Genomic DNA, 103,431 nt, shown 5'->3' with positions numbered 1-103,431 from the left:
AGTCTCCAAATGAGGGAGGGCGTAGGGGCGAGGTCCCCCAGCCTGCAGGGGCCGCCTCCACCGTGCTTGTCCCAGAGCCAACTGCCCTCAGAACACTGAGGGATGGCAGGGGCCCGGGCCACCATCCCAGCAGGTCCAGGGGCCCAGAGCCTGGACCACTCTGGAGTCACCTGGGCAAGGATTCTCCTGGCTGCTCTTGGCCACAAACCCTGTGGTACAGAGGGCCCGGGGTGGTTGTGGGGATTAGGTGAGGAAACGCAAAGTGCACGGCTGGTTCCGGGTTAAGGGGGATGGTCAGTGAGGGTCACGGTCCTGGGCTATGGGGGTGGTCAGCGGGGGCCATAAATACGGGCTGCTTCTTTGGGCACGTCCAGGGTGGAGTGGGCGTCGGCCCCTAGAAGCCCAAGTCTCTCCTGTTCCCCGGCTGGAAGGTTCCAGCGGAAGGAACCTTCCCAGGCCAGGCCGGAACAGGGCCGCTCTGCCTTGCCCGGCTCGCGGTCAGTTCTCCAAGAGGAGTGGGTTCCGCCTCTAAGGGCTCAAAGGGTCCCACTCCTTTGAAACACTCTGTGTTGAGCTTGCGTGGTCCTCGCACATCCCAAAGGGAGGAGGCGACAGCCCAGGGGTGCATTGCTATAGTGGGGACACCGCCAGCACCCCAGACCAGGCCGACCTTGCCCACTGCGCTCTCTGCGACGGAGGAATGGATTCTTTTCAGGTGATGTTTTAGATAACATTTCTAAAATAATAATACAAGCTCCTAATAGGACCCTCCCCCCCCAACCTATTGTTCCCAAGTGGCCCTAGGGGTCATGTGCACGATGAAGATCATTTCCACAGTTGATGCTGGTTCTCCGAGGGGAGCCCACCTCTGGCCCTGGCCGTTCTGTGCATCCCGGGTCCTCACCCTCCTACCTGCCTGGCTGCTCCCTTGTCTGTCCCGAAAATGCAGCTGTTGCCCAGCGTTCTGCCCCCAGCCCTGTGTGGTCACTACTGCCACTTGTCACCCCCCCTTCCGTGCACGTGGTGGCAGTGGCCAGTGTGAGCCCCTCCCCAGCTCTCCCGTATCTCTGGCAAGGTGCCTGGAGTGCTCCAGATGTCCTCTCCTTCGTCAGCATGGGCGGGTCCCTGAGGAGTGATGGTGATGGGAAGGCCACCCAACTGCCAGCCTGTAGCTGAATGAGAAACACGCCTTGTTGAAAACGTTGGTATTTCAGAGGTGTTTGTTGCTGGAGTATGACTTAGCTTGTGGCCTAGAAACCAGCCCCTAGAAGAGGGTGCCATTCTATCAGAACACAGGACACGTGTGCCATGGGCGTGGGGCCGGCGGGGCCGCTCTGGAAGTGGAAGCGTTGGCAGGTGGGGTTCCGTGGTGGCTGGCACAACACGGTCAGCACCCGGCCGGGGTGACTCGCAAGGCAGGTGGTGTGTGATGTGCTCGAGAGCCTGGTGGGAGAGCGGCAGCATGTGTTGGTCACAGGCAGTGTTGGGCAAGAGACTACAAGGGGGAGATGGGCCAAGAAAGTGTTGCCCGGGCTGCGAGCTGGGAGGGTCCCCGGGCTGCAAGCTGGGAGGGAAAGGAATGTTGAAACGCCAGGAACGCAGGGCCTCACGGGGCCGGGAGTGCTCCGGCTCGCCCCAGAGGGTCGCTCAGAGCCAGGACTGTGACAAGGACTGTGACAAGGACATTATCAAGGAGATGGGCGTCATCCTGCTAGCTGTGACAGCTGGGAGTTGCTTCTGAGCTTTGCAAAGTCAGGAGAGAGCGGGCAGGTGGAGCGGCAGGCAGGGAGCAAAGTGCACCCAGCAGCATCCGGGAAGGCACCGTGGCCGTGGAGCTGCGGGCAAGTCCGCGGCAAGACCGGCATCATGAGTGCGTCGAACTGCCAATGAGACCAAGAGCCCGGGACTGAAAAGGGTGTGACTAGAGACTTGAAATTAACCTCCCCTCTTGCAGGGAAGAGGCCGAGAGAGCGGCTCAGCCCCAACAGGGCTTCTCGTTGGCACCTGGTTTGGGAAGAGAACGGATCCTCCTGAGGGGCCACAGAGAGCCCAGGACGAGGCCTCTTGCAGGGCACCAGGATTGCTGTGGGGCGGGGGCTGCCGGACGCCTCCTGTGTTCTCCCTTCCGCAAGGACGTTGCTGCAGTGGCCCTGTCCGTCCCCTGCAGGGTGGGTGACCAGCCTTCCAGTTCCCAGGTTTCTGGGCTGAGTGGAACCCCACTCAGCCCCGATGCACAAACCCACGCTCATGGAGACCACCCGAGATGCTGGGTGTGTGGGGACCGGGCTGTCCCCTGGGACAGAGGGGTCTAGAGAGCAGAAAAGTCCACGGGATACTGGTGACCTGGCGGCTGGGCAAGACGCTGCAGTCCTGTCAAGTCCCAGCCCCCTGTGCAGAGTGCGGCTCTGTGCCCGGGGCTGGCCTGTGGCCCAGGTGACGTGTCCTTTCTGGGCCTGGCGTGAGGCTCTGCAGGAGACTGAGCCCGTGGGCGATCGTAAGCAGAACCCGGCTCAGCCCTTGGCCTCAGCGGGTGCATCACATCCCCCCCCCCTTCCACCGCTCAGCCAGTCGCCCTCCGTGGCGGACACCCAAGTGGAGTCCCCGACCTCCTTCTTCTCTGAGCCCCACTCGCACCTGGAGCGTGTGCTACGGTGGTGCCGGTGGCTGTTGGCCCTTGGCCATCCAAGATCAAACTTGCCCCCACCATGCACCCCTGCCTTTACTCCAGCTAGGGATGGGGGCCACCCCTGAGAAAGGCCCAGGGGGAGGGTGGGGACAAGTGGCCTCCTCCGCTTTGGTGTTCGAGGGCCTGGGCGGGGCTGGCGGGGGTGGCCTGCTGCTGGTCCTCAGAACCCCAGGCTGCAGGGCAGGATCTGGGGCCTCTGAGGGCAGAGCCAGGAGTGGCTGGAGTGCAAAGGAAGCCCCTTCCGCCCCATCAGCAGCCCCCTGCCCGAGCACAGGCCAGGGTGGCCAGGTGCACGTGGAAGACGAGCTGGGACGAACAGGCCGGGGGGGCTGTTTGCAGAGTGGAGGTTTAATGGGACGATCACGGTGACCCGGCTGCAGGGCCCCCAGGCCTCTCCCGCACGGTGGGAAAGAGCACCAGCACCAGTACCACCTGCCCTCTTCCCTGTGGGGTGTTACAGCCGCGAGACAGACTGTCCTGGGGCCCGGGACCCCGTGTTCCCTGAGGGGCTAAGGCTTTCTGGGGACCCCTTCCCAGGGAGGTCCACCCTCTCCTCAGTGTCCCCTGGCCTTGCACTAAGGGCATGTCTGTGTCCTTGTCCTCTGCCAGGGGCCGGCTGAGGCTGCCGACCCCAGCAGCGGGTTGCGGGACTCCGGGGGCAGGAGGCCCGCCGTGAGGACGGCGTGGCCCGGACTTCCCGGCGGACGTAAGGCACAGTGTGGCAGTCGCCGTGGGACTGCGGGGCTGTCACCCCGGGGGCAGTGCCCGGCGGTCAGTGTTGAGACAGGCATGGCGTGTGCTGGCCTCTCCGGGCCTGCAGTGCAAGAGAGCTGGGGGACCAGGTCCACGGGCCTCGCCGGCCGTGAGGAGGTCCCCGGCAGAGCCCGCAGGAGGGAGCTCACGGCCAGAGGCGAGGCACAGTCACGGCGGGCCCGGGGCTACAGAAGGCACAATCGTGGTGTCTGGGAGGTCAGGGCTAGGCAGACACGTTGACGTCCCTGAGAGAAATGGCGGCGCCGGGGGCCTCGTCCCCGAGCAGCAGGGCCGGTGCTTCTGGGTCCACCTCCGAGTCTGCTCCGGCACCGCCTTGTTCCGCGCTGGGCTCGGCGCCAGGGCCCAGGCCCTGGGACAGGATCTGCTGGATGGTCCTGCGCAGGTTGGGGTGAAGCCGGCCCTGGGTCTGGTAGAACACCTCCAGGGCGAAGGACTTGAGGGCGCCGGTGCAGAGGTCCTCGTACAGCGGGATGGTGTACATGCGGGACATCTGGGGAGGTCGGCACACTGTGGCCCCGGCGCTTCCCTGGCCCAGCCTGCCGGCCCAGCCACCCCGGCCTGCGGTCACACTGCCGGAGGCTTCTCAGCCCCCACCGCTGCGGGCCTTCCGCAGAGGCCTCGTCTCCAGGGAGCTTGGGTTCAGGGGCAGTGAAGGGGGACAGGTGTGCGGGGCGGGGAGGCTGGAGCCCGGGACCCTCGGATACCCCGGGGGCCACAGTCCGGGGGCTGGACTGCCCACAGGCGCAGGGCCCGGTATGCCTAGACCTCCAGACTCTACTCCCGGCTTTGACCTCTGGGGGACACGGCCTCCCCTCCCATCTGGTGTGTGTCCCCAGTGCCAACCCAGACGCCGCATGTCTCCCACCTCCTCCCGGACACCGTCCATCCTCCCGGATGCCCGGCCTGCTGGGTGCAGCCGTGGGGGCGGGGCCCGGTGCGGGAGGCCATACCTGGCTCTCGAGGAACCGCCGGACCCGGTGGAGGTCAGGGTAGTAGTCGTTGCGGACGACGATCTGCAGCCAGCGGATACGGATCTCGGCGTTCATGGAGTCCAGCAGGGACGAGTAGCACTTGGACAGGCGCGTCACCACCTCTGCCGGGCCACATGCAGGTCAGGGCCGGGCAGGCACACTCCGCCCCAGCCACCCTGGCGGCCGCAGGACCTACCCTGGGGCAGCGGGGACCCGTCCAGGAGCCGGTCCAGGAAGAGCGCTGTCTGGAAGGTCCTCCACTTGGAGATGTCGATGGCACTGGCAGAGGCGGCCGCCTGGTCCAGAGGCTCCGCGGTCCACAGCTGGAAGAGGGCCTCCACGGGCCGGGTGAGGCTGGAGCCCTGGGACAGGTCCGGCTCGGCCAGTGGGGGGCCCGTGGCGTTGAGCCAGCGCTCGAACTCCAGCCCTGCCGGAGAGATGCCGTCCTGGGGTCCCCGCCCGAAGCCAGCTTGCCCCGGCGACCCCGGACTCTCAGAGCGTCCCCGGGTGTGACTGTCCCAGGGCCTGGGAGCCCCAGGGCAGGGGCAGTTAGGGGAGGCCAGGGTCCGCTCTGGCGCCTGCCACCTGGAGCTGCAGGAAGGCCTTCTGGAAGCAGCGCAGGGAGGCCTGAAGACTGAAGCTGGTGGCTGAGGGCCCCTACCCCTCCATGCTTCTCATGGGTACAAAGCAGCGAGGCACTTTAAACCCAACCTCAGGGCCCGGGGTGGGGGTGGGGGGTGCACCGAAGGGCCTCAGGGAGGGGTGGGGGAGCAGAGGGTGGGGCGGCGACCTGCTTTAAAGCCTGGGGCAGCTGGGGGGGGGGGCACGTGCTGCTGTTCCCCACCCCCAAAGGCCCTTGGTGCTTTTATTAATCCTTCCGAAACCAAGCCACGCTGCCCACGCCTCCCAGCCACGCTTCATTGCTCTCTAGCAAATCTTGGCTCTCCCTAGACGTCCGACACCTCCAGTCTCTCCTTTGGCCCCAAGCCCTCGGAGCCCCAGAGACACCTCTGTGGGTAATGCACAGGTGGGCCAGCTGGCCTCAGGCAGCTCTGAGGCAAACCTCCCTCTGCCCAGCCAATCATGCCCCAGGCCTTTTGCACACAGTGCCTACTTTTCAGCCTGCTTGACCTAAGGGCTACCTCCTCAGGGAAGCCTCCTGGGCCCCACGAGGCTGGGAAACACACTGTCCTCTCTGCACCCACGGTGTCCCAACCTGAGGACCGTGCCATCCAGCCAGGGTTGGCTGACGGGGGGTGGACGAACCCAAGGGGGGGCCTTTCTCCAGGCAGGAGCGGCATCTTGTGCAGCAGAGCCTCCCCGCCCCCGCCCCGCTCACACCTGCTGTGCCCCTGGTGGGCTGAAGGCTAGCCGGACGCGGACATGTGGCCGGCGGTGGCCTCACCTGCCCGGCAGTCCACACTTTGCTCCTTCAGCTCTGGGAAGAAGCTCAGGAAGGAGTCCAGCAGGTCCTGGGCTACCACGCTGGTGAACTTGTACTTCTCCACGTAGGCCTGCGCAAGTGGGGCAGGGCTCAGGAAGGCTGCGGGCTGGGCGCACCAGCCTCCACCAACGCAGGGGTGGGCGCAGAGGCACCCGTGTGGCCACGTGGACCCTGCCGAGTGGCCGAGACCGGGAGGGGCCAGAGGGAGGAGGCGATGCCCCGCACCGCTGCCGTCAGGCCCCCCCCTTGACTCCACGCCGCCCTCCAGGACAGAAAGCAGCCCCGGGAGCTGGGGAGGGGCTCAGGGTGGGTGGAGGGCAGGGCCTGTCCCGGGGAGAGGGCTGCTCACTCGGAGAAAGTCGTCAAAGCGCTGGGGGTCTCCACACAGCTGGGACAGGTAGTACACGAAGCAGTAGCCCTTCTCGTACGTAAACAGGTTCATCAGGTGGCTGGGATTCACTCCTGCAAGGGGAACAGCCCTGGCTCTGGGCGGTGTCCCGGCCCTCCTACGTCTGGTGGGAAAGGGGGCCGGGGTGGTCGGGCGCTGCGGAGCAGGAAGGGCTCACAGCTCCTGTCCCTCACGTCCCCAGAGCCCTGGGCGCACACCGATGGGGCCTGCCCTGCCCGCGGGGCCTTGGAGGAAACCGAGGGCCCGCACATCATGGTGGCCAGCGCTCAGAGCCCGTGAGAGGCGGCGGCAGGCTGAGGGAGCCTAGGGGAGGCCTTCCTAGGGCTGGGGGCACCCAGCCTGGCCTTTGCAGGGATCCAGCCAGAGACGCCACAGCCAGAGGAAGCAAGGGGTGGTGAGGCCCTTCGGGGCGATGTCTGCAGGGCCCAGGGCAGAGCCTGGCGGGAGTACCTGGTGAGAGCGGGTACCTGGCGGGAGTGGGTACCCGGCAGGAGTGGGTACCTGGCGGGAGTGGGTACCTGGAGGGAGCGGGTACTTGGTGGGAGTGGGTACTTGGTGGGAGTACCTGGAAGGAGCGGGTACCTGCCCGAAGTGGGTACTTGGCGGGAGCAGGTACCTGGTGGGAGTACCTGGTGGGATAGGTACCTGGCGGGAGCGGGTACTTGGTGGGAGCGGGTCCCTGGCAGGAGCGGGGCCTGGCGGGAATGGGTACCTGGCGGGAGCGGGTACATGGCAGGAGCGGGTACCTGGCGGGAGCGGGTACATGGCAGGAGCGGGTACCTGGCGGGAGCGGGTACTTGGTGGGAGCGGGTCCCTGGCAGGAGCGGGGCCTGGCGGGAATGGGTACCTGGCGGGAGCGGGTACATGGCAGGAGCAGGTACCTGGCGGGAGCGGGTACCTGGCGGGAGCGGGTACATGGCGGGAGCGGGTACATGGCAGGAGCGGGTACCTGGCGGGAGCGGGTACCTGGCGGGAGCGGGTACCTGGCGGGAGCGGGTACCTGGCGGGAGCGGGTACCTGGCGGGAGCGGGTACCTGGCGGGAGTGGGTACCTGGCGGGAGCAGGGCCTGGCAGCAGTGGGTACCTGGCTCCAGCTTGACCTGCAGCTTGCTGACCGGGCTGTCCTCTCCGAGGAGCTTCATCTGCCTGTGCAGGGCATCCAGGCGGAAGGCCGTCTCCAGACAGGTGAAGGCAGCCCCTGGACGGGGACAGGAGGCAGTGGAGGTGGGAGGGGGCAGGGCCAGCCTGAGCACCCGGGCAGGTTCGAGGCCGCTCCCCGCCCTGAGCCTCGTGGGGCTAACCCAAGACCAGCCCGCCGGACACGCACGCGGCAGGGGACCGCGCACCCCAGGGGCCGGGCTGGGCTCTCAGCCCCTTGCACAGTACCCAGGACGGCCCTGACCCCGGCCTGCATGAGGCCGCCGTGTGGGGCTCCTACCGTCCCCCCACCCTTCCCGCAGCCAGCCGGCGGCAGTACCGTAGGTCTCAGTGGTGATGCGGCGCTGGGCGTAGGTGGCCAGGCCCTCACTCAACCACATCTCCTCCCACGTGGCGTTGGTGACGGCGTTGCCGAACCAGCTGTGGGCCACCTCGTGGATGACGTCGATGACCAGGAACTCGTCACTCTCCAGGATGGAGGAGATGATGAAGGTGAGGCAGGGGTTCTCCATGGCCACGATGGGGAAGGAGGGCGGCAGGAAGACAATGTCGTACCTGCCCCGGGCGGGAGGGTGGGCGAGCGACCGTGAGAGGGCCGGGGGGCCTTCCTCCCCCGGACATCAGACGGGGGACCCTCCCCGTAGGCCCTCATTTACCCCTCGGGAAGGCAGGACTTGCCCTCTGACCCGCCCGCCGTGTAGCCCACCGGGCTCCCGGGCGCCCCGGGACATACCTGCCCCACATGTACGGCCCATACAGCCGCTCGGCTGCGCTCAGCCACTGCTCCACTGCGCCCGACAGCTTGCTGGTAGCCGTGGGCAGGAGGCACGGCTCAGCCCACACGCGGCTCCTAATACAGGGCGGAGAGGGGGTGGGCAGAGGCCGAGCGGCCCCCACCCCACTCGCCCGCAGGCCTTCCCTCTCCTTCTGGGCTCAAATACCACCCACGCCTCCGAGAGCAGTCAGCCTGCTGCCCGCCACCCCACCTCACGGGAGGGCCGCCACGCAGGCCCTTCCCGCGGCAGCGGCCGAGCCACACGCCAAGGGGGTGGCTCGGTTCCCCTCGTTGCTGGGTCGAGATAACCCACCCAGGCTCGAGGGTGTGTCGGGCTCTGGTGTGGCCCCAGCAGGAGGACTCTAAGGAGGGGGAGAGCCCCGGCTTCTGGCCCGGGCCGGGGGAGGGTGGGGTAGGAGGAGCCTGGCAGTACGAAGCCGTGGGAACCACGGTGTGGGGGTCCTCGGCAGGGCAGCCACGGACACGGGCCTCGTGTCCAGCCCACGGTGGGATTTCCCCCCAGCCTGGGCCCCAGGCAGCAGCAGCTGCTGCAGGAAGCGGTGGCCCTACCTAGGCCCGATGTCTGCCGGCTGGAGGTCCCCGGCCACCAGGGCCACGAGGTAGGCGGGCACAGGGTGCTCCATGTGAAAGCGGTAGACGCCCTCCTCCTCCACGTACGTGCTCTGCGTGGCACTCATCAGCACCTGCACCCCCGACGGGGCCTGTGTGCGAGGGGGCCCCACCCGTCAGGGCACCCCATGTCCTTGATGGGGAACCCCGCATCCCCCCGCAGGGCGCCCCACATCCGTGATGGGAAATCCCACGCCCCCTGTCAGGGTAACCCATGTCTTCAATGGCGGGTCCACAAGGTGGGTCAGGGAATCCCGTGTCCGGGGTGGGGAGCCCCGCCCCCCCTGACGGGCACCTCTCCTCCCAGAGAGCCTCCACGCTACGCTGGGCACCCCGGTCAGGCTGCCCCCCCCCCCACCGCCGCCCTGCGCTGGGGCTCCCTCTCGGAGGGTGGCAAGGAGGTGGGCCAGGCTGGTGGACGCTGACCTTGACGACGGCCGAGTAGGTGCACTTGACGGCGGGCGTGTCGAAGCAGGGGAAGAAGGAGCGGTTGCACACCGAGTGGCCCTGGGTGAAGACGAAGGGCTTGGCGTTGCCATAGGTCAGCTCGGGGTCCAGCCACCAGATCTGCAGGCGGGCAGCGGGCAGGGCATCAGCGCCACCCTCCCCGTCACAGTGGGCCGCGGCCCCTCTCCCCGGCGAGGCGCGAGGGTCCCTGTCCCGTGGAAAGCATCACGTGGACAGGTGGCCGGGACACCTCTGCCAACCACGCCTTATTTCCGGGAAGCTGGGCAGGTTTCCTGGGGAGAGCAGGGCCTCGGGGAAGTGGCCCTTGACCGGTGGTCCCACTCAGGCTTCTCGGCCCTGGGCCTCTGGGGACGGCGGCCAGAGAGGAAGACAGTGAGGGCCTGGGGGGGTGGGGGGAGATGGTCCCATTGGGCTCCTCCAGAGCCAACAGCGACTCCTGGTCACTGTCGCTTGCCTGCACCTCCGGCAGGCAGGGCAGCTGACCCAGAGTGCGGCCTCTACTACGTCACCAGAGCCAGTAGGAGGCCGTGCGTCTAGGAGCCAGCCCAGGGAATTGAGCCTCCTGGCCCCTGCTCCTCCTCCCAGCTTCCAGAGGGAAACTGACGCCCAGTCTGAAGCACGCCCAGATTCTCACAAGCCAGCAGCGGGCAAAGGGAGCCAAGAAGGTGCAAATGGGGGGAAACCAGAGCTTCCCGACGAGCCACACACTGGGAGGGAACTCCTGAGCCCAGGGCCACCCCTGGGAATGCGGTTATCCTCGCCGGGAGGGACCCCATGGGGGGATGGGCTCCGGGCCAGGAGAGGACGGGCGGGACAGGAGTGGCCCCAGGAGGGCCGCTGGTGCACGTGCGCGGCCCCTGAATCTGTTCTTCACACGCTCCCCTCTGTCAGCACACGATCCCTGAAGCAAACTGGGTTGTTCCTCGTCCGCTTGAGCGCCCAAGCGCACAAGGGTCCTCCCAGGGCAGTTATGAAAGGACCCCAACCCCCCACAGCCTCTGCAAGTGATGGCTTGGTGGAATCCACAGCTGCGGGCCACCGCGGCTGCTGGCCGGCCACTGACGGTGTTTCACGCTGAAATCACAGAAGCGGTGGACACCAGATCCAGGGGGGCCTCCCTTCCCCGCAGACCACAGACCCCAGACCCAAGTGGATCCCTAGACCCGGCAGGGCTGCCTACCCGGCCCCGGCCAGACGCTGGCCAGTGTTCACAGGTGTCTTTAAAACTTCCCTCTGGCCGCTCTGTCTCTGTCCCCTCACTATGGGAAGCCTGTGGTGGCATCTTCTTTTTCTGCCGACCCTCGACGTGCACAAGGCCTGTTTGTGGAGCCTGTTCAATGCTGCAGACTCCCAGGCCCCACCCCAGAGCTTTCTGGGGCCAGGACCCAGGAATCTGCATTAAGGAGACTCTGCAGTGGATGGTGTGACCGGTGGTCCTTGGCCCACGCTGGGGACGGGCTCCCAAGGTCCCCCAGACCCCCTTCAACCTTACTTTCCCCTCTCACACCTACTCTACCACCACAGCCTCCCCTTCCACTGACTCCTGCCTCTCCTGTGGTCCTCCTCAGGCTCCGCCCAGCTCAGCCCCCCACCCCCGCCCCCATTTCCCCCTCCTCATGTCCACTTGTGGGCCCAGCCAGAGAGGGCGCACCCCGCAATGGTCTCCCCTTAGCCTAGCAGAGACCAATGGGGTCCACAGTCCTCCCTGGGAGTGGGGGGCTGCGGCAGACCCCCAGGCAGGCGGGACCCTGCCCCGGAGGTGAGCCACCAGGTCCAAGGGGCAGAGGGACAGTTGCAGATGGGCTGGTGATGCCTCTAGACATCACAGTGCAGGAAGAAAGCTGTCCTTGACAGGGTGGGTGGGATTCAGGAATGGGACACAAGAGACATCCCAGAGTCTGCAGCACCCTAAACTGACTCTGGAGGTGGGGGGACCCACGGGCAGGGCCTCCCAGGAAGCGACAGCCTCACCTGGCACAGGGATGGGTTTAGGGATTTAGGCCTGAGTCCTAGAACAAGCCAGGAAGAGAAGGGGACTCTGTGCACGGTCCCCGAGCCCTGTGGCCTTCACGCAGGACAGTGGGTGCCTGAGGTCAGACGCCAAACCCTGTGTGCTCTGCAAGTGATCCAGCTCACGTGCCAGGCCCCTGTCACCCCACCCACAGCTGCGCAGTCTGTGTGGGGACCGTGGCGCCCCTCCCTGCTCCAAGCACCCGTAGAAAGCCCAGGGAAACGGCCACTCTTGCTGGCAGCCTGCTGAGGGTCCGGGCCCCACCATTCTGCTACTCATGGCCTTGAGTGGACCAGACACGAGGGTTCCAAGCTCACAGAACAAGTTCAGGGAGAAGCACACCTTCGTTCTCACTGCATGCTGGGAGCGTGTCTGCCACCTGTCGGAGCCCCAGCCTAGCTGAGCAGGCAGCGGGGGGCCAGCACACTGGTGGGGGCTCAGGGGAGGAGGTGGGGGCGGGGCCTGCTCAGGGCTCCCAGGAATCGGGCAGGAAGCCCGCAGGTGTGCGTCTGGTCCGGGCTCTTCCCATCCTGACGTCACCTTGGTGGCTCCTGGCCTGATGTCGCTACGCCACCTGTCCCTTTGCAAGCTGCGGGCAGTGACAGACGGAACCTCTCAGGGCCTCCCAGAGCCGCGTGCGTGTGGTGTACATGGGGGAGCGGGGTGTCACGCGTGTGTTGTCCACACGGGGACCCAGGGAACCAACCGCGTGCCGCGGGAACGAAAGACCTGCTCCTTCCTGGAAGCCTCACCACGGGGCAGGGGTGCCGCAGACACAGCGCCCCACCTGCGCCACCCAGGCTTCTCGGCAGAGCCTTCAGGCCGGTGGGCGTCCCGGGCCCAGAGCCCGGCAGAGCCTCCCTAAGTGCCTGTGGGGCCACCCGGCTGCAGCATCCGCCAGTCCTCGCGCAGGGGGGCCCAGGGCACCAGAGCCAACCCGGCCCTCTCTGTCTCCGCTCTGGCAGGCCTGTCCCTCATGCCACCTCCAGAGAACACATCAGGTGCCCCCAAGTCCTCTGAAGACACAGGTCCCACGGAGGCCCTTCCACGTCCGACACCACCCACTGGCCTGCCCCGGTGCCAAGCTCCGGCAGATGTATGGCTTGGCTTGTACCCACCAGAGGCGGCCCTCGTCCCCAAGCAGGGACCATCTCTGCACAGCTGAAGGGAGAGGCCTCCCTTGGTGGCATGCAGTCCCCTGCCCCCGCCGGGCCGGCACCAGGACTCTCGCTCAGCCCAAGTCTCCTAAGACTCGGAATCACTGAGGGCACCTGAACGGGGCCCCAGGGCCAGGGGGAGCAGTGCTAGGCCAGAGGCCACGGACCCCTGCAGGTGCCCTCTCTGCAGGTGCCCCAGGCGCAGAGCCCGGGTTATCGCCCTCTAACCTGGCAGCGCGGGGAGAGGCCGCCCAGAGACGGCCCTGAGACCAGCCCACAGCCCCGGCGGACTCACGGCGGGGGCGTCGGTCGAGGTGTAGCGCAGGATGACCTGGAAGGGCTGGTGCGCCTGCAGCTCGGGCGGCAGCGTGACGGTGAGCGAGGAGCCGTAGTCGGTGAACGGGTCCACCCTGAAGGCCAGCGGGCAGCAGTCGGGCTCGGCGCCGGGCGCCTCGGGGAAGGCGGGCAGCGGGGGCGGCGGCGCGGGCCCGGGCCCGGCCGCGGCGAAGGCGAAGGCGCAGGGCGGCTCGGCGGCGGCGGCGGCGGCGGGGGCGCGGCGGAAGGCGGCCGAGTGCAGGCGCAGGGCCGGGTGCGCGTCGAGCACGAGCGCGCGGGGCGCGGGCCGCAGCGCGCACAGCTCGAGCACCAGGCAGCCGGCCAGCTCGCGCGCCTCGGGCCGCAGCTCCAGGCCCAGCTGCAGGTGGCGGAGGCGGAAGAGCTGCGCGCTGGAGGCCGAGGCCACGTCCAGGGCGGGCGGCGGCTCCGGCGGCGGGCGGGCGGGCGCGGCCTCGGCGCCGGGCGCCTTGCAGCAGCAGCACTGCGCCGCCATAGCCGCCCGCGCTAGGTGAAATCCATGGGCGGCGGCCGCGGCGGGCCGCCGGGAGCGGGCGAGGGGCGCCGGGCGGCGGCGGCGGCGGCGGTGGCGGCGGGGCGCGGGCACAACAGGAAGTCGCGCCGGGAGCCGCCCGGCCCGGCCCCGTGCCGTGCACCGCCCCGCTCGGGCTCCGCTCGGCCGCCGCCGGGGGCGCTGTGCGCGGGGCCGGGCCCGGGGAGCCGGGGACGCCGTGCGCACGGGACCGGGGCGGGGCGGCCGAGGGAGCTGGGCGCCGAGGGGGACCGGAGGTCCGGGGCGCTCCTCCGGGGGCCGGGCCGGGGAGCCGGAGGCTCTGGGAGCCGGGGACGCCGGGTGCAGGTCCGGGGCGCAACGTGTGAGGGGTTGGGACGCCGTGCGCGAGGCGGGGCTGGGAGCCGGGAGAGCTGTATGCGGGGGGCCCGGGGACACTGTGCGCGGGGATGGGTACTAGGTGCGGGGCGGGCCAGCAAGCCGGGGAGGGGGGTGTCGTGCACTGGGGGACCGGGGCGCACAGGGGCCTGGGTGCACCGGGTGGCCAAGCGGCATCCCAAGCCCTGTGCGCTTCTCTCCCGGCTTCTCGGGGCTGCTGTGAGACAGGTTCCTAGGGATAGTGGCTGCTTAGTGCGGTCTCTGCTTGTGCAAAGCCCGGAAGTGTATACACCCCTCCCCCCGCGCCCCCTCCATCGTGAGGCCAGTAGTCTGTGTTGCGGAGCCTGGGGGCCTTAGGACTGTGCTGTCATATAAGGTAGTAGTAGCCGCATGTGGCTGTTTAGATTTAGCCAAAATGTTAAGTTTATTCCTCCGTGGCACTAGCCATAGCTCAAGGTCTCCAACCAGTGTGTGCAGGGTAGTGTGTGGCTAATGGCGACCGTACTGGATGGAGTAGATGTTCGTTCTGTTGGACAGTGCTGCCTAGAGGGCCGGCAGGGCCCCGGAGACGAGATTGTTGTTTAGGAGGTGGCGTCGGGGCGGTAACAGGGATCTGGTCTGCCCCCGTGCCACCTTGCAGGGTCCTGTCCCGCGGCCTGGATCCAGAGGAGAGGGCTGCAGACCATTGAGGAGGTGCGGATACCCAGTGAGCAAACATCAGGTGGATCTCGAAGCCTTGGAATGTGAGGGGCCACCCTCTGAATGTAAGAATTCAGATCTTTGGGGAGAAGGGACTTTTTGGCCCGGGAGGGCATCCAGGAACTTCACACACCTCTTTTCTCTGCTCAGTTGTGGTGTGGGACAGAAGTTGCTCCTGACCAAGGCATCATCCCCGAGTAATATTTAACCCTTCTGGACTCCGTCCCGGTCTGTAACCCATGTGATGGTGCCCACCGTCCTCCCTGGGGGTGGGGGAGGGGTGGGGAAGGATGGTTGGCTGGGAAGGAGGCCCATGTTGGCTGATGTGGAGCATGTGCACTGAGACGTTGCTTTAATTTTCCCATGGGTGCTCGGGTCCCCATGTGTGTCCTCTTAGCAGGGGTAACACAACCTCCCTGTTGGGGCACCTGGCTCAAACTCACCAGGAGCCCCGGGGCTCACACAGCCACTTGAAGGAGGAGGTCAGTCCTATGTCTGAGACTCGAGAGAGGAGAGCGGGGGTCTGAATGGTCCTCACCAAGTTCAGGTGGCCCAGTTCCCGCCCAGGTGGCAGTGGCCCCGAAGTGCCAAGGGCGGAGGGTTTCAGATGGCACTCCCAGTTTTATGAGCTTCTCAGAGCCCCTTCCCCCAGGCCAGGTGGTCGGGGCTGGAAGGACATCATCAGGACTGCACATGGGTGCCCACACTAGCCTGCCCCAGCCCCCCCTCAGGCGGGTCGACCAACCATCTGTGCCCTCAGAAGCCATCAGGGGCTTCTTGCCCTCCTGGTCCCCTGGACTTGGGGGAGCAGGGGTTACATCTCATCCCTTCCCTGCTGGAGGGCCCTGGGCATCTCCCCAAGGTGAGTTCTGCACACAGGGTGGAGGGAGGAGAGGTTACCACCTCTCCTCCCAGAGGGGGGGTACCTGCTGCCCCCTATTTATGTCAGGAACCAACACAAGCCAGTTTTAGAGCAGACACATGTGTTATGCAGTAGTATTCCCCTCCTGACTGTGAGACCCACAGATGGGGATGCTGTCGCTGTCCCCACCCTTCACCCTGTCTCTGCCCTTCAGGGGACAGAGCCGTCAGCACGGCCCCACGGCCCTTCCCTGTAGCCCATCTGGCTGTCCTCTCTCTCTCCTTGCCCTGCCTCCAGGGAGAGGAAGGTAGAAGTTGGGGCCATCAGAAGCTGGGGCTTCTCCCACAGGAACTTTCGTACTTTAGTTTTCTGGTGATCAAGTCCTGGCTGGCCTGGGTGGGCTGAAGCAGTTGACGCTCTGCCTGTGCCCCAGCCTTCCAAGCCTAATGCTCACGGATGGGCACCACCGTTCAAGTGTGGCATGCTAGGGAGGGGAGCAGGTCCCCGGCCTCTCCTGCCAGGCGGATGTGCAGGCAGGCGGAGGTCCTCGGGAGAGCTGACCTCTGCCAAGAGCCGCAGTGAGATGGTTCTCAAACAGAGCTGGTGGGATAAAACACTGATGGGACCCACAGGTCTTTCAATCTGGCCCAGCTCTTGCACCTTTGGTACCTGGAGCCAGGGCAGCCCGCCAGGGGGGTGTCCCATGAGAGGTACATGGACGTGGTGGGGGGGGTCCCATCACAAGCGCCATGGACATGGTGGCTAAGAAGCTGGGCGCAGGTCCTGGCGAACTGCTCAGCTCGCCTGCCAAGTGGAGACGTGGCAACAGCTTCCTCACGGCAAGGGGTTGACGGAAAGGCGACACGAGGTGCGAGGCGCTTGGAGGGAGTCGCGGCAGCAGGCAAGCCCTTTGTAAAGGTGGTAGAAACCGGCTTGGCTGCAGGGAGCCACAGAGCCACGTGGAGAGGGGCTGGGCGCCAGCTACCAGCTGTGGTGCATGTGCTGAGCCGGGGCCAACGCAGGGGGGTCAGAGCTCAGGTGCAGGTGTAAGCGGGGTGGGGAGGGAGCCCCTTTCACAACCATCTCCATGCCTCCTGGTGTGAGCTTCCCATCGGACAGCTTTGGGCTCTGCTGAGTCAGGGGTTCCGTTCCCAGGTGGCATGTTTCCACCAGGGACACGCACGTTCCCCTGGATGGCGCGCTGGGACACCGGCTGGCTGTTCCAGGCTCCCCGGGCCACTGACACAGCGGGCAAATCAGGGGTTGCTCTGCTGGGTGGAGGGACTGATCCTGTCTTGCCGGGAGGAGGACACTGAGCTCAGGACATTCTCCTGATGCGTCCGGTAATCCCGCTCGTGTGGTAGGTGATGGCGGCCACAGCAGTAACACAAGCAGGGCCACTCAGGGCCCTTCAGAATGAAGGCGTGAGTCATCTCACCGGGAAAGACTAGGACCAGCGAGGTGCTGGCTGAGGAGAAAGGGAACATGAAATGACTAGCGGCAAGAGGAAATGTTAAAAACTGATTGTGATATTTTATCAATTACCTTATTATGTATACAGTAGCATATATTTAGCAGGGACTGTATTCTTTGTAACTCGCATTATAGCCCAGTTTCCCCTTTTTATTCTTTCCCTTTCCTATTTAAGGAGTGTTGATGGTGATTAATTTTTTTTAAGTTTATTTATCCTGAGCGAGGAGAAAGAGCGAGTGAGCAGGGGAGGGGCAGAAAGAGAGGGAGAGAGAGAATCCCAAGCAGACTCCACACTGTCAGCAGAGAGCCTGACACGGGGCTCAAATTCACAAGCTGTGAGATCATGACCTCAGCTGAAACCCCGAGTCAGACGCTTAACTAAGTCACGCAGGCGCCCTACGGTGATTGATTTTCTACAGTCTTTAGGCCATAGGAACCAGGTGAGGGGTGTCTGAACCAAAAGAGGAATCAACACACTCAGATGCACAGGTGGCCAGTGCGTCTTTGAGATGATGGTGGCTGCAGGATGTTAGGCTGTAAGATAGGAGGTGGGCACAGGCGCCCAGAGCCCCAAGGGTGACCGTGCTAGGCTGTCACGCAGCCTCACATCCTGGCCTGTGTATGGTAGAAACTACAAGTCTGGGTCCCGTGCCGGATTCCAAGATGGGACCAGCATGAGGTCTGGGAAAAGTCCCTGTGGCCTTAACAGGTGGCAGGCAGTCAGGGCGGGGGTGGGGGGTTGGGTCTCCAGGACTCCTGTACTTCCCATCTCCTGACCTTGGCTCCCTGGCCTTGCTCTCTGTATTAAATACAGATATTGTATTAAATACAAATTTTCCTGCCTAAAATTCCTCAAGTGGTATTGACTTTCCTGACCAAGCCCTGTTGATAAACCTAAGGAAGGGATGCTCTCAGTCCCTTCCTAAGTGGATACGCTCCTGCAGTACCGTCAAAGGGCACAAGAGCTGCATTTAAGGTGAAATGTAAACTCTGTACGACAACGAGGAAGAAGGGAAGGGAGGAGGAAGATCATTCTCCAGGCAGCGCTTGAACTACCTTCAACTCTATGCGCCCTGCTTTGGGCGCTGGGTCATCTCCAAGGGTTGTAGGACTAGGGCTCATTCTGGAGCTCTTCTCTCGTTCGGGAGCCCGGTCCCGAGGGCTCCCCGGGCGGGCGGGACAGGGACTGCAGGACCTCCTCGTACTTCTGAAGCTGAGCCCAGAAACCCGGGTTGGGCTCGGCCACCGGGCGGGCGCTCTTCACCGCCTGAGAACAAGAAGGTTAGGTTGAACGCGGCGCCAAAGGTGCTCCGCACCTCTAACGCCCAGAGGCCCGCCGCACCTGGAAGGCCCGCCCCACCCGGCAGGTCCGTCCCACCCGGGGCCCCTCCTGGGAGCCCCGCCCCACCTGGAAGGCCCGCCCCACCCGGCAAGTCCGTCCTCCCCGAGGCCCCACCTGGAAGGCCCGCCCCACCCGGCAGGTCCGTCCCACCCGGGGCCCCTCCTGGGAGCCCCGCCCCACCTGGAAGGCCCGCCCCACCCGGCAAGTCCGTCCTCCCCCAGGCCCCACCTGGAAGGCCCGCCCCACCCGGGGCTCCTCCTGGGAGCCCCGCCCCACCTGGAAGGCCCGCCCCACCCGGCAAGTCCGTCCTCCCCGAGGCCCCACCTGGAAGGCCCGTCCCACCCGGGGCTCCTCCTGGGAGCCCCGCCCCACCTGGAAGGCCCGCCCCACCCGGCAAGTCCGTCCTCCCCGAGGCCCCACCTGGAAGGCCCGCCCCACCTGGAAGGCCCGCCCCACCCGGCAGGTCCGTCCCACCCGGGGCTCCTCCTGGGAGCCCCGCCCCACCTGGAAGGCCCGCCCCACCCGGCAAGTCCGTCCTCCCCGAGGCCCCACCTGGAAGGCCCGCCCCACCCGGCAGGTCCGTCCCACCCGGGGCCCCTCCTGGGAGCCCCGCCCCACCTGGAAGGCCTGCGCCAGGCTGAGGCCGCGGTGCCGCATGAGGTAGGCGGTGCACACGGCGGCCGAGCGGCTGCGGCCGTTCTTGCAGTAGACTAGGCAGGCGCCGCCGGCGCGCACCGCGGCCTCTATGGCGGCGCAGGTGGGCTCCAGGTGCGTCAGCAGGTCCTCGGCCGGGTCGTCGAACACGGGCACGCGCAGCTCGGCCACGCCGGGCGCGCTCGGGCCGGGCTGCTGACGCGAGACGTTGACGCACAGGCTGACGCCCGCGCGCTCCAGCAGCTCTGGCGCGGCCGCGGTGCGCGCACTCCCGAGGAAAAGTGACGGGGCGATGCGCGCGAACGGTGGCGGCGCGGGCGAGGCGGCCCCGGGGGCCCCGCAGCGGCCGGGTCCTCCCGGGTCCATAACCGGCGCTCGGGCACCCGGCCCGCGGATCTAGTTTGGGCGGCCGGGCGGACCGCCGGGCACCCCCGGGTCCTAAAGGGCTCCCGGGGACCCGCCCGCAGGGCCTTGGCTGCCTCCCTATTGGCCGGCCGGAGCGGGGCTCCTTCCCCGATTGGCTGCGGGTGGGGATGGCGGCCATTGGCTGGCGTCGTGGTTGGGAGGACGAGTGGGATTGGCCGCAGTGGGGTGGGCGGGGCCGGGACTCTGGGATGAATGGGCGGTCCCTGGGGGACGCGGAGGTTCACGAGCTGCGGTCCTTCGCGCGAGGGCGGTGTTTTCGGTCAGCTGGCCTGCGACACTGCACGACGCTGCGACCGCTGCGGCGCCTGTCCCTGCGAGGGGTGGGGGTATGGTTCACAGACGCGGGCACCTCCCCAGAACGGGTCCGGTCGGGCAGGGGCCGCAGGGCCGGAGGGCCGCAGCAGGGCTCCGGGAGGTGGGCTTCTCCTCAAGCTGTGCTGTAGTGCACAGGACTGGGGTCCGGTCCAGTAGCCTCCCGGTCGTTTTGTTGGTAGGCTGCTTGGCTTCGAGTACGCTTAGTAACTACGCATGATTGCATTGCCGCTTGATGTGCCTTTTAGAAAGCTCTATGTTCCTTTTTACCTGCTTCCTAATTGCTCTTTGTAATTTCTGTATCTTAATTTCACTTTAATTGTAAAACATGCTTCGTATGAAATAAAGCTGTCTGCCCTTTTCATCATTTCTTCATACACCCATATTTATTTTTTATTTTTAGTAACTTCTGGTTCATCGCTGTAACTTTTAAAAACTAAGATCATTTATTGCCCAACATTTACTATGTAAGAAGACTTCTTCCGTAGGTTTTTTCCCCCTTTTTAAACAATTGTTTCAAACGTTTATTTTTGAGAGACAGAGTGCGAGCAAGGTAGGGGCAGAGAGAGAGGGAGACGCAGAATCCGAAGCAGCTCCAGGTGCTGAGCTGTCAGCACAGAGCCTGACGTGGGGCTCTATCCCACCAGCCTCGAGATCATGACCTGAGCCAAAGTCAGACACTTCACTGACTGAGCCACCCAGGCGCCCCCAGTAGGTTTTTCTGATGTCCAGTGTCATTCAGGGGTGTGTTTCAGGGATCCGTTTCAGTGAAAAGCTGTCCCGCAGTGAAGAGCTGTCCTGCAGCCCTGCATACATTGATATTGTGGTTTGTTTTATTAATCATGGCACAATTTTGGTTCATCTATAACAGAGTATCACAAACTAGATGGCTTAAAACAAGTTTATTTTTCCCTGGGTTTGCGGTTTCCAAGCCTCTGTCTCCTTATAAGGACACTAGTCATCTGGTTTAGCGAATACCCTAATCCAGTATGACCTCTTGATTATTTGCAAAGACCCTATTTCCATATAAGGTCATTCACCGGTACCAGGAGTTGGGATTTAAACTTAATCTTTTGGGGGGATGTCATTCAACTTACAACAGATGGTACGGTTTGATAAATTTGTAGGATATTTTGAAGTTGATCACTTCTTTCTCTTTTCATAACAGGAATTTAAAGACAGTTTGGTTTGTGCTCTAATGCCCAGGCTGCAGTTGGAGGGAGCAGGGCAGAGAGAGGGGGCCTGAAAGTGAAGGATAAGAAGTAAAGAGGGGGGGGATCCAGGAACCAAGGTGGATATGAAGGGAGAAGGGGAATTGGGAGATAGAGGGGTGGAGGAAGCACCCCAGAGCCTTAGCCTGAATCTAGCCACTGGGGGCGGCGGGGGGGGGGGTGCGGCTAGGCTTCTTTGCATGTCTCTTTCCCCTCTTTCTAAGGGGCAGTCTGGGTTGAGAACCCCAGGCCCTGCGCCTGCAGAGAGCCCCGCCCTCTCTCCAAGAGGCCCCAGTTGCTTCCTTTGCAGAAAGTCCTTGTGCTGTTTCCCACCACTGTGCCTCTCTGCACATTTAGCCCAGTTCCCTGGACTGCGCTTTCTTTGCTCTTTGGAGAACTCCTGCGCATCCCCTGAAACCCTATTCAGGTCTCCTCTCTCCATAGTCTTCCCTAGAGACTCCTCGGTCCCCACAGCTAATCCTTTTTCTCTCCGTGACGTCAGTCCCCTTTGTCGACTCGTCCCGAACCAGACCAGGAGCTCCGCTCCGTGCCTTCCACAAACTTGCACGGAACCGCCAAAAACCGGCTTTGGAGTCCGGCAGAGCTTGAGGAGATCTTGGCTGTACTGCGTCCTGGCGCGCGGCGGTGGACGATTAACCCCATTGTCCCTCGGTTTCCGCAGGTGTCTCCCGGGCACACCCCACCATGCTCTCTTCCCGGGGGGCGGGGGGCGGGGGGGGGAGCGTAGGGGGCTTAGTGCTCTCCCCACGCTCTCCCTGAGACCTTGGCCCAGAGCTGGCTCACCGGCCTCTGCTGGACGTGGAGGTCGGTGCCCGTAGCGGACACAGGCGGCCGGGTTCCCGCGTCTCGCGGGGCTCAGGCACAAGGCCCGCTAGCGCCGGGGCGTGGGGGGCTCGGCGGCCGCGGGCAGGCGGGGGCCCCGTGAGGTCACAGAGGGGCGCCCCCTGTTCCGCCAAGGACGCCCGGGGGCGGGGCGTGGTCTGGGGAGGGGCCGGGCGCGGGGATTGGTGGAGGCCGAGAGCGTCCGGCGCTGGGGCGGTGGGCAGGTCTCCAGGGAAACCCGACGCTCTGGGGCTCCGGGCGCTGCGCGGAGCGGGACGAGACTTGCGAGTGGGGCTGCGCTGCGCTGGCCGCCGCCCTGGGCGGACTGGGTGCAGGTGTGAGCTCTCCGACCCTCGGTGCGGCCCGCGGCAGGGGCGCGGTCGGGATCCCGGCAGGAGCGCGGTGAGACGGGAAGGGGCGTGTCCCGGGGCTCTGCGCGTGGTCCCGACGCCCCCTGGGCCCGGCCCTCTGTCCTCCCGCGTCTGGGACAGGCAGGAAATTGGGACCCGACGTGCTTGTGTGAGGTCGGATGAGGGCCGTCTCCCTGCACTTGGTCCGGCCGCCCTCGCGGGCTGGCATCAGAGACCTGGGGGGAGGGGACGCCTGCTGTTCGGGGAGGAATATTGACTCCAACGTAGGGCCCTAAGGAGGTCGTGGGAGGGTGGCCCAGATGGCTCTTAATGTGTGGTTCCTGCCCCCACAGGAGGGACGCTGGCGGAGTTTCCAACAGGATGGGGGTATCGACCGGGTTAGGGGAGGGGGGCTTTGTTTCTCTGAGGCGGGTGGGGCTGTGGGCATGTCCCCGGGGCCCGCCAGGAGCTCTGAGGGCGGATGTGGGTCCCTGGCTTTGCTTTCAGGTTCGAAGACGAGAGGCATGGAAAGTGGGTGTCCCTCAGCCTTGTATTATAAAGTCCCAGATGATGACATTTCTGAAAATCAGCTGGCAGGGAGAGACGGCCAGCCTGCTGCCACTGACTTCCTGGGGACTCTGGAGATGCTCTCTACCAAAAGGTGTGGGGGCCCTCCTACGGGGGGGGGGGGGGGGTGGTTCCCAGCCTCACCCTGGGGACCAGACTTAGCTGGGATCCAGCGTTGGGGTAGGTGCTAAAAACCCCTAAAAGTTATTTTACCCCTCAAAAAGTAGTCTCTGGAGAGAGAGGAAGACCTGAGCGTTGTATCAGCAACCACTGAGGAAAATTACAACACAGGGTAGCTGGAACACCCCCTCACCCCCCCCCCCCCTCCGGCCAGATGTCCGCACTCCCTTCTAACTCGGCCACTCTGCCTTGGCCTAGCCTCGCCACAAGGGTTCCCAAGCTGGGCGGCTTCACACTATGGTGTTAACAGTGAGAGCCCACACCTCCCAGGCCTACTCTGGGCCAGGGGCTGGCTGCCCTCCCGGCCTAACCGTGGCATCTTGTGAAACCCACCCTGTAGTCCTGTTGTACTTGTCCCTGTTGGTGGACTGCACTGTGCCTCCCTTCCCCCACTCGCACTCCCGAAATCCGTGTTGAAGCCCTAACCCCCAACGTCCTGCTGATTTGTGCTCCTCCACAGGCTCAGCGCAGGCACAGGCCCTAGCCGTCCTGGCCCCTGCCCCGGTCACCGTCACGTGAGGTCTGGAGGCTCAGGGGTGGGGGGCTCAGAAGCTCTGCCCTGCCTGCAGCTGCGCCTGCCCCCGCTGCCCCTGTCCCCCCTGCCCCTGCTGCTCCCCAGGCTCCAGCCCGAGACCCCGGTTGTCAGGCCGCCCTGCTCTCCTCTGGCAAGCACGCCATTCTCCGTGCACTGACACACCCAGCCCTGGAGGTGGGGCTTTTGGGGAGTGATTAGGCTTAGAGTTGTGGGGCCCCATGATGACATTAGTGCCCTTCTAAGAAGAGGAAGAAGCCGACACTTTCTTTCTCTGCCACATGAGGACACAGGTGCCATCTATGAACTAGGAGCCTGGCCTTGTCTGGGAACCGAGTCTGCAGGCACCCTTAGATGTCTAATGTCCCCCTCCAGAACCGTGAGAATGGATGTTTGTGGCTCAAGCTCCCTGCCTGTGGGACTTTGCAATAGCCTGAGCGGACTGATAGAGTCCCTGTTTTACAGAGGAGAAAGGTCTCTGAGCCCCAAGGGGGACAGGGAGCCTGTCTGGTGGCAGAACCACATGCCCACCCTGCTCACCCGGCCAGCCAGCTGGGCATTTCCAATGACTCAACAGTGGGCCTTACGGCTGATTGCTCGTGTTAGTAATTTTCTTGCTTTGTTTTAAAATCATTTCCTTTGGCTTTTTGAGGAAATTTTCCATTTGTTCATGTTTTTATAGTCCATTACCTTTTCCTCTTAATAATTCAAAAAAAAGGTGGTTTTTTTTTTTTTAATTTTTAAATTAAGCATGTAGTGTGTGTGCCCTGTGGCAAAGCAAGAAAAGTGGCATGTTAGTCTGCTGGGGCTGCGACAAAGTGCCACCCACAGGGTGCCTTAAACAATAGAGATGTATTGTCTTTCAGGCTGGAGGCTGGAGCCCAAGGTCAAGGTGTGGGCAGGGTGGTTTCTTCTGAGGGTGAGAGGGAGAATCTGTTCCAGATCTCCCTCCTTGCCTTGTAGACGGCTGTCTTCTCCCTGTGTCCACACATCATCTTCTCTCTGTGTGTTCCTGTGTGTCCAAACTTCTTTCCCTTGTCATAGTACAACAGTCACATTGGACTAGGCCCCCACTGATGACCTCACTTTAACTTGGTTACCTCTGTAAATGCAGTCCCAGGTAAAGTCCTGGGATGTATGTAGGCTCTAACGTAGGAGTGTGTGTGTGTGTATGTGTGTGTGTGTGTGTGTGTGTGTGTGTGTGCGCACGCGCGCGCGCGCGTGTGTGTTGGGGGCTGGGGGGAAACACAATTCAACCCATAAGCACAGGTAAGCCAAAGAAGAAGCAAACCAAAGCGCAGCCCTCAGATTTTTTCATTGTTGCATGTGTGTATCTGTTTTTCCTGGCTTCTTTCTTCAAATGCATAACAAAGTGGCAAATGGAGATTTTTGTGTTCACAGCAGCTGTATCCCTTCTTTGGGCAAAGCTGTGTGAAGCCTCTGTGACTCACGGCTGGCATTTGAGGGCTGGCTGGTGGAGGGGGCTCAAGGTCCGGGGGTTTCCATGCTTTCAGCAGCCCAGCTAGACCGTCAGCCCGACAGTGGCACAGGTCTGTAGACCAGAGACATCGAGATACGGCATCCCCAGAGAGCCCTTAAGTTGAGAGGGAGGCAGAGAGGGGGGCCGTGTGTGTGACGGGGGCTGGGGGTAGGTCACCCTTTAGGTCAGGATTTGTGCTCTTAGCAAGAGCAGAAAAGAAGCCAGCTCGCCCTCGTGAACATTTTCTGCCCCTTGCTGTGCACCCGCCCATCCCTGCGGTCCCTCTTGGACCGAAGCTCCCTCTCCTTGTTCAGACCACCCACTGGTCCATGCGTGCCTGCCAGGTGTCTGCCTCCTGCCCGGCTGTGGGCCAGGCTGCCGGCCCCCGGGGGGGAAGACACCGCCGCGGCGCTCTGGGCTGCTGGTGGACACAAGGCTGGCCCCGCAAACAGCTGGAGCTGGAACCCATCAGCTTCCAGGACACCGGCAGCCCTTTACCCATGTTAGAGACTCGGGGTTGCACACTTCCTGTGTGACCTTGGGCCGTCACTGCATGCCCATGCCTCAGTTTCCCGCTCTGCAAAATGGGAGTGGCAAGAGCGTCTGCCTCGGGGTTGTTGGAGGAAGAGACGAGATGGTGTGTGTTCTCTGCACGTGGTCTCTGAGTGGAACCCCTCAGGCCGGTTCCAGCATTGATCTTCCTCGCCCCCCCCCCCACTTCACCTTCCTAGGGACATCCTAGAGGCCCCGGAGGAGGAAGAGGAGTCCGAGGGTCCCCCCAGGGGGCAGGACCTGAAGGAGGCCTACATCCAGCTGGTCCGAGGCGTGCAGGAGTGGCAGGATGGCTGTGTGTACCAAGGGGACTTCGGGCTGGACATGAAGCTGGGATACGGTGAATTCTCTTGGCCCACGGGCGAGGTAGGTGGCTTCCGTGGCTGTCCCCGCCAGGGCCTGGCTGTCTCTTTTCTTCTAAGAGGGGTGTGAGGCAGACTTGCCGGTCTCCGGCAGGAAGGGTGCTGGGCTTGTGTCTTTTCTACCTTCCAGAGAGAAACCTTCCAGAAACTTCCAGAGAGAAACATTCTCACAGTTGTCCAGGGTCACACATGCAGTTGGCCTGGGCATTCCCGGGCTGCGGCTTGGGAAGGGTTACTTACGATAAATTCTTATTCTGGGCAACTGTTCAAAAACTTCAAATTACTGCATGGAGCTGTATGTACGTCGGTGAAATTGCGTCGTATTTAGGGTTAAAGAGAAGGGAAGGATCTTTTTAGCAGTCAGATGGGAGCAGGCTCCAGAGCCCACGCAGTAGGCCGCGTCCAGGACCCCAGTGGAGACTCCCGGGGACCTGTGGGAGCTCCGCAGGTGCCTGGGGGAGGGCACAGCGGCCTGGCCTGTGGCACGACCGCGGCCGACACCCGTAGCTGCGGCTGCCTGCTTGTCCAGTGGGGAGATTTCCAGAGCGTGGGTTCTACTGCGAGCTGGGGAGACGGCCCCGTAGGGTACTTTCGTTCAGATCCAGGCCCAGTGGGGTCCAGGCTCAGAAGAGCAGCCGGGGCTGGGTGTGTCAGTGCGTGATTGCCAGAGGAGAGCAGGGCGGCCTGATAACCGGGGTCTCGGGCCGGAGCCTGGGGGCGGCAGGGGCAGGGGGGGCAGGCGCAGCTGCAGGCAGGGGCGAACCTTCCCCCGCACCCCTGCCGATCCCTCTCCCAGAACGCACCTCAAGCTCAGACGAGCCTCCGGACCTCAGGTGACCGGGAGGCCGGGGCCGAAGCCTGTGTTGAGTGGAAGCCACCGTGACACTGGTGGTTCAAGCGCTGACTCCCGTGGCTCCGGGACTGGCACTGAAACCAGTCCTCGGCTAGTTTCTTTCTTTTACCCAACGCCGTGGTGTCCCGTGCCCTCGTTCGTGGCTGTGGGAGGTTGGGCGTGCCGGCCTGTCCCGCGGAGCCCGGGTTCCACCGTGAGGGAGACCACGGGGGGCGGGTGTGGTGGCGGGGCCTCGGCCTCATTACTGCCCGGCGGGACCTCCGGGTCCGCGGAGCAGCTGCTTGTGCAGCCGAGACAGCTCACAAGCCGGAGAGGCCAGGGGGACGAGAGAGTGTGCCACCCACCAGCGGTGACCCTACACGCGTTAATGGCCTGAGCACATCAGCCCTGGCCGGTCAGACGCAGCTCGTGGTGTGAGTGCAGGGGTGGGGACGGATGGGGTGGCTGTGGAAGGGCCTCCCTCCAATGCTGCTTTCTCCTGGGGAGGGGGGCAGAGAGCCTCTCTCCCGCGTATGGACCGACGCTCGTACACAGTTGTTTTCGAGTCGGGTGGACTCCGCTTTCCCCCACAAAGTGGTGCGGGTGTTGGCAGGAGCGGGCAGCCCCTGGCCTCGTGCCCCTCTGCTCCGCGTGTCCTCGTGCTCGACATTCTCTTCAGAAGCGCCGGCGGAGCCCACGTTCAACCCAGGCAGCGCTGAAAAGGGCCTTCGTTGGCTCTTACGATGGGAAAGCCCGTCAGCGGGGCTCTGCAGCCCGAGGCCTGGCTGGTCCGGGGACTCTGATGACCTTGTCGGGCCCCCTCTCTCCCCGTCTCTGTGTTGGCGCCCAGACTAGCCTTCCGCCACCTGGCGAGCCTGTGGGAGCTACGCCTGACACTTCTGGGGGAGAGGAAGGGCCCTGGGGACACTGGTCTGGCCCCGGGCATGGGTCCTGTGGCCAAACCCAAATTGAGGCCGGGGCCGGGGGTCGGGAGTCGTCTGGTCGGACAGACCTGGTCACTGCTGCCTGGTCCGTCAGCCACCAGCCCCACGGGGAGTCCTCTCCGTTACCCGAGGACAGAGGAGGGCACGAAAGCAGCCACACCTGGGGTCCCGTTCCTACAGAGCCGTCTCCGAGCGTTGCAGGACCGGCCTGCGGCTGGCATGGGAAGAGCTCGCAATGGGCGTCACATTGTTTGACCCTCCTGAGGCCCCAGCAGGGAGTCGGGCCGGCACAGACCCGCCACCGGCATTTGTGGGGCTTGGGCCACGAGCGGAGGCCGGCGTCCGTGGCTCAGTGTAGCCACACCAGCGTTCCCGCGCAGGCCCATAGCTTGCTCCTGGGGTCACACGTGGGGCCGCGCGGGTGAGCCCGAGGCTGGTGCCCCCCCCCCCCCCCCCCCGCCAGCCTGCTGCCTGTAAACCCAGGCAGACGTGGAGCTGAGCCCGGGTCGGGGCTCCGGCCCAAACCCAGGAGTCTCTCCGCAGTGGTGGCCATTCCAACGCCTCTCCAGATTCCCCTACCGGAGCTATGGCAGGCGACACGGGGGCCACCGGGGCCCGACCGCCTGGCACCTGCTCTGTGTGACATAGGTGACGTCTCTCATAGACTCGTTCGGCCCCCGAACTTGAAGGGGCCCCGTGGCCAGGTGCCCCTGTGGTCCGCCTCACTGCCAGCCTGGCGGGCTGCCTCCACCTGGGGGGCTTCCTGGAAGGCTGGGGTGGGGGGTGGCCAGGAGCAGCTTCTCGGACACAGCCTGTCACTGAGCGCTCTTCACAGTTGTACCACGGGCAGTTTTACCGGGACCACCGCCACGGGCTGGGCACCTACCAGTGGCCCGACGGCTCCAGCTTCACTGGCATGTTTTACCTCAGCTACCGAGAGGGCTACGGCACCATGTACCTGAAGACCAGGCTCTTCCAGGTGAGGGGGCGGGGCCACAGGGGAGAGGGGGCGGGGCCGCCCTGTGGGGGTGGGGGGGCAGGACTACCCCAGGTGCAGGTGAGGGGGCAGGGCCACGGGGGTGTGAGGGGCGGGGCCGCCAGGGGGTGAGGAGGTGGGGCAGCCCCTGGGGGGGGCGGTGTGAGGAAGGGTGAAGGAGCTGCCCCCCCAAGGGGTGTGTGAGTGTGAAGGAGGGTGAGGGGGCGGGGCGCCCCTGGTGGGGGGAGGTGTGGGGGTGTGAGGGGGCAAGGCTGCCCCAGATGTGGGTGACAGGTGAGGCCGCCCTGGAGTTGGGGGGGAGGGGGGAGGGTCACCCTGGGTGCAGGTGAGGGGGCGGGGCCACCCCTGATGCAGATGAAGGGCGGGGCTCTGTGTGCTCAGGCCACTGGACAGAAAGATACTTAGGTCCTGGGGAAGTTTATTTGTGTAACAAGTGGTAACTTCCTTATTTTTAAAGATCGTTAACAGTACCAATAATAAGGTTCATGAAAAGAAAAGGAACACGAATGAGAAGACAGGATGCTTCATGATCCCATATCCCGGAGCAGGGAATTGTGTATCCTTTAGATTAAACTGCAAATGCACCGTAATACTTACTTTTTTATACATAAGCTGGATCATTCCACATAGATTGTCTTGAAACTGGTCTTTTTAAAAAAAAAATTTTTTTTAATGTTTATTTATTTTTGAGACAGAGAGAGACAGGGCATGAACGAGGGAGGGTCAGAGAGAGAGGGAGACACAGAATCTGAAGCAGGCTCCAGGCTCTGAGCTGTCAGCACAGAGCCCGACGCAGGGCTCGAACTCAAGGACTATGAGATCATGACCTGAGCCGAAGTCGGCTGCTCAACCGACTGAGCCACCCAGGCGCCCCTTGAAGCTTGTCTTTATTTGTGGAGGAAATTCCTGGTTTTGCAGAAACAGTTACCTTTCCTCCTTTTATTTCCGGACGGCGTAACTTAGGGTACAGTCCACCCCCTTGAGTGTGCAGTTGTGAAGGTTTTCACGAGCGTGGAGTTGTGTGACTACTACTGCCGTCAACGTACAGGACGGCTCCTTCTCCGCTCCTGCCGGTGCCCCTTTGGGACCGGTCTCTCCTCCCACCCCAGCCCTGGCCAGTTGTTTTGCAGATGATTTGCCTTTGCAAGAATACCAGGCTAGTGAAATACAGTAGGTAGACTTTTGAGGCTGGTGCCTTTCACCTAGCGATCGTATTGAAGGTTCATCTGCCTTGTGGTGAGTCCGCAGCTCCTTCCTTAGTGCTGAGCAGTGTTCCAAGTGCATGGCGCCGTTCTCCATTCCCAGCTGACAGACGCTCGTTTCCAGCTTTTGTTGATTATGAATCAAGCTGCTGTAAACATTTATATATGGTGTTTTGCGTGCGTGTTCGTGTGCAAGCATTGTACCCCGTCCAAGCCCCTAATATATACTGGAGTCCATCTCCAGCCCCACCCCCTCAGCTCTCGATGACGCTGCTCTGCTTTTCATCACAACGTCCCCTTTTCCGTTGTTTCAGATCAGTGGAATGGGTGTTACTGCATGTTCGATTTCTCTGGCTTAGGGCGTGATTCTTTTGAGATTCGTACGTATTTGCATATGGCAGCAATTTGTTTCTTTTGCGGTGAGGTAGTATTCCGTTGTGGGGATTCGAGACACGTGTTTTCCTGATTCGCCAATAGCTACATGTTTGAGTTCTTTCAAGTTTTTGGTTATTATGAGTAAAACTGCTAAAAACGTTTGATTACAAGTCTTCATGTGCACACACGTCTGTCTTTTCATTTGGGTAAATACCGCCAGTGGGATCGCTGGCCGTAGGTGACGTGCATGGCAAGTTTTGTAAGAAACCTCCGAAGGGTTTTCCAAAGTGGTTGTGCCGTTTTCCATTTCAGCCACTCATGGGGCGCCTGGGCAGCTCAGTCAGGTAAGCATCTGACTTCAGCTCAGGTCATGATCTCTTGGTTTGTGGGTTTGAGCCCCATATCGGGGCTGTGCTCACAGCTCAGTCTGAAGCCTGATTTGGATTCTGTCTCCCTCTCTTTCTGCCCCTCTGCTCATGCTATATCTCTGTCTCTCAAGAATAAATAAACATTAAAAAAGTTAATTTTAGCCACTCGTAGGCTTATCGAGTTTTCTTTCCCTGGTTCTTGCTTTTTTATGTCCTAGTTACGCAATTTTAGCTTAATCCAAGTTTCCTAAGATTTTCGTCTGTGTTCTCTTCTGCATGTCATGGTTTTGGCTCTGACATTTAGGTCTGGGATCCGTTCTGGGTTAATGTTTGCACGTGAAGCAACGGTTGGTTGGGCCTCCTCCCCTCCCCCACCTCCACCTGTAGGCGGCCGGCTGATCCGGTGCCATCGGTCGAGAAGACTGTCATTTCTCTACTGCTGCTTTTGTACCTTTGTTAAAAACCACACTCGGAGACACGTGTCTGGCCGTCTTTCTTCATGTGATGTCGGGACTGATCCGTGGGTGCCGGTGTCTGCAGTCCTTTTCCGTCGGTTCCGACGGCCTCCTCACCTTACTTGTTGTGATTTTGGACAATATCGCTGGACCGTCATTTCATTAGAGGGCGCAAGTTGGTGACACTCTAAATCTACGATCCCTCCTTCATTTATTAACTAGAGTTCTTTTGTCTACAACAGCCTTCATCAACTGTTTGGTTACTTTGAGGTAGTTTTATGGGGAAGGCGAAATGACACTTGATCTTTTCCTTTTTCGCCCCTCGTCAGGGTAACAAGTGGATGATTACCTAACATTCTTCAATGGCGATCGGTGGAGCTTACTCGGGTTTTTTTTTGTTTGTTTGTTTTTCGGATCTGTATAAACTCACGGATTTTAGTATATTTGGTGTATCTCAGCACATTGTGGTGGTTATGCTTTTGGATGCCCAAATTGTCACTCTTGGGTCGGGGGAGTTTGGTTTTTGCTTTAGTTTGGTTCTTGCAGTAGACATAGCTCCACCAGGTGTCGGCACCAGGTGCCTTTTGTTGGGGCAAGGAGACCCCAGCTCATCCATACACCTCCTGCCCTGGTCCCAGGATTGACTGTTGATCTGGCAGGCCTGGTTCCTAGATGGGGCGTGGTGTGGAAAAACCACCGTTTGGGTGCTTATTGCTATCGTGTTAGCTGGTTTTCACTTGTAGGCTTTTTCAAAGCAGATCTAGATTTTTTTTTTTTCTCTCTAAATGAGAAAAGACACCATCAGTTCATACGGACGTCTCCAGCTCCAGTTTGGGAATACGGGGCTTTTACTCAACAGCCATGGTATCGTATTTGCACGTCTTTGCAATTAGTCTTAAAAATCTTTGTTTCTAACGTTAACAAATTTCCTATTTATTTCCCCCCGTGAAATATGTATGACAGTTTCAGGATGACGGCGTAGCATTAGCTCCAGTGCCGTGGCTCCTAAAACAACTCAGGGCTCCTTTCCTGCCTTTGTCCCTGGGACCCATCCCACTGGGAAGGTGGAATCCAATCACGTGAGCTACTGTCCGTCCGTGCTGCCTGGAGGTAGAGCTAGGTTCAGTGGTGTTGCTTTCATTGTTTAGGATTTGATTTTTACGATCTTGCTTTAATTTAGTTTGGTAATTCAGTAAAAAACAGATATTTTTCTGAAGGCAAATCTAGCAAACAGGGTCCCCCCACAGGAGTCCAGCTTCCACTGTTTCTATCTGGAGTCCTCTCTCGTCACCGGGGACTGTTTGTACAGCTTCCTCTTTGCATTTACACACCAGGAGCACACGTGCACACACGTTCCTCCCCGCGTAGGCGGTGGGACGTGCACCCTGCACGCTTCCCGGGGCCGCCTGTGGTTGCCCTTCCTCCCGACAGCCCAGACCCCCTCCTCACTGCTTGGGAAGGGTCAACCACAGGCGCACTTTCCTCCGGCCTTTGTGGTGCCGAGGGGCACCGTGGTGACGGTCTCGCCGGTTAATGGTTCCACGCTTTTGTCGGTGATCTTCGGGATACGTTCCTAGAGGGGGATTGTTGGTCACAAAGTAAATGCATATCAAAGGCAATTTTTTAAGCCTGTGGCGTGTAGCGTCCTGGAGACACATGCTCCTTTCTTTAACCGTCGACATTACTGCCATTGTATTTTACTAGTAACGTAACTGTTAGCGTTATTAAGAGCTTGCTGCTAGACGTACTGTTGTGTACATATGTGTGACTGTAGCTTTGATCTCTTTGGGATTGTTTCCTCACGATGTTAAGGAGATTATGTCCTTATGATAGAATCCTAGAAATGGAACTCTTGGGTCAGCTCTTGGGGCATGAACGCCTTTGGTCTCCGCACAGACCCCCAGCAGCTGCCTTTCCGACTGCCTGCCTCCCTGCACCCCCTTTTCTTGCCCCGTCCGTAGTCTTCCTTCTCGGCCCATCCATCCTGTGGCATCCGCCGCCTCGGTGATGCTCCGGCGCTGCCAGGATGAATGCGCACCGCCTCCCCCCGGCCCCCGACCCTTTCACAGACCGCGGCGGCACTTGGTGCCCTGCTGCCACTCGGCAGATTCTCCCGGAAGTGCCCCTGCCGTCCCCACCCAGCTGCCTTGCACGATGAAGTCCTCCTTGGCGTGTCTTACTGTTCCTTGCATGTTCTTTCCTCTGCTCTAGACTGTGAACTTCTTGTGGGGGACTGTGTAACTCAGAAACTTACGCCCCAAGTAAGTCTGCAAGCCCGGGGCTCTGAGATAGGGGCCCTGTCCCAGGGTCCCAGGCGAGGGTGTGGCACCAGGGAGTGACACGGAGGTCCCCGCTGTGGCTCCCAGTGACCTCCAGATGCCCTTCAGAGCCAGCTCTCCTGGGAAGCCGGGCCCCTCTCCAGCTTCCCGTCCCTTTTTGTGGGCCCAGCATTACCTTTCATCCAAGGCCCTCTTGGCCCTCCCCTCGCCACACATCCCCCACCCAGCACAGACCGCCCCACCCAGTGGAAGGGCCTCGAGAGGCCCAGAAATCACTGCACTCTGCTGGGTTCATGGGAAGCCGGGGGGTTAGCTCCCTTCCCCCCCCCCCCCCCCCGCCTGTCTCCTCAGGTCATACCTGCCAGAGTCTCTCTGACCCAGGGCCCCGCATCTCTGCTGCCCCGGGTGGCTGGGCTGGGCCCACAATGTCACTGCTACAAGGGGTTCCCTGAAATGAGCCCACACGTGGTATCCCTGACACGCTTCCACCTTGAGACCCCCGGTCATGTCCCCACCTTACCGCTAAGGCCACTGCTGACCACCCTGGGTCCGAAGCACCTTTCTCCCCCAATGCATTCCATATTTACACGTTTGCTCTGGGACACCATGCCGGGTGCATACTCGGCCTCCGTAAGTATTTGTTGACTGAATGAAGACGCTTCTCTTGGAATTTTGTTTTTCTTTGATTTTGAGAAAACGGTTGCAAAGCTCAGGGCCCTGCTGAACGATGTCTCTTGCCCTGGTGACTTTCGCTTCGCAGGGGCTGTACAAAGCGGACCAACGGTTTGGGCCGGGCGTGGAGACCTACCCGGACGGCAGGCAGGACGTCGGGCTGTGGGTCCGGGAGCACCTCATCAAACTGTGCACGGAGGTTCCCCGCAGCTTCTCCATCCACAACTACCCCGAGTACTCGGGCTTCCTCACTCACTCTCCTGCTAGACTCAGCCTCTCAGATGAGGAGAAGGTGGACTGGGACCAGCCGGGGGGACAGGACCCCTTTTTCTACGACTATAAGCGGTTTCTTCTGAACGATGACCTGACTCTGCCTCCAGAAATGCACATTTACTCGACCGACAACAGCCACCTGCCCATGACCTGCTCTTTCCGCAAAGAATTAGATGCCCAAATCTTCCTTAATGACATTCCTCCATTTGCTGAGGATGAAGAACCCTGGTTTATAAAAAATGAGACCCCTCTGATGGTCAAAATCCAGAAGCAAACCTACAAATACAGGTAACTTGCCCCATCTTTCTTTCCCTCCCACGACGGGCCCGTGCTCGGGGCTGGGCTCCTGGGGGGCCTCTGGCACCTGGCTGAGTAACCCGCAGGGTTATTTCTTGGGTTCACGTAAAGGTGCTTCTCCTGTTTGAGGCAGCGCAGCGACGAATAGGGAGGGAGAGCCGTGCGGGGCCGGTGAGCTGGGACACACGCCCCGGGTTGCGAGCATGCAGGTGCAGGAGGGTGCCGTGGCCTCGATGTCTGCATAGGGGCCCGGGATCCTGCTCACCTGCTCTCGGGAGAAGCAGTGGTCAGGAGGTTGCTGGGGAGCACGGAGTGAGGGCAGTCCCTAGAAGAGTGTAGAGCCTTGGGAGGAGCTGTGGAATAGGGTCAGCCGGGTTGATGGAGCCGAGTTCAAATCCTGGCTCTGAGACCTTGCGTGTGTTTGCTCTGTGCAGGTCGGAGCCCGTGCTCCAGCCTCTGTGGGTCATGTCTGCACACAAGGTGCACACGAAGAGGTGTATGAGAGCAGGTCTGAGCAGAGAGCCGAGGGTGGGAGGGCCGGGGAGGGGTGGGCTGGGGGCTGGCTGAGCCTCTGGCTTCTCGACGTCTGGGAAGGCGTGGAGCTGCTCCGTTGGTCTCCAAAGACCAACCCAGTCTCCAAACCCCCAACCCCGTCCAGCCCTGGAAAAGTAGGCAGCCACCTGATGAAAACTGATTTTTTAAAGTTAAAAGTTTTAAGAATATTTTCATTTACTAAACTTTGTCCTCAGTTATAACTAAAGTATTTTAGAATCCAGGTTTGGTAAGCACAAGTGGTTACTTATGCATTCATATACCCACCCACCCATGTACCACCCCTCCATCCACCCCCCCCCCACCCCTATATCCACCCACCCACCCGCCCACCCGCCCATCCACCCACAGACCCCTCCATCCGTCCATTACCCACCCACCCACCCATCTATCCATCTACCCCCACTCATCCATCGATCCATCCACCCACCCCTCCATCTGTCCATCCACCCACCCACCCATCTATCCATCTACCCCCACCCATCCATCCATCCATCCATCCATCCACCCCCCCCAACCACCCCCCCATCCACCCACCCACCCCTCCATCCGTCCATCCACCCACCCACCCATCTATCCATCTACCCCCACCCATCCATCCATCCATCCACCCACCCCCCCACCCACCCCCCCATCCACCCACCCACCCCTCCATCCATCCATCCACCCACCCACCCATCTATCCATCTACCCCCATCCATCCATCCATCTGTCCATCCACCCACCCACCCTTCTATCCACCCCTCCAACCACCCCTCCATCCACGGACCCCTCCATCCACCCACCCCTCCATCTGTCCATCCACCCACCCACCCATCTATCCATCTACCCCCACCCATCCACCCCTCCATCCACCCACCCCTCCATCCACCCACCCCTCCATCCACCCATCCATCCCTCCATCCCTCCACTCCTTCACCTCTCCACCCCTCCACCCATCCACCCACCCCTCCATCCACCCCTCCACCCCTCCACCCATCCACCCACCCCTCCATCCACCCATCCACCCACCCACCCAGCCATCCATCCACCTCTCCATCCACCCACCCACTCCTCCGTCCACTCACCCACCCATCCCCCCCGCCCATCCATCCACCCACCTCTCCATCCGTCCATCCACCCACGCACCCATCTGTCCATCTACCCCCATCCATCCATCCACCCCTCCATCCACCCCTCCATCCACCCACCCACCCGTCCATCCCTCCACCCCTTCACCCCTCCACCCCTTCACCCCTCCACCCATCTACCCACCCCTCCATCCACCCATCTACCCACCCCTCCACCCACCCATCCATCCATTCATCTCTCCCTCCACCCCTTCACCCCTCCACCCATCCACCCATCCCTGTATCCACCGATCCATCCACCTACCTGCCCATCCACCCATCCAGCCATCTACCCCTCTGTCCACCCACCCATCCATCCATCCATCCATCCATCCCTCCCTCCACTCCTCCATCCCTCCATCTATCCACCCATCCACCCATCCATCATTCAGACATCAACTGAGCCAGTAATTGTTGGTAAGTGTTGGGTACAGAAGCTGCCATAAATCTATAGGTTCTTGACCATGAAGGAGGTTATGTGTGCACAGGAGGCTGAAGTACGTGGTGGTGAATGGGCCATGGGACTTGCATACTCTCTACTCAAATAGCAGAGTGAGCGAGAAGTGGATGTGAGTGCTTGGTGCTGAGTGCCGGACCCATGTGTATCCCTGGCCTCCTTCCCGCCCAGGGTCCCTCCCTTGAGAACCCCTTCCCCAGCACAAATGGAGAGACTGATGAACCAGGGATGCCCAGGGTCCCCGCTGTGTCTCCAGGAACAAGAAGGCCCACACCAGCTGGAACATGGGTGCCATCTTGGAGGGGGACCGGAGCGGCTTTGCGCACCATGGGCCCAAGGAGCAGCTTTCCAAGGAGATGATCCTGCGGGCCGAGGAAGGGGACTATGACTGGATCTACAGGATCCTCAGGGATGACCTCGCCAGCGCCGATGTGGCCGATGCCAAGGGCTACACTGTGCTCGCTGCGGCCACCGTGAGTCCCAGTGCCGGGTCGCCTCCCCTCAGTGGGGCCACCGTCCTCCAGCAGGGGCTTTGCCGGGATGCCTGCCGTCCTCGTGAGGCTGGCCTTCTCCCTCCAGGTTCACTGTCACACTGACATCGTCAACCTTCTGCTGGACAGCGGGGCCGACGTGAACAGGTACACGGACGAGGGCCTCACGCCGCTCAGCATGTGCTTCCTCCTCTACTACCCGTCCACGTCCTTTAAGCCCAACATCGCTGAGAGGATGGTGCCCAAGTCCCAGGTCAGCCCCGTGGCCCTGCAGCTCCCAGCACTGTGCCCCGTCTACTATCCGCCTGTCCGTCTCTCCACCCTGCAGTGCACCTCCCCGCGCCTTGCACAGGTCAGGCTCAGATGGGGTGAGCAGACACCGAGGCCCGCAGGCGGGGAGTCGGAGGGGGGGACGGGGCCGGCACGACGTCTAGGGATGCGTGTCCCACGTGAGCCACACGCGCAGTGGTTGGGGCTCTGAGACCCCTCCTGCGGGCTTCAGGGAAGGAATCGCAGGGTCGGGGAGTGAACGAAGGAGTGAGGCCCGCCTTTGCCCATGGTGAATAATGTTGCCTGGAGCTCCCCCAGGCAGGCGTTGGTGCGAACTGCTCCCGGTGGTTTTGGGTGTAGGCCCAGCAATAGGATAGCTGATCACACGGCGGTCCCGTGTCTCATTCACCGAGGAACCACTCTGTCGCCACGGTGGCATCTCTTGACGCTAGGTTCCAGTGCGGACTGGGGGCCTCCCGGCCCAGGGCGGGCGATGCCCAGGGGCTGGCTCCCTACAGCACAGGGCACCCTGGCGTCTGTCTTCTGAGCGCCGGCCTGAGGGGCAGTGCCTGCAGGGGGCACGCTTCCGCCCCTCAGGAAACCCTGGACCCTAACCGTCAGCCCCACGAGGCTGCCCGGCCTTGACAGCTCCCGAGAAAGCCTTCGGAGGGGCTGGGGCTTTCTCTGAGCGTGGTCGGGGCCCCTCCCGGGTGGGTGAGGGGACGGCACTGGACAGTGTCCCCTTGGTGGGGTCCTTCCCTCACCTCATCGCGGGCTCCTGAATCTCTTCTTCGGGGAAAGGCTCTTACTGCACCCCGGCCTGTGCCCATGGTGCACAGCCTCCCTCAGCTGCCAGACACTCCCTGAACCTCTGCCTCTCCAGGGCCCCGGCTCTCCCTGGCCTGTGTGTGGTTCTTGACGTGTGGCCGCACCAGGTCATCAGAGTCCAGGGTGGGTGGGGGCACACCGGCCAGGGCCCCAGCGTGCGGTGAGCAGGTGCACGCAGGGAGCCCGCCAGAGGCCCTGCTGCCCTGGGTGGTCCTGTGTGCAGGAGGCGGGGTGGGGGGGGGTGGTCCCTGGGAGGAAGGAGGCGACACCCCTGCAGGAAGACTGTGGTGGAGGGTTTGTTTTCGTAGCAGCGTTAACGTGTGCCTTGTGAGTGCCCTCTCCTTCCTGGTCAGAGGTTGTTAACTGAGAGTCACGACCAACTTTCAGTTTCAATGTGATCATAGGAACGGGGACGGGGGGAGACTGTGTCGGTCCTTGTGTTGCCCCTCGGCCGGGAGCTTCTAGGGACAGGGGCTGACTTTGTCACCACAGCCTCTCCAAGCCCAGAGCATCTTCGGGGGGACCCTGGTCGCAGGGGAAGCCTCAGTGATTATTGGTGAAGGCAGCGAGAGCCCCAGAAAGGGTTTTATTTGTACACTTAAAACACTGGTAAAAATTGCTCCTCTCCTCTTCTTTGAAACTTCTTATTCTGGAAAACATGGCACGCACACAGAATAAGCGAAGACGGTGGCATGTGTGGGAGCTTGCGTGGACCCGTCACCGAGACTAAGCAGCTGCCAGCACGCGGCTCACGCACCACGTCCACACCCCCGTCTCCCCCGCCAACTGCGCTCATCTTAGCGTGGATTCCTCATCGGCTCGCTTCAGCCAGAGACGTCGGCTGAAGACACATTCTTCTGTCTCCCTCTCAACACACCGCAGACGCTAGCATCTCACCTGAAAACTTTGTTAAGTCCTGTGGGATCCCACCCAGGCAATTTTCCCGGGTTCCCACGTAACCTTCCTCTCAGACTGGAGATAAATGAATCCAGACCCAAGCAAGTTCACACGCCGCACATGGTTGAGAAGAATTACTCTCTTCCAGCCCAGGGCAGGCTCCCCGCCCTTTCCCGAGTCCAAGGAACCGGGTGGCTTTCCCGTGCCGGGCCTCACCGGCCGCCTCCAGGTGGGCAGCGCGCCCCTCTGCCACCTGCACCCTGTGCGCACCGTCCCGGCAGAGGGCCCTGGCCCACGGAGCCGCCTCTGTCTACCACCTGGCCCTTTACAGATGTGGGTCGCAGGGGGTTGGGCCCCACTGCCAGGGATCCTGCCCCCCGGCTCTGGGATGGGGCCCAGGATCCGCATCCCCGGCCACGAGGATGCTGCTGGTCCCGGGACCACACCGGGGACGCAGAGGCTGTGCGTCGGGCTTGCAGGGCGGCCTCCGCGGGCAGGACCGTAGTGTGAGCCGCACTGCTGGTCGTGAGTGTCGCGCAGATGCCTCTAGGAACCACAGTAAAAAGAGGTGGAACTAATTTTGACGTATTTCATTTCACTGGTGTCTCCACAATTTATCATTTCATTGGGTCATTAGTGTAAAGACAGGAGGGCAGTCTGTATTCTTTCTCTGGCCATGCACACACCGGTTTGGGATGGGCCTCACGTCGAAAGCTCGGTTGCCACGTGTGGCTGGTGGCTGCCATGTGGCTCAGGTTTCTGTGTGAGGCCCCTGAGATGTGTGCTTCCCTCTCTCGGTTTTTGCAGAGTGCTTTAGCACGGTCAGCTAGAAGCCTTGAAGGTCACTCCCAGCCTTTAGGGCTGGTTCCTGCTAGAGAAATCGGTTAGATAGGATTGTCACTCTGATTTCTTCTTTCTCCTGATTTTCTCTCTCTCTCTCTGTCCCTCTCTCTTTTGGTACTTTCCAAAGGAAGCTCCAAATATGCCAGTAAATCCCAACCTTACCTTCTCATTCCCTGAAATGGCCATGGAGTCCATCTGTTTCGAGGACCTGGTGCCCACCCCAGGCAGCCAGGAGCAGAAGTCCATCGTGTGGGACAGCGAGGAGGACCGTCTCTCCCCGGGTGCCCGGCTGTCTCAGGAGTCCCCCGACCTGGGGAGCAGCCCTCAGAAGCAGGACTTGTCACCATGGGACAGTTCCAGTGACCTGGAGAAGGGGCCGGACGGCACGGAGGGGAGTCTGGGCAGGTGCACGCTGGGCAGCCAGGAGACGAACTTCGAGTCTGCCGTCTGTGTGCGCAACTTCTCCTTCGGGCTGTCCCAGGACCTCCTGGAGAGGAGCGCCCAGGCCCACAGCATGCTGAAGGCCCCCTCCTTCAGTGCCACCGGCTTCGACAAGGGCACCATGAGGAAGATGGCTCTGGCCGTGGTGGAGTAGGTCGCTGGGGTGTGGGCGGCGGGGCCGAGGGTCACTTTTACGGGTGGATCTCCTGCTCGGTGGGCCGGCATCACCTCCCTGGCCACCAGGAGGAGGTGTTTCCAGAGGTTGTGTCCCACACCCCCTGAACCTACAGGGGTGCCGTGGGGCCCGTCCTACGCGCTGCCTCCAGGGTCTTAGCGTGGGCGTTCTGTGCATGGCTCAGGGTTGGGGCCTGGTTGTGACCTTAGGGGAACGGTGGCAGTGAGAGGCTAGGAGATGTGCCCTGTGGCTTCCAAAGTGCAGGTGCTCATATACATGTGCCCCCCCCACACACCTGAACACCCGCACACACTCACATGCACCTGCACACGCCCACGGACACGCACTCTCCCAACCCGCACCTGCACGGCCACGTACACTCATATATACCCACACACACCCGTGGACACACTCTCGCAACCCACACCTGCATACCTGCACACACTCGCTCGTCCCCCTTCCCCCGTGGACGCGCACCCCCCACGCTTGTCCTATACATTCACACAGGCACTCCCACGTGGGCTTGCACAATTCACGTGCACACACTTCACGTGCACAACTCACGTGCGCAACTCACGCGCACAATTCACGTGCCCCCTCACTTGCCCTGCACAGCTGTTCTGTACGCTCACGCGCACTTGTCCCCCCTGCCCTCTCAAAGCGTACCCCCCCCACACACACCCCGGCGTCCCAGACCCTGGCAGGGAGTCTGCGGGTGGACACGATTCTCCTAACAATCCTCAGACTCCGCGTGCGTTCCCTGCACGACGTCCCCATCTCCCCGGCACGCGTGCACAAGAGACAGCATCTCGCTGACACTGCACTTGACGGGGCAGGGCTTCCTCAGTCATCACACCCTGAGCCCGAGTCCGTGCCTTTCTATTCCACGTGACGAGATGGGAGGGACGCCCAAGGCGCACATGCTCCAAACCAGGGGGATGGTCTTCTCGAAAGCGCCTCTCCGACAGCGAGAGTGGAGAGTGACGCCGCTCTTACATGCGAGATGACCAACTGGCGTGCCACGGTCACTCGTCCCCACGCGCGTGCTCAGCCTCACACTTCAGGGAGGCAGCTCACAGCGTGTGTGGACAGCAGTGACGCTTCAGTGACATCCCGCCTGTCCAGCGGAAACGGGAATTTTGGAACCCGTGCACCGCCCCCCCCCCATGTTCTCTAATGACACGTGTCACACTGGGGAGGGCTCAGGTCTTCCCACGTGACCAGGTCCTGGTGTCGCACACCCGGGCGGGGTCGGGAGTCCTCGTGGTGCTGCATTCTGAGGCAGCCAAGCATCCGTTTTTCATAAAACTACGCTATTTTCGTTAAGATGTGATGGGTTTGTTGCTCTTTAAATGTATCAGCAAATCTTTTTCAAAATTCTCATTTTGACAGCAATACAGTAGACACGGGTGGATGGAACCTGCGTAAACAAAGCTTTTTGGGTCCTCAAAGGATTTGAGGAGTAGAGAGGGGTCCCGCGAGCAGGAAGTTTGAGAACCGCTGCTTTAGATCGGCCCTGCCCATCCGCTGCCCTCTTGCCCGTGCCTCCTGGTTATGCGCTGGGGTGGGGTCGGAGGGACCGCCAGACGCTCTGCCTTCCTGCTGTCTTAGCTGTTCCTAAAGCCTGCTTGGCTCATCACCTTGACCTTCTTCCTGCCCAGTGGGGCTGTCGTGGATGTATGTATGTACGTGCACGTGTATGTGCCCAGTGTGTGTGTATACGTGTGTGTATGTGGATGCGTGTGGTAGCCATGTATGGGTGTGTGTGTGTGAGTGTGCTGTGTGCGTATATGTGCGTGTGTGTGTTCTCTGTGCGTGTGGCACGTGCCCGTGTGTATGTATACACACGTGTGTGTGTACGTGTGCGTGCTGTGTGTGTGGTACCTGTGTCCCCGTGCAGTGTGCGTGTTGTGTGTGGGCGTGCGTGCCTGCGTGTCTGGGTACGGTGTTGTGCCCTACGTGTGCTGGCTGCTCTGTGTCATCCGCTTACAGCCACCCCGGGAGGGAGGGCTGGTCCCCACCTCACGCCCCGTGTGGCGGATGACCTGAGCAAGGCCGAGTGAGCACCGGACGCTGGGGTGGGACGGGGCTGCGTCTGGACCCCAGCCCGGCGGGGGCCGGCTCAGGTGTGGCGACGGCGGGAGCAGCCCTGGTCCAGGGCGGGGGCCGGTGGCCTCGGGGAGGCAGGGTCCTGGGCGGTTCCGGGAGAGGCCGTGAATGCTGGGGCTCAGGTGCCACATGTTCAGCGCCCTCCCGAGCCCCCTTTACCGGGGAGCGTCGGTCCCGACTGGGACCGGGGTGCTGTCCCGTGCCTGTCCCCAGCCTGTGACTGTGTCACCCTGGTCCTTTCAGACGCAGAACCAGGTGGCTGACCATCGAGCTGCTGCTGCACCGAGGCGCGGACCCCAACCTGTGCCGCGTGCCCATGCAGGCCCTTTTTTTTGCCGTGAAAGCTGGGGACGTGGCCGGGGTGAGGCTGCTGCTGGAGCACGGGGCCAGGACCAACATCCAGCTCCCGGCTGAGGTAGGACCCGCGGGCTGGGGGTGGGGACCAGGGGGCAGGGGCGGGCTGGCGGGGGGCCCGTGAGGTGAGCGGTCAGAGGGTGCGGCGCGGCCAAGGCTGGCGGGATCTTTTGGCTTCGGCCGCCGCCCGGTGTCCCTGTTCAGGGGCAGGTGGGTCTCGTGTGGCCAGCCCCTCGGCCGGACCGCGCACCCCTTCTTTCCTGAGCATCTGGGAATGTGAGTGCGGGACAGTGGCATGTCCGTGGGAGACCCAGGGAACCTCGTGATAATCTTTCAGGTTTACCGATTGGACTCTGCCTTGGGAACTAAGGTCGTAACCTTTCAACATGGCTCCGAATCGGTTCACTTATTCTTGCCTTCGTTCATTCCCAGTCAGGCGCCTGTTACTTACACAGTCCTCTTTCGGGGGCATTGGGCTTTAGTAAACTGTTGGGGTAGATGGTAGGGGGAGGAGGAGGAGGGTGCCTGTGTCCGGAGAGCGCCTGTGCGCCGTGGACTGATGTCCTCCCGACTCTTCTCCAAGGGCGCCTCCTGTTTCCCCGACACCCTGCTTTGCGGGTTCTGGTTGCGGGACACGGACGGCCCTGTGCCTCCGCCCCCTCGTGCCGCGTGCTCCTGGCCGGGCTCTCTTCCCCAGTCGGCTGTGCTCCCTCCAGGCTGGCCCGGGGTGTGCGCCTCTGTGTGGCCGGCCCTGACCAAGCACGGCCCAGCAGCCCGCGGCTCTCCCAGGAGTGGCTGGAGGGTTGCTGTGGGCGGAGAAGGACAGGCCTGGGCGGGGACCGGAGTCAGGAGCCGCATGACCATCCACCGGTGGCATCCATCCCGTGGAGGCCCGGCAGGAAGGGCGGGGCTTTCTCGCAGGAAGGGCGGGACAGCCGGGCTGTGGTGAGGCTGGCCCACCGGGGCCCCTCTGCGTCTGCGAGGCTGGCAGATGGAATTGGAGGGTGCGTGTCCGTGGTCCCGTGCGGGCGGGCCTCGACGTCCTGAACATCACGATGAGGCCCGGATGGTGCCGTGGGGTCTCTGAGAGGTGTGGCGCGGGCGGCCACGCTCCCGCCCTGGACGGGGCTCTCAGCCTGGGGGTTTTGCCCACCCGGGAGCCGGGCCTCACCCCTGCCCGTGTGGCCTCTGCAGCTGGGGGCCCTGACCCCCCTGCACATCGCAGCCGCCCTTCCCGGGGAGGAGGGCGTCAGGATAACGGAGCTGCTCCTGCACACTGTCACCGACGTGGACGCCAGGGTGGCCGACGAGGATGACGTGTACAAGCCGAGCAAGGTGCCCTGTCCTGCCGCGGGAGGGGGGGCGGGGGTGCCGCGGGCCCCAGGAGGTGCCCCTGCACACGGTGGTACCTTTATTGCCCTTGCTCTGAACGGGGTCGGCCTACTGCTCCCTGTGCCCCAAAGCCGGCGGGGCCCGCCCCAGTGTGTGCGCCCTGCCGACCCTCTCCGGGGCGCGTGGGGGATGCACTGTCGCGTTCAAGAGGGTTTCGCGGGACGGTGCTGGGCCCCGCGGTCTGGGGAGGGATGCTCTTGCTGGCCTGTGGGAACCCGTCTGCGTGTGAGTCTGCACCCGCCGGCTCTCCGGCCCAGCCTGGCCGGGCGGGAGCTGAGTGTCTGGGCCCTGGGGGGCGAGGCTCGGGGCCAGCGCTGGTCCCTCCCTGTCTGCACAGCTAGACCTGTTGCCTTCAAGCCTGAAGCTCAACAATGAAGCGGGCCCGGCCGGCATCTACCACAGCAGGCCTACGTGTGTGCCGGATGAGGGGGGCAGGACGGCCCTGCACGTGGCCTGTGAGCGTGAGGACAGCTACAAGGTGAGCCGGGCCTTTCCGGGCCGGGCGGCGTGCGTGTGTGGTGTGTGTGCGCACGCGCATCTGAACGTGCGCACGCGCGAGTGCGTGGCCGTGGGCGTGTGCACGTGCGTTCCGTGTGCGAGCTCGTCCTCGTAGGCCGGTCTGCTTGTGTCTCCGTGTGCACGCATGAGCAGGCTCTGCCTGTGGCGCTTGGGGGACGCAGGCCCGTGTGTCTGTATGTGGTGGGGGCGGGGCAGGGCAGCGAGCCCACGGCCCCCGTCAGTCACCGTCTCTGACTCGGGACCCCAAGGCTGGGCCTGTCCTGCGGAGCCCCGGGCTTTGACCCTCCGGCGCGGGAGCCTCTCAGAGGAGGCCGAGAGGTGGGTCTGGGGGGGAAGCCGGGAACCAAACCTCACTCTGTGCTGTAGTGGCCACCGCAGCCCGGGCCGCTAGGCCTCGGAGCACGTAGTAAACTGAGCCTCCGTTTACGCAGCCACAAGATGAAAATCGCAGCCGGCTTCTCGGGTCTGTGGCACGGGTGGGTTCCCCCCGCACAGCGTGGTGATCAGTCATGCTGCCTGTTGCAAGGGAGTGAGGGCCTGCGTGAGGGTGGGCGGGGGGCGAGGGAGCGGAGGTGGGAAGCACCCAGACCCCCCCTGCTTCGTGGCGTCCCTGGTCCGTGCTCCTCGGGCTCCGGCCACTGTGCCGAGCAGAGCCTTCAGGGGTGCCCGCGCCCCACGCTAGGAGCAGAGACGGCTCGGCCCCGGGAGGGCAGGCCGACCCGGGCCCGGGCGGCGCGTGCCGGGCCTGGGCTGTGAGTACAGAGCTTCCCCCCACACACACCTGCATCTTTGCACTGATTACAGATTTGGAAGCGTTACGGGGAAACAAAGCCGGGAGATAGTAGAGGCATGGTCACCATTAGGTCCAGGGTCATTAGGTCATCGGAAGGTCAAGGGCAGATGGCAGCTTCGCGCCCCTGTTGAGAGATGGGGGCTGCCACCGTCCAGCCGTGCAGTGTTCCGGGGGGAGGAGGGGAGGGAGAGCCCCTCAGCAGATCTGGGCTGGCACCTCCTTGGCCTGGCCAGGGCGGGAGGGGGAAGGGGCGTGCGCTTGGAGGGAGGCCCGGCCGGTGCACGGGGTCCACACACCTGCAGGGGGAGTCGGGCCCTCAAAGAGTGTTCTGGAATTGAAGCTGCAAAGGCCACTCCTCTCAAGCGCTGCCCTGCACCGTCCCTGAGCCCTGGAGCTGGGCCAGCCCTGCTGCCCCACGGTCGGTCCCCTTCCTCTGAAAACAAGCTTCAGGGCAATTTGCGCGCCGCGTGCCCTTCCCGTTTTGCATCAGAAACGATGTGTGTTTGGAAAGCCCCTTCCCAGTTCGAGGATCCACCCACCCGTCCGTTCATCTGTCCCAGGTCTGGAAGAGGCAAGGTGCTGGTGTGCAGGAGATAGCAACCAAGCGGCAGACTTGATTCCATGGCGTTTGAGTTCATGCTCGATGTCCGGTGCTCCTGGGAGTCCGGGCACCTCTGACCTGCCGTCCTGCCTTTCTCCCCACCCAGTGTGCCAGGGACATAGTCCGGCTCCTCCTCTCCCACAGAGCGAACCCCAACGTGCTGTGGAGCGGCCACTCCCCACTCTCCTTGTCCATCGCCAGTGGCAACGACCTGGTGAGCATGTTCCAAACCCGCTGGCGGTTCACCTGCAACGTTTGTGCCGCTCAGTGGCCCCTGCCCTGGTCAGTCTTTGGGATTTGCTGTTGTCGTGGTGGCTTGAAGACGGCACGGGGCAAGGGGCGTGGTGGATCCCCTCTCCCGTGGCTGGAGCTCCTCAGAGAAGGGTATAGGAAGGAAGGTGAGCAGTGGGGGTGGGGGTTCACCTGGTGGCCGCTCCCTCAGGCTGGGTGGACCCAGCGTCCCAGGCACTGACTCCTCAGTGCACCGGGAAGGGCACCTTGGCCAACACCCATCTCCTGCCGCTGCTGAGAATGCGTATGTTCGCCATGAATCCATCCGCCTGTCCGTCCGTCCATTCACCTACCCCCACCCATCTGCTACACATCTCTCCATCTACTCACCCTCACCCACTCATCCATCCACCAACCATCCATCATCCATCCATCCATCCATCATCCATCCATCCATCCATCATCCATCATCCACCCATCCATCCATCCATCCATCCATCATCCATCCATCCATCCATCCATCCATCATCCATCATCCATCCATCCATCCATCCATCCATCATCCATCATCCATCCATCCATCCATCCATCCATCATCCATCCATCCATCCATCCATCATCCATCCATCCATCCATCCATCCATCATCCATCCATCCATCCATCATCCATCCATCCATCCATCATCCATCATCCACCCATCCATCCATCCATCCATCCATCCATCATCCATCCATCCATCCATCATCCATCCATCCATCCATCCATCATCCATCCATCCATCCATCCATCATCCATCCATCCATCCATCATCCATCCATCCATCATCCATCCATCCATCCATCCATCCATCCATCATCTATCATCCATCCATCCATCATCCACCCATCCATCCATCCATCCATCCATCATCCATCCATCCATCCATCATCCATCCATCCATCCATCCATCATCCATCATCCATCCATCCATCCATCCATCCATCATCCATCCATCCATCCATCATCCATCCATCCATCCATCATCCATCATCCGTCCATCCATCCATCCATTCATCATCCATCCATCCATCCATCCATCCATCATCCATCCATCCATCATCCATCCATCCATCCATCCATCATCCATCTTGCCTCTCTCCCTCCCTTCCTTTCCTTCCTTCCCTTCCTTCCTTTGATCTATAATCCATCCATCCATTCATCCTTTCACTTCACTGTTATTTTTGAGCATCCACTGTGTGCCGGGCGGGCACCATTCTAGGCATTAGGTGTCAAATACGACAAGGTCTTTGCTCTCAAAGATCCTGTATTCTAGTCGCAGGAGACAGACCATAATCCGGTGTGTCACAGCATTTCAGTCAGTGATGAGTGCTACGAAGACAGTAACAGCTGGATAAGGGATAGAGAATGATGAAGGGTTTCCCTGGGGAGGTGACCTGTCGGCAGAGGCCTGGAGGAGACGAAGGCGTTGCTGATGAGGGCTGGTGCACCTGCTCTGTGCCTGGGTGGGTAGGTGGGGCACGGAAGCGTGGAGAGCTGCCTTCTGGGGCAAGGAAGCTCTTGAGAGAGCCCCACGGTGTGTGTCACGTCCAGCCAAGCCGCTCTCACTCCTGGCTTCCTGGTGGCACTCGGGCCAGTGGCTGGGGACCCGGCAGGGAGCGAGTGAGATGTGCCCCACTCTGCGTCTGGTCAGGTGAGTGCAGTGGCTCAGGTGCCCGGAGGGCAAAGGCACATGGGTTTCAGGGACGAGGGCTTCCGGGAGGTGCACCAGGCGCCACGCTGGCCCCCGGGCCGGAGAGCAGGACACGAGCCAGGAGCACTTTGGAGCAAGCGGACAGCGTGCAGAGAAAGTACCAGGCCTGGGCTGCCCCGGCGTGTGTTGCGGCCCTCCCTGGGGGCCCCCGCGTGCCCTCTCCATGCCCCAGCGTTGCGCTCTGAGCCGGGCAGCAGTGAGAGGCACAGCAAGTGCCCAGGTGGGGCCCCCGTGAGGCCCAGGTGTGGCCGTCTCTGTGCTCAGAACTGTGGGAGCCTTACTCCAGGGACGATCTCCACATGTGAGGGAGGGGACCTGGCGGGGGCTCACGAGCCTGTCTGTGTCCAGATCGTGAAGGAGCTTCTGTCCCACGGAGCTGACCCCAACCTGCTGCTGACCAGAGGCTTGGGCAACGCCTTGTGTGTCGCCTGTGACCTCACCTATGAGCACCAGAGGAGCATGGACAGCAAGCTGGCCCTGGTGAGGAGTGAGGGGCGAGGCGTGATGGTGTAGGGGTGGCCGTGGAGGGCGGCAGGCCCTAGGGTGTAGGGTCTGGGGGGGCTGTGTCAGAACCCTCGGTCTAGCCTTCATTCCTCTGTGATGTTCAGATCCTTAAGAAACAATACAGAGTTCTTGCGTTTTGTGTTCTCTCGGCCTAAGAAATGTGAAGTGCAAACCCGCTCAGCAGGCCAGACAGAAGTCCTCTGGCTTAACTCAAGAAAGTCGCAGGCCATCACTCTGGCTGGGCTGCGGGATCGTAGACCTTCTATGCAGAGCGGGCATCGGCCGGGAGTCCTGGTCAGGGACCTGCCGGAAAGGCATCTGGGGGGCCGTGTCCCGGGCGGGGACCCGGGGTGCCGTGTCCTGTCCATGGACGTGGCTCGTTGGTGTCGGCCCTGTTCTTCTAGGTGGGCTCAGTGTGACCAGGAGGCACTCTGTGCTTTGTAGGTCCTGGAAGCCCCGCTGTTCCCTCCGAGTCCCTTCCTGCCTTGCCAGCTGGTTCTGCCGGGCACCGAAGCACGTCCCCTGCTGCCTCCCGCCTCCCCTCCCTGGGCCTTCCACGGCCCTTCCCAGAGAAGTCCCTCCCCACAGCCTCGGCTCTCGGTGGGCTCCTCCCTGCCCTGGCTCCACCGAGGGTCACAGTGTGGTTCCCTGCGAGCTGTGAGCGCCAGAGGGGGAAGCCGGAGGCGGAATGAGACCCTGACTTTCTGGAGGCCGTCGCACTTGACAGAGGCATAACTTTATGTAAAAAGAACCAAGACTCCTTTCCTTTCTTTTCGAACATTTTCGTTTAAATTCTAGTTAACGTACAGCGTGAGATTGGCTTTGGGAGGGGAATTCGGTGATTCATCCCTTGCAAAGGACGCCCAGGGCTCATTCCAACAAGTGCCCTCCTCAACGCCCCTCCCCCATCTGGCCCCGCCTCCACCCCACGTTCTCTATCGTTAAGAGTCTCTGGTGGTTTCTCTCCCTCTCTCCCCCTTCCCATATGCTCCGCCGTTCTGCTTAAATTCCACAGATCAGTGAAATCATATGTTTATTTTTCTGACTTATTTCGTTTAGCGTAACACCCTCCAGTTCCGTCGACGTTGTTGCAAAAGACAAGATTTCCTTCTTCTTGATGGCCGAGTAATATTCCGTTGCATACGACACCGCACCCTCTTTATCCGTTCATTTAGCCGAAGGACACTTGGGCTCTTTCCCTGGCTTGGCTCTTGTTGATAGGGCTGCTGTACACACTGGGGTGCATGTACCCCTTTGAATCAGTATTTTTGTATCCTTTGGGTAAATACTTAGTAGTGCAATTGCCGGACAGTTTCTTGAGGACCCTCCTCACCGTTCTCCAGAGCGGCTGCACCAGTTTGCCTTCCCACCAATGGTACAAGAGCTTCCCCTCTCTCCGCATCCTTACCAACACCCGTTGTTTCTTGGGTTGTTACTTTTAGCCACTCTGACCGGTGTTTGGATTTGTATTTCCCCGACGATGAGTGATGCGGGGCATCTTGTGTCAGCCCTCTGTCTTCTTTGGAAAAGTAAGACTCCTTTTCTTGAGATCCTATTTCCAGATCCCGTTTTGAGGACCCTATTTTGTCCCGAGATTGTCCTCTGAGCACCTGGAAATGACTGCAGATGGGCTTCTGGGGCCTCTCCGTGCTGCGTCCCGGATTCGGGGCTGGGTATTTCCGCTTGGCCCCAACTGTGCTATCTGCTTCCGTGATTGTTTGGCAGGTGGAAGGACTCTCTTTCTTCACCCTTGAATTGTCTCCTCTTTGACCTCGGAGCCTTCCCCTGGTCCCCTCAGCCTCTGATGTCTGCCTTGCTCTCCGGTGCCTCAAGGGGACCCAACAGCCCTGTGGGTTCTTGCCCCTGGCCCCAAATCAGCCAACTCAGTCGGTTTTTCAATGACTTAATTACTTAAAATTTATTCACTTAATACTTTTTACGAAAACAAACATAAAAGAACAGCAGAGTGATGCCATATTGCCTCACCCAGAAGTACCAGTTATCAACACCTCCCCTGCCCACCTTCCGGCCTCCCTGGCACTTCCCTCTGCCAGCCAGCCAGCCCGCAGTGTGCCTGGCTCCAGGTGGGGCCGTCCAGCACGTCGCCAGGCCAAGAAAGTCCGCGTTTATCAGATGTTTGGTAGGGCCGTGCGGCACCTGGCCCTCCCCGGACCCCCGCCGTCCTGCCATCGGCACGCCTTCCTTCCCCTCTGGGTCAGCCCATGTTGCGACTGCATCCTTCACCTCCTCCTGCCCTGACCCGAGCCTGCAGCCAGCTTTAGAAGCCACTGCATTTCTTCCTCCTCGACCCCTGAGCAAGTCCTTTAAGCCAGCTTCTTGCCCTTGCGACCGCAAGGTGTATCTGTGAGGTGTGAAAAGCCCAGGTGCAGCAGAGACGACGCAGAGGGCTGGCCGCCTCTCTGTGCTTCCCCAGTGAAAGGCACCCCCCCCCCCCCCGCCCGGTCCCAGCGTCCGCAGCTACATGCATGCGTCAGTGGGGGAACGTGGGGCTGTCAGGGCTCTGGAACAAGAGAGTCCTTTGGTGCCTCTGGTTCTGGCTGCGAACGCGGTCAGCACGTTTGAGGACAGGCTTGGGGCCTCCCACCCGCTGGCACTGTGCTCTGCTGGCTGTTTGGGGACCGCTGCGCATCTCCGACCGGCGGCCCCGCTCGGCTAGGAAGTGGACCATAGGCGGTACGGGCGGTGTCGGCCGATGACGGCCCGGTTCGCATCGGGTCATACTGGGCTGCACTGGGCCCGGTGGTTTGGCGGTTTTGTTAAGATGCCGCGCCGAAACTGTAACACCACGAGACCTCTTCACGGAACTCGCCCCCTCCCTCCTCGGCGTGAGCGGGGGCACCTCTGTTGGGTGCCATTCGCTATGAATGGAACGTGGTAAGTCTCCAGCCTGAGACCTTGCTGTGGTGGGCGCCAGAGGTCCCTCGCGCACGCCTACGAACCGACGCACTGCGTTCGCACGGGTGCGCCCACGCGCCCACAGTCACTGCGCGCCCGGGCCGCGTCGGCACGGGGTGGTGAGCGGGACCGGCCTGGCGTTCGCTCTCCCGTCGCTTCCAGTCTGGGGACCGGGACGGTAACAGACTCCAGTTACAGACCTGCGGCGGCTCCACGCGGGGTGTCCGGGGGGCTCCCCGAGGGGGGCCCAGCCTGTGCTCCGCGCTGACTTCCCAGCCGTGAGGTCGGCACGTCTCTCCGGTCCGTCTGCTGACTCTCCACACGCCCGGGAGGGTGGCCCCTGGATAATGTGAGCGACAGTCCTCCTTGCTGGTGGCACCTGCTCTCCTGCTTGGGGCCCTGTCCTCGGGGCCACCCTCCCGCCGCCCAGTGAGTGAGCCTCGGAAGCCTCAGGTGACCTGGGTCACAGCACCGGGCACCCTGGTTCCGAATCCTGCTTTCTGCTGGCTGGGGCGTCCGTGCACATGTGACACAGGCTCTGTTCTCCACAGATTGACCGGCTCATTGATTACGGGGCTGACATCCTGAACCCTGTGACGCTCACACAGGGGGACAAGGTGGCTGTGGGCACGGCTGTCGATTACGGGTACTTCAGATTCTACCAGGTACGGCTTTACACGCCTGTTGGCGATAGGGGTAGAGGACCTGGGGCCGTCGATGGCTCTCGGGCAAGGCTGGGCCACAGGCCCCTCACGCCTCACGGAAGCCCACCCCTGGCCTTCTGGAAGGGAAGACGTGGGCTCCCCCAGTGCATCCTGCTGGCGTGGCTGCTGGTGTGGCTGCCTGTGCACCAGCGTTCTGAGCGCTGTTCCGCTTTGGCCCCACCGTTAGGACGTGTGCTCTCCGCCAGTGTCCCCCCCGTGATGGCTGGCTAGGGCGGGGGCTGGGGCCCTGCGGGGTGTCCCCCCCCCCCACCATGGTGGCCGGCCAGGGCGGGGGCTGGGGCCCTGCGGGGTGTCCCCTCCTGTGGTGGCCGGCCAGGGCGGGGGCTGGGGCCCTGCGGTCCCTGGCGGTAACCTGGCGCTGGGCTGCAGGACCGGAAGATCGCCCACTCTCCTTTCTACGCGCTGATGCCGGTGGACCGGGAGGTCCTCCTGGCCCGGAAGCAGATCCTGGAATACATGGGCCTCCAGCTGCGCCGTGCTGTCTTCGCCAAGGAGAGCCAGTGGGACCCAAAGATGCTGTACCTGAGCAAAAGAGGTGGGTGTCGGCGGGCACGGCCGCGCGGGCGCAGGACCATCAGCTGAGAGCCGAGCCTGCTTCCCCGGAGCGTGGGGAGCAGTGCGGGGCCGGCCCCTCAGCTCACTGGCCGGCCGGCCACGTCTCCTCTGCGTGACGGAGCATCCCCAGAAAGGATAGAGTCACATACCCGAGATGGTGGCCTTCGTACCCGTGTCACCGAGGGGCTGGGGTCGTGACCCGCCAGGAGCAGCACAGGTCGCTGCTCTGGCTGCAGTTGGGCAGGAGATGCTCCCCTCCGGATGGCAGCTGCTGCTGGCCATATGCTGCCCTGGCCACCAGGCCTCTGTGCCCCAGCACGGCCTGTCCTCTGTGCCCCAGAAAGGCCTGTCCACTGTGCCCCAGCACGGCCTGACCTCTGTGCCCCAGAAAGGCCTGTCCTCTGTGCCTCAGAAAGGCCTGACCTCTGTGCCCCAGCACGGCCTGACCTCTGTGCCCCAGAAAGGCCTGTCCTCTGTGCCTCAGAAAGGCCTGACCTCTGTGCCCCAGCACGGCCTGACCTCTGTGCCCCAGAAAGGCCTGTCCTCTGTGCCCCAGCACAGCCTGACCTCTGTGCCCCAGAAAGGCCTGACCTCTGTGCCCCAGCACGGCCTGACCTCTGTGCCCCAGAAAGGCCTAACCTCTGTGCCCCAGCACGGCCTGTCCTCTGTGCCCCAGCACAGCCTGACCTCTGTGCCCCAGCACGGCCTGACCTCTGTGCCCCAGAAAGGCCTGTCCTCTGTGGCCCAACACAGATTGACTTCTGTGTCCCAGTCACCCAACCTCTGTGCCCAGGCTGCCTGGCCCCTGCAGCCTGAGATTTAAAAAACAGTTTCATTTACGATATCAGTAAGAATAAAATACTTATTAATACACTTAACAAAAGCAGTGCAAAACTTATACTCTGAACACTACATTGCTGAAATTAAAGGAGGCCTCGATAAATGGAAAGACATCTCCGTATCAGAATCCCATTGTCTACTTTGTACAAACCAAGAAGCTAATTTAAAAACTCACATGGAATTACAAAGGTCCCAGAATAGCTATAGCAATCTCGAAAGAAAAGAACAAAGTTGAAGGACTCACGCTTCCTAAAGTCAAAATGACAAACTTACTGCAAAACAACAATACAAACAGTGTGGCGGCACAAAGGCACACACGGAACAATGGATGGAATACAGATCCCGGAAGTAAGCCCACGTGTATATCCGTTAATTTTCAGCAAGGGTGCCAAGGCTTTTTAGTGAGGGTAAGAACAGACTTTTTAATAAATAGTACTGGGACAGCTGGTTATCCAGACACAAGAGAATGAAGTTTGACCCTACCTCACACCATATACCAAATTTAATTCAATTTGCATCGAAGACCTAAATGTGACAGCTTGGACTGCAAGTCTCATCAAAGAAAACATAGGGACGGGGCACCTGGGTGGCTCAGTCGGTGAAGCATCCGACTTCGGCTCAGGTCACGATCTCATGGTTCATGAGTTTGAACCCCGCGTCAGGCTCTGTGCTGACATCTCAGAGCCTGGAGCCTGCTTCGGATTCTGTGTCTCCTCACTCTCTGTCCTCCCCCACTTGTCCTCTGTCTCTCTCTCAAAGTAAATATTAAAACAATTTTTAAAAAATGGACAAAGAGTATGAATAGAAATTTCTCCAAAGAGAGATACACAAATGGGCATGAAGCACATGAAAAGATGCTCAACATCATTAGTCATTGGTGACGGACAAATCAAACTGCACTGAGAGAATCCCTTCGCACCCACCGGGAGGACGGTAATCAAAAAGCAACGCGTGTTGGCGAGGATGTGGAGGAAGCCCTCGTTCGGGGCTGGTGGGAACGTACCGCGGTGTAGCCTCTTGGGAGAGCAGTCCAGCTTCCCTCGAATGTTAGCTGTGGAGTCGCCGTATGACCCAGCGATTCCACTCCCAGGTAGAAAGGCGAGAGAACGGAGAATATGAGTCCGCCCAAAACTTGTGCTCCACTGTCTACAGCAGCAGCATTTACACAAGTCAGAGGATGGAAAGAACCCCAATATCTGTCAACTGATGGATGGATGAGCAAATTGTGGCACATCCACATGACGGAATGTGACTCACCCGGAAAAAGGAGTGGAGTGCTGCTACGTGTATGCGCCTCAAAAACGTTATTTTAAGCGGAAGAATCTGGTCCCCAGAGACCACACACACACACACACACACACACACACACACACACACACTGTATGAGCTCATTCACGTGAAACGTCCAAACTAGGCAGATGCGCAGAGACGGAGTAGATCGGCGGCCGCCTGGGACTGGACGGCCGGAGAATCACGGCGTGGTGGTTATCAGGCAGGGTTCCATTTTGGAGTGATGAGCACGTTGGACAGTTGGTCACGGCGATGGCTGCGCACCTGTGGATGCGCTAAGGGCCATCAAACCGTGCACTTGAACGCGTGAATTGGATGGAGTGTGGAGGGGATGTCACCGGAGCCGTTAAAGAGCCCCGGCACTCTAACGAAGAGGTGCTCTCTTTTCTCTGCGCGTGTCCTTTGAAACGAGTGGCCGTGATGCTGCGGCACCACGAGATCCCGCGTCCAGCTCGGCTTTACCGTCCCCTCTCCTGGTGCCACGCGGTGTTCACCACAGTGGCTTTGACTCTGTGTGCACGGTCACGGAGCCGGCTCCCCGGGCCCACGCTCTAGCCCCTGTGGCGGCTGGGGTGCAGCCCTGGCTGCCGGTGGGCGCGGGAGGGACAGGGGAGGAAGGGGGGCCCCACCGTCTCTGTTCTCGTGGCCGGCAGGTGTCTGTGGGGTTCCTGCCTAATTAGAGGTCAGGCGGCCTTCCTGGGGAGGACTGATGTGCTGTGTAAGGAGAGGAAGGCGGAGAGGCGCAGCGGACCCCCGGTAGTAACTAGGGGGGCTCACCGGCCTCTGGCCCCCCAGCTCGGGTGCGTCCCGTTGCCGGCTGCCAGACGGCAGAGCCAGGAGCGTCCGCTCCAGAGAGTGTCGTGAGCTGGCCAAGGGCAAAGAAGCCTGGTGGCAGAGGGGCAGGGTGGCCAGGAGGCTGCAGGTGCGAGGCCAAGGATGCAGGAGCAGAGGGGGGCCGAGGGGTGAAGCCCCCTCCCCAGAGGTCGTGGACTCCTCCACGGCCCCAGGCTCCGCCCTGTCTCCTCAGACTTGCCCTGGGCTGTAAAAGGCCTGGGGTCCCCCACCCAGTTCCCTGCAGTGCTGGGCGTGGTCTCCCGGCAGGAGGGTGGTTGAGGTGGGCAGCTCAGAGCTCCCTACACCCGAGGGCACCACGGCGCGACCAGGCGGGCCCGCGGGGACTGACACGGTTCTCTGTCCGTGCAGCGGAGCTGACCCCCTACCGCAGGCTGAAGCAGAAAAGCACCAGCCTGTCCAAGGAGCTCCACTTGGAGGAGCAGGAGCCGTAAGTGGCTGAGGGTGGCGGTGGGCCGGACGGTGTGGCCGGCCTGACCCCCTGCCCAGGACAGCGTTGCTCCCTCTGAGCCCTGAGCAACACGGGCCGTGGCTGGGGTCACGGGTGCCGTCCCGGAGCGGCCCGGTGGGGTCTGAGCCTGGGCTCCGCTTCTCAGAGACGTCTCTGCTGGTGCTGCCCTGCGCCCCTGCGTCCCTCCCAAGCCCCTCCCCCACCCGCTCCTCCTCGAGGTCATGGCTCTGCAACCACCCGGCCTTTCCAGAACAGTCTCTTTATAGACGTACCCCCGTGGGCGTCCTGGAAGGTGCCCGCCCAGTGAAGCCTGCTGGGTGAGGTGGGGGTGAGGAGCGGGGACAGGCCGGGGGTGCGTCCACCCCGGGGCTCGCCTTGCTCCCGAGGCAGACGGCGTGGGGGTGCCAGGCTCACTCACAGTCGCACGGGGTGCCCGCTGGAGTCTGCTCCCCTCGTGCTGCGGCGCGTCAGGGTCTCTGACGCCTCGGCATCGTCTCCTCCGGGCCCTGGTGGCGGGCTTTCAGGCGGTAGAGTGTGTTTCCCGCTCTAACCGGCCCCGTGCCGGACATCCCTGGACGGGGACTTTGGGTCTTCTGTCCGCATGTGAGTGGCCATCCTGTGAGGGGGACGGCAGCTCCGGCGGGGACGGCTGGGAAGGGCCCCGAGCTCGGGGTCGGGCGGGCACGGACGGCGGGCCCTGCCCCACTGCCCGTGTGGCTCCTTTGCAGGATCCCCTTCTTCAAGTTCTGCTACCAGTGCGGCCGCTCCGTTGGGGTGCGCCTCGTGCCCTGCACCCGCTGCTACGGGATCCTGACCTGTAGCAAGTACTGTAAGACCAGGGCCTGGGGTGACTTCCACAAGAGGGACTGTGGCAGCCTGTCGGCCATCGGTGAGTCCAGCCGCCGGGCAGGCTGCGTGGGGCCTGCTGTGTGTGAGGACACGGGCACCGGCCCGTGGGGTGGCTGAGCGCGGGGGTCGGTTATTCCCTGAAGTCTCTCAGATTCAAGCCACTTGCCACAATTCCCAGACGGGCCTGTTGCGTAGACACTGAGCCTACCTGGTCCTTCTCCGGGCGTCATGTGACCGTGGCTCCCTGGAGGCGGGCGTGGCCTGGGCGCCACAGAACTGGCACGTGATCCGCGGGCTCCATGGGACGTGTGAGGGGCGTTGCTGGACACGTGGGGCTCTGCTGGGCACGTGGGGGCTCCGCTGGACGCGTGAGGGCTCTTGTGGACGGCGGGGGGTCCTTCTGGACACACGGGGGGCTCTGCCGGCCACACGGGGGCTCCACCGGACACGTGGGGGCCCCGGTGGGCACTGGTTTCCCTGGATCATAGGGCACTTGGCCTTGGCGCTGCTTCTGGAAGCTTCCTGCTAGCCCATCCTCCCCGCCTCCCCTCCTTTGGGATGACCTGAGGAGGAGGTACGGGCTCGTGGGTGGCGACGCCACACCAGGGCTCCACGGCCCCGAGGGTGCCAGTGCTGAGCACGGCTGTGTGCAGAGTTGTCCCCTGGCACTTGACCAGGCGGAGGGAGGGGCAGGTGTTGGCTGCCCTTTCTCGGAGCCTGTCTTTGGTGTGGTCGGACAGAGAGGCCGGGCTGATCCCCGCCCTTGGGTCCGTGGCTCTCTGAGATCTGGCTCTCCGCCCTCCACGTTCACCCTCGGTAGAGTGGGGATTTTACTGGCGGGCTCCCGTGGGGTGCGCCCGGATGGGCAAGGCGCGCAGACCCCGGGCTGGGAAGCCCCCCTCTGAAGAGCTATCACGGCTCACGCTCAGTCCTTGCCACGCGTGCCACACGAGTGCGAGCGTGAGGCCAGGCGTGGCACGGTGGGGTGGGGGGGCTCTCGTCACCCCGTGTGCGGCGGGGAGCGCCGTGTCCCAGGTGGTATGGCAAGCTGGCAGGGCCCACCGGGGGTGGCCCTTCTGCGCTCCTGCCTCCCGGGGGCAGCCCGGGCCCTCACCTCCGTGCTCCCTGCCAGTTCCCGGTCCAGAGGCCCACCTGGAGGAACCGCACCTGCTGGAAGAATCTCAGTAATGGCGTGATGCCCGAGGCCCGGGAGGGCCCTGCGCGGCGGCTGGCGGGGGGCAGGCGGTCTGCACCCATGGGGCTGTGCGTGGCAGTGTATCCCTCCTGGCCTCGCAATAAAGTGGCCCCACTGGGGATGTTTTTAACCCCTTCTGCCTTGCTCCGCCCCTACCCTAGGGTCTCCCTGGCCGTTCCTGCCCGGCGGCTGTCAGGAGACGGGCACGCTGGGTGGATGAGGGTCACGGCTGGAGCGCAGTCCAGAGATGACCGTGGGGAGGTCACTCCTGCGCCCGGGGGGATGTTTGCGGCCCCTTTCCAGGGGCTCCCAGCCCTGGGTCTCCATCGGTTCGGTTCCTGCTCAGAGACTCCAGGCTCCCTGCTCCCTACTGGTGTCCGGGGCGTTCATTTCTTCCAAGGGCATTTGCTGAGTGCCTGTGTGGGTCAGGCACGCTCTAGAGGGGATGGTGCACGTGGAATTCACCTGTGACTGAGATGGAGGTGACCGTGGGGGTGCCTGTGGGTCGTCGGCGTGGTTGCAGCGATGCTGGGCCATGGGTGGTGGGTCTGCTTTCCTGGAGGGGTGGGAGGAAAGGGGCAGTGAGGTCTGAGGACTGGGGCGTGACCGCTCAGAGCACTAGGTGGTGGGCGTGTGCAGGGGGCGGGGAGTGGGGCGGGCAGGTGGGAGGAATGGTTGGGAAAGGGGGGGGACTGAGCCCGTGTGGGGGCCCCAACAAGGCCGGCTTTTGGCTGGTCAAGGCAGCCCTGCCTGTGGCTGTTTTGCCTGATTTCCTCGGTCTCTTGGCTCCTTGGTGGCAAGCTGGCCGGGGGGCTCCCAGGTGATGCTCCTGTAAGGGGGTCAGGAAGGCGCCTGGGCAGGAGGAGAAAGGGCCGTGAGTGGAGCTGTGCGGTTTTGTATCAGCCCCGGAGAGGCACGCGACCCCCCCTCCCACCACGTATCTGAAAGTGGGGGCTCGGTCGATAGGTTCTAAACGTAGCCACAGACATCGTTCTATGCTATTAAAAGTTTTTCTGCAACATAATTTTCCCCAAATGAAGATGATTTTTATTCTGATGATGCACGTGTTTATACACTTATTGTTTAAAAAAGAACACAACGGGGGCGCTTGGGCTCAGTCGGTTAAGCGTCCGACTTCAGCTCAGGTCTTGATCTCACGGCTCCTGAGTTCGAGCCCCGCGTGGGGCTGTGTACTGACGGCTTGAGCCCGGAGCCGGCTTCGGATTCGGTCTCCCTCTCTCTCTGCCCCTGAGGGAGCAAATACAAAACACATGTGAAACCACAGTAAAATAACCCGTTGGAAATCGTCCTAGTCTTACTACTCAAGGACACCCTGAACATAGCAGGTTCTAATCTGTCATTGTGTGTGTGCGCACACGGGTTTTTTCGTGTGTCCCTCCATTTGTTTTTAATTAAACGACCCATTTTGTGACCTCGACCTGCCTTTCTGATGCGCCGTGCGCGTCGCACCATTTCCGCGAGGGAGCGGAGGCAGGTGTGGCGCCCGGTGGCTTCAGGGCTCACCGTTGGCGCAATGCTGTGCGCACACACCCCCCGCCTCTGGTGTTTTTGGGTTTTCGGAGCGCTCTCGTCTTCCGCTTCCTCTTCTTAGCCTGCTTGTGAGGCTGGTGAGCGAGTCTATGCCCGGTCGCCCAGTGCCTCGCAAGCGTCGGCAGTAAGTTCGATGCCCCACCTCCCAGGGAGGGCGTGTACACAGGGAAGTCCTCTGCACACGTGATCCTGTGTTTGGGCTTTTCCTCGTGTTACTGGAGATGCTCGCCCTTCCTGCCTCGGGAGGGCTCCCCCCGGCCTCTTGTGCGGACGACCTTCTCCCAGTTCGAGTTTAGCTGCACGGGGTTTCTCACTCTGTCATCAAATCCGGTCCTTCCGGGTCGGGTTTGGTGGCAGGTCTAGGAAGCCGTCCCCACATGGAGAGGTTACAGGGCCCAGATTTGACAAGCGATCTTCACGCGTTATTGTTTCACCTGTAATTTTCCAGTCAGCCTAGAGTGAATTGTCGTGTAAGATCTGCGAGCCGCCAGGCAAGAACTGTCCCGGAGGCCGAGTGATGACGGAACCCCGGGAACCCTTCGCTTGCCAGCCATGTGTGCCCAGGGTGCCCGAGTCCCGGACTCTCCAGGCTGAGGCCCCTGCTGCATTTGTTTACCTGTGACGGGTGCCGGCCGTTACTGCACGCGGACAGGGTCTGCCGGGTCAGAAGGCGCCTTGTTGTCCTCGTGTAACTGTTCTGACGGTCCAGTGTGACTGGGAGGGCGCGGCGTCTGCGCTGGGGGGGCCTCCAGGCGGGGATGTGCCCTCCAGGCCCAGCGTCATAGTTTCCTGTGCAGAGGCGTCACCCCGGCTGCTCTCGGACCTTTCTCTCCCCCACCCAGTCCTGTGGCAAGTCTGCTCAGCTCCGCCTTCAAAGTTGGCCCCAATCAGGCCACTTCCGGAACCTCCTGCCGCCACTGACCCTTCCCTCCTCTCTGTCCCTGCAGCCACCGAGGCTCCGCGCAGCCACAGGGCCCCGCGTTGCTCCCGCATCCACTTGGCGTCTGTCAGAGTCCTTTGCTTGCCTTGCTCCCTGCGCCCGTCGCTCACAGTCCCCCTTACGGCTGCTCCGGCCCTCTCCCCACCCCTGCCAGTGCCCTGCCCTCTTTCAAACATCCCTGTGGCTCCTCCTTTCCCGTTCTCAGACAGCTGCCCAGTGGAGTCCTCTCTGCTTCTGGGTCGACTTGTGCCTTGAGCACTTCCTCTCTGATGGCCGTGCTCTGGGCACCTCAATATCGTAGGGGACAAGATAACCGGATCCCTGGCCCCCGGGAGTCTGTTCTAGAAGGGAGAACTCTCGTGTGGGAGATACGCCGTGTCTGCCAGACCCCAGGACAGGAACGGTGTTCCCGGGAGAACCTCAGCCGCTGTGAGGCCACCAGCTGGTGGGGACCCCGGCCGCACTGATGGCGGGCCCAGCCGGCCGCTGCACAGGCCCACCTCCCTTGGCGCCGGGGCTTTCCCGCTTCCCGTCCTGTCGGGAACAGCCTCTGGGCTGGTGGCAGGGTCTGCGGGTGCCGACGGACGATCCAGCGGGGGATCCCGTTCCTTTTTCGTGTCTGTGGCTCGCTCTTTATCCCCTCCGGGGCTCACATTAGCTGGCAGCGTGGCGGCCTTGTGTCGACAGGGGAGAGCTTTGCCACCACCAATTTCTTAAAAGGATGGAGATGCATCTTACGGAAAGGTACACCGAAGTTAGTCCCTCCAGCTTGAGTCTTTGCCTCCGGACGTCACTTAACCCATTCATCTGTCTGTCCAGTCCCCGTGGTGCCTGTGTGTGTTTTCACGTATGTGTGAGGCGCCCCCGCCTCGCCCAGTCTCCCCACCGCCGGCGACGCTCAGGCCTGCCTCTGTCACCCAGGCATCCTGCTCATCAGGAATCCGGTGCCTTCCGTCTTCAGAAAATGCTGAAGCAGCCGCCTCTCACCTCGCCCTTCTTTGCTGGGCACCGAGGCATGGGTGGGGCGGGGCGGGGGCATGCCTGCTCGGCCCCGGCTCTGTACCAGTTCCGTGCGGGGGCTGTGGAGACGCTGGCCCCGGCGGACATGCAGTGCGTCCTCTGACCCCTCCCAGAGCAGGTGCGTCCCAGCCAGCAGCCGCCCGTCACGTCCTGAGTGCTGTGGGCCGCCGGGCTGGTCTTCTGACTCTCAGGGACAGCTCGGACCTTCGCTGTCCCTGTGGTCAGCTTTCCCCGCTATCGGCCGAGCTGTTTCTGCTCCACATCAAGTAGAAGCTAGACACTGCCAGGGTGTGGAGTGAGGAGGGGGCCCCCCGGTCGCCTGTCCTGGGGGGTCCTGCAGAGTTCAGCTCCCTCCTCGGAAAGTTCTGTGATGTCGCTGAGCCGCTCTACCTGCTTCCCTCTGATCACGAGGTGCCCCGGACGCCCGGCTGCCGTGGGTGGACCCGCCTCCCCTCTCCTCTGGCTGCAGTGTGCACGCCCTTTGGCTCTCTGCGAACGTGGGAGTTCTGGTCACTCAGGCCCTGCTGCAGCGTGCACGTCCCAGGAGGACGAGGAGGCCTGTACCCAGGGCAGGCCCCGCGCCGAGCCACCACCCGTCTCCCTGCTGGCCTGCGCCCGAGGACCTTTGAGGCCCCTGCTTTGTGGGCTCCTCTGTCATTGGGGGTCTGGCGCCCCTGGGACTGTCAGTCACATGCTCAAGGCGGAGAAGAGGTGCGCGTGCCCAAGTCACACAGGGGAGGAACACTCAGGTCTTCTGTGCTTCAGGGCGCTGCTGGGCGTGGGAGGAACGTGGTGGGGGTGTGCGGTCAGCGGGGACAGCGTGCGGGGCCTGGTGACTCGTGAGGACCTAGACACCGTGGAGGAGAAGGCCTTGGAAGGCCCGGCTGGAGTCCGTCTGGGGGCTCCGCTGAGCGTCAGGGCCGTGAGGGCAGAAGTGGAGGCCAGCCAGCCGGGCGGTGGGCGTGGGAGGGACGGGTGCTCAGGGGAAGGGCCTGGTGGGACAGGGGCAGAGCTCGGCACAGAAATGCCCGGCACGTGGGGGGCACCCGCGGGAACCGGGCCACAGAGAGCGCCCACGGTGGCTCACGGGAGATGTGGCAGAGCCCTGGGGGTGGACGTGGCCCGTGATGGACGATCACCGGGACACGAGCTTGCGCTGGGGGTGGGAGTGGTCTCAGGGCTCTGCCGTGGGAAAGGGCTTGCCCCCGGGACTGGGGAGGGGGAGCCCGGAGTGTGGGACTCTCTCCTGCCCTGCTGGACTGCGGAGGGTGCGTGTCTCTGTGCGTGGATGTGTGTAGACGGCTGCTTGCTGAGCAGGCAGAGCTCTGGACTTGACAGGCAGCTGACTCAGGCAGCTCTCGAGGGGCCAGTTTGCTGAGAGGGCTCTGGGGTAGCCCACCTGCCCCGCCCTCCCGTGCTCCAGCTTGTGTGTGCTCACCCATCCCTGCCCCTTGCTCCCGTCTTCCTGCCCCTCCAGGCTCTACTCAGCCACCCCCCTGGGCCCTTGGGGTCCTCTCTCAGGCTGGGAAACAGGTGGCCTGCCCCAGCCCCGGGGGGCCGCACTGGGAGTCGAGGTGGGGCAGGCGGGGGCAGGACAGCAGAGGTGCGGGTTGTCACGGGGTGACCGGATGGCGGCCTCAGGGCGAGCTTGGAGGCGCCTGTGGCTCTAGACGGAGTCGGGCTGTGGCAGAGCCCAGATCAGGTTTAAGAGACGGTCGGGAGGACAGTGGGTGAGGGAGGGAGGCTCAGGCTGGGGAGCTGGCCAGCAGGACAGGGGGCGAACGGTGGCTGCAGCAGGTGCACTCTGGGGGAGGTAGGGTCCAGGAGGGGACCCTGCACCAGGGGACGGGTGCAGAGGGGTGCTGGGCCTCACTTATCAAGGGAGCCGATGGAGCCGGCAAAGATGATGGTCTTCAGGGTGCGGGGAGGGGCAGAGGTGCAGTGGGAGGACCAGTGCTGGGGAGGTGGAGGGACCAGCCCGGTCGCCACCGCCCCCTCCCCAGGCCTTCCATACCTGGGCTCTTGGGAGAGCGGGCAGAGCCCCGAGGGGCGGCCGGGTAAGGTCAAGGGAGCCTTGGGAGGAGACCCCCAGGAAGCCGGGAACGGGTGTGGTTCGGGGAGCCTGAGAGGGGAGCGGCCAGAGATGAGCTCGGGACGGAGAGGGACGGTCGGTCCGGAATGTTGGCGATGGACACAGAAGGCCTGGAACCCGTGTTTGTCAGGGTTCCGCCCGGAACCCAGCGTTCTGTGACTGCTGCAGAGATGGTGTTGGGGTGGCCAGGTGCATCCTGGGAAGGACACCGAAAACCCAGGGCCGGTTGCCTGGGGTCCTTCCCAGCCACAGAGCGGAGGCACCGCTCCCCCCATCCCTTGGAGCCTGGCGAGCCAGCACCTGCCCCTGTCCCCTTCCTCTGGCCGTGTCCGCAGACTGACCACACGCCAGGGTGGCCAGCTTCGTTTTGTTTGTGGTTTGGGCCCTTTTATTTTAAAGAGCCGCCCCTCCTTCCCAAAGTTTCAAGGCTCTGCAAAACCTGGCTCTGACCTGGCTCAACACTGCACATCTTAAAAAATCAACAAAATAATGAGAGGAGCCCCTGACGCACCACCGCCCGCCCAGACGTCCACACGGAGCTCTGCTCATCTGATGTCTGGTTTTTCCAGAAGGGAACCGAGGTGCAGTGAAGCCTTCTGTCTTCTCCCTCGTGAGGTTCTCTTCATTCCTACGTCCCTAACAGACTCATGGGATTGCTTTCCACTGTGAGACTTTTCACATGTATTCAATTTTTATTTATCCTATGTATTATTTATTGGCCATTTGGAGTCCCCTGTCTGTGATTTAGCTCTGTGTGTGTGTGTGTGTGCTCTTTGCCCACAGTTTTCTACGCGATTGCCTTTTCTCTTGATGGTAGAAGCTTCTTACATATTCCACGGCCTGCATTTCCGCGTCTGGTCTTTCTGGTGCAGGACCGAATGCTGACGCGGCCGCGGCCAGCCACCTCATCTTTGCGTGTCTGGGAAAGGTCGCTTCACCCTCAGCTCGCGCTGTCCTGTTGTCTTGCCCGTGTTCCGAAGCGTCGCTTTCCACATTTTTGTCCGTATTCCTTCCCGATAGATTTGTTGTTGCCAGTGTGACGTAGGGGCCCTGTTTTCTCTTTCCCCTTGTGACTGGTCCGTGGCCCAGCACCATTTATTTCGTGCCCTCTTCTCCCCCAGCCCCTGGCAGCTGCTGCTTGTGCTCCCTCCCTACAGACTCGCCTTTTCCAGAATTTCATCCTGAGGGACTCAAACTGCAAGGTCTTCCGTAGCCTGGGGGCCGCATTCAGGCTGACAGCCAGGGGACCGGTGCAGTGGGGCTTTATCTCTATGGGGGGGCTCAGCCCACCCCCCCCCACCCACCTGGAGGCCTGGAATTACTGCCAACCCACCTCCTGGGGGGTCCCCGCCTCTTCTGGGGGGAGTCCCTGCCTCCTGGGGGTGCCCGCCTCCTGTGGGGAGGTCTCTACCTCCTGTGGGGGGTTCCTAGCCTCCTGTAGAGTCTTGCCTTCTGTGGGGGGGTCCTCACCTCCTGTGGGCATCCCTACCTCTTGTGGGTGGTTCCCTGCTTTCAGGGGTCCTGTGGGGGGTCCCTAGCCTCCTGTGGGGTCCTGCCTGCTGTGGGGGGTCCCCACCTCAGCTTCTGTTGGTGCTTTCCCCAGTCTTTTGTTTTCTTCTAAACAATGGACGCGTTCTAACCTGACGATTTCCATCTCTTTCTCTGGGATACCACACAACACCGACTTTGTAGACCGCTTGTCCTCTTACCCGTGTTCTCAGGCTATGGCTCTGGGCACTGGGTGTTCTTGGCATGTTGTAGTTTTTCATTTGAGTTCCCATCACGGGGGATTTGTCACTCCCTCTCCCGTGACCAGAGGGAGCCCTGTGCTCTGGGGAGCCCTGTTTCTGGGCGGAGCCCTGGCAACACAGCTCTCTCGGCCCGTCTGGCCAGCAGAGAGCTGCTGTTCCTGTGTCCAGGCTGCCCGGGGTCGGCTCCAGCACCCCCCCCCCCCGCCATCCCCCAGGGCCATTTCTGTGTCTGCCCCACCCCCACACTCCATGTGGCCTATAGGGACCCTCACTCAGGTGACCTCAGACGGCTCCTGACTCTGTAAATGTCCTTGACTCGTCCAGCATCCTGAGGTGTCTGTGGAGTGGGGAGTGGGGGTGGGGGTGGGTCATTGCGGTCGAGCCACCGTGCGGCTGTGACATCTCAATGCTAGACATTTCCCAGTATTTTTTCCCGCTTGTCACTCTTGCTTGGGACAGTGGCCGACGTGGCTGTGTATTTTGAGGTTCCCGAGAGGGTCCTTGGCTGGCTGGTTTCTCTGCTTTCCCAGGTGGGGCCCCGCAGTGCACGTAAGCTAGAGACGTTTCCCAGCCTCAGGGCCACGTGAGGGGTGGAGGGATGTGCTTAGAGCCACCACTGCCGCCCTTCACAGGCCGCGGCACCTGCCCCGGCCTCGGCCCGCACCCTCGACGGCTCCGACTTGTGACTTGCCACCGGTCTTGTTTCCAGAAGGAACCTAGCCCCTGGTTCCAGTCTTTCCACGTTCACTAGGGTATGGGGTGAGAGAATCTGTTCTCTATCCTGAACGAGAGCTAGCACTTTGATTATAAATGTGACTTCTGTCTCCAGGTGAAGGCAGGCTGGTGTCACCTGGACGGGAGCAGAGCGTGTGCCCCGTGTGTCCCCTGCAGAGCCCCACTCTGGCCTGCCCGGGCCGCCACGAGGGGCTACGCAGCAGCTGGCCGCTCTCTGCCAGCGGTGGGGGTGGGGGTTGGTCCGGATGTCGTGGCTTCCTGGATTCCCCAGAGGAATGAATTGGGACCAAGAGCCAGGGAGGGGCCTCTCCTCGACCATCACCTGGCGGGCTGTGGGCGGGGTGGACCCTCCCCACCTGCCCTCCCGCCGTCAGCCGTCCTGTGCTGACGTCCACCTCACTTGGGTCCTCTTTCCCCAGCAAGGAAAACGCATCCGGCTGGGCGCACACCCAACTTCCAGAAGACCTCGAAGCATCTGGGCAAGGAGGCGAGCCAGAAGCCGAGCCAGAAGCCGGAGGCTCCGAAGCCACCACGCCGGTTAAAAGGCTTCTATTCCACGTACAGCCACGAATGACTGTCTAGAGACACCCACCTGCCCCCTCAGGGAGGGAGGCCTTCGCCCCCACCCTCACCTCCTGGGAGGAGCTAGACCGAGGGCCACCCCGGGACCCCCGGGGAGGTGGGCGACTGAGCCCACAGCCCCTGTTCTGTAGGGGAGGCCGGCGTATGGCCCAGGGGCCATCGAGGAGCCACAGGCCCTGGAGAGGCCCTCCCCCGCCCCCGTGCCGGGGCCGCGTCTTCCCTCCCAGGACGCACTGCCCGGCTAAGCAGAGTCCCGGGCCGGGGGAGCCGGGGTCGGGTCGCTGGTTCCTCAGCACTCCAGGCCCGTGGGGACAGAGAGGCTGTGCTGAATGCCTGCCAGGCCCACCAGTGTGGCCACAGTTCCCAAATAAAGTGGCCCTTTAAGGCAGCTCCAGCTTCCGTGTTGGCCTCCAGGCTCTGGCCGAGGAGCTGGTCACGAGGTCTCGCGCTGCGTGTGGTACCGGGTCGCAGGGCACCCCGTGGGGGTGGTGATGGGGCCCGGCAGCTGTGCCCCAGCGATGACACAGGACTCCGCTTGGTGGGGTCTGGTGAGGTGGCAACAGACCGGACCGTCAGGATGTCCAGCCAGGCCCGGCCTCACAAAGCTGGTCCCCACTTGGCGGGAGCTGGAACCTTCCTGGGACACGCATCAGGATGCGTGTCCAGGGCAGGGAAGGAGCAGACAGCAGGTGGGTCCAGGCCTCTTCCGTCTCGCTGGCACTGGGCGGGCCGCCGAGACGTGGACCCTGCAGCCTGGGGGCTATGCCGCCGGGCGCGGTCTGTGTCCAAGCCCTCCCCCACCCCCCAAGACGCCGCCCCGAGTCACGTCTGCTGTGCACAGCCCGCGGACACATGCTCACCCCCGAGCTGGGCAGGATGGGGCCACCACAGCCACACGAGCTCTCCAACCTTTTATTCGTACAAGGACTCAAGAGCATGTGATGCCAGGTGACACCGTGCAGGGGGACACAGCAGGCCTGGCTACGGCCCGGCCAGCAACTGTGCTGGGGCCGCCCCCTCCAGAGAGGCACACAGGGTGGGGACGCCCACGCGCGGCCAAGGCTGCCATCCGGGCACGTGGGCGGCTGCTGCCCCAGAGCCCCCGAGAGTCCAGCTGGCCTTTGCCTGCTGGGAAGCAGGCCCCAAGCCCAGCCCTCTGGGGTGGCAGGAGCACAGTTATCACGAGGTGGGCGTGCCCGTGGGGGAGCGCTGCCCGGCGGGACACGGGCTGGGGGCCCCGACCAGCGCAGGACGCAAGGCAAAGCAGCTCGAAATGGCCTTGTCGGGTCCCGGTGCTGGCTAGGACTGCTGTGCCCAGCCACGGGGCTCAGCATCCGACAGACCCGTGAGGGTCCCCTTGCCTGAGCCCCTCTCTGGCAGGGTCCAGCCCCCTCCCCAGGACCCACAGCAGCTAGGGCCCGGGAGGGAGGGAGGATGGCGGGGTCCCGGGCCCGGACAGCCTGAGTGAGCAGGGGTGCGCCCAGGTCCGGGAAGCCCAGGTGCCTCCAAGCTCTGGGAGTAGCTGAAAAGCAGCTCTGGGTGAACAGGTGGAAAGCGTCTGAATGTATGTAAATTTGGAAAAGCCCTTAACTGTCAAAACCCCCCCCCCCTCCTCAGGCCCCCTGCAGCTGGTGGGGTCAGGAAGGGCCAGGCCTCCTGGCCAGGCTCAAGTTTCACCGGCCTCCCTGCGTCCTGTGGCCATGTGTCCCCTCCAGCCCTGCCTGCCCCACCTCGAGCTGGGGGCCGCAGGCCTAGGGGCGGTGAGAGGCAGGGCACGGGCAGGCAGCTCCTGCATGCGGCCACAAGTCCCCGTGCAGGCGTGGGGCCCGTGTTTGAAGGGGGCACCCAGCCTGCTCTCCCGGGATGGCCAGGACCGGCACCCCCAGCCTCACGTGAAGGTCAACCAAGGGCGGGGCCCGGAAGTGGCGAGGCCGTGCCCATGGCGGCCCACCTGTGTGCCCCAGACCCTCGTAGCCAGTCCTTGGCGAGAATAAAGTCCAGACAGACTCATCGGCAAGGGTGCCTTCCCAGTTAGAAGTCGCCCTGACGCTGAGGGCCTCGGGGGGCGGGGTTGGGGGGGTGGTCACGGCATCACGGGGGCCTGGCTGAGTCAGAAGGGTTCATGCATAATCTCAAAGCCCCTGCTAGACCCTGGATGGCAGAAACCCTGATGCCCTCCCAGGGATTCTTGGGCATCCAGGGGTGGGCTTTGCTTTCTGACACACGGAGCCCGGAAGTTCTCGGCAGGAGGAGGCAGGAGAGGAAGGCACAGACTCGCACTCTCCAGCGGGACGCTGCTCGGGGAGCTGGGGGAGAGGTGCGGGCAGGCAGGCGGGAGGTGGCCACCGGCATCCCCCAGGTCCCTGAAATACATGGCTTTTGGGGACATTGTTCCCGGCTGACCTGAGGCCCTCATACAAAATTAAAAGCCAGGGTGGCCGGCAGGACCAGGGCCCCCTGCCCCACCCCAGCACAGTCCCAGAGCCGGGGCCCCTCACTGTCCCTCCCTGTCCTGCCCCCGGGCCTCTAGGCCCAGCAGAATTAAATATCGTCTGTTTTGCATTTTGGCAAAGTCAGTTCTTGGCCTCGGTCCCTGGGGCCTGCGGCAGTTACCGCCACGTGGGCCTGGCAGCCGAGAGGACCAGGGAGAGGAGCAGCATTAGGGACACGCAGGGCCGGGGGCAGCCGGAGGCGGAGGTCTTCTGGCCCTCCCGCTCTGACAGGCCCGGGAGGGCGTGGGTCAGGGTCGTCCGTGGGCTGGAGCTTTTCTTGCTGACTCTCCGGCCACAGAGGTCGTCGGGGCAGCTGTCCCCGCTGCCCGAACCACTGCTGTCGTCACCTGGGGAGGAGAGGAGGCTCGAGCAGGCCCGCCCCACTGTGAGGGGACCCCGGGCACAGCAACCGTCCACACGGGCCTCCCGCGGTCGGCTGTGCCAGTGCCAGCTCCGCCCTGAGCTCCCCGACCTGCCCGGGGCCTGCCGGGTCCGTATGGACATCTTGGCCAGGCCCAGCTGTGCTTGGGGACACACGGGTGGGGGCTGCTTGGTGTCTGTGTCCAGACAGCAGCAGCATCTCCCTGCCACCGTGGGGGCCTGGGGGCTGGAAGGATCTCTCCTGGGCACCCTTGCCCTGCACCGCCCCAGGGCCCCGCCCCCGTCCCCAGCCCCGCCCCCAGGGCCCCGCCCGCACTGGCGTCCTGGAAGTCCACGTCGTTGCCGTTGTAGGCGCTGCGAAGCCGGTTGGTCATGACCTTCAGCTGCATGATCTGTTGGCGGACCGTCATGTCGGGCTTGGTGATGTCCACCTCCACCTCCGGGTTGTTGATCTGATTGGCCAGGCCATCACCCATCACCTCCGGGAGGTACCTGTGGGCAGGCCCTGGGTCACGGCCTGGTCCCTGCCAAGGGGCAATACCCTGGCACGCCCTCCCACACCCCTCTTCTCCTGTCCAGGTGCTGGCAAGCTCGAGACCCCCAGTGGCCTTTCAGGGGCCGATGGGAGCCCACAGTCGCGGGGCGTGGGCACACGGAGCACGGTACACGCTGCCGGGAGCTGGCCCGGGTGAGGGTTTCCTGTGTCCTACCGCATGTCTGGGGTCGGGCACGGCCCCGCGCACACAGCACTTGGTGCCACAGGCCGCACAGGCCCAGGTGAGACCGCGAAGGGGTCCGGCCTGTGGCCAGCCAGGCAGCAGCACCTACCGGCCCTTGGCCATGCCATTCCAGCAGCGGTCGTCACTGGCGGCGCTCATGGCCATCTTCTCGCTGCACAGCATCCCCGGGAGGCTGATCCAGAAGTCCTGGGCATCTCGGAGCTGTGCCTTGGCCTCGGAGGCCTGCAGGGCAGGAGTCAGACCACGGGGCACCCTGCTCGGCCTGCCCTTCCCTCCCCTCCCCTGTCCACTCAGGGCCCGGCTGGCTGAGGACCACTCACCAGCTTCTCCAGTGAGCCCGTGGGGGGCCTCTCCTGTAGCACCAGCTTGCCCCGGCGCTGCTTCTGCTCAGGCCCAGAGCTCTGGGGGTTCACCTTGGGGTTCCCACAGCCCTGGATGACCTGGGGGAAGACCGTAGGGGTCCTGCAGGGGCACGAGGCCACATCCGGGATGCCACGCCACGCCCACCGCACCCTCCTGCCCGCACCTTGGCTGTGAGCGTATCCCTGTTGTCCTGGAGGGCGTTGATGGCTTCTGCGAGCCACAAATGCACACTGCCGATGACGCTTTCCGCACCCGACGGGCCCCAGAACTTGTCGGTGATGAGCACCATGGAGTCTGGGACAGGCGTGGGCACACGCACAGAGGGCATTTGGTAAGTATGCACGCCAGCCAGGCCGTGTCCACACGTGAGCTCACGCGTGTGCTGATACGCACGCGTGCCGGCCGGCCAGGGGTCCGTGGGTGAACGTGTTAGCTCCTGTGTGTCGGCATGCACGCGTGTTGGGCACACGCGTGTGGAAGCTCGCGTGTGCTGGCACATGCTGAACTGGCCCACCGTGGGCAGGTGCTAGTTCACACGTGTGGGTGAGTCTCACGCATCAGCACACGTGAGCGTGTACACGGGTCGGCCTGCAGGGTCAGCACAGTTAGGACTTACCGGTGCCGGAGCGCGGGCACGCTGGCCCACCTGACGTCAGCAGCGTCAGCTCACACGTATTGATGTGGATGCGTGTGGGCCCCCCACGTGTCGGCACGCGCACAGGCCGGCTGGCCCACCGCATGCGGTGGCCCGCCTTAGGTCACGTTCATGTGGGCACGTATGCGTGAGGGGGCCCTCGCTCAGCGGGGAAGGGCGAGGAACTAGGACCCCGCAGGGCTCCATCCCAGGCAGCAGCCTGCACTCAGAATGGCCTCCCTGTCCCTTGACCCCGGGTCACCCTCCTCCCAGGGCCTCTGGCCAGGCATTCCCGAGGACGGGACTGGCTTTGTCCCTGCTCTGCTCTGGCGCGTGGTGGCAGCGAGGGCTCACCCAGAAGGTTCCTCCACTCGGCGTCGAGGTCGGCCTGGTTGGCCAGGCAGCCTTTGAGCACATTGCGGCAGTAATCAGGGCAGGGCCGGGCGCCGGGGACCCCCAGGCAGTGCGCGCAGTAGACCAGCTTCATGACGGCCCTCGAGCACTCCGGGCCCAGGGGCACCTGCGGAGCCAAGGCAGCCTGAGCCCAGCCCCGCAGCTGGGCGTGCCCAGCCCCCCAAGGAGCCCGGGGCTGGAAGGCTCTGGACAGAAGTCAGGAGGCCTCAGTTCTGCCCCACCCACAGTGGGACCTCCGCCTGGCCCCGGCCCTTCTTGGGGAGCCCCTCTCTTCTCAGATGACCAAGCAGGCCCACGGGTCGTGGGACCACTCATCCTAATAACTGCTACCGTCCTAGTGAGCGACTCCCTGGAACACTGCCGTCACCAAGCCTCACGGGGGAGCGTGAATAGGTCTGTGTGCGACGCGCACGAGGGGACTGAGGCTCGGGGCTGGGCGGAGGACCCGCTAAAGGACGCCAGCTGGAGGCGGAGAGGCGGCTCACACCCAGGGCTGTGTGGCTCGGAGGCCGATGCCCTCCCCCTCCCCGGTTTGTCACCAGGGGGTCTGACTCCAGCTGCTGGCCCCGGCCTGCTCTGGCCTCCGAGCCAGTTGCCCTTTCGACTCCCGGCCCCTGACCCCGCAGTCGACTCGGCATCTAGCCCCACACCTTCTCCCCTCTGGTCCTGCACGGGACCCAGGCTGGCTGAGGATGGGACCGCCCGGCTGCCCCCACCACCGGAGCTCAGTCGCGGGACATCGGGACGTGCTGTAGGCGGGGCAGGGAGCCGGGCCAGGAGACCCCGGGGCACGGGGCGGGGCCGAGATGCAAAGCGGCGGGGGGCGGGGCCGAAGGGTCCCCGAGCGAGGTGGGGGGGGCCCGCCAAGCGCACCTGGGCCACCTTCCGGACCACGTCACTGGCCACGCCCAGGCCCTGCACGAAGGCGCGAGCTGCCACGAAGGCGCGGGTGGCGCGCAGGCGCAGCTCGCGCGGGGCCTCCCCGAAGGGCCGCAGCGCCTCGGCCTGCTTGCCCAGACAGTCCAGGTAGTCGTCGGGCAGCAGCAGCTGCGGGTGCAGCTGCCTGAAGAGGCGCTCCAGCAGGCGGGCCCAGAACTCGGCCAGCGTCTCCTCCAGGTGCAGGTTTGCGCCGCGGTAGTAGAGGCGCAGCTCGGAGTACAGGTCCCGGAAGGCCCTGGCGCTCTGCGTGTACAGCTCCCCGAAGGCGCCGGGGAAGGTGTCCTGCAGCGCCCGCTCCGACTCGTTCAGCAGGTGCTGGAAGTGATCTGGGCCAGTGGGGGGGGGGGGGGGTGGGCGGTGAGGCCTCCCGGGGCCTCCTGTCCCACCCCCCACCTCCCCCCGCACACCCCCTATGCTGTGGAGGCCAGGCCCCCGATGCCCCTAGGACTTCTAAGACCTCACCCCCCCCCCCCGTGGCCTGGGGTGCAAAAGCCTGGGTGGGGGTCCCCTCTCGGGTCTCAGGGCCTCCAATGGACACTTCTGAGCTGGGGGCAGGCTCAGGGTGCCCTCAGGGACTCATTGGGATCACCTGTAAGGGGGGCAGGAGGGTCCTCTGAGTCAGGAGGTGGGGCCGCCTCCTTCCTGCTCTTTCCTCCCTGCGTTGCCCACCCCCCCCCCCACCCCCCAGCCCCGTGTCCGGCCCTCCCTCTCATGCCTCCCAGAAGCTGGCCTGCCTGAGGGTCCGGGTTGGATCTCCTGTAGCCCTTGGGACCTGCCCAGAGCCCCAGACAGATGTGCTGCAGCCTTCCGGGAGGCAGGGCGTGGGCGTGGTTCGGGGGAGATGCCCTGCACCCCGTATGCCCAGAACCGGGTCCCGGACAGCACCCACCCCCTTTAGCAGCAAGACTGCAGTCTGTAACCACATGGCCCCTGCCCTCGGACTCGGCCCCCAGAGCCGTGGCCACCCTCCCCGCACAGGCCCCTGGACCCTGGGCCCCCAGGGGTTTTCGGGCTCCTCCACATCTACGCCGCCCAAGGCCCTGGGCCGTAGGGCTCAGGACCCCCTGTGCAGCACCGCAGGTGGGAGCCGGGCAGCTCCTGGCCAGGCTGCCGGATGGTGGGAAGGAGGCAGGGGGCGGAGGTCACGGGCCCCCAAGGAGAGCCACTGCTGCAGGTGTTGCCAGGCTGGGCCTCAAAGCCACTCGGGGCTGTCTGCCAGCTGCAGGCTCACACTCTCCCTCCTGTCTCAGCTCGGGCTCTGCCGGGGCACCTCCTCCCTGCAGTCAGACCTCAGGCTTCAATCTCAGCTCAGAGGTCACTTCCTGGGGGCCCCCCACCCCAGCGCCCACACCGTCCCCCTGGGGTGGCCACCGTGGACGTCGTTACACCAGCCCACTCTTCACGGTCCAGGGCGTTCGATCTCTGCCCAGACACGGCGTGAGACTCCCGGTGTGAGACCCATGAATGCCACGCACAGCAGCTGCCCCGGAGATGTGAGGACCACGCCCGGGGCCCCAAACTCCTCCTGCCCCCGCACCAGCGCAGACCCGGCCCTCCGAAGCCCCATCCTCAGTGCCCCGCCCCGAGCTCGGCCGTCACACTGCGGTTCCTGGCTCCGGGCCACCTGGTGGCCAGTCCAAGGCCTGTTCCTGCCTCTAGTGATAAGGAGCCACCTTGAGAGCAAGAGGGACCCTCTGAAGGGCGGACAGAGGGATGGGCCTGATCTCCCCAAACGTGCACGTGTGTTGCCGTGCACACCACGGGGTGGACAAAGTCGCCTGCAGACCACCCCACGCTCACGGGTCCCCTGCTTGGGCCCCTGCACGTGGGCAGCTTTCCGCTACCGGGACCCCCCAAATCTCAGCTCCCAGCCCCAGAGCGCTAATAACCCCACCCATCCTGTGAGCCCGCCTCACCAGCAGAGGTGCCCTCGTGCCCAGCTCCCCACCGTGTCAGCGTCTGGTGGTCCCCAAACCCCAGTGGCCTGCTCACCATCGAAGTTCTGCAGCTGGGTGGTGAGTGTGGCCTGCAGGGCGCGGCCGCTGTCCAGGAGGGCTGTCTCCAGTTCAGCCCGGCTGCGGTTGGCCAAGTTCTCCTCCATGTGGCTGGTGCAGCAGGTGTAGCCCTGGGGGCAGATCCGCAGGTGCTCACCTGTGGGGAGGGGCCGGCGTGAGGGGAGGAGGGGCGGGGAGGCTGCTGGGGCATGGGTCCGGGGGCAGGCACAGCTTTGGGGACCAGGAGAACTGGCCCTGGGGCTTGGCGGGGTCTCCTGGGCAGGGCGGACATGAACAGCGGACCCTGGGAGGGGCACAGCTCCAGTGGGGGTCCCGGGGTAGGTGGTGCAGTCCCCAGCGTGGGACACAGGAGCAGGGCTTCCTCCGCAGGCCACCCTCCAGGCCGTCTGGGACAAACGCAGCCGGGCTGGTCATGAAGTGAGGATGCAGGGATGTCGGAGGTCCCCCCGGCCCCTCAGTCCCCCTGCTGCCACCATGCAGGTGAGGAGGGCCATCCCAGGGGCTCTGGAGCAGCTCAGGTCACATCTGTGACCCAGCACGGAACTGCCTCAGGGCCCTGTGTATGTGCGGAGGGGTGGGCTCCCAGACTCAAGGCTCCCCAGGGTAAGCCTCCAGGCCTGCATGGTGCCCCCCTGCCTGGGCCCTGGCTGAGAACGGGCAGGGAGGAAGGGGTCGCTGATGGGCAGGGCTGGACAACCAGAGCCTCCTTACCACCCCCCCCCCCCCCGCCCCATGCCAGAGCACGTGGGGGGCAGCCTAACCCAGCAAGGACATGGCCTGGACACAGATCTGCCGGGGGCGGGCGGGGCAAGAGGACACACGGGTGTCTCCAGACGTCCCTTCCGCTGCGCCCCCAAAGCCCCCATCACTCCTCACGCCGCGGCCTTGGCCCTTGGCTCCAGGGCAGCACCACTATCCATGTTCCCACCTTGGGGTCAAGGACAGGTGCTAAGTCACACAGCCCTGTGGTTATACCGCTGTGCATACTGCGCCGGCCACAGGTCCCAGTATTACGATCACAGCAGCTCGGAGGTGGGTGCTGTGACCCCACTTTATAGACCAGAGACACCAAGCTCAGAGAGACTAGTTTCCCGTCCAGTCCATGCTGCACAGTGAGAAGCCGAGGCTACCTGTTTTCAGGACTCCACGCCCACCGGGCCACCTCCCCGCCCTCCCCACCCGTCCCTACCCCACCCTGCAGGCCATACTTCGTGCCTCTAAGCTGTGGGAGCGGTCCCTCCTGGGGCCCCCTGGGCAGCAAGGGTCTGACGGGGGAGGGGGGCAGGGGCTGTGTGGGGGCAGGGTCATCCTGTGCACAGTTGTGGGGTGGGGGTGCGGCGGCCTGGGCAGAGTTCTCTGGGTCCCGAGGGCTGGGGGCTGGCTCCAAGGTGACCCGCAGGGGAGAATCAGCAGCCCTGGGTGCAGACAGCCTCTAGGAGAGGCCTCGGGTGGAGGGGAGAGAGAAATTATTATCCTGAGGCTGAATTGCCCCGAATTGCCTCTCGGGACCACCGGGTCACACCAGGTTGGACTGTGTTTATCTGCTGCCGTGTCTGGCCTCCGTGCCCATCGGCGGGACAGGCGCTGCCGAGGCCTGCAGGTGCAGTGGGAGGGGCCGCAGGTGCCTGGGCGGGGCACTCAGACACGGTGTCTGGTCTCAGACACCTGCTCCCCCCAGGGGCTGCATGCCTGGAGGACCGCCGCCCCTTCTCCCAGGGCCTGGAGGTGATGCTAGCATGTCCGTCTGAGGGGGGCTGGGACGCCCATCTTGGGGCAGGGCTGACCTCGGGGTAACAGACTGGAGCCGGAGACCACTTGTGACCACCCCCAGGGGAGCCCCAGGTCTGCGGGGGGTGTGTGGCCGTTGGGGACCTGAGGCCTGACCCTCTGGGTGAGCCAGACCTTTCCGGGCCTTGTGGGGACCAGCTGGGGCTGAGGGTCGGAGCCCGGGCCTGGTGGGGGGGGGGGCACCCGCCAACATCCCTGTGCCCCTTCTCCTGAGGGGTGGCATGCCCAGGTGCCAACAGGCAGGGAGGGCTGGGCCAGACAACAGCTACCATGCTTCCCTCTCGGGTGCCTTTGCCAGCAGGAGGCAGGACTCTGAGCAAGATGAGGGTCCTCTCTCTCCATGGGGTCCCCGGGCCCCAACCAGGAGAAACCTGAGCTCCCCTCCTCAGTGGGGGCCCGGAGAGCGCCCTCTGCACACCGGGGTCCCAGTGGTGCTGGGGGGTGGGGGTGGGGGTGGGGAGGGCGAACCAGGGGTGTGGCCTGGGGCAGGGGGCAGGTGCCAGCCGGGCTTCATGTGGGCCCGGGGCCGCCCAATCCTGAGTATTTGCAGGCTGTGGGGGCAGACGGCATCCCTGGCCGGCTGCCCTCCCTCCTGAACCCTCCCGGTCCCCCGGTGGCCCAGACCCCCTCCCCGAGCCTGCCATTCACGCAGACAGCAGAGAGGCTGGGCAGAGGAGGGGGACGCCGAGAGATGCAGGGAGCTCCGCCGTGGGCGGCTGCTGCGTGGGCTCCCTGGCACTGTCCCCACAGCCTCCCCGGCCCTGCCCGGCCACCTCGTCCAGCCGCCCGGTGGCCTGCGCTGTTCCGGCTGCCCCGGCACAGCCCCCGGCCCTCCCTCCCTCCGCGGACACACGGGAGTGAAGACACGGAGCCAGAGCCCGGGCGCCGGCCTGAGGCCCCGGGCAGGCTGGGCCGAGGCGGCCGCGAGCCGGCCGCGGGGCAGACGCAGGGGCTGCAGCGCCTGGCGCTCGCCCTCCGCCCACCCTGGCCCGGCCCGGCCCGGTCCGCACATCGTCCGACGGCCCTGGATGCCGGCCGGCCGGAGGCGGGCTCAGCAGGGCACCCCCGCGCCTCCGGGCGAGCGGGCCTGCCCCTCCCGGTCGGAGCCAAAGCGCCGGGCGGGGGTCTGCGGGAGAGAAGGGGACCCCCCACCCCGGGCAGTGTGCACGACGGAATCGCACCCTGTCGCTTCGAACCTCTCCGGCCCCGAACCCCCCCACCTCTCAACACCTGCCGAGAGACGAAGACTCGCCCGCGCCGGCAGGCGCCGGCCCCTCTTCCCAAGGACGCTTCCACCGGCCGGCCGGTGACCGTCCCTCCTTCCTCCCTCGGTCCCTTTGCGGTTTTTGCAACAGCGGGCCGGCCACATCCAGGACTTCCCTTGGCCTGTGGGACACTTCCTCCCTGTGGCGATCCCCGATCCCCGGGGGTTCTGGGGAAACGGGAGGGAGGTCCGATTCACCGATTCACGGTGGGATGTACGCCCGTCCTGCGATCCCTGCGGCTCCTTCCCTTAGGCCCCGCCCCCGAATTCCCAGATTCCCTCCCTTCCTGCTCCTCAGGTTTAAGTACTGCACCCACTCCCCTCACCCCATCAGCGGCTGCTTCTCTTTTGGGTGGCAGACCAGAGGTCCACCTTTTCCCTCCAGATTCAGATCTCTCGGGGTCACCCCAGACCCCCGGTTTCTCTTCACTTGAGCCCGTATCAGTCTACGACTTAAATATCTTTAAGGCTCACACCCTTCTGCCACCTGCTGAGCGCTGGTCCCAGCTGTCCCGTCTTAGCAGCCTCCGAAAGGCGTTCCCCACCCAGCAGCCACCCCCACCAGCACTATCACCCTGATGCTTTAGCCCAAGACCCCCTTCCCAACAGTGGTCACTGGCTCCAATGCCAGACACGGACCTCATGTGTCCAGGCCCAGCCCAGCAGCCACCTGTGTCTGGTGGCGCTAGAGCCCTCCCAAGGAGACTGCAGAGGGAAGATGGCGCCATGCCAAGCCCATGTCTCCAGAAGCTTCTAGTGCTCACAGGGGAGTATGCAGACTATCTGCTTGACCTGTCTTTAAAGCCACAGCCCCGATGCTCTGCACCACCTGGCCCAGCGACCCCTAGAACACTCTAGGTCACTGTCGACAATTAGCCTGCGCTAGCCTCCCTGGATGGGCTGAAGCGGGGCCGCGTGGCCAGCTCCAGGCACCAAAACCCAGCAAGGGAGAGGCCCGGGTCTGGAAGGGCAGGAAGGGGGCGGCTTCCCCACCCCTCTCCTTTACTCAACTCTGGACCCTACCCGGGGCTTTGCCGGCAGACTGGGGTGGGGGTGAGCGGCTGTCCAAGGCTTTCCCCTGGACAAGTGCCCCCGCCCACTCCTGCTCCTGGACCCTATGTCGCTCCAGTGGCCACAGGATCCCCCTGGAATGTCTACCAGCCGACTGGGGGTGGGAGACACGGAGCAAACAGAGGGAGCTTCCCTGGCCACTGGCCACAGCGGAGCTCCAGACCTTCCTTTCTCAACAGCCCCCCATCCCCCAGAAGCCTTTGCCCCTGACGAGTCCCTGTTGGAGGGTCACACTTGATCACCTAGAGTCCGTCCAGAAGGGTGGCCTCGGATGCACCTTGCAAAGGACATTTCAACCACGATCTCCTACTCCCCCTTACACACCAACAACACCCACAACCCCTCCTGCTTCCGACCCAACCTGCTTCCCTACCCCTCACCGACCACCCAAAGCCCCCTCCCACCCCCCCACCATTTCAGGCAAATGACAGCGTCACCAAGCGGCCCTCTGCCAGTGCTGCCGCAGAGCCTCCGCCAGGCACTGGGACCCGAAACCGAGGGGCATCGGTGCGGACAACTCCTCGCTCGGTGGGTGGGAGGGGTGGGCCCCCCAGGCCTGTGAGGGGCTGCGTCGCCGGGGCCGTGGAACAAAGGCTGGGCGCCCCGGTGCCCTCGCCAGTCGCTGCGGGCCAGGACGCGCGCCGCGGGGCGGGAGCCGGGGAGCCGGGGAGCCAGCGCGCGGTCTGGAGATGCGGCGGCGGTGCTCCTGGCGCGGAGGGGACCGGGCGCTGGTGCAGTGGGCGCGGCGGGCGCCCAGGGGCTGCGGGGGCTGCGGCAGGCGGGCGGGGAGGCGGCGAGCAGGGGGGCCGCGCGGGGGGCTGCGGCAGGCGGGGCGGGCGTGGGGGAGGAGGGCCACGCGATTGGCGGGGAAGGGGCTTGCCGCAGTGGGCGCGGCAGGCATGGGGAGGGGGTGGCGGCAGCGGGGACTCGCGGGGGCTGCGGCAGGCGAAGGGGAGGGGACGGGTCTGACGGAAGAGGAAGGGGGGCTCGCTGCAGGAAGGGGGCTGCGGCAGGCGGTGGGAGGCACTGGAGGGGGTGGGGGGTGGGGGGTGGGGAGGGGTGGCGGGACGCTGCGGGATTGCCGGCGGAGAGGGGCCCGGGGAAGGGGAGAGGTGGGGAACGGCAGGAGGGGACGGGGTGGGGTGGCGATGGGGTGCGGCGAGAACGGGGACCCACGATCCACGGGGTGGACGCTGGGGCACCTGCTGCGAAGCGGTGGGGAAGCGGAGCGAAGATGCGCCTGTGGGGGGTGAGGGCAGCGCAGGGCAGGGCGGACAGAAGATGGGGCCGAGGCGGAGGTGACGGGGGACAGGGGTGGGGATGAGGGGGCGAGGCGGAGGGAGTGAAGGGAGGGGTGGCAAGCCTGGGGACGGGGGCGCTGGGGGACCGGGGAGATGGAGATGGCTTGGGGTGGACGGCTGGCTGGATCCCAGGCGGGGTCGCCCAGCTTGGATCCCGGCCCCGCAGAGGCCACCCGCGCCGTGGCCCCGAGAACCCTGCGCGGCGGCGGCGGCGGCGGCGGCGGCTCCAGCGGCGGCGTCCCAGGCTGCGGTGGCGGTGACGCTCCGGGTGGCGCGCGACTCCGGCTGCGGGCGCGTGGGGGGGGGTGGGGGGGGCGCCTGGGGACCCGGCCGGGGGCCGGCGGAGGAGCAGGACCGGGCCGGAGGGCTCGGAGGCGGCGCAGGCGGCCAGGAGCCGGGGAGGAGCAGCGGCCACCGCCGCCCCGGCAGCCCCGCGGCCGCACTGGCGCGCACGGCGAGGGCGCGGCTCCCGGCAGCGGGGACGCGCCTCCTCCCGCAGCCCCCGCCCCGCCGCGCTGGCACCGCCCCGTCTCCCAGGAACCCGCGGGCGGCCTCCCCGCGCCCCCTCCGGCCCGGCCCCTCTCCCGGCGGGGACCCAGGCCCTCCTCCGCTCTTCTCCCGCAGCACAGCCCCGAGGCGCAGGCCCGGAGCGCGCTCGGGAGCCGGGAGCCGGGGGCGGGGGCCCATCCCGGATGCTGACCTGAGGCTGGGGGGGGGGGGCGGGGGTGGCAGGGAGGGGATGGGGGTGTCGGGTTTCTCCTGGGGACGGAGAATGGCAGCTCCCCACCTGGGAGCCCCCTCTCCTGCTGACGACGACCGGATTCCCACTGCTGTCTGGGGCCCTCAAAGCCACCACAGCCGCTACCTGTCCCCTCCAGGCCTCCAGCCTCTCAGCTAGGCGACCTGGGCCTGCGTGCCAACTGCTGATCTCCTTCCCCTGGGAATCGGCCAACCCCACCTGGCCACACGCTCCCCGGGCACCCTCCCACACTGGTGTCTCTCCCTTCCCTCCCAGGACACCGGGACAGCCCTCACCAATACCTTGTACTCCCCGGAGCCCTGGCCCTGGCCTCACCTGGCTGCCACCCCACAGGAGAAAACCACCCACTCAGGCCACCCTCCTCGCGGCCAGCCTGCACTTGGAGAGCCCTACCTGGCAGGCAGCGCTTGATCAAAGACCCCTCACCAAGGCCACAACACCTAAGACTCCTGAAGAAGGGGGTTTCACCAGGTAACCACAAGGCTGCTCTCTGTGCCGCCCGGTTCCTGCTCGGGACCTCCTGGGCAGGCCACCCTGCCAGTGAGCACCAGGTTTGGGGGCGCCTCGGTGAGGCCGTGGGCCTGGCCTCATCAGTCTGGCCGCAGCTCTGGCCAAGAGACCGAGCCCTCTCCAACGGGCCTCCCCTGGGTTGCTTCAGGGTTCACAGCTCACTCCATGACCTCAGAACAAGTCGGGGATAAAGGGGACCCTGGGTTTGTGCCTGCTGCACCTGAGACCTCAGGTCTTGGCTGCAGGGCAGGGAGCACTCTCTTGGGGCCCAGGGGTAAGTGCTCCCCGGAATCTCTCCCATCAGGCCGAGCTTGGCCCAAGCTGAGCTGAGGAGAGCACCCCCTCGGGCTCATCCGCATGCCAGCCGGCTGGGCATCGGTGGGGCGTGAATGCCTGAGGCTCTGCACAGCCCTCCCATCCACCCTCCCGTGGGGCCTGGGGCAGCTGAGGGGGCCTCTCCAGTGTCCACAGGGAATGACCTGGAACAGCAGGAGGGGGTACAGCTCAGGGACCCTCTCTGCTGTGTTCCCCGCAAAGACACGCCTCGGGTCTGCCCATCCTCCCCCCTTGGACCCCCCCACAGGCAAAGGGGGCACCAACTCCTAGCTGGGCTGGAACATCGGGCAGGACCCTCCAACTGAGGGAGTCCACGGGGGCTCACGGTGACCCGGGCCCAGTCTCCGCTCAGGCCCCATAAATCCTGGGGCTGAAAAGACAGAATGGCAAGGGGCAGAGGGCTCGGCTGACGCCCCCTGACCCAGCCACTTCCCACCAAGCCTGGTAGCCATGTCCAAAGTCACGGGCGCCGTCGGCCTGGCATCCCAGCTCCTCAGTCCCCCTCCAGCTTGTGGCCTGCCACTTGTAGTAACTCTGGGTCCCAGCGCCCTTCCCCCTGGCCCCACCCTCTTTCATGGCCAACTCAGGTCTCCCTCCAGGAAGCCCTCCCAGGCCCCCCGGGGGCACAACACCCACTCAGCACAGGCAGCCCACCCTCCCTGGCGGCAGGAAGGCCACTCTGCCTGCTGGTGGGGCCTCCACTTCCCTTCTCTTGTCTCCCTGCCCAGCACCCAAGCCGGACCTGGGTCAGTAAACAAATATGCCTGAAGACACCGCACAGAGAGACTCTTTGTCTGGTGTCGGCATTCAAGGAAACGCAGCTTCGTGCCATCACGGCCCCAGAGTGGCGGCCTCAGACCTTCCTGACCCGACCACAGGCAGCAGGACAGCGGGCAGTGTCCACGAGGGGGTTTTCGGGGCGAGTCTGCTCCCCACAAGGGCGCCCTTGTTCTCACAGAGGCCCGGCGGACTCCGCAGGAGATGGGAGTACTCGCTGCTCGCTGCTCGCTGTGCAAGGTGTTAGACGCGATCTGCACAGCAGCCCCTCTTTCCCTCGCCACGGCGGGCGGTGTAGGCGCTGACATGAATGCCCGCGGTCACTCGGCGGGAAGTGGCTGAGCAGTGCTGGCCTCCCGCTCCCCTGCCTCTCCCACTGCGAGACCTCCCCCCACGCCAGCCCCGGGGTGGGGGGGCGTCCTGAGCAGGACGGGGATGCGGAAGCAGGGGCAGGGGCAGGCACGCCCCGCCGCCCAGCAAGCTGCAGACGGCCGGCCCGCTGCCTGGGGAGGACGGTTCCCCCCCCCCCGCCCCCCACTGGCTGAGTCAGGGGCCGCCTACCGCCCAGGCACCTCCACCCAGCTCGCCAGCCCAGCTGGCAGGCACAGCTGGGGAGGGGGCTGCAGATCTGGACGGGACACAGTTCACCGTGAGTGACAGAAAAACGGCATTCTTTCTTAGCATGAGTATCTGGCCCAAAGGAACTGAAATGAAAGCAAGGACTGGAACAGAATCTCGCACGCCCCTGTGCACAGCGGCTGCCTCACAACAGCCGGAAGGTGAAAACAACCCGTGTCCGTCCACGGAGAAGTGGGTCACAAAACGTGGCAGAGCCACAGGACGGAATATTACTCAGCCTCAACAAGTAACGAAGTGCGACACCTGCTCCGACGTGGAGGCACCTGACCTTGCCAACGCCGTGCGGAGTGAAAGAAACCAGCATGGTATTTGAAGCAACAAACACCGTGTGACTCCGTGTACGCGGAGGCCCCCACGGTCGTCAGAGTCACAGTGACAGGGCGGAAGGTGGGCGCCAGGGGCCAGGGCGGGGCTGGGGAGTCCGTGTCCACTGGGGAGAGAGGTCCAGTGGGGGAAGATGAGAAAATTCTGGAGACGGATGGTGTGGACGGTGCGTATGTGCTTAATGACCCTGACCTGTACACAAAAACGGTTAAAATGCTAAATCTTTTTATGCGCATTTTATCACCAAAAAAGCAAGACCCCCCCGCCCCCCACTATCTGCAACGTACGTACGCTAAATATCTAGCACGTACTTTCACCAAAAACTTACACCGGTTTACTTTAAAATATTCAGGACATACCTAAACTACAAACTTTTTCGCTATCTGGATTACCAATTTAAGAAGATATACTGCAGTTTTATTTCCAGCCCTTCGTGGGGTGTGGACAGAAGCCTGACTGAAGTCACACAGGCTCCCTCCCTGCAACATTCAGGCACAACCCCAGCTGAGGTCCTCAGACCCACAGCCCCAACCCCCTCAGAGCAGGCTAACAGGAACATAGAATCGCACCCATCTTACAGATGGGAAGACTGAGGCTGGGAGACGTTCCGTGACTCGCTCAATGTCTCAGGTCTGCTGCCCAACTTGTGTGCCTCCCTGTCTTCGCTGAAGGGGAGGAAATAAGAGCACGGTGGCACCTGGGGCCCACCAGCAGCTTGGAAGTCCCGCGTATGGAGAGGAGACCCCTCTCCTGGAAGCTGAGCCAGGCCCGGCCACCTCCACTTGGGGGGTGGGACACTGCCTAGACGCTCCTGCCAGTAGCCAACCCTCCACCGGAGGCAGCGCCCACCAGGCCCTGCTGGGCACACAGAGGGTCACGTGAGCTCAGCGTTTGCCCCCTTGCCCCGCTCCCCAGAGGTGGAGCCCTGATCTTGTTTGGGTTCGCGGAGCAGGTGGGAAGGCTGGGGACCATCCTATTCCCTGGCTTCTCCAGATCAGTTTCTCAGGGGCCGGTGAAGCTGGAAGCATGTCAGAGAAAGGCCAGGCCCCTCAGGAGGTGGGGAATTCTGCTCCCCTAGGCACCCGGTGTCTCAACCCCGGCCTCGTCCAGCCATGCCCAGCAGGCAGAAGGGCACACAGGCACACAGCTCTGGATGGGGGTGGCATGGTCCCGCTCAGGGAAATCCTGGAGCAGATGGTCAAGGGGATGGAACCAGCCCCGTCCCCAGAGAGGGGCCACGGGGACGTTGATAAGGCCCCACGTGACCCGGGCGAGGAGAGGCCCCCCGATGCAGGCTGCCAGACCCCAGGCCCGGCTACGGATTGAGGGGGTGTGTGGGTCCTTCCGGCACCATCTCCTATCCCCCTCCAACCTCTACGCAGGATCTGTGGTTACTTCTGGTGCCTCCATCTGTGGCTCTCTTGTAAACACCAGCTGCCACCCTCCAAGGCCACACAGGGTCCTTCCTAGGTGTGGGCATGGCCCTATGCTGGGGCAGTGCTCCCTCACCGAGAGCTGTCCTCCAGGACCAGCTCTTCCCGCAGTGCTCAACTACCAGAGACCAGGGCCAGCCGGGCGGGAGCATGGAAGCCACACCCAGCACTGGCCGGTAAGCAGAAGCGGGTGACTGACCAAGGGGAGAATCCTCCCCTCCAGCCTAGATCTCTGACCCCCGGCCGTGTGGCTGCTCAGCCTCCCACCAGGGGCCCTCCCACACGGCACCTCCAGAAGGCAGGACCTGGAGACGGAGGGCCCGTGTCCCCAGCAGGCCCCGCGGCATGGACTCTGGCTGTGCACACGGGCGCACTGATGACCACGGACGCTCCATGCAGCAGGCACTGCTACCATCCCCATTTAATGGAACAGCACTCTGAGGCTCAGAGAGGTTCAGTAATTGGCCCAAGGTCACACAGCGAGTGAATGTGGAGCCGGCACTTGAACCCCAGTTGGGAGGGGTCTTTGCTCTACAGCCCTGGAGGGGCGGGGGGGGGGGTGGTGCGGTGTGACTGCAAACCTCACCTCAACACGTGCATGTCTGGATTCACGTGTTAGCTCTCTTTACTTCCGACTTCCGACATAACACGTGGTCACCGTGGCCAGCAGAGCCACAGCTCACAGGACACGACCGACGCTCGTCGTGTCCTCGTGCCAGTGGCTCTGCTGGTGGCTGCGTTTCAGCGGGAGAACAGCCCCAGCACGCGGGAGGAGCTCAGATAACACCCACTGAGTGATGCAGAGAGACTGTCACCTCTGAATGTCCCCGTCACCTCCGGGTGCCCGTAGACACCCCTGCTCCGCGGCCCGGCCCCACCCCCAGCCCCTGCAGGCCCTCCTGGGTGCATACACTGGCCGCAGCACTGGCCCCACTGGACCGTCTGCTGAGGCCCGCTGACCCCTTCCCGGGCGCTGACGAGTCGAAGAATTATGCGGAGGACCACGAAGGACGCCAGGCGAGGCGCGACGGTCCTCAGAAAACCGCACAGTGAACGCGTGACGTGGTGCCTCGCCCGCTCTCCTGGGAGCGCGCTCTGCGTGAGCTGACGGCAGGTCTAGAACCAGCTGAGACGTCAAGGTCGTGGAGAGTGTGAGAGGGATTGCCGGCCACCCGCCGCAAACGAAAGGGGACAGAGTGCACCAGCGGCTTCCACGGCAGCCACGCCCCAGACACCCCACCGCTGCCTCGTTCGTGGTAACAGGAGACGCTCAAGTCCGCTTAGAGGTTAGCAAAAACAGAAACGCGATTTCTTCCTCGGCCGTGCTCGCCAATTGCCCAATTCCTTCCCCGGGCCTCGCCATGCACCCCAGCTGAGGACCCCGGCCTTCGGCGCCCTGCCTTCACACCTGTCGGTCCGCCACGGTTCGCCCTCCTCCAGAGACGACTCCACCACCCACCCCTGCGAGGCCATCCTGGCCCCAAAGCAGAAGGGCGCCCCTCCCCCGTGCTCCAGGCCGCTGGTTCCACCCCGCCCAGGGCTTTGGTTCAAGGTGCTTCGCATGAGGCGCTACTGGCATTTCTGGAAGCCACCTCCTGGCTGTTCAAGAGTGCCCAGCACTTCACAGGGTCCCTGGCCCTGACCGAAAATGCCCCCAGCGCACAGCTCCTACTTGGGAACCACACCGGACCCTGGGGATGGGGCTTTAGCTGTGTGTGTCTGACCTGTCCCCCAACCCCCCAAATGCACAGTGATGGGGATGTGCCAGTCCCTGGGTCACTTGAGGGCAGGATGCCAAGATGCCCGGACTCTCTGTGGCGTGGGCAGCCCGTGCCACGCCGGGGGAGGTCAGGGACGGCGGAGCGGAATTAAGAGCCTCATCCTTTTAAAATAACTCTGTCGGTCCACTGTGTCCCACACTCCATGACAACGAGATGTGAGTGATCATGAGCCAACCCAGGCAGTGGGTGGCATCATCTCTGTCCCCAGGGCCTGGAGATGGTCACAGGTGGGTGGGATATACTCCCTTGGCCCCCAGAGCCAGGGACAGGCAGTCGGGGGCCCCGGAGCCTAAGGACACACTCAGTTGTCACCCATGGCTCACCACGGGGGCCCACATGGTTCGATGTGGCACCAGGCACATAGGATGCCGTTAGACACAGGGATGGGCCTGGATGGGACTCGCAGGCTCAGAAAGTGGGTCCTCAGTGTTGGGGATACTGTCTGAAGGTATGCACGGGCCACCAACCCCCAGATTCCAGTGCCGATGGGGAGGGAGCCCCAGAGAGGACAGGTGCACCTGTCCAGGGCCTGGCTGTCCACCCTCCAGGTGTTGGTGGCACTGCCACCGTCCTAGGACCGACTAGCTGGGGTGCAGACGAGGCTTGGACAGTCAGTGTAGGCAGGCTCTGGCCCGCTGAGTCCAGGATGGTCTGAAGGCCCCAAGGGAGTTTCTCACTAGACCTTGATCTTCTGGGAGACAGAGACCGTGGTTTTTCACCTCTGTGTTCCAGAAACTGGCAGAGGGTGAGCACACAGTGGATGAAAGGTGGAGACCCTCGCCCCGGCCTGGCCAGCCCTTCCTCATCACAAGGGGCAGGGCAGTGGGGCTCGGACATCTGTTGCCGTCAGGAGCACCGGCTCTGACCTCAGGAGGCCCTCCCGGGGGCGGCTGGCCAGGCGCTCCTGCAGTCGAGTGTCACGAGGGCCTCAACTGGGCCTCACATGGGCCTGAGAGTTTCCTGGCCCCTTCCTGGGCCCCTCTCTCCTCGTGGCTGTGGGTGCTCCGGGGCCTCGAGCCCCAGCTCTCCGTCCTACCGCCGACCTCCCTCTTGCACTCTGGACCACATGCCCAGCGCCTATGGGACAGGGACACACAACGTCCCCCTAGTGCCCCCTCCCAGGGTGGGCACTGTTACCCAGTACCCACACCGGACACCGAGGCAATGAGGCAATTTGGAGAAACCCCTCAAGGGACAGGCCTCTGAGCACGGGGAACCCCTTTCTGGGACCCGGCTTCCTCATCCACATGCTACGTGGCCGGACCCACCCTGCAGACACCCATGGAAGCACCTCCAAGCCAGAGACTGGAGGCAGCCAGGGCGAGGGGCTAAAGGAAGCAGGGCCTCGGTCCTCAGCATGTGGTGGGGTGGGGGGGGCGGGCGGGGAGAGGCCCAGAGCGGGGTTCCCACAGGCCCCCCTGCCGGCCAGCTCTCCTCCTCTCTTCTGGTCCTCGCGTCCACTTCGGGGCCCTGGGGCTCACGGCGCAGGCCCCCATGCTGTGCTCTGCTGGCCCTCACCCAGCACCACCCGACAGGGCCAGTCCCCAGCTCGGACCCGGCCAGTCTCCCCTGTGAGATGCAGCAGGGGCGGTGGGCGGGGCCCTGGGCCTCCGGGGGGCTGAGGTCAGGACAGATGGCAAGGGAGCGGGATTGATGGAGCCCCTCGGGGCTGCCCTGTCACCCAGCCAAGCCTCCAGGACCCAGGGAGCACTTAGCACAAATGAGCAGCGAGCTTCCTCAGCTGGGCCACCGTACCAGGGGACAGCTGCCACACGGTGGCCCGTCTGCCACCTTCTGCCTCCCCATCTCCAAACCATGTGCCCCCTCCTGGCCTCTGGGCCCCCTTCCCTCCCCCAGGCATATTCCAGCACCTGCCCCGAATGCTGGGCCCCCTCCCCTCAGGTGGGGACCTTGAGCCTGTCGAAAGAACACTGGTGTCACTGAGTACTATCCCAGCCAGGTGCCCCCCAACCCCACGAAGGTCTTAAGGCCGCCTCACCTCCCGCCCTGCTTCTGGGACGTGACACAAGCCGGATGTGTTGGCGGGTCAGCAGGCCTCGAACGCTGGAAGGAGTGGCTCCTGACCCTCCCACCCTGACAGGGATGGAGAAGTTGAGGCTCACAGGGGGCTGGAGACTACTCAAGGACCCGGCGGGGGTCAGGGCCTAGACCTCTGAGCCCACCCACACCAGGGCCGTGCCCGGAGAAGCCTGTGGGTGGGAAGGGGCCTGACCCCTCCACACTGTCACCAGGGCCTCGGTACGCATCTGTGCCGGGCTTCTGAGCCTGTGGCAGACATGCGGAGGCATGACCCTGTCCCGAGGAGCCATGGTCACGAAACAGCAGGGCTCGGGACCACCGCTGCCAGACGGAAAGTATCTCAGGGAGCAGATGGGCTGGGCCACCTGATTCATACGCTGCAGTCCTGGCCCCAGGAGGTCAGAAGGTGCCCTTATTTGAGTAGGGGGTCTGTGAAGGTGAGGTCACACGGGAGTTGGGTGGCCCCTAATCTGATAGGTGTCCTTACTTTTTTAAGGTGAAACCTGGAGGCAGATGAGCCCACGTGGACAACCCACATGAAGCCAGAGACATTCAGGCCCAAAAGGCCAAGGACCCCCAGCGGCTGCCAGAAGCCGGCAGGGCCTGGAACGGGTCCTGCCCCCCAGATCCCAAGGGAGCCAGCCCCGCACACCTTGATCCCGAACTTTCGGCCTTAGAACTGCCAGACGGTAACCTTCTGTTGCGTAAGCTGCCCAGCATGTGCGTCTGACACGCCCCCGGCACCCGGCCCAGGCCTGGCACACGGGAGGTGCTTGGAGTATTTACTGCCGAGGCCCGCCCAGACTTGGGGAGAACCCTGGGAAGCAGGGCAAGCCCCAGAGCGTGGGTGCTTGGGGGACGCCCGGCCAGGCCGGTGCCAGCCGTGTGCCGGGGCGGGCACGGGGAGGACCCACCTGGCAGGAGGGGGTGTGTGTACCAGGAAGACGACCCAGCTAGGAGCTGGCGGGAGAGGACGCTGAGGCCACAGGCAGAGGAGGGCACGGGACGAGGCCAGCCTGCCCGCACCCGCCCCCACCCCCCCCCCGCCAGCGGCTCCTGAACCCACCCAGGATTCTAGGGCTCCTGCTGGGAGAGCAGGTGTGCACTCCCTCTGCACTCCCCCCACCCAGAGCCTCCCCGGCATCCACAGCCCGTCTGAAGTCAGTCGAGGAGGCTCGGCCCCCAAGGTCCTGCCCCCCCAGCAGGGAGGCCACGCCTGCCCTCGCCTCACACCTGGCCGCCATGTGCCCCCACCTGGGAAGGTGGGGAGAGGCCTGTGGCGGGAGGAAGCATCCCCGTCCGTGCCACCCCCGCCCCCAGGAGACTTCCAGCAGCGAGGGGCACCTGCCCGGGCCTGTTCCTAGACAAACACCAGCAAGAAAGACTGCCAGCCGCCCTAGCAGCGAGGAGCCGGGCTCCGGGGTGGGTGGCCTCCGGCTGGAGCCCTCACGCTCTGGAGTCTACTTGTCTTCTCCCCAGTGTGGGCAGTGACCTGGGGCCACAGGGCTCTGCTAATGGTCAGACGTGATCGGGGACGGCCCCCAGCAGAGACGCTGGATAGGCAGGGGCTGCACTGGACAGCAGGGCCCAGTGTCCTCCAGGCGCCTGACAGGGGCCCTGAGCCTTGGTCTGAAATCACCCTGAACGAAGCAGGTCTTGGAAAGAAGAGTCTGCCTGACAAGGGAGGTGTTCCTGCTGCCTGGGCACGTCCAGGCCTGGGCACGGCAGAGGCCGGTCCCACGCCCGACCCGACTCCCAACGGCCTCGGGGCAGGCCCTCTCCCGTCCAGGGCCAGCCAGGCTGACACCCGTGCCTGTGGGTGTGGATGGCCTGGCACGAGCATGGGCACCCCCACACAACCGGGCTCTCCTCCCGGTTCTGAACCCAGCCTGCTGCCTGGCCGACGTGTCCCCAGTCCCTCTCCCAAGAGGCTGGGCCACCGTCTGTCAACCTCAGACTTACACTGTTCCTTAATTAGTGCCTGCACGGAGCCAGGCCGACCTGCCTCGTCCCCTAGGCTCTCACCCCCGGAGAAGCATTTGTCCGTGAGTCCTGGGGGACTTGGCCCAGCACGGTGCTGGGGACACGCCGGGGGTTTCTTGCAATAGCCAGGAACACACAGCCAGGCCATCCTGCGTGTACCCGGGGATCATCTGATTCATGCCCCTGGTGCCTGGGAACAGCCCTCCTCGGGCAGGAACAACAGCCCTCAAGGCCTGCGGAAGAGCTGGCCGCCACCAGACAGGTATCGGGGGGCCCAGGCAGAGGGCAAGGCCCAGCTATGAGGAAGGCCAGTGTATACACGGCCCTGTCCCGACGGAGGAAGGGAGGCCAGGGCAAAGGCTCGGGAAGAGTTCCAGTTAAGAGATGTTCTAAGCCGGCCTAGAAAGGAAGCCAGGCCCAGGAGAGCCCACAGGAGAAGGCGGTGGGGGGGGGACCACCAGGGCCTGGGCCTCGGGCTCCTATCTCAGGCCTCCAGGCCGGGATGGCTCCAGGCCTTCCAGAAAACTCGGAGCCCAGGACTGGGCAGCAGCAAATGCCATAGGCTTTGGGGTCCACAGCTTGAGCTGCACGTGGGCTACGCGTGCTGGGCAAAGTTACGTGGCTCCCCTGGGCCTCGGTTTACTCATCTGTGAAGCAGGTCTACAAAAACCCTTCCTCACCCAAGGCATCAAACAGACAGTAACACGAAAAGATGTGCACCGAGTCGGGGTCACGTTAAGGGCTCTCAAGACGCTACTGCCCGAGGGGTCTGTGCGGGCCTGCAAAGACCCCAGGGCAGGGGCAGGGGGAGAACGTGGGCCGGGGCCGGCCACACGGTGCACGGTGCCAGCACATCCCTTCCTGGGCACCTTCAGGGGCGGTCGTGACCATTCCCAGTGTTGTGCGTGAAAACCAGGGGCCGCGTGGCGCGGGAGGCTTGCGCGGCAGGACTGACATTTGAAGTAAGGCCCAGGGAGGATGTTGCTCCTCTGGCAGGAACACCGCAGAGTGTCCAGCAGGGGGCTCAGGCCGTTGCATCATGCAGGTGGCCCCGTCAGGTCCTGGCTCCCTCGGGCCTCCCCATCACACGCCTCCCCCCGTCATCTCAGGCTGGGGATGATGAAACCATAGGTCCTCAAATGGCAGAGGGACGGAGCCGCAGTACAACCAGGGGCTGAGGACCACTCGGGGACCCGGCCAGGCACACGGGGTGTTTTTGCCTTCTGAACAGGGCAGGGTACACAGAACCCCGTGGCCTGGGGCCAGGCCGTGTGCCATGTGGCCTGTGAGAGCCCTACAGACCACAGGTGAGGACAGATACTGGGTGGGTTCTTTTGAGCCCAGCCAGGACAGCCCTTTCTGGGATGCGGGCTTCTGAGGACCCTCTCCCAGAGTCTCTCACCACCCAACAGGCGTCGGGGGTCAGAGCCGGCACACGGAAGCAACGGTTTCTGCCGATGGGCCCGGGGGGGGGCCCTTGGTGTGAGCTCCAGGGTACGCTGTCCCCCCCCTTGCCGGCAGGTAGGCTCAACCCCGGGCCAGAGGGGACATCAACCGGTTCTCACTGCACTGACGGCCCCCTCTGACCTCCAACCCCCAGCGCTGGACCTCTAGACCCCTCCTCCTCTGCCCAGGCCCTTCGCCTCTCCCTGCCCACCCTCCATGGCCTGGCACGGAGCAGGACACAGGTGCGTCCCCAGCAATGTGGACCGAGGACCTACTTGGTGCCGGGAACGGGGCCAGCTTCTGTGGCTACAACACGGACGTGACAGGAGTGGCCCCTGTCCCCAGCACCCCAGCGAAGGGTCAGAGCAGTACAAGGCATGTCACTGGAGTGCCAGGAAGCCAGGCAGGTGCTGGGAAGACAGCTGGGGGCCAGGAGCGACCTCGCAGGCAGAGGCAGAAAGCCTGCGGGCTCCAGCGGGCATGTGTGATTCAGCACGGGGCACTGCACGTCCCCGGCACTGGCTCCCGGCAGAGGGATCCCTCACTTTCTCTGTTGCCTTCTGGCCTTCGGGAGGGTTCCCTGGGCTCTGTGGCCCCCACGGCCTTACCCGGCTCTGCCTCCCCAGGCCCGCTTCCTCACCTGTAAAATGACAACAGCTGTCATCACCAACTGCCGGGCACGGCCATCCAAAAAAATCACACGAAGTCACGAACTGGAATCTTATGTGGCCTGACACTCCCCACTCTCACGAGCCCACCGTCATTTCTAAGGTCCCTTGGGCAGAGGCCGTAAACGCCTCCCTGCTTTCCAACCACTCCACCCGGTCAGGGCCGGCTGAGTCGGGGGGGGGGTGCTTTCCACAGGCGGGGACCCCAGGTCCCCACGCTAGAGAAGTCTGGCGGCCAGGCCTGCAGGAGAGGAGAAGCAGGCAGGGTTTCCCCAGAGGCGCGTGCTGTGTGAGGCCGCCAGGGGGCGCCTGGTCCACGGAGGCCAGGCCCCGCGGCAACAGGAGGGGACGGGCTGGCCGCTGCCCTGGGAGGTCACCCTGTATCCTCTGCTCCACGTGGCGCTGGCACCGTCTGGGCGCCTGGGCCCTGCAGGGCCCTCCGCCGTCCCAGCGTTCATGGGGGCTTCAGCCACAGGCTGAAGAGAGGTGGCCCCTCTGAAGAAGCCCTCCCGCCAGGACGGAGGAGCTGAGGGGCGCCCGCAGAGGGGGCGCCGGCAGAGAGCGCGGCCCCTGGCATTCCAGGCCCGGAGGAGGGCGGCACCCAAGCCCTGGCCAGCACGACGCTGGGACAGCTGCTGGGTAGCCACTGTCCCCCAGCCGGGCAGCCAGCACCCCGTCTCCACCCATCACACACAGAGACTGCAATGCACTTTGATCCTCCGGGGCCCCTGATTGACTGCCTCCCCCAACCCAAGGGGAACAGGAGCTGGGCCCCAGCCCAGCCTCCGCCCTTCCCCAGCTTCCCCAGTTTGCCCCACTCTCTCCCACCCCTTGGCAGCTGCCCAAACTCGGCCTCCTGGCCTCTCGGCCTCACCAAGACAGAGGCCTGTGGGTTTGAGCAAGTTTAGGATGGCCCCTAAGGACACAGTGGCCAAGCGGGAGTGGGTACGCGGAGAAGAGGCACAGGCACAGGCTTCCAGCCGAGATCGGGGGCTGAGTGGGGGCGTCTGGGGTGGGATCCAGAGGGAAGGCTGGGGACACCCAGGCCAAAGTTCTCCTGTTTGTGTGGGAGGAGGGGCAGTGGTGGAGCAGAGGGTGAGCCCAACTGCAGAGGGCCCTGTGCAGCCAGGGAGCCCGGCAAACCCGGCCCGCCGGAGAGGCAGGCCCGACACGGACAGGAACTCTCAGCAGAGGGAGATGCTGGAAGGCCCGCTCTGGGGTATTGAGAGGGGGCCTCTCCAGAGCCTTGGTGGCCGGGTGGGCAGGTATGTCCAAGGGTCTCTCAAGGCAGCCCTGTGTGTGTCTGACCGTCCCGGGGCCCAGGGGGCCAGAACCCGGCTGCCTCCCTCCCAGTCCCCAGCAAGGCAGGGCCATGGACTGCACATGGATACACTCCTCTGTCACTCAGAATTCCTGTATTTGTGGTCATTCCCTGTCCCCCATGTCACCGTCTGAGCAGAACCCTTACTCACAGCTCTCCCCCTAGTTTGGGAGAAATCCCTTCCCTAAAAGAAACTAGTCCGCTCTGAGCTTGCCCACCGCGTCCCAGGCGCCCTGCACAGACCTAGTGTGGTTCCCCACACAGTTGCAGTGTGAAGAGCCTGGGGGCCTGGGTGGTCCTTAGGACTTTGTACTCCACCCCCCACCCTCCAAAGCTCCTCAGAGGCCGGCAGGGAGGGGGTGGGCAGGACTGCAGGCAGCTGCAGGGCTGAGGATGCCTGGGAGGGTCGATGCTCTTACAAAGAAAAGAAACGGCCCCTGGGCGGGATCCAAAGCGCCGACCACCTGCAGCTCGACTCCCCGCCAGAGGCGGCTCCGAGTGCCAGGCCGGCGAGCCACGAGTCCAAGTTCGCCAGGCAGGAGCCCTTGCTTCGGGCTCCAGGTGGCAGAGGTCAGCGCCTCGCCCCCACCCCCAGGCGCACGGCTGACTCCCTACCTCGCAGGGGCCCACTCCCGCCAAGAATGGGGGACTTGTAATTGAACCCACCCGGGCTGCCCTTGCTGGGGACCCCAAAGGAATCCCCAGGCCCGACCCGCGGCGCCTCCCGGAGAGGCCCGACCAGACAAATGGGAGTCCCTCGCCCGCGGCCGCCGTCAGCTGCGCCCCGACAGCCGGCCCCGCAGTCAGCCCTGCGCGCCCCCGGGCTCGGACCCCCCGCCCCGCCACCGCGCTGGGCCGAGCCGATGGCCGAAGACGCCCAGCCCTAGCTCTGGCCCTGCAGGACTCCCCGCCGGGGACGGCCCGGGCCACAGCCCCACGAGCACAGCTCCTCGGGGAAGGGGCCGGCGTGCGTGCTCGCGGCTCGGGGGGCGGCCGAGAGGAGCGCACGAGACCCGGGCGGCACTCGGGGGCGAGGGCCCGAGGGGGTGCAGACGGGCGGGGGCGCAGGCGGCCGGCTCCGGGCTCAGGGCACGCAGGGGAGAGCAGGAGCGCGCAGTAGGGACCCGGGCGCGCCGGGGTCCGGGGCCCCGGGTGCCGCGCCCTCACTTACCCGAGATCTCTGCCTGGGGCACGTCGCTGAGGCTGAAGCCCTTGGCCCCGTAGATCTGGCGGACTTCGCTGCAGCTCCGGCTCTTGCTGGCAGGGTCCCCGCGGGCGCAGGCGGCCAGCGCGGCGGCCGCGCAAAGCAGCCACCAGCCTCGGGCCCGCAGCTCCATGGCGGGGCCGGGGCGCCCCGGCCGCCCGCCCGCCCGCCCGCGCCTCTCTCGGATCCCGGTCTGGGCCGCGCAGCCCCCACCCGCGAAGGGCAGAGCCAAGGTCCCGGAGCGTGCGGCTCGCGGTCCGCAGGCAGCGGCGGCCGAGAAGGCGGCGACAACAAAAGCCGGCGGCGCGGGGCGCGCGGGGCGCGAGGTCCGGCCGCTCGGTCGGGCGGCACAGAGCGCGGCGGGCGAGCGCGCAGTCCCGGCTCGGCGCCTCCCCTGCCGGCGGCCCGGCCCCTCGGCTGCCGGGGCGGGGGCGGGGCGGGGCGGGGCGAGCAGGGGCGGGGCGCGCGGGGCGGGAGGGGCGAGCAGGGGCGGGGAGCGGCGCGGCGCGGGGCGCACCGGGCGCTCCTCCCGCTCCCCGAGGCCTGGGGCCGCCGGCTCGCGCCGCGCTGCGGGGCGCTCGCGGGGGGGGGGGGAGGGCGGGGCTACCGGGGAGCGCCGGGGCCGCGTCGGGGTCCCCGAGGGCGGGTCCCCCACGCCCAGCGCCCGGGGCGGCGGCGGCGGCGGCGGCACCACCTGTGGGGGCGGGGGCGGGGGTGCTGAGGCAGGGCTTCCCCCGCCGGACGTGACGTCACGCCTCCCGCGCGCCTATCAGGGGCTTCCCCGCCCCCCAGCCGAAATCGGCATCCCTCCCACCTTCGCCTCCCTCCCTCCCGCCCTGCCTCCCTGCACCCTGGCGGCGCGCCCGCGTGTCCGCTCCCGCAGCGCCGCCTTCCCCTCCGCGCGCCGTCCCCCTCCTGGCCTGCACCGCCGTCCCGGCCCCTCGCCCCCCACGTCCACCTCAGTGGCCTGTCCCACGGCTCCGGCTCACACCTGAGATTTTGGTGGGGAGGGTCGGGGCGGGGGGCTGTACGCCGGAAACTAGCTGGGACGCCCGACCCCACCCTTTCTCAGCCCTGTAGGGAGGCAGCCAACGACTTAGTTATTGGATATGCTCAGCCGGGTTTTGGTCTCCTCCGCGTGGGTCCTGGAGAATCCAATGTGACCCAAGCAGAACGTCTCTATAGGCTGGGGTCACTGGGCGGTGGCGGGTAACCTCGGAGCAGGGATGGGTTCGGGGCCAACAACAGGTCAGGTAGCCGGGGGCGAGGGGTGAGCAGGGCGTGCAGGCCAGAGAGCTTGATGGGAGAGGCCGGTGGGGCAGCACGCGAGGTGGTCAGAGTGGGTGGGCCGGCAGTGCCCTAGCTGCAGGGGAAGTGGGGATGAGGGTCAGTGGTAGGGGAGGTAGGAAGCTGAGGGCTCTGTTATCTGGAGGGCTTCCGGGTTCCTTTCCTCCCCAGCTGCTGCGCCCCTCCCCTGGCCTCCACTCTCCCCACTGCCCTGGGGCAAAGGCCTCAAAGACCACCAAGGCCACCAGGCCCCCAGGCCATGAACCCACATACCTAACTGGCAGAAACGGGAGGACGGCAAACGAGTCAGTACCCTTGGCAGAGGACCCCGAGATAACTACCATGTGGCAATAAGAGCCTCAGGGCTGTGGTCTCCCCTCACTGCAGGGAACGGTAGCCGGTGCGTGCAGGGTGTCGGCTGTGTGGGCTGTGAGCGGGGGTGGGGGGCCCTCCCTCCCTTGGGACTCACGGGAGCAGTTGGCTCTGCAGCCCCAGAAGGGGCCTGGGGTCTCCTGCCCTGCCTCCCAGAGAAGGCTGCTCCCTTCACCCGGAGACACTGAGTCATTGTACCAGAGGGAGGCTTTGGGGACCCAACCCGAGTGTGCAGACCTCCTGCCCTCCCCACGCACCTGCTGCCTCATCATGTTGGTGACTCACGGACCCCCGCACGGCACACACAGACACACGGGCCTGTTCCTTCTTGTCTCCCCCTGGCACAGCTGCCCGGACACCTCCCCCTCCACACCACATGCCCGCCCGGCTTGGCAGGCAGCCCCCGATAGGGTTAGGAACACCGGCCCGGGCACTGGGCACTGTAGGAGCTCACCTCTGGCCTCCAGGTCAGACAAGAGCCTGGACCCGGGCCTAAACTCGCCCGAGCCTCTCTCTCTGTCTTGTTGTTATGGTGATCGCTGTTGCCACCTCTTAATCCGACCGCTGGGAAATTCCTCAGGGTGGGGTCAGTGTCCAGTGCATTTCCGGGCCTTCAGACAACAGTGTGGCCGGAATGTCCGTGCACCGCGCGCACAGCTCAGGTCTCCAGCGCCGCCCTGCCCGGGCTCCTCCATCCCATAGAGAAATCCTTCCCACCACCTGCAAGGTCAGTCCCACCACCCGCAAGGTCAACGAATCACTCCAGCATCCCGCAGGGGCAAGAAGAGCTGTGATGAGGGCCCCTCCTTGGGGTCGGCACATGGCCAAGGGCGGGGGTCAGCAAGTGGGATGGTCCTCGTGGCTCTGGATGGGGCTGTACCTGCCGGAGAGCCTTGATGACGAGGGGCCGGAGGGCACGTGCAGGGGGCAGCTGGCGAGGCAGCAGCAGACCTGGGACGGCTGGATGGCCGCCGCTGGAGGTGGCTCTGCGGAAGGCTGCCAGATGTGGGGGCCTGAAGGGAGGGGCTGGCTGCACCTCCCTTTCCGTCTTCTCTCTCGCGTCGTCTGGTTCCCAGGGCCTTCCTTGCTCCCCCACCCACGGGGCGTGCTTACGTTTTACAGGCTGTGTACACGGGTACCGGGCGAGGACGAGCTCTCCGACCCGGGCCGTAGGCCCCAGAGCAGCTGCTCCTGAGACACAGGCTGCCTCTGTTGAGCCCGCCCTGCTTCCCGCCGTGGGCCTGGACAGCCCAGGATGAGGGATGCTTGTTGGCCAGGACAGGGCACAGCGTGGCACCAGCAGCCTGGAGGGGCAGGAGCAGGGCCAGGTTACGCTGGGGAGGACCACGTGAGCCTGCCAGGCCAGCCTCACCCTGCGCGCCCCTACGTGCTGTCACCCACGCGTGGGACAGCCATCGGTCGCGTGGGAGCAGCAGTGGGACTGGGTGGGGTCATCGCGGGGAGCTCCGGGGGTGAGGGTGTGGGGCTGACAGAGTCCTCCGTTTGTGCCCCTTGTCCCAGCCCCTGGGATGGGACCAGCCCTTCCCGACTTGGGGAGCTGCCCCGACCACCGGGCAGGCACAAACACGACAGCACGAAGGAAGGCAGGAGTGAAGCAGGTGTTTATGCGCTCGTGGGAAGGGAAATGGTCCTGAGCGAGTGGTGTGTGACAGTCACTGGGTTTGCCCTTTTGGTGGCACCAAGTGAGGAGCTGGGAAGAAAGGGACCATTTAGAGTCAGCCGGGGGGGGGGGGCGTGTGGGCCCCCCACATTTCCTCTTCTTGAGGAGAGACCTGAGTCCTGGAGGGCACTGCTTCTCAGGGTCCCACTGCCCCCTGCCTCCCGCCCCTGGCCAGGAGGAGTCCTGGCATGTGGGGCCCCGATGGCCCAGAAGAGGACAGACCTCGGACTCAGGGCCATGGGCCGCTGGCCTGCACTTCCTCCGGAGACATGGAAGCTCCCCGGCTACTGGGGAGCAACGGGGGTCTTTTTCTGTTGGGTCTCGTGATGACTTTTGGCCACCCCCAAAAGCGAGTTTCCAAGTAGACTGAACAATTAGTCACTTCCATTCACGCGTGCCTGCTCAGAATGTCACCGCCAGCTGTGTCCCGCGATAAGGGCTGAGTCCTGCTGGCAGTCAGAGACCACTGGGCGGGGATGGCTGGGCTGTGACACCCTGACCTACTGGGACCCTGGGAGGTGTCACGATGACCCGGGGAGAGCAGAGGGTGCTAGGGACCCCTGGGCAGAGCAGAGGGCGCTAGGGACCCCTGGGCAGCAACCTGGTGGAGGAAGTGGGCACCACAGGGCGTGGCTGATGGAGAGGGTGTGACACGGGCCAGGCAGGGGCTTAGCGAGGCAGGGCTCTCTGCAGCGGCAGTCGGGGTCTCCAATGGACAGCAGCTGGGCTGGTGGACTCTGAGTGGCTGTGCAGAACCATGGAGACAGGAAGGGAGCTGCCCTCTGACCTTTGCTGCCTTGAGGATGCACCCACTTACAATGGCTCCCCGCCTCTTGATGGCGACACTTGGGGAAGTCGCTTTGAGTCTCTCACGTCAGCTCAATAAGCTGTTTGTTCTCTTGTCCTACAAAGAACCTGGGCCCAAGACCACCCCCAGGGATTGCTCTAGTATGGAGTGTCTGAAACGCAGCCTCGGTCTGGGTCTGCGGCGCGCTCAGTGGGATTCTGGAAGCTTCCCCCTCACCAGCCTAGGCCTGGTTCCCAATCCAGAGCAGCTGGGCTCTGAGTCTCAGCTACAGGGCGCCCTTGCTCCCCACGCCTAGCAGGCTGCCCCTCGGGGCAGGAGCCGGGTGGAGTTCGCAGGACGCAGAAAACATGGGTGCCATTATTCTGCAAAGGTGGTCCTAGCCGTGCCCAGCCCCGCCTCTCCCCAAACCCCTGCTGGGGGCAGTGGACTTCAAGGAGAAGCTCCTTGGCAGCGTGCTCGGCTCAGCAAGCCCTTTGATCAGCCAGAGGTCTGGGCATGCCTCTCTTATCCGAGGCCAGGGGCGGGGCAGCCGTGCGAGGCTCGGTCACCCACTCGGGGCTGCGGCCGCACCTCCAGGAGATGCTGCTGGGGGCGCTTTCCCAGGTCTGAGCACACACCCGGCTGGAGGACGGGGCCCACACACTCAGCTCTGGCCTGGGGCCGGGAGTGGTTTTCCCTGGGCTGCCTTGCTCTCTCTGGCTCCTTGGCCCGGCTCCTGGAGGAAGGGGAAGCCCAGACACAGAGCACCAGGCGCAGCCTGACATGTCGGGACCAAGCGCTCCCGGGGCCCGGTGCGCGGAAACGCGTGCGCAGCCCCCTTGGGCGCCGGAGCCCCGCGAGCTCGGTGCGTTCCTGCTCGGCTGCCTTCTCTCCCTCTCGTGGCTTCGGCCTGCCCCCCTCCCTGCCCCCCTGCCCTCCTGGGCTTCTCAGTCTTTTCCCTCTCCAGTCTGTGTGGCCAGGCCGGCTGCTCCAACGCCAACTTCAGGCAAAAGCCGCAGCGACTTGGCCCGCGGAGCAGACAGAGCAGGAGGGCCCTTAGCCGGTGTGCGTCTGGGCCCGGCCCACTCCCTGTCCCCCCCCCCCCCCCCCCCCCCCCGGCTGAACTGACTGGTCCAATAAACTAACCCAAACTCTTCCCCCTCCCAGGACGTCGCCGGCCTACCCCCAGAACCTTCCTCTAATCTTAGGGCAGGTCTGAGGGGTTACTTCCAGTTCAAGAGGCTCGGAGCTGAGGGCCTTGTGTGCACGCAGATGTGACTCCTGAGACCTTCCGGGGAAGTCACTCTGCTGGGTGAGGCCTTCCACTGTCCCTCTGTCACCCTTCCCAAGGTGTGGACCAGCCTGTCCCCAGGGCGTGCTCAGTGCCCAAGACGCAGAGCAGTTTCCGGGGCGCAGATGAGCTCAAGGTGCCCAGTGCAGGACTTACTTCTGGATGAGCTGGTTGACGACAGGTGCTGCCCACGCACTGGGCCCTGTCCCCCCGGCACCGTGGTGACCAGGGGTCCACCACGAGGCTGGAAACCTGGTTTCCACTTGTCATTTAAAAGAAGAAACAAATCCTGCCTTGGTTGGCAGCTCCTGAACAGGGGCGGGGTCTGTGCACCTGGCCAAGGAGGCTCCAGGCCCGTCTTGGGTCAGGGTCCGGGGTCCGGTGCGGACCCGGTATGGACACGTGGTACTCAGACCCGCCTGGACTGTATGAGGCTGGCTGGGGCAGAGCAGGGCTGGGGTGTGGGGAGGAAATCAGGGGCTGCAAGGAAGACGCTTCTGCTCAGGGGGGACCCGCCAGAGTCCAAGGGGCAGGGTCTCGCCACCTCGGCAGATGGGGACAAATCCCAACATGGACCGTGGGGGGCAGGCACCGACAGGTGGGGCTGAGAGAAGATTCCAGCCCCTCTGGCAGCTGAGGGGAAGCACCAGGTCCGCCTGTGTGTTTCTCTGTGCGGCAGTAAAATCCTGCTGCGTGGGAGGGGACATCTGATGGCCCACAACAGCAACCCCACCCCAGGGAAACAGGGCTGAGCGGGGGAGTGGGACCCCGGAGGCCTGCAGGAGGAGGGGCTGGTCTTCTCGAAATGGGGGGGCTGGCTGCTGGTCTCAGAGGCAGGGGAGAGTGTGGGGACGGGCTGGCCGGGTGGGTGCAGCCGAAGGCGAGGGAGGGTTCAGGTCCCCGGCACTGCTCGTGGGCGGCTGTGCATCCCCACAGCACAGCAGGAACATCTCCAAGGATGAAGGAGGCACAGAGCTGAGGAACTGAGTGACAGAGGAGAGGCTGGTGACCACAGTCCATTGGGTCAGTTCTAGGGGAGCAGGATAGGGCCATGGCCGGTCCTTGCTGGAGAGGGACAGGCCCTGGAAGTGGAGTGGCCCCTCCCTAGAGGCACCCACCCTTCCGTGAGGGTCTGGAAATGGTGTTCCCTGGAAGGGGAGAGACGGGCAGCTCACCCCTCTTGAGGGCCCCCTGAGGCGAGGGCTCAGCCTGGTCTGGCCAGGGAGAGACAGAGCCGGAGGAGGGAGCTGGGGGTGCCGGCCGGCTGCGCCCGAAGCCTCGGCCCGGGAACCTCTCAGGGGGCTGGCCTTGCAGGCAGATCAGGTGGCTCAGTGGCAGGTGGAGGGCCTTCCAAGGAGGCACATGGAGGGGGGGTGGGGTCAGCCAGTGAGGGTGGAACCAGGCCGAGGCCATGCGTGCAGGTGCTCCTGACCCTACATATACGGTGCCCTTCCCGGCCTTGGGGCCCACGCCCTGCCTGCCCTCCCACCTTGCTGCTGCCTGACTGCTGGTGATCGGCTGGGCCACCCTGGCAGGCCACTCCGCCTCCTGCTGCCTCTGCCTCCGTTTTCTTACAGGGAAAATGGGCAGAAAACAAGGTTGTTCCCTGATTAGCCAAATAATCTTATACAAACAAAGAGAAGTGAGGGACTCACACTTCCCAATTGAAGAACTTACTGCATAGCTACAAAACAAGTCAAAACGGCACGATGCTGGCCTAAGGTTTACCTTGGTCTGTAGGTTTACAGACCCACAGGAAGATGGAAATAAACCCGAATACATCGGTGGCCGACTGATTCCCAGTAAGGGAGCCCAGACCGTTCAATGACAAAAAGTCCTTCAACAGATGGTGCTGGGCCCCTACCTCACACCGCACACAAAAATGAACTCAGAGTGGATCAAAGACCCACATGGAAGGAGTCAAAACTGTGAAAGTCTCAGAAGGAAACGCTGGGGGGGCTCCTCGCCGCCTCGGAGTGGGTGAGAGGTTCTTGGCTACGACACCAAGGCACAGGCAGTCAAGAAAAAACTGGATAAATTGGACTCTGTCGACATTAAAAACTTCCAGGCATTGAGAGAGTGTATAGACGGCCCACGCTCGGGAGAGACCGTCTGCGGATTATATCCCTGATAGAGACCTCGTGTCAGGATATATAACGAACTCTCACAGCTCAGCAACAAAAGATCAAGAATGGACGGAGGACCCGAACAGGAACTTTTCCCAAGAAAACGTGCAAATGGCCAACAAGCACGTGAAAAGAGGGAAACGCAACTCAAAACCACGCTGAGATGCCCGCGAGGATGCCTAGAATGGGGGGGAAAGTAGCGAGTGCTGGCCAGGATGTGGACAACGTGGAACGCCTGGGCGCTGCTGGCGGGAGCACGGGACGGGACGCCCACTCTGGAAAACAGTTTGGTGGATCCTGAAGAGTAAAACGTCGAATGATCACTTGATGAAGCTTCTCCACCCCTACGTACACACCC

The 103,431-nt window shown here is 63.8% G+C and overlaps 4 protein-coding genes across 18 annotated transcripts; 1 reads left to right on the top strand and 3 right to left on the bottom strand.

Moving 5' to 3' along the window:
* Positions 1-3,014: 3,014 nt before the first annotated feature.
* RNPEPL1 (arginyl aminopeptidase like 1) lies at positions 3,015-13,327 on the bottom strand. Of its 3 annotated transcripts, none has more exons than XM_042995900.1 (11): positions 12,779-13,327; positions 9,274-9,414; positions 8,788-8,939; positions 8,176-8,292; positions 7,762-7,997; positions 7,369-7,482; positions 6,225-6,337; positions 5,837-5,945; positions 4,628-4,858; positions 4,411-4,553; positions 3,015-3,950 (listed from the first exon to the last, which is right to left on the bottom strand). In XM_042995900.1, the coding sequence occupies exons 1-11, from the start codon at positions 13,310-13,312 to the stop codon at positions 3,663-3,665; spliced, it is 2,178 nt and encodes a 725-aa protein (XP_042851834.1). In that variant the 5' UTR covers positions 13,313-13,327; the 3' UTR covers positions 3,015-3,662. The 3 variants fall into 3 exon arrangements, with proteins under 3 accessions (XP_042851834.1, XP_042851835.1, XP_042851836.1); XM_042995901.1 differs by lacking the exon at positions 12,779-13,327 and adding an exon at positions 10,496-10,775; XM_042995902.1 differs by lacking the exon at positions 12,779-13,327 and adding an exon at positions 10,496-10,774 and having other exon boundaries at positions 9,274-9,354.
* A 574-nt stretch (positions 13,328-13,901) lies between these two features.
* Positions 13,902-67,299, top strand: ANKMY1 (ankyrin repeat and MYND domain containing 1). Of its 13 annotated transcripts, none has more exons than XM_042995889.1 (18): positions 13,902-14,469; positions 22,385-22,538; positions 25,368-25,554; positions 28,162-28,305; positions 33,763-34,235; positions 36,619-36,835; positions 36,942-37,205; positions 39,819-40,282; positions 42,660-42,831; positions 43,965-44,105; positions 44,500-44,640; positions 46,182-46,289; positions 48,406-48,537; positions 52,029-52,142; positions 52,572-52,737; positions 56,091-56,169; positions 56,919-57,079; positions 66,743-67,299. In XM_042995889.1, the coding sequence occupies exons 2-18, from the start codon at positions 22,402-22,404 to the stop codon at positions 66,895-66,897; spliced, it is 3,255 nt and encodes a 1,084-aa protein (XP_042851823.1). In that variant the 5' UTR covers positions 13,902-14,469; positions 22,385-22,401; the 3' UTR covers positions 66,898-67,299. The 13 variants fall into 13 exon arrangements, with proteins under 13 accessions (XP_042851823.1, XP_042851822.1, XP_042851820.1 ...); XM_042995888.1 differs by lacking the exon at positions 13,902-14,469 and adding an exon at positions 21,726-21,883; XM_042995886.1 differs by lacking the exon at positions 13,902-14,469 and adding an exon at positions 21,726-21,929.
* DUSP28 (dual specificity phosphatase 28) lies at positions 17,054-19,169 on the bottom strand. Its single transcript, XM_042995899.1, has 2 exons — positions 18,700-19,169; positions 17,054-18,006 (listed from the first exon to the last, which is right to left on the bottom strand). The coding sequence occupies exons 1-2, from the start codon at positions 19,099-19,101 to the stop codon at positions 17,851-17,853; spliced, it is 558 nt and encodes a 185-aa protein (XP_042851833.1). The 5' UTR covers positions 19,102-19,169; the 3' UTR covers positions 17,054-17,850.
* Positions 67,300-67,803: 504 nt separating the features above from the next.
* Positions 67,804-95,665, bottom strand: GPC1 (glypican 1). Its single transcript, XM_042995883.1, has 9 exons — positions 95,497-95,665; positions 74,861-75,019; positions 72,803-73,194; positions 71,870-72,035; positions 71,045-71,175; positions 70,839-70,958; positions 70,607-70,740; positions 70,095-70,270; positions 67,804-69,744 (listed from the first exon to the last, which is right to left on the bottom strand). Exons 1-9 carry the CDS (start codon positions 95,660-95,662, stop codon positions 69,515-69,517), a joined length of 1,674 nt encoding a protein of 557 aa, XP_042851817.1. The 5' UTR covers positions 95,663-95,665; the 3' UTR covers positions 67,804-69,514.
* Between the last annotated feature and the right edge of the window lie 7,766 nt (positions 95,666-103,431).

This window comes from Panthera tigris, chromosome C1 (genome assembly GCF_018350195.1).
Source record: "Panthera tigris isolate Pti1 chromosome C1, P.tigris_Pti1_mat1.1, whole genome shotgun sequence".
NCBI lineage: Eukaryota > Metazoa > Chordata > Mammalia > Carnivora > Felidae > Panthera > Panthera tigris.
The sequence above is the reverse complement of the archived record's forward strand: the minus strand, read 5'-3'. Positions and strand labels throughout refer to the sequence as shown.

Excerpts from the sequence above, each read along its gene's own strand:
- RNPEPL1 (XM_042995900.1), bottom strand. The coding sequence starts at position 13,312 with ATGGCGGCGCAGTGCTGCTGCTGCAAGGCGCCCGGCGCCGAGGCCGCG. Across the intron at positions 7,998-8,175 it reads GGGCCGTACATGTGGGGCAG|GTACGACATTGTCTTCCTGC; the intron begins GTATGTCCCGGG and ends CGCCCGGGGCAG. Across the intron at positions 7,483-7,761 it reads CATCACCACTGAGACCTACG|GGGCTGCCTTCACCTGTCTG; the intron begins GTACTGCCGCCG and ends GTCCCCGTCCAG.
- DUSP28 (XM_042995899.1), bottom strand. The coding sequence starts at position 19,101 with ATGGACCCGGGAGGACCCGGCCGCTGCGGGGCCCCCGGGGCCGCCTCG. Across the intron at positions 18,007-18,699 it reads GCCTGGCGCAGGCCTTCCAG|GCGGTGAAGAGCGCCCGCCC; the intron begins GTGGGGCGGGGC and ends TCTTGTTCTCAG.
- ANKMY1 (XM_042995885.1), top strand. The coding sequence starts at position 22,198 with ATGGCTCTTAATGTGTGGTTCCTGCCCCCACAGGAGGGACGCTGGCGG. Across the intron at positions 22,539-25,367 it reads GAGATGCTCTCTACCAAAAG|GGACATCCTAGAGGCCCCGG; the intron begins GTGTGGGGGCCC and ends TCACCTTCCTAG. Across the intron at positions 48,538-52,028 it reads TGGACAGCAAGCTGGCCCTG|ATTGACCGGCTCATTGATTA; the intron begins GTGAGGAGTGAG and ends TGTTCTCCACAG.
- GPC1 (XM_042995883.1), bottom strand. The coding sequence starts at position 95,662 with ATGGAGCTGCGGGCCCGAGGCTGGTGGCTGCTTTGCGCGGCCGCCGCG. Across the intron at positions 70,741-70,838 it reads CGGGCTCACTGGAGAAGCTG|GCCTCCGAGGCCAAGGCACA; the intron begins GTGAGTGGTCCT and ends CCTGCCCTGCAG. Across the intron at positions 70,271-70,606 it reads AATGGCATGGCCAAGGGCCG|GTACCTCCCGGAGGTGATGG; the intron begins GTAGGTGCTGCT and ends GCCTGCCCACAG.